General features: G+C 36.6%; 7 protein-coding genes and 2 non-coding genes across 17 annotated transcripts in view; 5 read left to right on the plus strand and 4 right to left on the minus strand.

The window, feature by feature from the left end:
- Positions 1–2,839, plus strand: part of LOC127875887 (uncharacterized) — a 20,182-nt gene extending 17,343 nt beyond the window's left edge. The window contains exon 7 of the mRNA XM_052420636.1: positions 1,450–2,839. Within this exon, the coding sequence (XP_052276596.1) occupies positions 1,450–1,841 (392 nt within the window). The 3' untranslated portion in view covers positions 1,842–2,839. The remainder of the gene's footprint in view (positions 1–1,449) is intronic.
- Positions 2,840–3,059: 220 nt separating this feature from the next.
- Positions 3,060–26,470, plus strand: LOC127875886 (testis-expressed protein 26-like). Of its 4 annotated transcripts, XM_052420632.1 has the most exons (8): positions 12,278–12,393; positions 12,503–12,677; positions 16,511–16,604; positions 18,098–18,254; positions 18,653–18,803; positions 22,500–22,676; positions 23,109–23,270; positions 25,024–26,470. In XM_052420632.1, the coding sequence occupies exons 1-8, from the start codon at positions 12,337–12,339 to the stop codon at positions 25,332–25,334; spliced, it is 1,284 nt and encodes a 427-aa protein (XP_052276592.1). In that variant the 5' UTR covers positions 12,278–12,336; the 3' UTR covers positions 25,335–26,470. The 4 variants fall into 4 exon arrangements, with proteins under 4 accessions (XP_052276594.1, XP_052276595.1, XP_052276592.1 ...); XM_052420634.1 differs by lacking the exons at positions 12,278–12,393; positions 12,503–12,677 and adding an exon at positions 3,060–3,177; XM_052420635.1 differs by lacking the exons at positions 12,278–12,393; positions 12,503–12,677 and adding an exon at positions 3,103–3,172.
- Trnak-cuu (transfer RNA lysine (anticodon CUU)) lies at positions 10,397–10,469 on the minus strand. Its single transcript has one exon. It is a non-coding gene; the product is annotated as a tRNA-Lys (tRNA).
- On the minus strand, positions 11,023–11,095 carry Trnak-cuu (transfer RNA lysine (anticodon CUU)). Its single transcript has one exon. It is a non-coding gene; the product is annotated as a tRNA-Lys (tRNA).
- Positions 26,471–33,263: 6,793 nt separating the features above from the next.
- On the plus strand, positions 33,264–84,152 carry LOC127875878 (rho GTPase-activating protein 6-like). Of its 2 annotated transcripts, XM_052420614.1 has the most exons (11): positions 33,264–33,901; positions 46,715–46,818; positions 71,091–71,247; positions 75,120–75,224; positions 75,949–76,163; positions 76,515–76,701; positions 77,574–77,780; positions 78,737–78,888; positions 80,121–80,300; positions 81,555–81,652; positions 82,284–84,152. In XM_052420614.1, the coding sequence occupies exons 1-11, from the start codon at positions 33,868–33,870 to the stop codon at positions 82,984–82,986; spliced, it is 2,142 nt and encodes a 713-aa protein (XP_052276574.1). In that variant the 5' UTR covers positions 33,264–33,867; the 3' UTR covers positions 82,987–84,152. The 2 variants fall into 2 exon arrangements, with proteins under 2 accessions (XP_052276574.1, XP_052276573.1); XM_052420613.1 differs by lacking the exon at positions 33,264–33,901 and having other exon boundaries at positions 44,981–46,818.
- A 7,177-nt stretch (positions 84,153–91,329) lies between these two features.
- LOC127875880 (leucine-rich repeat-containing protein 74A-like) lies at positions 91,330–112,187 on the minus strand. 4 transcript variants are annotated; one of them, XM_052420618.1, is made up of 13 exons: positions 112,056–112,187; positions 104,175–104,641; positions 101,681–101,886; positions 100,809–100,916; positions 100,024–100,117; positions 99,088–99,137; positions 98,096–98,177; positions 96,354–96,439; positions 94,689–94,883; positions 94,185–94,280; positions 93,387–93,656; positions 93,114–93,199; positions 91,330–91,961 (listed from the first exon to the last, which is right to left on the minus strand). In XM_052420618.1, exons 2-13 carry the CDS (start codon positions 104,632–104,634, stop codon positions 91,658–91,660), a joined length of 2,037 nt encoding a protein of 678 aa, XP_052276578.1. In that variant the 5' UTR covers positions 104,635–104,641; positions 112,056–112,187; the 3' UTR covers positions 91,330–91,657. The 4 variants fall into 4 exon arrangements, with proteins under 4 accessions (XP_052276578.1, XP_052276576.1, XP_052276577.1 ...); XM_052420616.1 differs by lacking the exon at positions 112,056–112,187 and adding an exon at positions 106,300–106,467; XM_052420617.1 differs by lacking the exon at positions 112,056–112,187 and adding an exon at positions 105,011–105,192.
- Positions 112,188–117,516: 5,329 nt separating this feature from the next.
- LOC127877018 (putative leucine-rich repeat-containing protein DDB_G0290503) lies at positions 117,517–128,802 on the plus strand. The gene is made up of 2 exons (XM_052422599.1): positions 117,517–117,598; positions 123,879–128,802. Exon 2 carries the CDS (start codon positions 123,881–123,883, stop codon positions 125,990–125,992), a length of 2,112 nt encoding a protein of 703 aa, XP_052278559.1. The 5' UTR covers positions 117,517–117,598; positions 123,879–123,880; the 3' UTR covers positions 125,993–128,802.
- A 5,923-nt stretch (positions 128,803–134,725) lies between these two features.
- LOC127877019 (uncharacterized) overlaps positions 134,726–144,179 on the plus strand; it is a 16,251-nt gene continuing 6,797 nt past the window's right edge. The window contains exon 1 of one of the 2 annotated variants that reach the window (XM_052422602.1): positions 134,726–134,854. The gene's annotated coding sequence lies outside the window, so the exon portion shown is untranslated. Of the gene's footprint in view, positions 134,855–134,918; positions 135,387–144,179 lie in introns of those variants that run through there. The other variant, XM_052422601.1, reaches the window with a different exon arrangement.
- Positions 140,673–144,179, minus strand: part of LOC127877020 (uncharacterized) — a 4,693-nt gene continuing 1,186 nt past the window's right edge. The window contains exons 2-7 of the mRNA XM_052422606.1: positions 143,483–143,653; positions 142,583–142,718; positions 141,955–142,005; positions 141,398–141,439; positions 141,089–141,163; positions 140,673–140,851 (exon numbers count right to left, since the gene is read on the minus strand). Coding sequence (XP_052278566.1) covers positions 140,776–140,851; positions 141,089–141,163; positions 141,398–141,439; positions 141,955–142,005; positions 142,583–142,718; positions 143,483–143,653 — 551 coding nt within the window. The 3' untranslated portion in view covers positions 140,673–140,775. The remainder of the gene's footprint in view (positions 140,852–141,088; positions 141,164–141,397; positions 141,440–141,954; positions 142,006–142,582; positions 142,719–143,482; positions 143,654–144,179) is intronic.

Genomic DNA, 144,179 nt, shown 5'->3' on the forward strand with positions numbered 1-144,179 from the left:
TGACAACAAATAATGTTTTCTAATTGTGGGTCTACTCTAGACTATTCTTTTCAATTATTTTTTTCTTTTAATAATTATTTATTATGTTTTTTATATCAATGGAAAATAAAAGATTTTTCACTATTTTGTTTAAAAAGTATTTAAAGAAATCTTGGCAAGAATACATGAAAAGTAAGGGTCGTGTCAAACGGTGCCATTTAAGGCCCTATAATCAGTTTTGGGTGCCCCAACCTGTATACATTGTGTAGGTGAAAAGACTGTCAGAAGACTGTGGGGACAGTGGGGCATGAGGAACAACATATACACTGTAATTGACAGGTTCTTGTTGAATCAAGCACATAATTATCTGAGCATTCATAATTCATTAGAATTGAAAAAAAAGTTCAATCGACCAGAAAAATCCAATTGACCAATTTTGACTAATTTGCAAAATTTTGAGAGATTGGCCTACTTATTGCATGAAAAGGTATAAAATAGTGGGTATTAATAGCTTAAGACATTATTGGCAACATGTTTGTTAAATTTATATTATCAATATTGTTTAATTAGGCATGGAATATTAATCAAAATAGGGGGTAAAGTTCAATCGACCAGTATTGACCAGTAATGACCACTTTGGGAGTATTGACCGGGGCGGTTGGAACCGGTAAAAACCGCCGGTTAAAACCGGGGGCGGTCGATTGGTGCCAACCCTGCGCCGGGGTCGTGCTACCTCTTTTCTTCACGTGTTGGTGGAGTTATCACCACGTCCTACGCGTTCTCGCTGTGTTTATACAACTATTGCAAGGCGTTCACTTGTCGGTCAACAGCGACGTCCGCACAACGTGCTCGGTGTTTCTTCTAAGACTTTACTGCGATCTTTAAGTCTGCACAATGACTGCACCTCGACCAAGTACATCACATGGTCGTTATAAGAACCCCATGTACTTAGATAATGCAGTACTTGTGCCGAAGCATCTCCAATTGTCTATGAACAAATGCTCTGTGTTTTCACGGAGACTCTATTACGACGTCCTTTTTACGTGCTTTGCTTCTCCTACGTCTCTGGCTTCTCAACCGCTTTGCTGCTGCGTGTATGGCGTCATCTGGGCCATTATATCGTGTTCTAGACGAGACGCCATAAGAGCGCAGAATCTTCGCGTTTACTTTTAAAATGACCAAAGAAGTCGACGTAAGGTACCCTGACGTTGTTTGTTTCTGGCGTTTAGACGCCGTCTTTATTCGATTTCACGACGAACTCTCGGCAATATTACCGCGTCCTGTGTCGCCATTATATCGCAGTAAAAACGCGTCCGGTAAACAAGGGTAAAATATATCAATGTTTCTCGGGTACTAACCATTCATGTTAGTTGCCTTTCGTTGAAGTTATACCATTGAATCATGTATCCATTGAATACGACTTTATATACGTGTATATATAAATTCAGTGGACATTGTTTTTTTTTTCAGAACATCCGGACTCTGAGTTCCCAGTGGCCGCCGTGGCGGGCGGCGTCGTTGGTGGTCTGCTGCTGATCGCCCTCCTGTCGCTCCTGCTCTGCTTCCTCTTCGCAAAGAAGAAGAAGAAGAAACGACCGACCAGCGTGACAAAATCGTTCGGCAGCAAAAACATGTTCTTCAGCCGATCTACAACTGTTGTCAGTCCGGACAGCGGCCTCGGACACGGTGGACCCACATTACCTCCGCCCGAGACGAACATATTTGATCTTGACCTTCCTGTGGCGGGTGGCAAGGGCAACACGCTGCCTCCGTTGAGACCGCCGATTGCCACCGCAGAGGCCGGAAGAATGTCGAGTACGTTTCTTACTCATGGCAACATAGGCGAAATACGAACGCCATAATGAAAAATACTGCTTAAAGATGAAGGTTTTCTACATTATGATATGTACAAAAAGCGGTTGTTGTTGTGTTTTTTTTTTATTATGCTGACGATGAATATTCATTATTTGAGTCTCTGATACTGGTTACATGTAAATATGTACATATCAATAATATAGTCTTCATTTACTTACACATAATCCTCGAGTAAAGTTTTTCATTTTGATCTAGTATTTCATGTGCAATTTAATCTGCTATTATCTAATTAAAATTCTGACAATAATGTAGACATTTTGAACGTTACTTGTATCCGTTATATAATCTGTACTTGTTAGCAGATACATCTAAATACACACAATTTGTAAAACATTATATGGACTAATTCACATTTACACTTATTATTTTCTTGTATGTATAATGTATTTAATTATAGTTGTTACTTAACACTAAGATCATATAAAGCAGCACACGAAAAGAAAGAAATTAAAGTATCTATCATCGCAACTGGAAGCTCGAAACTCGATCTCTGAGCCCTACATATAGTGCTGTAACTTCTAGGGCAGACTCCCATTAGCCGGACTATATTCAAAAGTTGATATGATGCGCGTCTTTCAAACATTTCAAAGAAAACAGACACTTTCCAAATATTTGAGTCGCTTCGAGCTGAACCCTAAAAGTTCAGACATTTCAACGGATTTGTTTTTATCAACGAAACGGGTTTCTGTCAGAATTTCTATTGTACTATTTATTTTTTATTGTTAATAATTTTTTCGCTTTATTAAGTATTAGTTACAGTTAGCATTAAAACAATTCAGATGGGGGATGTGAGAGCAGGTTCCGCTAATGGTTGTAGAGATTTTCGAACGTTATGTTTCGATCAAACTGAAAAGTGTCTTACATGTATATTATATATTTATAGTGTGTTATTACTGAAACGTGATTTACATTTATATTATGTATTTATATTGTGTTATTGCTTGTGTTATATAATACGTCATTAAACAATGTATCAAAAATGAAATTGTATACTATATTAAGTTTAAGTTTCGTTCAAACTGGATATACAGAACTATCATAATTCGCTCACAGTTTTTAAAGGCGCAAACTTTTTGCATTTCATAAGGAGAAATAAGTCATAGTAGATTGCTAATGAACTAAACGCAGTGATTTCCCTTCGGTTGAATTTTCAGTTTTATCTTCCTGTACGACGTCAATTATAGCGTCACGATATAAGTCACTGTGTCAGTTGACGTGGTACAGTAAAGCTAAAATAACGTTTAACTAACGTATTATGACGTCATAGCGCCGTTGTCATTGGTCGTTGGTGACACACATTCAAGAACCGCATAAAACGGTAAGGTAAGTCTTTATCAGTTCGTATGAAATAATATGATTCGCGCTTTTATAATACCAGGCTTAATGTAAGTGCGTAAAGAATCGTCCCAGATTAGCCTGTGCAATTCACACAAGCTAATCAGCAACAACACTTTCCGTAACTATGGAAATTTTCGTCTAAAATAATTCTCTTCTAAACGAAACGGTGAATACTTTACACTAATGCATTAAGCCCGTTTTTACCAAAGCGACTAATGGATTATATTATGTTATTTGCTATTTTTAATTTGCAAGTATCTCTAACTCTGACCGGCCGCTGCCAAATAAGGGGCTTATCATGTGCTGCTGGTGATTATATGAAATTAACCCATTTATGCCTAGCGTCTAGGAAAAATGCCTTCGCAAACAGCGAAGACCCAGATGAGACGCCGCATGATGCGGCGTCTCATCAGGGTCGGTGCTGTTTGCTTAAAGGAATTTCAGTAAGAAATATTCTAAATATAGAAATAAATATGCTAGACATCTCTAATTTTGGAAAAAAATTGATCCAATTTAGAAGGATGGAGAGTACATTAGGAATAAATTGGTTAAGTGCCGTGGCGCGTTTATCAATAAGAACTTTTTAGTGCAAGGCAATGTTTGACACAGAGTTTTTATTGGAAGAAGATATGTGTCATTTTGTGTTCGGCTCAAACCTTGAATGGGCATTAATGGAATTTTTAAAACATCACTCATTTCTGTATATTTCAATCATCCCTGTTCTATTTAGTTCTAAAATAAAACTTTTTTTTCGAAATCATACAATCAAATTACAGCGATAGTAAAGCTCCATAGAAAACATATTAGCAAACTCGTTATGTTACAAAGGCTCAATTTCAACTGATAATTTCAGTGGCATAAAAGGATGCCATTTGTAATCAATAACATAACGTTTTGCTGCAATTCACATGTTTGATTTCAATATTCAGTATTAATTTATATACAATTTTAGTCTGCAAAACTCCTGGCCACCAGCCTTTTGCATTCATGCATAATAGTGAATGTACGTGGTTTTATCATAATATATTATTCCTTGAACTAATTTATTATGTTGGAATATGATATTCACGTCCCGGGTTTCCTGGACCGGCATTTTAATAGATAAACAGTGTCCTGTTTATCATCAAAATATGATATTCACGTCCCGGTTTTCCTGCACCAGCATTTTAATAGATAAACAGTGTCATGTTTATCATCAGAATATGATATTCACGTCCCGGGTTTCCTGGACCAGCATTTTAATAGATAAACAGAGTCATGTTTATCATCAAAATGGTAACACGCCGTGCGTTGCCCTCTGAAATTTGACGGACCTAACGGACGAAAATTATGACCCAAACGACAAACGCTTGCCATGCAGTTGCTGGGGAATTTCACTTTGCGAGTATCTGAGAGGCCAGCAGAATATGGTGTCTTCGGGGTGAATTTTACACATGCGCACAATCAAACCTGATCAAAAAGCATTGTAATAAGGGCTTCCTGCAGTTTCATTAGTTCAAAATTGAAATCTTGGCGTGAAGAAAAGTAATATAGGATATCATCGTAGCTAAAATGTGTGTAGATGACATACGAATAGTAAAGATTAACAATATGCTAAAATTCTAAAATTAGAATCCGTGATATAAATTGCCCATGACAACGGTAGCTGGTCGGACAAACGTTGGTGCCGTGTGTAAATCAGAGTTTATGAACAGGTCATCGCCGAGTCTTCACACCTAATTTATGTACTGACCTGACCCTGTGACCTTTCAGCGGGAATGTTCAATGTTGAGCCAATGTAGGTCAAATTTACCGCCGGCTGCCCGAGTACTCGCCAAAAAATTATATGGTTTACCACCTGCCTTTTATACATCATAGAAATTTAACATCTTTGACATGAATTAACAATCTAAAGTATTTGATCCGCGTCATGCAAAAATGGATCTTATCCAATATGTTGCCAAAATATGCTACCCTGTCCGTTAATGAGAACACTAAACCTTGCATGACTTAACCCATGTATGCCTGGCGTCTAGAAAAAAAGGCCTTGGCAAACAGCGTAGACCCAGATGAGACGCCGCATGATACGGCGTCTCATCTGGGTCTGCGCTGTTTGATTAAAGGAATTGCTGTTATAATTATTCTAATTATAGAAATAAATATACTAAACATCCCTAATTTTGGAAATAAATTGATCCAAATTAGAAGGATGGGAGAGTCCACAAGGCATAAATGGGTTAATCTGTGAAATGAACGCAATTAACAGTGACCTTGAACTCTTTTACCAGTCAGTTATGTTTAACAGCTGTATTAAAGGAGCGGAGATAACATTTAAAACATGAGGGCGGTTCACATTTAACATGCTTATAAGTATACAAAAGAATGTATGATTTAATTCTTCCATTCTTATTGATCTGTACGTTCGTCTAATCAAAATAGGGAATTCGACGGCCTTTCTCTCGTGTTTTCGGAATTTCTGGGGCCCATTCTAGACTGTTTACAGCCCTGCATTGTCATTTTTATAGAGATAACTCTCTCCTACTTCTTGTACTGTACTTATACTTAACAGAGTTACGTTATCTTATCTGCTTAAAATGCAGATAATTCAGCCAAAAGAGAAAAAGGAGCTTTGCAATACATCTCAAGAAGTAATTGTGAAATTAAATTAGAAAAAAAATTATCAGTCTGTTGACAGACTAGGGCCCATTCCTGCAGTTTATTAAGAGCTGGTTGTTCAAGTTGCCTTCTGTCTTTATATCACTGATATTGCCCGATTAATTTGCTGGAGTGCATATACACAATACGGGAGGACACAGTGAAAATCTTTCAATAAAGATACATGTACGTAAAACTGTAGTTATAATCTTCAATTTATTTTAATTACCGGTATTGTTAATTTAATATTATCATGTACGCGTGTTAATAAGATAAACACTTCAGTTTATTTGAAACTAAGCCAATGATAATCGAGCAATAAACACGTATTAAAGCTCGTAGATTAGAATGAACGCTTTTTCTGGTGTTGTCATTCTTAAAGCACGTTTGGGAAATGTATCGGTTGATTGGAAATATTAATAGTTAATTTCAAAAAATACGCACCAGCATCAATAGTTGAAGACAATCAATCGGGATATAAAATCATAAATGATACCAAACACCGACAGTGCGTACTATCACAACAAAACGCCCTAATGCCTATACACGGGATTGACCGGATTTAAGCAAGTTGGAGGGATTACCAGGCCCGTACCCAGGCCATGGGCCCAGGGGCCCGAGCCCCCCCCCCCCCCAGCTGGCTGTCGAACTATGATTTTTTTTAATAATCGGCCCACTGCATTTTTTTCTCTCGTCCAAGGGCCCACAGTACACTTTCCCTCAAAACAAAAGAGCAGCTATGTTTTATTGTCCCTGATAAACAAGGGGATTAACGCTCGCCAATCGAGATAAGCCTCCAGGCAATGTTTTCTAATCGCCTTGTACACACATCCCCGATCAGTCCCCCATTGTGATCATGAATGCTTCATCTAACGATGGTTGATGTCATGTATTTTGATACGTGTATGGAAGCAATGCTACAGCAGTTCGTAGACTATGGTCTGATAATTGCCGACTTAAGTTTCTTTCCTTCTTTGAGAAGGCCCTAGACGTATTTTCTCTTCTTAAAGTTTAATTATTTTTTTTGAAACCTTTTATTGGGAATTTTTAGGTCCCAATATATACTTTTTGCATTGAGAATAGGGCCCTGAATTTGAACCGGAACAAAAACACTGACAAAGGTATTAAAACTGAGTATATATAATTTTTGAAAGGAAATCACTAAAAAAACACTACGATGAGATAGTTAACATGCTTGATTAAAAGAAAAACAGATTCATAAATTTGCCGAGCAACAGATAAGAATTTGGCAGAATTCAGTATTTAAAATAATTGAGTACCGAGAATTGAGTAATATCAACCCATTATTGGCTCATTGGTAAAAAAATGAAAATTGAAACAACAAATCGATCTCATTATATAAGTTAACCTGATCCAGTGTAGAAAACTATTGCATAACTAAATTATCTCTTTCCTTGAATTTGTTTGATAACAGTAAAATATGTTAAATTGATTCTTTAAGACTTTCATTATTTCCCCCAAAAATTAGGCGTTTCGCGCAATTTTTTTCCTAAAAAATGGCACGGTCTTTCGCAAAAAATCAGATTAAAAAAACCTGTGACGTTATTGATTTGTGAAACAAATGGTGGAAGCAATACGAGAGTTTATGTGGATAATAGTCAGTTTAAACCTGTAAGTTTCGGAAATCTAAAGCTTTTGATATTGTTGTGAATTCGCACCAATTTTTAAAGCTTAAGACTTCCGAAATGTGCTGATTTACTTGTTATATTCCATTAATTCATAGCACAAAATACGTTTTTTATAAGCATTAAAATTCACCTTGCAAAGTGCCAAATTAAAAAAAGTATATATATAGGGAGGGGGGACCCCTCCCAAACCCTCCCCGGTTGGGCCCCCCCAGTAAAAAAATCCTGGGTACGGCCCTGGATTACCCACATAATAGGGGCGGCCCTTGGACTCTTAACACTTACTGAAAAATAATTGTGTATACATTTTTATCGATTTTCACAGAACCAATCGTGTTTCGAAGTGTAATACAATTTTTTGAAGACTCATATTTGTATATGTGACAAAGATTTTTCGTTCATCTTAGTATACACAGTGTTGCTTCTTTTCATACGCAATATGCAAATATTAGTTTATAAGAAAATGTATACATATTATTTATGTTAAAAATAACTTGGATTCTTTACCATAAAAAAATAATTGTACACGTATCTTTATTACTGCCAGTAATTTAAGCTTATACAAAAATAGGTCAATACAAATATAATATAATATAAAACATTAAGTTAAATATAGGTTGTATTCATATGAAAAGAAGATAGATAATTAAATAAATTACTTAGTAATTTACTTCCTACGCGTGAATGATTTTCATTTTGTGGCCATTAGCGTTATCGCTGAACAAAAACGTATGTTTCGAGTCATTTGTTTTGGATTGACGTTAGTCGATGCATGTGATCCGTCCTCCTGCACTGAAAATCATTTAAACTACATAGATTTACCATGATATCGTGTATTAAATTAACTTGAAACGGTTTCTGTAATGCAATTAATAATTTATTACGCTTCCCCTTCATCTCCAATACAACAACAACAATATAAAATTTCATGTCAAACTACAACAACAGTCAGTGACGCCAAACCGTGAAGTAACGCGATCTCGCTGGAGTATATACTCAGTTGTGATGTCGTGAATTTAATGTGTTTTGCTAGCGAATTCTGAATGCCAGAAAATGTCACATTTGTTTGTCTAATTATTGGTGTTTCAGATGTTTCTATTTCGGCTAAGCTTTTGCATCAAAAATGCTCGTTTTCAATAGGAAATATATTGTGGATGTATAGTTATATATCATATAATTATACATTTGCAGTGCTCATTATTACAACTCTTGATAATTGTAAATGAACGAATATATTGACAAGGAATAAAGTGATAAACAATAATAGAAATAAACACGTGCATCAATAAAACTAGTCGTACATGGAGCGCTATGACATTGTTAATACACGTATTGTGATTATTACGTTCATAGAACCTTGTTATATTCTTTTAAAAAGTTATCAATTGATGTCACAAGAGGCAAACAGCCAACGTTATTTTTACTACCCGTATTTTAATTTACAAATGTTAAATTCATTATAAAGAATGGTTGTCATTCTAACAATACGGACACACCAGCATCCGCGTTTAGCGCTGACCTGTGTAGGTGTCTTTGACCCCTGCTAACGGTTTCTCAGGGATTGGGTTACTGCGCAGCGAATGATATATATCCATACATTTTGTGTAACAGTATCCGCCGAGATGGCGTAATATCGGGGCTTATCGGCCGCTTGACCTTTTCAACACCTGCTGGGGAAAAACAACATAAATACACTGGCATTGTTTAGTTAGGGAGACTGGGTCTCGCATAATGTACACGCATGCGCAGAGGAACCTCATAAACGCGGCAACGTGTAGTTGATTTGCGTTTACGTAAGAGTCAAACGTGGACGCTATTAAGTTATCGTGAATTTGTTTTGTCCTGTTTGTAATTAATACAGAATAGAATGAAAGAATACATTCTGAAATCGTCTTATTAAATGGAACTAAAATTATTGAAATTATCGGACGGATTTTGTGAAGTAAGCTTCTGATATCTCTTTATCTGGCTCAACAGACAGCATTGCACGACAAATCGTCGGAAGCATCTCCGATGGTTTGCTTTCGTTATTTATTCATGAGGCGTCTTTCATTTTCAGTAACCAAGGATGTTTATAAACATGTGTACTGTTATATTGGATGATTGTGCTGGAAAACACAAATCGTTGTTAGGATTATATGCAGTGAATTGTGAGTAAACGGCGAAAGAGGTGGAATGTTTTCGGCTAAGAGCTTACATAACACCAAACTTAGTTTCGATAGGTGTTAGGTCGATATAAACCATGTCCGAAAATGTATAAGTATTAAAAAGTGATGTACGGAAAGATGACGTGATATATTAAAACCACGGGCGTGAGTAGGCGTTGAATAATTATAATAATAATAATAATAATAATAGTAAAAATAATAATAATAATAATAAGTTTTTTTTATTATAAGTAGTATTTTTTACTATATTAGTACTATTATTATCATTATTATTATTATATTTGTCATTATTGTTATTATAATAAATATTTTACTAAAAAGTATTATTATTATCATTATTATTATTTGTATTATCATTCGTATTATTTGTATTTTTATTATTTCTATTATTGCCAGTAGAAGTTATATTAGCAGTTTTTTTAATTAATAATATTAATACATATATTACAATTATTTAATTATTATTACCGTTTTCATTAATATTTTTGTTTTTATGTTCATATCAAACTGACAGTAATTATTATTTTTGTAATATAGTTTTGTTTTATAATTATTACTTTACTTATTTCATATATTTATGATTTCAATATTAATATTGAAACTTATTGCTTTGTTTATCAAGTTTTATCATTAATACAATGTCGTTTATAGTATTCGTATGATAATTGTTATTATTATTATTGTTATATAAAGTACAATTATATATTTATTTAAGCTTTTTGTTATTAACGTCGATGAAAATAATCAAAAACATATCGCCCAACGTGGGGCTCGAACCCACGACCCCGAGATTAAGAGTCTCGTGCTCTACCGACTGAGCTAGCCGGGCACGTACCAAAGATTGCAACCACATTATTTTTAGAGATAACACAATATCCGGACATACAGTTTAAAAATAGCATTCTTTTCATGATGGTATTTTGTTTTTGCGATTCTTGATATCATTTAAAATGTATCTAAATAAAATCCCATTCAAAATAGAATTATATCCCATTTAAAAAGACTGAGCAAATAATATCCCATTGTATCCATCAATGCTTATCCGGTACCCATGCTTATCCGAGATATCCATTAGATCTAGTGCCCTAAACAATAATATTCTTATTATTTTTATAGCTACTTTAACCAAATATATATATTAATACAAATATTAAATTTAAATAATAAGTGTGGTGTTTTGTAAATAAAATTGTTCCAAAAAAGGTAAATCCGGTAAATGAAGTGCATCGACCGTATACCAGTTTCTGTATTGATAAAGTATGGCTAATAGTTTTTTTATTTGATTACTTTTGACCGTTTGTGCTATTAGATCGTTGAAATTATAAAACAAATGATGGTTTGTGAACGGAAAGTAAAATCAAACGACAAAACGCAAAAGATATCGCCCAACGTGGGGCTCGAACCCACGACCCCGAGATTAAGAGTCTCGTGCTCTACCGACTGAGCTAGCCGGGCAGTTGTACACCGAGGTCCAAATGATGAATATCAAAATTCTATCGTTCTCTGTTGTTTTGACTTGCTTGTACCCGGGGTAGTACGTGAGCAGACAAATGCCAATCGAGCTCCATTAAGTGTCATATTAAAATCCCTTTCAAAACAGTATTAAATCCCATTACAAATTATTCAAATAATATCCCAGTGTATCTATCAATAGATCTACTAAGCCGAAAAACCTTTTGCCGAAAGTAGCCAATATGACATATGGTTTTGTTTTTTTAGCAATATTGAATTGCATTGTCTGTAATGTTTATGTGCTTATATTACCCAGAATGATTGCTCTTACGTGGTTAATGTATGTTTCTAAAAATATGCTGTAACACGAACTAATTCAAACCAAGACTTACGCAGTTCTATTATATATTTCAACTACAACATACAAGTACATCGTTGTGTCAGGCTGTTAGTTGGGCTCTTTTTCGTACATTGCAACAATTTGCAAAGCCTTCTGTCGTTGTATATGTACCCAATTTTACTAGTAATAGATCTTCATTCCCAAATGAAAACTCTTTAAAGGAAAGTAACTTAGTACCATGAGAGTACAAAAACTAAAAAGAGTTGTCGACCTTTACTTGCAGTGGGAATTATATCTACACTGTCTGTGTAAAATATACTCAAATACATCTACATTCCCAATGAAAACTTTTTTTTGGAACTGTAACTTAGTAACATTAGAATACAGGGACAATAGAAGAGTTGTCGACCTTCTTTATTTTTGGAACATTGGTTTCTGTTTGGAACTAAATTTAGTATACTTTAGTCTTAAATGAGAGCATTAAACACGAGCTAGTCTCATTTATATGACGCGCAAAGAATTCAGAGATACTTTTTATATGGGCTAAATTCTTTGCTCCAAATATTATCCATATAAAAAGTAGCTTAATATTTAAGAGCGTCAAAAATTTGGACTAAACACGAGCTAACTTGGATTCAATTGTTAAAGAACCAGAAATAATAGCACACCCGTCAGTCGTAAAATCCAATAACATATGCGTTATTAACGTCTGCTTACAAAGCGCAACGCACGATTCGATAGTTTCCTTTCATTGATAAAAATCAATAGAAGAGAATTCTTTTATTAAAAGCATTTAATCGACCTCTTAACAACGAGCCGTTGCCACTGTTTACTTCCGGCAGCGACACGTGATTAGTTTAACCAATCCATATCTGTTTTTCGAAGGTTAAAGGTAACATTCAAAATGGCGACTGCCGTATTAGCTCCGACAAATTATACAATGTTAAATACAGAAGCACGGGTAAGAATAGATAATATTTAAATTGACTTCAAATGAAATCGCGATTGAATTTTGTGATATGCTTATCAACTTAAACCCACTTCGATTAACGTTTAATCAATTTCTTTAGCTCGGAGAAGACACAATCGGACCTGGTCTGGCAGACGACTTACAGAAGTTCTATGAGAAAACAGACAATAACAGGGATAAAGAAAAATGTGTGGAATTATTAAATTCAATAAAATTAGGAGAAAGTGTTCAAAGGAATGTTATTCAAAGGCCTTACACTGCTGTGCCTTTTTCTGGTATGTTGGTTATATTTACTAGTTTCACCAGGGGTTCGTGTGCCCGTGTTTAACCTGTATCGGCCAACTTAAAGTAAGCCTCTAATGTAAACATGTAAAGCAAATGTTAGCTTTACTTTGCTTGTCAATACTCGACGACGGTTTAACTTGTTGAGTGTTTTGTGTTGTGGAGGCGAACCTGAAGATTTAATTCATACTTTAAACTGGGCATATTACTTCTCATGAGGTGTAAGAGACGTTAGGACGTGTATGTGCTTCAACATCAATAAAAGGAAGGCTCTAGACAATATTGCATTAACTACAGTAGATTTTTACAGGCCCGTTGCCAGGGTTTTGAAAAGGGGGGGTGCGAATTTTTGCCATCGACGATTGTTATTGAGCAACGAAGGGGCGAAGTGGGTATGTGCGGGAGGGGATGCCCCCCTCATGCAATCGGGTGGCTTTGGAGGTCCTCCCCCTAGAAAATTTTGAAAATTAAACTTTAACTACTGCATTCTGGTCACTTTTTAACTGTATTTAGAGAGTGAAGTTACAGAGCATTTTTTTAATATGAAATTTCACTTTCATTGACCACACTCAGTGAATGATCGATATGAATATGATATAACATACATGTATTCCCCACCACGTTTTTCAATAACCACCTTTTTTGATCAGTCACGGATATACATCATTTTATACGGTGTTTAATCCGACACTAGTATGCGCGCACACACTTTGTTTACATATGCAACAACAAATTTATAGGATGTTAAAATAAACAATAAGAACGGTATGAAATATCATTATTTCTTGGAATCTTGATAAAATTGGCGTGTTTCACCATTCCAACATTCTACCATTCATAAACCGAGCGAATTAAATGGAAATATTTGACTTTTCAAAACATTTGTTTGTCTGCTACTATGGATAGTACCAGAGGATTAGCATTGCTCTAAACGTGCTAATAGTGTATTGTACAACAAACACTGATTAACAAAACTGGGTCTTCTCTAATCTGCATCAATACTAAAAATAAATCATAAGTGTATGACTGGTTACTTTATTTGTTTTTTAAACTATTTTCAACTATTAAGTAATCTTTTTCTAAACGAATTTCAGAAAAATATAGCACTTAAGGCTTCATTAAGACGCTATAACCACAAACTACTACTGGCCCTATGGTCTCAAAATCCTTAACAATGTATACCAGGACTTCGAAAAAAAAGATGTAATTATTTTCCCATTATTTGCTCAAGATCCGTCAAAGTTGATGAACATTTAAAGTTAACGTCCACCTGATCATATGTTATAACGTTTTAAATTCATTATAACAACTGTTTGAGTGTAGAACATTCCTAGTGTCAAGTTTGACATAATGAAAACATTGTGGAAAGTTATGTATGTAGAGCAGAACAGATGCCATTAAGTGTTGGTAAACTATAAAAAAGCTACATTGCTTTGTAGAAATGATTTGTTTTCTTGTCATCCAACAACAAAATGAGCATGTCTTGAGCATAGCTGATATTTTTGTTGCTGTAAAACCATTTAGGGGATCCGAAAATGGTTGTACGGGGATATAACAAAAAGACAACGCAGTCTGTCGAAAATGCTGTGCACAATGTGTAATTGTTATAAGTCGTGGCTTCATCATTTTGTTATGATATCTATTAAAGTTATGGCTTTAACAGATATTAATAACGATAACAAAAGTAAAAACAATCATTAAGTATCAAATATCTATAAATAAGTATCGATTTTATACGGATAAGAGTGCCAGGTTAATAATTATGCATTATACAGAAAACAAATATACATTTATAACAAAGATTCCAATTCCATTTTGCGGGGACCGGCTTCCTAGATCTTCTCAAATTTTGCTGTCAAAACCTCTTCAACAATCGTGCGGTTATAAATTGTAAATAAAAATCACGCGCTATCTTGGGAATGACTTAATCGAGGAATTAATTACATGTATATGGTGACCTGTCGGTTGCATATTGATTGGGTTCCTGGAAAAAATAAATAACCGTTTCTGCGTCAAATAAAGTTGTTTGCAACTTAAAGTACATTTTTTTACTGGTCAAAAAAGATTGGGTGCGAACGCACCCAACGCAACCCCCCCCCCCCCCCTAGCTACGGGTATGGTTTACTAAGAAACCCATAGAAAAAGTAAAGCTAACACTAAAATGATTACCCACGACTTATCATTCGTATACAAAAAAATGCATGGCTTTGGTATAATTTTGACTGTGAGAAATGAATAGATTATTATGAACTACAACATGATCAAATGACTCTGTTCGAATTTGGTGACTCGTATCATAAGCAGATTAAACTCCTTCATTACCGGTAGTTGACTTTAAATTTAATCCAAACTCCTTCATTACCGGTAGTTGACTTTAAATTTAATCCTTATGCTTTGACTTTAAATGTAATCCTTTTGCTTTAATAATCTCAGTGCTAGGAGCGTTATCTTTGTCGTATATAAACATATTTTAATAACTTGTCTACATGTTTAAGCGGAAATATAATACTGTATTAGGAATGTATATGTCATTTACATGCTTAAAGTCATAATCTTATAACATTAAAGAGCACTAATAAAGTGTATACAGACATACGGGCTTATTTGCGTTTTTTTTTCTTTAAAATTTCCAATCGATTAAGTTATCTTTCTGATTGTCGATTGCCTCGCCTTGAAATGTCTTATCTTTAAAGGTATCTCAACTCTAGTTGCACATCTACTTGATATTTATTTGCGTTAATGATTTACAATAGTTACCCAGACCAAATGTAGCCTTTTGTTGTTCGCGTATCAAAGTTTAGATAAGAAACACAGATTCTAATTTATGGCCGCCATAAATATGAATAAAATCGTTGAATAAAATACAATCAAAGTGATTTAGTCTGATTTACGGTTTAACTTGACTCGATACCATCGTAAAACATCGATGTATGTGCATACATTAATCCCAGGGTTTATTTCATATATACTGTACCGCCTGCGTGATTGTCATCAGTGTTCAACAAGTTTTTGGAGTTCATGAAAATCATGAAACAAGAATCTTTAGGCTAGTATCTTTTATTGTTATTGTTTATAGAAATGTGTGTATTATTTAAATATCGTTTAAGTTGCGTAACATCTAACCGTTCTTACAAAATGATTAAAAAGATTGCATGCTTCCGGGCCATAAGACGGCTGTCTTAATTTTGTAATTCAGACGGAAGTTATATCGCAGTATACCGACGTCGCGTATTTTCAGTATCACACATATATTTTTCGAAGGCTATATAAAATATAGTTAGTTTATCTTTGTTATCATATTAATGCATTTCTGTTTCTGTGCATGCCGTTAGCAAGATGCAAATAAGTGCGATATTGAACGTTTCCCACAGCCTGGACTAATTGCCTTTCTGATTAACGACGCCGTTATCAGGAATAACACCAATCTGTTATCGTTCATTCAGTCTGCGTTTGAACCATGCCTGTTTGCAGTACAAACAGGAAAAGTCCACAGTGGAAAGCGTTAGGTTGAACAACGCTAAATGTGTATTATGAAATATCGCAAGATATATCACCCGAAGCGTGGAAAAGCGATACGCTAAATGTGTATTATGAAATATCGCAAGGTATATCACCCGAAGCGTGGGAAAGCGATGCTTATTTTTATTACGCATTATTTATCATATTTTTGTTAGTTAGGTATACATGCTGAACCTGAAATTTCTGATCAAATGGAACTTAAAAGAATATGTGTAGAATATTTATAAATGATTTATTTATTATTGTGGGTAGATACTGATGACTTAAAGAAGCAACGTTGTTTTCATATCGTCTTTCATTCTTTAAGGTCGAGATCACGTGAACAATTTTCTGAGCCCCTACCAAACGTCCTACAACCGGGACTACCCCTTGAAACAGCCCATAGACACAGTTGCAGTAAGGTCAGTATATGTACAACTCATTGAAATAAACACTAATTGGTATCAAGTCCATATTACTATACCAAGCTCTTCCCAGATTCTATGTTTTCCTTATCATTATCATCGAAAGCAATCATTTCAAATCAGCATGGAGAATGATGCTTGACTTGGTTGTTCCATAAATCTCATTGCAATCTTTTTCTGGCCTGGACACAGCGTCCATGATAAGCTTTTGTGATCACCTTTTGTCCGTAGTGCGTCGTCAACATTTAGGTTTCAAACGCTCTGGAGGATACATTAATTGCCCAATAAAACGTAGTCAGAAAATTTGCTACAAAAACTAGGCTGAACTCTAAACTGGGGCAAGTGAAGTCAAACACTACGGTCACTTTGTAAACTTAAATAAAAGCTTGTTGACTGTATAGAATATGCATGTGTTGCGCAATCATCAGGAAAGCCCAGAAAATGTATTCCAATCGAGAATGGTACAACGGCCAGTTTGAAATTATTTCCAGCTCGTTGAAAAAAATGGTCTGAAAAATAGGTGGGGCAAATATCCTTCTATGACAATAGGTAACACTCTAGAGGTCACAATTATAGACGAGTCTTCATAAAAATTGCTCAGAGCATTTGTCGAAATGGTATCTCGGCGGAGTTCGAAAACGGGACTTGTCCGTTGAAAAAAAGGAGGGCGGTGATGTTTTCTTGATATGGATGTAGTACAGAAAAAATCTCAATGAAACTTTCACATACCATTTAAGCAAATCATATCTCGATCGAGTTATGAACTTTAAATATTTTTTAAAGCTTGTGAACAAAGTCTATACCACATATATTGTCCAATCTGTAAGGAGCTTTTTGTCAAATGATTTCTCCGCCGAATGAGATATGATTCCATTTAATTGAACAAGATGGTCGCCATTAGGCGGGGCATTTTTCTTGTATGACAAAAGTTAAGTCATTTGAAAATTCTAAAGAAATAACAATTATAGTCCACCCATCATAAAGCAAGCTAAAACATTCAAAAATGTGTTGTTATGATGTTTGGGATTAGTTTGAACATTATGATTTGACTAAAAAACAACAAGTGTACCCAATCTGCTCAGAATATCGAATATCCTCAGATTAGCCCTATAGCCCGTGTTTCTTTTGTATACGTTAACCTAAAAATAAGTTTTAATGAATAGGCATTCAGTGTTTTTGTGAGAGCTCTGTTCTGAACTATCCAAAGGTTGATAACGTACCTATAACCTATAAGTTACGTCTTTTAAGTCCACCGGCAATCGTTTACGTGTATAAAGTCCACTGGCGAACGTTTGCTCATAATAAAAATATACTGTTTTAGTATTGGCACCAGATTTGAGATTTTCACAAATCTGTACAATATACCATGTATTAGTCTTATGTGTAGTCCAGCGTAGGTTGGATATACATTTACGGCCGCTGTGTTCTATAAGTTGTATTTTAATTATAGATTTAGGTCAAACAATCTAACACCCTTTTTTATCCGACAGACCAATGACGTCACACGGTTACCCCCCGCAAGAAGGCCCTGCAGCGGAGACGCACTACAGCGAGGAGTTCCGGAAGAAGCCGACTGCTCGCCCGACCACGCCAATTCGACCCGGGTCAGCGTCCGGAAATAGGGCGAACAACCCGCATCCACCACAAGTATACCACGTGTTGCATGATAATTGATAATGTGATATACTTTAAATAGAGCAGTTCGCAATTGGATTCAATACTCGAAGTAACAAATAATTGAACATAAATAACTATTAGTAAGTATTTGAATTAATACACGACTCCATTAGCAGTTACTTTCATATAGCAAATAAATGTAGAACATACGTGACATGAATACACAGTAATTATTTATGAATACGTCATCACGATTGTGCGTTAATAAGCCGTTTCAGGGCCCAGCATATTCAAGTCGATAAACGGATGCAAAATATTTTAAAGACATTTCTTAAAATTAAAATTTTCTCAAAAGCAGACATAAACAAAAATTAAAATCGAAAATTATCTCTTTAAAAAGAAACACATGTTCGTTTATTGTTACCCAGTCGTTTCTGGTGTGGAAGTTCCCGCGAAACGGCTGGCGCGAGACGGAGGGCGGCCGCTGGTCCGAGGAGCTGACCAATGAAAAGATCGCACAGGTTCACAAGCGCCTCTGCCAGTCCACTTACCAGACGGACTTCTTAGGCACGCCACAGGGTCAGTAGCAGAGCCGCAACCACATCCGATGGACACGTTCTTTTGACCTCTTATTTGAACAAATTTGGGGTCAAACTTGTTGGGTCCGAAATAAACCGCATTGCTCTCCCTCAAAAGTTTCATCCATAATAACTTGTTGTACCCTTTCTTATAGATATACATAATTACTGCTACCCATTATTAAAAACCCTTAAATAGATTTTCATGCTGTCATCATTTGTTTTCATAACTTCCACTGTAATTCTACTTTCCACAAACATTATATCATAACAGGATACGACATGTAAGTCGTCCTCCTTAAACCAAGAATCGACCAGAAAATTCTCCTTTTATGTAGGACCCGTTCCCATTCCCCTGTTGAGCAATTAGTGTCATGCCAGATAAACCCTGCACAGCAATCTATGTCACATGATTCAGTTAGCGCTTAGTGCCAGGTCCGGTTGGTTATAATTAAATATGACAATTAAAAAATAACAATCCGGGCGATTCTATCTGATGTCACGACATGCATTCAAATGGATTTAGTGTCAACACCAAGCTTTTTCTCGCCAACTACTCTCACATTGTTCCCCAATGAACAGAAAATATTTTTCCGCAATAAGATTATTCTGGGTAATCTATGTTTATTTTATGTTGTGTTTCATATCTTTTGTGTCACGACTCGAGATATTCGATGCAATAAATTATGAATTATAATTCTTTTCACACAAACATATTGGACTCCGTTAATTCTGTTTTATTGCATCACATACTTATAATATTGATGTGGCATTTAATGCGGGTCGGAACACTATGGGGGCCTGTTATTTACATTGCATATAATTATTTATTTACAATACGATACATGTTTATCAATAAATGCCAACGTGTAACATGCGTGTTTACGACTACTTAAGTTTATTTATTTTACTCATGTCACACAAGTCTGTCATGCGTCATTGATATCAGAAATGCAGAATATACTGAATGTTAACCCATTTATGCCTAGCGTCTAGAAAAAGGCATTGGCAAACAGCGTAGACCCAGATGAGACGCCGCATTATGCGGCGTCTCATCAGGATCTGCGCTGTTTGCTTAAAGGAATTTCTGTAAAATAAAATTAAATATAGAAATAAATAGACATCCCTTATTTTGGAAATAAATTGATCCAATTTAAATGGATGGGAAAGTCCACTAGGCATAAATGGGTTAATCTTTATTGGTTTAAAGTACACAAGTTTTTGCAATCAAGTGTAACTTAAACCAACTTGTCGTAAGATCTCTGTCTAATGAGACGCAACCTCCGCGTAGAGAAATGACCGGTTCCGAGCATAGCTCTATCATTTCTCTATCGACATGGATGATGGGCGATTCAAATATTGCTGTCATTTTATGCGATTTAAAGAAAAACGGATTAGCCTAAAATAAGAACAAGATAAAACTATACCACCCTCAAAATCTGAAGGAGTTTACCCGTGGATGCATTGTCCACCGTTTCAAACGGAATAGGGGTTACACTGCACGTGGACTTCGTGTATAATAAAATAGTGTATTGTACATGTAGTTTCGGGCCAGGACGGTCCTATTCCATTTGCGTATTTACCCCCATCGGTTAACGCTATGCTCGTAACTAGTTTTATTGGTTGTTGTAATGAGCTTTTGGCAAAAAGAAACTGTCCTGACCAAGAATATATTTGCAATAATTCAACTCACAGTTAATGACCCTCTGGTTCGCTGAGCTGTACGTATGTACTCAAAAAAGTTTACAAAGTTACAGCATTCAAGAAGAACTTACTTATAATATATAGATACATGTACATATATATTTTAAGAGATTTGTTGTATTTTTAGCTCACCTGAGTACAACGTGCTCATGGTGAGCTTTTGTGATCGCCTTTGTCCGTCGTCCGTTGTCCGTCGTGCGTTGGCCTTGTTCACTCTCTAAGAGGCCACATTTATTGTCCAATCTTCATGAAATTTCGTCAGAAGATTGGTTTCAATGATTTCTTGGATGAGTTCTAAAATGGTTACGTTTGCTTGAAAAACATGGCTGCCAAGGGGCGGGGCATGTTTCCTTATATGGCTATTTATTGCTATAGCAAAATCTTGTTAACACTCTAGAGGCCACATTTATTGTCCGATCCTCATAAAACTTGGTCAGAAGATTCATCCCAATGATATCTTGGACGAGGTTGAAAATGATGTCCGTTGGTTGAAAAACATGGCCGCCAGGGGGCGGGGCATTTTTCCTTATATGGCTATAGTAAAACCTTGTTAACACTCTAGAGGCCTAATTTATTTTCCGATCTTCATGAAACTTGTTCAGATGATTTGTCCCAATGATATCTTGGATGAGTTAAAAATGGTAACCTTGGTTTGAAAAACATGGCTGCCAAGGGGCGGGGCATTTTTCCTTATATGGCTATAAATGGATATGGTAAAATCTTGTTAACTTTATGAAATTTGGTCAGAACATTGGTTTCCTGTGTAGTAAAGTTAGGTTTTATTATGTCAATATTATGTGACTTTAACTGTGTTATGTAATTTTTCATAACACAGACTTTTCATAGTTAACATAACTGTTTTAGTCATTAACACTTATGATAAGCCTTTCAACTAAGAGATAACTGAAAGAAAGACAACATGTGCATGATTTTGCAGTATTTATGCAGTAATTATCTCCCTTGTTTAACCTGGTTCAGTAATCTATTTTTAGTTCTGCTCTGGAATTTTGAGAGATATTTATCATTGATAAATGCACTGTTCTGAGCGAAAATTGACTACTATGCCATTAATCTCTTCTGAACTGTATAAAATAAGCTGTTTGGGCTGATTAAAAATTAGTTATTTTTGTTAAAGCTGCCTTGGTTTTCACTTATAAATAAATTCTTTGAATGTATTTAGGCGTCCCTGACTGAACGCCTTTAGTTAATTGAATTACAACCAGTCAGTATATTCATCCTGACCGGAAATAAGAGTTTGTCAAATAAATATTACCGCATTACATAAGTGCTTACAAAGTAACATAACTTGTAACCGTCTTGTGACCGGTTCATTTTCGTAAGCGAAGGAGACCGCACTACCACACCTGGATAGGACAGTTGAGTTCGATAATGGTTTGGATCGGTAAAAAAACATGGCCGCCAGGGGGGGGGGGCTTTTTCCTTATATTTATATAGTAAAAAAGCTTGTGAACACTCTAGAAGTCACATGTTTTGCCTAATCATCATGAAATTTTACCAAACATTAGTTATGTGGATGTCTCGGACGAGTTTGAAAATGGTCGTGATCAGTGAATAAACATGGCCGTCAATGAGTGGGGCAGTTTTCTTTATATGTATATAGTGACAACATGTGAACAGTCTAGAAGACACATTTTTTTCCCAATCTTATGAAATTTTGACATATCTTGGAAGAGTTAAAAAAATGGTTCAGGTCTGTTAAAAAACATGGCCGCCAAGGGGCCATTTGTTGTTCATTCTTCCTGATACTTGGTTAGAACATTTGTTCCATTGATATCTTGGGCCGCAAAGAACAGGTCATTTCTTTTTATCTCAGGTGAGCGACTTTGGGCCTTTCAGGCCCTCTTGTTTAATGATACAAGTAACCGTAATAGTATTCAAATATTTGTTGAAAAAATAAAGTTATTTCTATCAAAATGTATAACTTGTAATACAAAATGAGACTGAAATACTTTATTCATGTCGCTTATATCAGGCTTCCAGCTTAAGTCTGCGTACAACCTGCCTCCCGACTGGAAGGAGAACATTCCGTACACCCTGGACTCCGTGCAGCGCTACTGCTACCAAAACAGCACCAACCCCAGCGAGCTGCAGCTGCCCAACACGCGCTATGGCAGCAACCGGAAGAAGCAGATTGCGGCGTCCGGAACCAGTGGGAACCTGTTTCTTTGTCATGTTTACTATATAACATTGGGTCGCCCCGGTAGTTAAACGACCAGTTCGTAGTATTTAAGAATCTTGCATGGTTTTGCACAAGTTTCATTGTTAACTGCGTCACGGAACCATTACCTTACTAAATAGTTTTTTTGAGTAATATATCAAAACAATCATTAGACTATGTTCGTTTGCTTTTACTTTCCTTCTTATATTACGCGATTGTCAGTGTTAAACTCCTCAGAACATTAACTACCCAAAAGAAATTCAAAATATTAAAGCAACCTGAAATGTAAAAGCAGAAGAAAAGTATGATTCGAGCTTTTTACCCCATAAACAAAGTTTTAGCAGTTTGTTGTTTAAAACTGATATCACCAGTTGCCATTCATACACATCTTAATATCATGTCGCCATTGTTTTGTCTCAACAGTTCCCACGGCGTCCAGTCGTCACAATCACATTCGGAACCGCACAACTTACGACCGCCATTACAATGACAACTCAGGGGCGGTGGTACAACAGGTGCGAGATCTCAGTCACAAACTGGGAGCAGAGGCGCTGCGGAAGTACTACGAGCACGCTTCCGGCGAAGGTGTCTTTTTTATTGGTCGATAAAATCAGTGCGTTGTAGTTCATACATAATTGTTCCGTCGTCCGTCCATCGGCGTCAACATTTACATTGTTAACACTCTAGATGACACATTTATAGTACAATCTTTAAGAAACTTGGTCACAACACGAGTCCCAATGATATCTTGGACAAGTTCGAAAATGGTTCCTGTTGGTTGAAAAACATGGCATCCAGGAAGCGTGGTTGTTTTCCTGATATGGCTATAGTAAACCCTTGTTAAAACTCTAGAGGTCATATTTATTGTCTTATTATCATAAAACTTAGCCAGAACATAAGTTTTCATGATATATTGGATGAGTTTGAAGATGGTGCTGGTCTGTTGAAAAACATGGCCACGAGGAGGCGGGACATTTTTCCTTATATGGCTTGAGTAAAACCTTGTTAACACTCTACAAGTCACATGTTAACTTTAATCTTCATAAAATGTGGTCAAAACATTTGTTCTAATAATATCCGGGCTGAGTACGAAAATGGTTCCGGTCCGTTAAAAAACATGTATGCCTGGGGCAGAGCATTATAAGCTCACCTGAGCACAAAGTGCTCTTGGTGAGCTTTTGTGATCCCCTTTTGTCCGTCGTGCGGCGTCAACATTTGCCTTGTTAACACTTTAGAGGGCACATTTATTGCCCGATCTTCATTAAACTTTGTCAGAAGATATGTGCCTATTAAATCTTGGACGAGTTCAAAATTGGTTCCGGTTGGGTGAAAAACATGGTCGCCAGGTGGCGGAGCATTTTTCCTTTTATTGGCTATAGTAAAACCTTGTTACAACTCTAGATGTCACATTCATTGTCCAATCTTCCTAAAATTTGGTTAGAAGATTTGTACCTATGATATCTTGGACAAGTTCGAACGTGGTTCCGGTTGGTTTAAAAAACATGGGCGCCAGGGGGCGGGGAATTTTTCCGTATATGGTTATAGTAAAACCTTGTTATCACTCTAGATGCCATATTTATAGTCCGATCATCATGAAACATGGTCAGAAGATTTGTCCCCATGATACCTTGGAAGAATTCGAAAAAGGTTCCGGTTGGTTGAAAAACACGGCCGCCAGGGGGCAGGGAATTTTTCCTTATATGGCTTTATTAAAACCTTGTTAACACTCTGGATGCCACATTTATAGTCCGATCATCATAAAACTTGGTCAGAAGATTGGTCCCCGTGATATCTTGAAAGAATTCGAAAATGGTTCGGGTTGGTTGAAAAATATGGCCGACAGGGGGCGGGGAATTTTTCCTGATATGGCTAAAGTAAAAACTTGTTAACTGTCTAAAAGTTACTTTTATAGTTAACACTTCATGAAACTTGGTCAGAACATGTGTTCTTAATACAAATGTATATCTTGGACTTCACATTCTAGTAATAGGTCAGTTCATAGGTAGCTCAGGTGATCGACTTTGGGCCATTTAGGCCCTCTTGTTCGGATTAGTTTAGTTCATTTGGGTCTCATGTGAGCGCCATTGGGCCCATGGTCGTCTTGTTAAAGTTTATTTACCACGTTAAATAATGAATCCTGTTCCGAAGATATTTGTCTTCTGGTTAAAAAATATCAATATTAGCAACTACACCAAATACGTGCAATTAAGCAGAATGGATAGCTATTATGAAGCGCACGTAGACTTTTGCTTGTGAAATGTTACATATGTGGTTTTCGTTCACTAAGAGGCTTGCTGCTTTCAGTTATTTTACAACCCCACTCTATATCACGTTTCAGACCGCTCAATGGCAAAGAACCTGTTGGAGGCCTACTCAGGGCGCCGCGTCCCAGCCACCCCGCAGCAGTCACCACAGCCTCCCATGGTCGCGAGGCCGCCGTCTGGGGCGCCGCCCGTCGTAATGAGGCCCACAACGGGTCGCCTGGCGCTCCATATGGTGAACAAGCCCGTGTCGCCTGTAAGCACGCCGACGAGCACGCCGGTGTCGACTCCGTATGTGCCACTTCCGGCCGCTAAGGACCCCCGTGCCAGCCAGCTCTCGTTTCACGTGTACAGCCCCACCCAGATGATTGAGCAGGGTTACTTTTAATTAAATACTGACTTGGCAATACATCTTAATGCGTTTCGACGTTTAGAAACAATGGAACATTCCTGTAAGGCACAATAATAGCTCAGTATTTAGTAAATAATTGAAAATACTTATTGCAAATAGATTTGAAACTTTGTGCATCGTTATTGATTTGTACATGTTTAATGATTATATTTTAAATGAAGATACTATAAAATTGTTATTTTACTTATCTAGTCCTATTTCAACTTAGTAATACATGTTTCTAAACCAGAGGCTTTTTGCATTTATTTTACACAATAATGTGTCTGCCCCATGTTAATTTACTACAAAATCAATTTGAATGTGTACATGTTTTCCTCGCTGAAACATTATTAATGCGTGCAATGATATTTGATCACTTTGTTTCTACAATGATACTAATTATATGCCTTTTACACATGTATGGTATGGCTTACGTAGAGAGCGGACTGCTGCTTCATGTTTTGAGTTCTAGCTAGCTTTCAGATACCTTTAATAACTTGTCTTTGGAAACTCAGGCAATCGTCCTCACCTGTTTTCTCCAATCACTCAATTATTTCACTCCAATAACTCGACAAAAATTTAATATTATGACTAGACTCAATAAACTCTATTGATTGTGGCCTAAATAAGTAAATGACCATCGCTATCGGCTCCAAATGTTTCATAACTGTTGAAATTGCACTCACTACTCGAGGAAACACGACGCGATATTGTGCATTGTGTGAAGAGGGTTATAGTCCATAATGTACGTATACGAAACGTAATCCGTCTTTGAATGAACAATTAGCCATGTAAGTTTTCAAACATAAGAGTTTGCTGTAATTACATTTACATTCCGTCCAACATAACCCAATTCATTATTTAATCTGTATCTGTGCTTTGTAACCATTTAACTGATTGTAATTATTTAATCAATTATTTATATATTGTAACAATAATGTTAGTCATTCGAACAATTGTATCTGTTTTTGCTGTTATAAATGCTTTGATAGGTATAGTTAATGTTTTGTTATGTTTTGTTTTCAATTCTGTGATAGATATAGCTGGACGTTGTGTCTTTTCAATGCTAAAGAGTTTTGTTTTGTGTTGTATTTTTTATTTAAAATTAAATAAATTATTGAACCAGTGCCTAACTTGACGCTTGCTTGTTAATTAAATAACCCCCACCCACCCCCTAAACACAAACAACTTTTTGACACAATTACTGCCGCCACCCACCCCACCCCAACATTCACGCGAACAAAAATGAGGAGTTTACATAAATGTGTCCATCATTACTAATCCAATAAATATACTCAGAGTTATACATAAAACCATTTTAAATTAGAGTACATCTGACATGGTTATGTGAAGTTAATACAACACGTGCACGCTCAACCCTCTTTAAATTTACAGTTTTACAGGTTCTTTTACAAGCTGTAACTTTAATTTTAAATATGCTAGTGAATACACGTAGGGTACACCTACGTGTTTAAACGAGTTCTTACACGAGGGGATACTCATCACAATACGTATTTAATTGAGTTGCATTGCGTATTAAAACAAGGAGATACACATATTAACACTTCGTATTTAAACGATGAGATAATTGCAGCACTGCGTAGTAAAGGAGGAGACACTCAAAGCAGTTGCAGGAGAAACTTGTGCGTATTGAAAGGCGATACTCCCAGCACTACGTATTTATACAATAAAGGAGGAGATTCTCATAGCAGTGCGTATTTAAACACGGATATACTTGTAGCACTGTGAATATAAATGGGTAGATACTAATGCCTGGCAGTACTTATTATGCCCCCCTTCGAAGAAGAGGGGGTATATTGTTTTGCACATGTCGGTCGGTCCGTCCGTCGGTCGGTCCGTCCACCAGATGGTATCCGGATGATAACTCAAGAACGCTTAGGCCTAGGATCATGAAACTTCATAGGTACATTGATCATAACTGGCAGATGACCCTTATTGATTTTCAGGTCACTAGGTCAAAGGTCAAGGTCACAGTGACCCGAAATAGTAAAATGGTTTCCGGATGATAACTCAAGAATGCTTACACCTAGGATCATGAAACTTCATAGGAACATTTATCATGACTGGCAGATGACCCCTATTGATTTTCAGGTCACTAGGTCAAAGGTCAAGGTCACAGTGACTCGAAATAGTAAAATGGTTTCCGAATGATAACTCCAGAATGCTTACGCCAAGGATCATGAAACTTCATAGGTACATAGATCATGACTGGCAGATGACCCCTATTAATTTTCAGGTCACTAGGTCAAAGGTTAATGTCACAGTGACTCGAAACAGTAAAATGGTTTCCTGACGATTACTCAAGAATAATTAGGCCTAGGATCATGAAACTTAATTGGTACATTTATCATGACTCGCAGATGACCCCTATTGACTTTCAGGTCACTAGGTCAACGGTCAAGGTCACAGTGACAAAAAACGTATTCACACTACAACTGACAGCCCATATTCGGGGCATGCATGTCTTACAAACAGCCCTTGTTTTAACAAGAAAATACCACAGCGTTTTAGTACCACAACGAGACTTAAACCACAGTCCTGGCAATTGGTAAGTTACAATATACAACAGCCTAAGCCACATGGCACAATCGTGCAAAAGACATATATGCAGACAATTTTACACTTAGTTAATGGATTATGTAGGTGGACATTACATGGAGTAACTTGACGGCGTTGTTTGCATGCCAAAAACACTGTACAAAATCGATTTTGTATCTGTCTTACCGTGCAGCACGCATAATAAATTATAATTGTATTAATATAACAGAGGATTACGTTTCTTTTATTCGAGAAATATCCCGTAGTGACGTGTTTATACATACTGAAAAAAGGTGTTCGATGTCGTAAACTAGTTTACTTACTCTGTTCACTCTAAATTCCGCTGCCAGCAGGCGCTCGTCCTTACGTCTCTGTTTGTTGAATGAGTCTCCTGGAAAGGCGACAAACAGGCGTTTGTGGTGCCGTTATTTTCAGCTTTTGCACACAGTTACTGGTGACTATTTCGTGCTAACTTTTCAAACTTCAAGGAAGATTTTAAATGGCATGTAAAAATGAATGTTTGGCAATACTTGCTTTGTAAATTGTATCTTACTTTGTGTAATGATTGTCTTTCAAAACCAATAAATCCTCTGTAAATAAGTTATAGATAATGTTGTATAATGCGTTATTATACTTATTCAGGGAACTGTTAGTAGGTATACACTGACAGCTGCAATCGCGTTTTGTGATAAAATTTGTTCTTAAAGTACATGTATCTAAGTCACCTAAAAAAAAGTTAAAGTGATATTATGGGCATTTTTCACTGTTGAATTGAGCTGAAAAGAATTAACAGGTCAAAAGAGTAAGTTAAAATGTGGTTACTGACCAATTATCTGCAACTCGTCTTGCTACCAGTTGTTTATAAAAATATATTGTATATTATATATCTTACGTGCCCCACCCAGTCCTGTAAGCCGAAATTATATGTAAAACAAAATGGTGTCTTTGTGTCGTATAAACGAATCTGCACTAAAACTAAATTTAGGTTCACATTGTACATGCGTGATCAGTTGTCAAACGAAAGTACGGTTGAAATGCATTATTTTTCTTTTTCCGGGATATTGTTTTAGTATCTTGATGCTGCATTAACAAATATAAGTGTATATGAAGTGAAAACACCAAAAATAAACAACGGTTGCGATAGACACCTATAAACTGTTACATGTCCATAATATCACTTTAAGAAGCACATTTACAAAAAATATTTTTACATAGTCTTTGCAATCAATATGTAACTAATGAAAGTTCAAACGTGTACGTTTATCAATAATGGAACGTTCTACTTATCGGCATTTTTGCTCTTACTCTGCTAGAGTTATACCGTGCAATGCCGAATATACACGTCGCCATATATTCTTGCTCAAAAGGACTAATTAACAGTACGTATGGTAATCTTAAATATACTACAATGTACCCCGCGTGCGGGAAATACGCTTAAAGGTTCCCCGACAAAATCCGGTGTACATTAGGTATATATTCCGTAGTACTCTGCAGTATACTTAAGTGTGCTCAAGATCATTAGTATGTTATATGGGCGTAGTTTATGCGATGCAAATATGCTTTTTTGCAGCAAGGTCCGCGTACATATGTTTGTTGTGCCTTAAAACAATATATAAACGTATCTGTTCGAACGTGCATGCGGTGACAATCACAAATATGCGGCGTTATAATGCACCGTGGAAAAACGCATCGGACTAGCAGAATTATTTTCTAAATAATATATAAATGCCTGTAAATTATTTTACTCCACGTTTTTTTCTGTGAATATTTGTACATTTATTACTCATCCTTGTTCTAGAATGCAAATATGTACATAACTTCTTTTGAACCACGCTAGTCTATTTAAAAGCACACTAGGGCCGTCTGGTTTGGTATACATAAATACGAACCATTGAGCCCAGTCGAGGAAACTATTTTCGGCTAAATAAATGGGCGTTTCTTTTGAACATTTATTAACAGACATGGAGTCACGCGGTTTTCCAATTAGCCGAGCCGACTGAATGTAATTCGCGAATACATTCTGAACAATTCGTACAGTGGTCTGCTAATCCACTTAGCTGATCCTGTTGGGCGCACACCCTGTCATATCATTAACGCCTGTCTGCATACGTCCTGGAACTAGTCACGACGAGGAGTATAACGCCGGTTAAAACCAAGTCCCGGGTTCGAAATCCTGTTTATTCAGCAAAACATGCATGAAACTCTACATGGATTAACTTAAAACGAAATCTGATCAAAGCGACATCATATACGTTCCTTAAACTTACCTCTCAAATTATCAATTCGGTTAAACATTTGGTCCATGACAGTGCACATACATTCCCAGTCATAAAACCACGGTGCACACAGTCACCATATTCTGTTTAAAAAATGCATTAATTTTATTATGATGGTTGTGCACGGTATATTGTATTTACATGGAAAATTTAACAGGGGCATCTTCTAACGTATCTAACTTGTAGTAACTAATTTGTATCATTTACTGACCAAACGGTGTTTTTTCGGAGTAGCAGTTTTACTCAGCTTAGATGACCTTTACATTACGCCAGCAGACCCGAATGAATACACTCCATTCATTCCATTGGCCGATTTGATCATAATCCCCCGGAACATTAGCAACATCACAACGTATTTGTAGCATAGGATGTAACACGCAACTTCGCAGGCTGGGCTTGAGCTACGCTGGTCGCATATCCCAAAAGACTAATTTTCGCATGACGCGGATGTAACAGTGTTATTTGAATGTGCGGGAAAAAAACTGCGCCTTTATTTCATATAAACATGCGATATGTTTCGGTTACGAAGAAATAAATGCATAATAAGTCATGTGAGGACACATAGTATGTGATCTCACGGAGTAAAATGTGATACGAACTCTATTATGTAGTTTAATACACGTGCACTTCATAACAATTATTTCATATGGTGGATATGCGAATATTAAGTGAAAACAAAGAACACAACATAAATTAAACCTTTGAAAAGCCCTTTGTTTTTAATATAATAACTTAAAAAAGTAAAACCTTTAGTTCAATGTCAGGATATACGGCTAATGTCTTTTTAAAGATATTTCTTATTTATCTTATGCATGAGCAAAATGTTCCCTGTAACCTGTAATTATTGTTAAAAGCATGAAATGCGCTATGTCTTGATTTATGTTTCAGAAATTAACTTTAGACTATATTGCAAAAAATATCTTGTAGATCAACTAGAAGCCAATGTTTTTGTTTTTTAATGCAGCAACTTGCAGATTACGAAAGGAAACGTTAGATATCAAGACATTAGCGACGTTTTTCGAATTAAATGCTCAATATCCAGGCAAACACTTCATTAAGGTCCTCACGTTCCCGAATGGGTTGTGATTGTTTGTATACATCTGTATATTGTTTACCAATTAAAGTGATATCGTGGGCATCTTAACAGTTTATAGGTGTTTATCGCAACTGTTGTTTATTTTTGGAGTTTTCACTTCATATATACTTATATTTGTTAATGCAGCATCAGCATACTAAAACAATATCCCGGAAAGAGAAAAATTATGCATTTGAATATCAACCGTACTTTCGTTTTGACAACTGTGACAGAAATGATTCGATGTACGATGTGAATCTAAATTAAGTTTTAGTTGCAGATTCTTCATACGACACAAAGACACTATTTTGTTTCACGGATCAATTCGGTTTAGAGGACTGGGTGAGTCATGTAAAATATCGAATATAATATATATTTTTTATAAACAACTGGTAGCAAGATGAGTTGCAGATAATTGGTCAGTTACCACATTTTAACTAACTTTTTTGACCTGTTAATTATTTTCAGCTAAATTTAACAGTGAAAAATGCCCATAATATCACTTTAATCGTGGCTGAATTGAAGTACATTTTGCGATTTTTTATTTAAAGCGAAACATGTTAAGAACAAATAAAACCTACTTACAATTGTCGATTGCTGAATCTTTCGTTCGTTTCATCTTATATAGAGTATAAAATGCTCTCCACGCTGCAGTAGCCCGGAAGCTGAAATCATTTAAATCCGAAGGTGATAAGCAACAAACAGACACAGACACTTTCACAACACATTAAGACTTCTATGTCACGATGCACATCCAGTTCAAAAGCGTCGCCACTGCTTATATTATTTTCAGAATACACTACACATTTCTGTTCTAAATACAAACTATTTATAAACATAGTATCAATTCAAGATTTGTTAAGAATGTAATATGCCTTGTTTATTACTGATTATTATATATATGCGGAGAAGTAACGACCCTTCTTGTAAGCGTGACACGTCTAAATATAACTTTACACGCTAAGTGACCACACCCTGTATTGTAAAGTACGAAAGGTTTATTTAGCTGTTCAATGTGAACTTATTCAGTACTTATGTATTGTTATGGATAAATAAGTTACTTGTTGTTGTGCTAAAACAAAATAGTGACTACCTTGATGGTGACATTTCGCTCTGTCAACCCTCAACAAACGCCGTCAACCTTTCATAAATCCTTGATCGACTTTTTTGTCTCTGGTTGATTTCAGAGAAATAAGGTTACTGTTCCCGAATGTCAGGGAAATATCTGTAGAATATTCCCGCCTAGAGACAAATCAAAACGTTAAAAGCGTAGAATGCCGTGTGGCAAAAATGACAGACATCAAAACGAATAAAAAATATATAATTTTATTTAATATATGTTCTTTATTGTTAAACATAATATTTTCTCTCAACATGTATATATATATATATATATATATATATATATATATATATATATATATATATATATATATATATATATATATATATATATATATATATATATATATATATATATATATATATATATATATGTGTGTGTGTGTGTGTGTGTGTGTGTGTATGCAAATTATATGCGAAACATTTTCATGTGACGGCTCTTACGGAATTCCTGAAATGATTGATAGTCTCGATTATTACTGATTCGTAGCATGCAACTTTATACGAAGTCCCCACATTTTCAATTCTTGATAAATCGCACTGCTTAAAACGCCACACTCGCCGTATTGATCACTCTAATTGTTTGATTGACATCGATAATTTGATTGTATGCCATTTTTTCTCGGTGTTACCACCGAACCGATCGTGTAGACTCCCGGGACATAATAGAGTTGCGAACAACAACATGACTGTTGAGTATTGACTTTATAATGAATACTACGCCACAGTGGTCGCTCAGTGCACTTAGGTGCACGGGTTTCTTCCATCAGCCGCTATCAGCTCCCGGCTTGCCTCTCCGAAAATCGCAATGTTTACCAGACCCCCGTAAATCGTACCAGGTAAAGCGAAACAATTAGGTACCGAGAACAGAGTTAGATTGCGTTCAACGCTAGGTGGCCCGGTCCTGTATAGCGCTGTTAGTCGGCGTTCCCGTTGGACGTCGAACTCTGAACGTCTGAATGTAGATACGGTACAATACTTGAGTGTCCTTTGGGTACAAACTTGTGATAGCACGTGATTTACTTTTGCATGTGAACGGTTAACGGAAATTGCGGGTTTTGTTCGAAATAATTGTATGTTCAGGTGTTATGTGGATCATAGAAAAATGGAAAACAAACGCATACAATATTACAAATAAGTGTAAAAAACAGTATAACTGTGAACACTGTTGTGTTTTGGGGCATGTTTTTGCCACTTGCATTTCAACGAATAATAAAAGGTTTAATTATATTGAAAAAGTAATGCATTGACTAGCAGATATTTGATATTACGTTCATTAAAATCCACATCTGAATATTGTGATACTAGAGCTAAGATGTGTGTATTATTTGACCAATGCAATTGTCGGATTATTTTGACAACCATGCGCTTGTGAATGTTTTTGGAAATGTGAACTTCGTCACAATCAGCGGAGGACTGTGTCGCTTTGTGTCACACTGTGTCACACTCTGTATATGGAACCCCGTGCACGCGCAAGTGACGCAGTCTACCAGCCTAGATGGGACACATGAAGACGACACACGTGGAAAAAGGTTTTTTTATGTATATGATCATACTGTGTTGTTGTTTTCTATAATAATTGTAGGTTTACATACGTCTAAAACAGCAGGGCCTATCTCTTGTTAACATAAGATATTTAAATAACGACGTTACAAACGTCGTATTGCTCACATTTTCTGTTATGATTATTATGTTTTGTTGAATTTCATTACTATTGTTATTTTCATTGAATGAAAAGTCGTGCGTGATTGTCGAGCAGAGCAATCGCATTCCTCATACTTAAACATCTGAATATTAGATCATGTGCTACATAGTTAGTGAGACAAAACACGATTATTGTATTCTTCAATGCCCCTGTAGTTATAAAATTACTATTATCGCTCAACATGAAGCAAGATTCTACAGTCTTGTCTCGGTAATGAGCATGCGTTCGATTGTTAATATAATTAAATACACTCATAACTGGCGAAGATGATTCAAGCTCGCTCTCAAGACCTGCCATGCAAATGTAGCTAAAAGATGTAGGTTTCCGTGTCTTTATTGTGTATTGTCCTCATCAATCACTGGGGAAAAGTGTGTATGGGTGTCGTGCGCATACGACCAAGTTGCATTAGTTTGACATAACGATGCTATAGAAGCTGGTGTTACTGCATTGACGCTAGGGTCTTTCGTTTGGCGTTTATACGATGTGGAACATGGTGTCACTACATAGGAACTGGAGACCAGGCTTACCATATCCGCGGTGTGGAACATGGTGTCACTACAAAAGCACCGGAGTCTTGGCTTACCATATCGGCGGTGTGGGACATAGTGTCACTACATAGGAACTGGAGTGTTTGCTAACCGTATCGGCGGTGTGGAACATGGGGTCACTACAAAGGCATGAGAGTCTTGGTCTACCATGGGGTCACTACATAGGAACTGGAGTGTTGGTTACCATATCGACAGTGTGGATCATGGTAACACTACAAAGGCACTGGAGTCTTGGCTTACCATATCGGTGGTGTGAAACATGGTATCACTACATAGGCACAAGGGTCTTGGTCTACCATATCGACGGTGTGGAACATGATGTCATTACAAAGGCACTGGAGTGTTGGCTTCCCATATCAGTGGTGTGAAACATGATGTCATCACAAAGGCACTGGAGTCTTGGCTTCCCATATCGGTGGTGTGGAACATGGTGTCACTACAAAGGCACTGGAGTCTTGGCTTCCCATATCGGTGGTGTGAAACATGATGTCATTACAAAGGCACTGGAGTCTTGGCTTCCCATATCGGTGGTGTGGAACATGGTGTCACTACAAAGGCACTGGAGTCTTGGCTTCCCATATCGGTGGTGTGAAACATGATGTCACTACAAAGGCACTGGAGTCTTGGACTTCCATATCGGCGGCGTGGAACATGGTGTCACTACAAAGGCACTGGAGTCTTGGCTTCCCATATCGGCGGTGTGGAACATGGTGTCACTACAAAGGAACTGTAGTGTTAGCTTCCCATATCGGCGGTGTGGAACATGGTGACAATACACAGGCACTGGAGTCTTGCCTTAGCATATCGGCGTTGTGGTACATGGTGTCACTGCATAGGAACTGGAGTCTTGACTTACCATATCGGCGGTGTGAAACATGGTGTCACTACATAGAAACTGGAGTCTTGCCTTAGCATATCGGCGTTGTGGAACAAGGTGTCAATACATAGGCACTGGAGTATTGGCTTACCATATCGGCGGTTCGGAACATGGTGTCACTACATAGGCACTGGAGTCTTGACTTACCATATCGGCGGTTCGGAACATGGTATCACTACATAGGCACTTGAGTCTTGGCTTACCATATCGGCGGTTTGGAACATGGTGTCACTACATAGGCACTGGAGTCTTGGCTTACCATATCGGCGGTGTGGAACATGGTGTCACGACATTGGAACTGGAGTCTTGGCTTACCATATCGGAGGTATGGAACATGGTGTCACTACAAAGGCACTCGAGTGTCGGCTTACCATATCGACGGTGTGGAACATAGTGTCACTACTTTGGCACTGGAGTATTTGCTTACCATATCGGCGGTGTGGGCCTTGGTGTCGCTGATTTGACAAAGGGGTATTGGGTTGGCATATATATTAATGTTACTGAATTGGCACGGGGTTCTTGGTTTTGCATATCGACGGCGTAGAATATAGTTTCACTGCACTTACACTGAAGTCTTGGTTTAGTATATCGGTGGTGTGAAGAACTTTGTGTCACTGGATTGGCCAGTGGGTCATGTTTTGGAACGTCGACATGTTGAAAAATTGTGGCCATTGCATTAGAATTTTGTACCTGGTTTTGTATGGCGACAATAAGGTTCTTGGGGTCACTTCAGTGAAATCGGTGGTTGGTTTGGTATTTCGAAAAAGAGAACTTTGGGTAAGTGCAAATTCATACGGGCTCAGAGCTCCAGATAAGGGTCGTATTTTCGTAATTACGAATTATTTTCAAGTCCGTTACGCATTTATTTTAAAATCTTGTCGTTCCATTAAGAATTACAAAATCAAGTTACGAATATTATTTTTACATCGGTTCGTATCGATTTTTATTGAGCTCTTTTCACGTATTAAAGATCTTTGCGGTGCTTATATAGAATGGTTTTCGGGTTTGTTAAACAAAGCGCATTTTTTTTCCAATAAAAGCGGCGTATACAGTCTATCTGTCAAAAAACAATGGCGGCGCCCAGAGAGCGTCCTAAAAAACTGGAAAGCGTCCAAAAACACGCTTTTAACATATTGTACGCAAAGTGAGCCGAAGTTAAATGTTTAGAAAGACATTATATAAAAGATCTTAAACGATGCTGTATGTTCAGTTGCCGACACAGTCGAAAAGCTAAACAAAAACGCGACACGACGGGTCCAAACTTAAACACACAAAAAAACATTGAACGAGTGGAAGGGACAAGTCCCGTGGCTAATCGTTGAAAAGATTGAAGGGGAGACCCGTTTTAATTGTGAAATATGTAAACATTCATCTAAGGCATGCAATCTAAGCACAGTTTGGGCATATGAAGGTATTTGAAAAAAAATTGTATAACACTGAAAAGACACTGTTAAACTCGTATAAATAAAGTTGCTAGTATGTTTATTTTGATTTTTTTGCATGAAAATAACCATTATTATTTATTTTTAGGTCATTTAGAAAAAATAAAAATTATTTTCCAAAACTTAGTAGCAACGTTAAGAATAAAATTTTAGAGTTAAGAATTCTTTTTGAAAATCTGGTAGTAATTTAAGAATTTCACAAAACCTTATCTGGAGCTCTGGGGCTCATACGTTTGGAATTATGACAATGTATAACATGGGTTAAATTAATTGACATTAGGATCTTGATCAAAATTCAGACGCAACTTAACTGGTCTCAAGATACGTTATATAACAGGGCCATGTAACCTTATCTTTGAAGAGATGTTATTAAGCTAAAGTTTCTGATAGAAACATTCCAGTAACGTGAGAAACATTTATATTAGGGCCTCTGGCAGGCTAAGAATTACGATACATACCGGTCACAGCGATTAATTATATACCTCGCACAGGTACACAATTGTAGTATTGCGGACACAGTAAATGAATTCGAAGAACTGCCTGTCTAAAGATTATCGCCTGATGTATAGACCTGATGATTTACCCCATGATGTAAACATTCCCGCGCGTGAGTCATCCGCCGCGCGTGCTAGCGCTGAGAGCCGATCGCTGATCAGCAGTTGAAGTAAACATACATGGGTGTAGGCAGACGTTGTTCTCGGTGCGCTCTAAAAGTGCTGAAAAGAGGCATTTGCAGAAGTGGACAATTATGTTATTAGTTTGCAACTTTGAGCTTCTACTTTCCATATTGTAAACATCGACCATGCAACGGTGCAACATAGACACTAAGAACATGTAGCCTAATAAACTTTACTATAGCCGATTCTACTGAGCTAAATCTTTAACATTCATAAAACTTGAGGCAAACATTGATTATGAAGACATCTTCCTGAAAAAAAAACAGCAAAAGCATATATTTATGTATCATATCATAAAGATTGTTGATACGTGTCCGTTAAAAATATTTTTAGAGCATACTCAATGTGACAAATAGTAAACAGAATATTTTGTATGTGTGAAAGGTAAGTAAAATGAATAAACAATATCACTAGAATGAATAACCAGTCTGTTTGAAAATCAATTAAAATAATATTGGTCAGTAAATTTAATAAACTGTCAATCTCAGGTAAGTATGAGAGTGAAATACATGTATCGTATAAAGAATAACTAGTCTGCGTGAAAGATCACTCGAATGAATAATCAATATGTGTGAAAGATCAGAGTTGTTAATATACACTGTATGTGATAGATCACAGGCCCGTAGCCAGAATTTTGAAAAGGGGGTGGCGAATTTTCCCATCAACGATTGTTATTGAGCAACAAAGTGGCGTGGCGGTAGGTGAGGGAGGGGTTGTTCCCTTCCTCCAATCAGGGGTTTGGAGAAAATTTTGAAAATGAAAAGTAAAACCCTGCATTTTGGTGGCTTTTTATCTGAATTCATGGACTGAAGTTATAGAGCATTTTTATGTGAATATTCGCATTCATTGACTATACTCAGTGACTGATGGACATGAATATGATATAACATACATGTATTTCCCACTGCCGTTTCTCAATAACAACCTTTTCTGATCAGTACACGGAAATACATTATTTTATACCCCCCGAAGCTAGTATGCGCGCACACACTTTGTTTACATATGCAACAACACATTGATAGAATATAAAATCAACAATAAGAACGGTATGCAATATTATTTATTGGAATCTTGATAACATCGGTGTATTTTACCATTCCAAAATTTTACCATTCCTAAATCAAGCAAATTAAAAGGAAAAAATTGACTTTTTTAAAACAACTGTTTGTCTGCTTCTATGGATAGTATCCGAGGCCTTGTATTGCTCTAAACGTGCTAATAGTGTTTTGTACAACAAACACTGATTAACAAACTGGGTCTTCTCCAATCTGCATCAAAACTAAACAGACATACAAATGTTTTAATTGGTTTCTTGAATTTTTTTGAAATTATTTTTAACAAATTAGTTATCATTTTACAAACGAATTTCAGAATACAACAATTATAGCTTCATAAAGACCCTTTAACCACAAACTACTGGTCCTTATTAATGTATAACAGGACGTTGAAGAAAATATATGGACTTATTTATCCGCATGTTTAAGATCCGTCACAGTTAATGAACATTTAATGTTAACGTCCACCTGATCGTATATTTTATAACGTTTTAAATTCATTATAACAACTGTTTCAGAGTATGGCCTATTTCCTAATATCAAGTTTGACATAATTATAACATTGTGGACAGTTCTGTATGTGGAGCAGAACAGATGCCATAAGGTGTTGGTAAACTACAAGAAAGCTACATTGCTTTGTAGAAATTATTTGTTTTCTTGCCATACAACAACAAAAAATTATCCTGTCTTGAGCATAGCTGATATTTTTTGTCTGAAACTCTTAAGTTGATCCGAAAATGGTTGTACGGGGATATAACAAAAAGACAACGCAGTCTGTCGAAAATGCTGTGTACAATCGTTAATTGTTATAAATCGTGGTATAATGCAAAATTATTAACCAGTGACTCATTTTCGGAAGCTGGCATAACATTATGTTAATAATAATAATCTAAAATGTTCTTTCTTTCCTGAATTCAACATTATTGTAACGCTTAAATACGAAGACTCACTGGATTCCGGGAAAAGATAAATACTCGTTTTTGCGTCGAATAAAGTTGGGTGCATCTTATAGTTCAAATATTTTTTTACTTGTCAAAAAACATTGGTTGCGAACACACCCAACGCACCCCCCCCCCCCCCCCCCCCCGGCTACGGGTATGGATCAGTAGAATACATATCCAGTAGAATGAATAACAAGTCAACGTGAACGGTCAGGACAAATAATCACCAGTCTGAAACGTCAGTAAAACAAATAACCAGTTCCACAATATATAACCAGCCTGAAAAGTTGAACGAAGAACCAGTGTGAAAGATCAGTACAATAAACCACAAGTCTAAAGGGTCAGTAGAAAGAATAACCAATCTAAAAGCTCAGTAGAGTGAATAACTACTGAAAGGTCAGTAGAATGAATAGCCAATCGGAAAGGTCAGTAGAATGAATAACCAATCTGAAAAGTCAGTAATAACCAATCTGAAAGTTTAGTAGAATGAATAACCAGCCCGAACGGTCAGTAGAAGGTCAGAATACACTAAATAATTTCCCTATATAATTCAATGTGAAAGCGACAACTTTAGGCCAAAATAAATGCAACATTTTGCACATAGAGACCCCCATAACTATACCTTTTCTTAAAGGCCATTCTAAGCGAAATCGATTTATGCAATAAAAAAGATATGTCATGTTCAATGCAAGAAAGAACTTGACACAAATCAAAATCGACTGTTTTTGCAACTTTTTTTTCGGCCGTTTCTTAGTGGAGTGTAACCTTTTTCAGTGCGATGGTTTACTATAGTCTTCAAGTTTATAATATTTCAGGGATTCAGTAGTGAACACCTATTCATGCCCTGCCATTATCTCCGAAAGATAACACCCGAATAATAGATAAAAGTGTAAAAATATGCCTTCCTGTCAACTATGGCATTTTATTTAGAAAGTACAGCCCCTCATGAAACGGTTATTTAGTGTACTGTAACCAGAATGCATAAGTAGTTTGAACGGTCAGTCGAATGATTAACCAGTCTGAACGGTAAGTAAAATGAATAGTCATAACGGTAAGCACAATGAATAACCAGTCAGAACGGTCAGTAGAATGAATAACGAGTATGGGTGAACGGTACGAATGTATATCTAGCCTGCAGGTCACAATATACTAACAGATTTCCTACACAAATTCAATGTGTAAGCAATAAAATAAAGTCAAACTTTTGCGCATAGACATCCCCATAACCATATCTTTTCTTAAAGAGCATTCCAAGCCGCACTGATTTAAACAATAGAAAAGGGGGTCATACGTTATGCAAGAAAGAACTCGACGCGAATAAGCGGTCACTGTTTTGTGGCCATCTATTTACCGGCTTCGTACCAGTTGAGAAGGGTTTCCCGCCATCTGTCAAAGTCTCATGTAGTCTCCAACCTTCAAGCAAAAGAGTGAATTTCTGTTAAACATCAATGTTTTCCCTACCACATGCACAAAGAAACATTCTAAAATAAAGCCATGGCAACTGCCCCTACAGAGAATTGTGTCTTCTTACAAATGATGTTCATGTTTTTAGAGAGTATAGCATTGCACTCCAAAATATTTAAGTATATTGTAACCTGAAAATTCATAATAAGGAATACCCAGCCTTTAATATCTGAAGAATGAATAACAAGCCTGGGAGGTAAGTAGATAAACAACCAGCTTAGAAGGTCTGTGTTAAAGGTCAGTTAAATGAATAAGCAGTCTGTGCAACAAGGGCAGATCTCCATCATGGTATACAGAGGCATACAGCTAAGTTATTTATACACTTGTGTCGCGTTCTGAGAAAACTGGGCATAATGCATCTGCGTAAATTGTTGTCCCAGGTTAGCCTGTGCGGACGCACAGGCTAATCAGGGACGAAACTTTCTGCAATTTTTCGTTTAAAGGAAGTCCCTTCTTACGGATAATCTTGTTTAGGCGAAAAGTGTCGTCCTTGGTTAGCCTGTGCGGACTGAACAGACTAATCCCGGACGACACTTTACGCACAGGCATTATGCCCAGCTTTCTCAGAACGCGACACATAAATATAAACATTAATATAATGGCGTTGATATATAAATGCAATTTAAGTTTATATATATTCGACCAACACAATTTATTCGCAATAGATGTCAGCTATCCAGATGCTACCATTGCGCTTTATATACCTGATCAATGGCTGCAAGCCAAGGGGGCTACATATGCGTTGCGGAACTCAATTAAGCATTTGTTTCTACTTTCAAGAACATTAACATAATCACTACAAACGCATTCTTCGTAACTAGCAGTCTGTTGTGTAAAGAATTTTTCCTGCAAGATTGCACAATAAAATCCCGCCAGTTCAACGCTCAAAAACTCTTATGATATTCATAAGAAACAGCTCTTAAAGTGTATTGTATATACGATGATGATAGATACTTTCCATGCTCCCCACACGAACAGGTTTCTGTTTTACGGGGGTTTGTAAAAAATCGTTCACACTCCGTCGATACGAGGTAGTAATTGAAAACTTTGCAATGACGTCAGTGTTGCTATTGACACCGCGTGAAACCTCGCGTCTAGACCACAAAGAAAACTGTTAAGAGTGAAAATGGTGGAACAAAACCAGTGCAATAATCTGCTCCTATGTTACTAAAGTACACTAAATAATAGGTATATAGTATTTAGGAACTTTCAGGTTATGTTAATTCGCCTTTAAAAGTCTGCTAGTGATCTTGCACATTTAATAAGCAATGTGATTGACACTTGCATCTCTAAACTGGCGTATATCTTGAATTGCCAGCTAATGTACAATCTGGATTTTTGTGAAACGCAATTAACTAGCTCGTGCATTAAATGCATTTATACGTGTTTCAGTTTAAAGATGCTAAAATAACATTTCATTAATTAACTTAAAAAAGCCACACACTGAAATTGCCCCCTTTGAGTGCAGGAAGAACATGTATGGGTAATATGGGAGACTAGCCGAACTAGTAAGCGCGCATTCAATCTGAACTCAGCTCGCGTGCACTGATGACCAGTTGACGTGAGGCGGTCAATGGGGGGGGGGTGGCGGTACACATGTGGCGGCTAATTTCCCGCTTGTAAGCACTTGTAAACGCACATGCCATTGCCAGCCACAATCCGCATATCTAACACTTCATTTATAATAAACATATGTGGCTTATTTTAGCCACTGGGTATTTATAGCGTCCGAATACTCAGAACTGATCCAAGAATCGTAAAGGAATCTCGCATGCGTCTAAAGCGAAGCGATCATCAAGTGCACTCGCGGGTTCAAGTTATCGATATAATTATGCTGCACCACCACGATGCTGCCATTATCAGATCATAAAGCTATTAATAAAACATGCAAAAACAAATGTTAATATACAGAGAAAGTGTGCGCAAATTCAGCTTTGTTTCCAGTTTGGATTATTTTATAGCGGTATTTGATTGCGTTCAATAGCCGATATTCGGAATTCTACTATAATATCTGGGTGCAAACAACTTTTTATGCGATATAATATATATAAATACATCCAATTATATTCACAAATGAAAAAAAAGCTTTTATATCACCTTAGTTTGAATAATAATACTTGACCCGATGGTTTAAAGGGATCTTTTCACGCTTTGGTAAATTGACAAAATTGAAAAAAGTTGTTTCAGATTCGCAAATTTTCGTTTTAGTTATGATATTTGTGAGGAAACAGTTATACTGAACATTTACCATGGTCTAATATAACCATTATATGCATCTTTTGACGATTTTAAAACCTAAAAATTATAAAGCGTTGCAACGCGAAACGATTGAATAATTTGGAGAGTTCTGTTTTTGTCGTTAAATTTTGTGAAACTACGAAGATTGCTTATATAAGGTATAAAATACGTCAAGTATGTATACTTGGCGGAATAGCTCAGTAGGCTAAAGCGTTTTTACTTCAGGACTCTGGCAGGACTCCAGGGGTCACTGGTTCGAAACCTGATCCGGGCAATGTTTTTTTCCTTTTTTTAATTTTATTCTTGATTTTTTACTGGAGCTTTTACGATCCAATGTTTACATTTATCGATATAAAGCATTTAATGAATAAGTTAAAAAATGCCAAAATCTGTGAAAAGGCCCCTTTAAGCCGGTTTTATTTGCACTAGTAGTCTACATGTAAACGAGCGGAAACACAAGTTGTCAATGAGTTCCGAACGCATGAACTATCGGCATAACGTTCTAAAGTGTGGTGTCTTTTACCTGCTAAATTTATATTTAAATAAAAACTTTCCCATAGATATAAACATAGATTTAATATCGAGGAATCCATACAGAAAAAAGTGCTAAGCAAATAACACGAGTCTGAACGTTCAACGTATAGGGAATCTTTATTAAAGTAAGATTAAGTAACTCGTACAGCCTTCGTGAAACAATGGACACAACTTCGTTTCGATATATTTAGTTGTCGACAGAGATCCTGTTGTTTTCATATTTTATTTAACTTAACCATAGGACTTCATGCATCAAACATCTGGTTGTCCGACTCCATCGTAGTTTATGATGACATTAATTAATTGTTGCATTTAAACTTAAATAGTGATCAATCTGTCAAGAAATACCAACACTTCACTTATTTACTAAGCGTGAATCATTTCTTTTCACCTCGGGCAAGAAAAATCCGCGGCAAGCACAAATTAAACTAAATAAAATACAGGACGCGGAAAAGAAGTTGACCGTCTTGTTGCAAGCGTGTGTGCGATGAATCCCGTTCACTTTAAAAGCGTGTGTTTAATCAGCAAGACCGTATATGAATACGACCTGCGTACAGATTTCCAACCTAACGAGTCACATATTCCGAAAAGTATATAATGGAGAAAAATGGCACTTCTTACTATGAACTATTTTGAAAATACCTTTTATGATAATGATTATTTATTAAGATGATTATTAAGATAAAAATAGTATGATTACCTGACAATTATTGACTCTTTAATTGCGATGATACAATACAATTAGTCAGTGCATGTCAGACATTAGTAACTGATTTAATAATTAAAATTGAATAAACGATATAATCATTGAGCAAGACCATTAAAAACAAGAAAATCAATATTGATCACGAACACCAAAACAGATATGTTTTTTTTGCAACTACGTTTTAAACGTTAAATGTATGGTCGCGTGTTTGATGAAATCGTTTCCTTTAAAAAAATACTGTTTTGAAAACCTATATTTTCCTTTTACCAAGATGTGTAACCACTGTAAAATTTATAGGTTATAAACAGCGTTTTGTTTACAAACGCAAACAATTCGAAAGATAGCAAATCACCAAAGAATGTGCCCGAGGTGTAAGGATACATTAGCACGGTCACGTGTCCGCTTTTCGCCCCGCCCACTGTCAACTTGTCAACCATTCATGTCACCGGAGTGTGTATTGGTGTAAAAATCGGTCGCTCTGTTTACGATGTACGGGCTAGATGCGAATGTACACTCTAATAGGATTTACTGCTCTACAATAAATGAACACACTGTTTGAAGTTAAATATTTGACCGAGTGTCAAAATTAGGATTATCTGGAAATTAAAATAATCAGCTTGTTTTATATACTGTGACTTAATGACATAATGGGAAATATTTTCGTATGAGAAATGTGCAAAATAAGGATTTATATGAATTTTACACATGATTTGAATTAAATAAATTTGTTCGTCGTATTCCGATTGTTAAAGTAGTTCATAAAACACTGGTTTATTTGAATATCAAGTAAACGGGTTAAAGCAATCGGGAACAAATAGAGTTTAAATAACTTGTGCAGTGTCTCGCTCAACGTATTTGTTAACGGAAAAGCGTATGTAGTGTGATATTTCTAGAATTGTCAGTTCATTGAAGACGTGATATAAATTGTAATTTTGGTGGAATTGTCAGTTCATTTTAAACTTAGTTGTGTCAGTTCGTTACTTTGGGTGTTCGCTTCTCTCATCTAATGCATTCGATGGTTCACGTCCGTGCTTCGGTACAGCGCCCATGTCCAATATGACTGTACATGGGGACAGGCCTCGCTGCCCTGACCGTGTGCCCAGGCAGGGCCGGGGACCGCTGCTCGTCAACGGGGAACGGACGCTGGAGGGCCCGATGCTTGAGAACCTGACCCTCAGTCAGTCTTGGAATGGCTGCATTTGGCAGCTGCAACAGACACCAGGGACGCCGCCGGATGGATCTAGCAGCCTCGGGACCAGCAAAAATGGATTATTACAGACTTTCCCGTTTCCGAGCCGTCATTCAGTAAAAGAATACTCTACAATTTCGCGTAGGGATTCTATAATTTCGAGGTCGCGAGATTCTCCGACGTCACTCGGAAGCGTCGACCGTCTCAGTAGCGTGGACCGACTCAGTTCCGACCGGCTCAGCTACGACAGGCTGAGTAGCGGGGACCGACTCTCCAACGGAAGTGAACGCAATAGGTTCGCGGCGAGCTATGATGACGATAGCCTGACCACCGCTAGTTCCAATCTCGACAGCTCGGAACAGGAAGAGGAGTATGTGACATTAGACCGGAGTTACAATTTTCCACGATCACTGCGGTTTCCTCACGCTTCGCACCATTCATCTATGATCGACCTTAAACATAATACGTTGTATTCGCCCAAAGTGAACAATACGGACGCCACCAGCCTCAGGGCAGGCACTCTACCTCACAACCGCATGTTCCGGGGACCGTTACGAAGTGTTTCAGTCAACGAAACTGACCTCGACGCTGTGGACGTTGACGGAAGGACTATTCCGTGGGCCAAACGTAGCCTTAAACGGATATACGAGAATTTCGGCGAGGTTTTCAAAGCCCGACCGTCGCCCCCTAGGTCTGTTACGGACGATAGGGTGTCGATTCATAGTGATTATGTAGGCATTAGAAATGACATCGTTCATACGGACACAAGTAGTGTGAATACCGAACAAACCTCAGACTCAGGGAAGGTCCAAGGACCTCAAAAACTTAGGAAGCGTAGTCAATCGTTAGGGGAGCTCCGACTCTTTGGAGAGCAAAATGAGAATGAGCTTGATTCAGATTCGCCAGGAAGTGACGCGGATGGTGACGATTTTGGATTTTTATCTCATCCATTTGTTCATTCTTCCACAGCTATGCAAAAGTCAAAGAGTTCATTGGCTCATAGCAGAATTCTGCCGAAACGATGGCGCAAACCACGCAGTTCGACGTCCGGCCAGTGCCTATGGAGCCCAGAGGTAAGACTCGTTTTTTTATTCCTTTTGTGGGCTTTCTTGTTCTGCTATTGAATGGACCTTTCTTAACCTTTAAGGAATTATTTCCCCCGAAACTTTAAATTCCTTCAATTTTACAAATAATCAGATGCCCCGCCCCCAACAGTTACCACTCGATTTTTGGTATTGTTATTTTCCAAAAATAAAAATAAAAAATACAAGTACATTAACATAAAATGCCCGTAATAAGTTCAACTGGTCCCGTGTCAACAGGGTTTAAAATCCACGAATGTGATGGTTGGCTCTTTTACCATACACAATACAATAATATACATTGTACATCTACTATAACTAAAACTTCACAATGAAACTCTTGTTCGATACGGCAATCATCTTGTTTTTCTTAACACGTTTAAAATGGGTTTATAGCAATGTGTGGATCAGAAATGTATAAAGGATCATAAGTTCAAGAACTGATTAAGTGCTTATCGCTTGAACTGCAGATCTAATGTTATTAAACCAATGTGCGCTAAACAATTCGCGAGCAGCATGTGACACGTGACATCCGCGCGTAGATTGCACATTCAGCAGTTTGCTAATACGGATTTCCGTAAAAAAATATGACAAAAGGAAATGGTCTCACTAGATGAGTTAGCTTGTCTATGGTTAGATCCTTATCTAGCTATTTCCTGCTATATTTTGGCCATTTAATTTGCATTCTCTTTCAAATCTGCGGTATTTTATGCAATTAGACGTTATATATTTGACGGAAGCGAAAATGCATTTCCATTTCTCGTCTAGTATAACAATTGTATTATGATGTAAATGAGTGATGGTTTTTGACAGCGTCTCCTGCCAGAATGTGCTTACGTTTGCGTCTTTAGACTGCAAAGTACATGCATATTTAGCAAATCCAACAATTGTATACATTAAGTGGGCTTTGTTTTGTACGTGCACCACAGTCGCTGCACTTGCTCTATAAGCGGAACTTTTTCCGACCATTATAGTGTGTGTGTGTGTGTGTGTGTGTGTGTGTGTGTGTGTGTGTGTGTGTGTGTGTGTGTGTGTGTGTGTGTGTGTGTGTGTGTGTGTGTGTGTGTGTGTGTGTGTGTGTGTGTGTGTGTGTGTGTGTGTGTGTGTGTGTGTGTGTGTGTGTGTGTGTGTGTGTGTGTGTGTGTGTGTGTGTGTGTGTGTGTGTGTGTGTGTGTGTGTGTGTGTGTGTGTGTGTGTGTGTGTGTGTGTGTGTGTGTGTGTGTGTGTGTGTGTGTGTGTGTGTGTGTGTGTGTGTGTGTGTGTGTGTGTGTGTGTGTGTGTGTGTGTGTGTGTGTGTGTGTAAATAACTACCACGCATAACGGTAGATTTGATGTGAACTTTTCTGTCACTAGGTATTTAATTGCAAAGTATAGTCGTTTGGCATTAAAGAACTTACTCTTACGAAGAACATTAATATTGAATTATAATATATTTTTGTAAATGCTGTGTAATATGACAAAATCACATGGTATTTGTTGCTTAAAATCGAAAATAGCGACAGTTTGCTATGAGATATTATTACCCATGAGGAAGTATTATAGAATTACTTAGTATCTGCGAATATGCGTTCGCTGTGGGATTTGTTTCGAATTGCCAGTTTCAAATGGATGATTAATATTGCATATCGAAGCAATTTCTTGGTAGAGTGCGGACCATCTTACATGCGAAGTCATATCTTTAACGGTTAGAACACAACCATATATTCTACGCGTTGTTAACATATTGGAGTATGTCGCACACATACATCATTGACCCAATTAGTCACTACACTTCATGTACACAAGTTTCCTGTCATGCAGTATTGATTTGCACGCACTTAACCGCCATATCCACCTGGCCTCCGGGGGACATGCGCACATTAAAGGCTCCCGACACCGCACACTAACACTGCCCTTCACTGACCCCAGTCCGAACAGCGACTTTGACACGAGCGGTATTCGGTTTGTTACACGTAAAGCTCTGTCTAACACTGGGCTGTCAATCCAGCTATTCCTAAGTAGGCCAAATACTATTGTATTGGACTTGCTAGTGAGGTGATGTCTTTTGCTACTACCTGAGTCTCTTATAAATGTTGGATGGATATAAAATACGGGTTAGTCATAGTATGTGCATTTGGTATAGACCGGTATTAATCAACGGTTTAGTTCGACTAAGTGTGCCAAAGAAAACGTGAGATGGGTCATTGCCAACTAAGCTTGCAACGCATGGTAAATTGTAAGAAGTGTAACTGACCGCAAGGATGAATGCCATTGAATGCGTCGAAACCTCGAAATTCGCCATTATGCCCGTGGTAATATAAGGGGCCCATCTTTGTCTTTAAAAATTGCTTTTACAAGGTAAATTTCGGGTGGGAGCGCCGGTCGCCCGTATTACCTCATAGCGTAGTTTGACACATAATAAAAGGAGTTGAATGATTCTTGACGGACTTGGTCGACAATTTTGATATGGTTATGCATGACTCTGAAACTTCGCCATACGCAACTATGCCATTAAACATGCACACAGTCCAGTATAGTTCTGATACCCAGAAAGATTGCATGACAGCAAATTCTGAGACACGATGGTCATTCTTCAGAAATGTTATTTTATGTTTGTCAGACAGTATACAAATCAATATTTTTTAATTAGCGGGTAAGTGAATTTAGCGAATACAATTTCTTTTTTTATCATATGTTTATTATATGTTTGTTAATATAGAAGTAACGACGGCCACCAATTGAATTCTTCTATCTCTTTTGCTTTCAACAAATGTTAGCAAACACGTTACACAATTAAGTACACTGTTGAGCAATGCTTGAAAACCCAATACAATGCTAACCTAACTTTAATGTATATTCCAGAGTTGACAAATTTATCTATAACAGTTTGTTTAGATACTCTGAGTAAATATTGGCGATAAAAGCACGGGAATACAACACCGCTCGTACAACGTCAAATACTTCCCTCCATTTGGCGGCGTACTCAGTTAAATAGCTGTAGAATGTCTGCTATAGAAAGTGCAGTTGTGCACACAGGAGTTTGATGTCAAAAGCGAGATAGCAATAGCGACTTTACTGCTAGCCTTTCCTGTCTAAATCGTGGTTAAGGGATAATTCTATTTGCTTTGCGTTATTTGACAATTTATGGTTTACAAATTCGTCTCCATGATTAAACAAGTACTCCAAACGTAGAGAGATTGGTTTGTTCTCGGTTTGTTCCATATATGGGATGGTATAATCTTATGAAGGCGCGGTTAAAAGGATACGCGGGGAGTTATCGCATTATTATGACAATCGTATTAACGAGCAAATATTGAGGTCGTTGGCTTTTACACGTTTTAGTTACTCCATACACTGGTATTATAAATGGTCGCAAAACAATAGGTTATATTTACTTTCGGACTGTATGAGTTCGTCTTTTGCTTTAAGTATAAAACAAAACTTTCATTTGCGAATCTTAAGTTAGCTCTATGCTAAACCGTGATACCTTCGATTGAGAAAGGCGAAACAAGGAATAAAGATTGGTTTAGTGTTGTTGTTTTTTTCATCCACTAAATCAATCAAGTTTCGGGCTCGACAGTCGGTCGTATACGCCAGAGACATCTCTTAGAAAGTGTGTGCACGCATAAGATGTCTGCAATCGTGATGCAAAAAAAAACACTACTTGCATTCAATTGCAAACTACAGTGCATTCTTTATAAGATATCACGCGGTTAGAGCCAGTTTTATCGCCTTTGTTTTTGTGTATAAATAAAAACAATTGACGCGGATTGGAAACAGATTTCGACATAAAACAGGGAATAAACGCAAACATGTTTGGTGTCTGAGACGCCATTTTCAGCGTGCTTGGAGTAATGAGCTTAGCGGCTTGGGCCACACTCGAGCAGCGTGACCTGGGATCAAGTGGGATAAAGATGTTTGTTAAAGAATGCTAACATTGAAGATCTACGTACAAGGGATCGAAGTTAAACTGTTTGCCGTGTTTTGACCATGGTTGCCAATCCTTGTTCTTTCAATTCGTCTTGTACAGAGAGGATATAAGCCTCGGTCTGGGATCCCGGGCTTTATTCAGGGTTTTTTCTGCCTATTTTGGGAAAAGGAGTCTGACCAAATTGGGATTTTTTTATCGACAAAATTGGCCATTTTGGGAATTTTTGCTTCGATGAAACAGCTCATTTGGGAAAAAATTGTGAATTTATCATGCTTAAATAATTCAGTGGTTTAACAAATAAATTTGTTTTTATTTGTTATTTTGTCTTCTTTATATAAACATATGCAATATTGGGCATGTTCAACGTTTATTCAAGTACTGCAGTTTTGTTTTTCAGTTACAGTTACACTCTGAGATAAGAACTGTACAGTCAACCTTATAGCAAATATTTTTGACCAAAACAAACACTGGTTAGTCACACAAGTTATAAAACACTTCATTAAAAAAAAATTGTTTTTTTTTTTAAATTGGGAATTGTTTTTATAATTTCGGTTTGGGATCGGGTCCATTTGCTTTAGGAGTGCCTCCGTTTTCCGGAGGCGCAGACAGTGCTGAAAACCCCCCTGTAATTATGCATGCGCGTTAAATGACGTCACAGATTAGCCTGTGCAGTCCGCTTGCAATTTTGATATTCTAAAAGAAAGTAATCTCCCCAGGAAATATTAATTAAACTTTTAAACAAAGAGGGCGGATTTATTGCCCTTATGGCTTTAACAAGTTATTTTCAGGGACTGTGATAGTCAAGTTATTTATTAGCAAGAGTATGTTAAACACTGTAATTATAAATGTATGCGATTTTATCTAAACAGTGAAAAAAATAGTTTTGTTCAAATTTGAAATTACCGGTAATTTTAAGGCGTTATCGGACATCTACGCTCATTTTCGAGCAGATGTTAATGGGCCCCCAGTGTCCGATAACAAGCGTCGCTCCTCCGGGTCTGGGATAGAATTGGAAGGAGGGGCTGGGGTCTTTTCGGTCGCGTCGTAAGGGTGACAAATATGGGGCGGCCAGTGGGGAGATCAGTGTAAGCGATCTTAATCATAGAGAGAGAGCGCTAAAACTGAGCCACTGTTAGTTTATCCGCCGGACAATACGATATACAAAAACTACATGGATTGAACAGGCTATTGAGAATCTTACCATTGTTTGTAAACAAACGTGTCCGAATATTTGTCTGTAAATGATTTACGTTCAACAAAGCCGTCCGTTACGTTCACCTAAGCATGTAACACAGTTTTTATTTTGATTATAATCGAGAGATAAAATGGATGCTTTGTAGTGGCAATAGGACGGGTTATTATGTAATTCTATCTTCAAACGATTACCGGTACTTCTCTGCCAGCCGTATACGTGTTTATACAATTGTATATAAATTATTTGTATTTATAGCGTAAATTGCTTTTTATGCCTAGCCGTAAATTATTGGAGTCTTTCTAAATGAAATACCAATAGCGTTATTAAAGGCTCCGGATACTGTGAATTACAGGTTTAATATTTATCTGGGTCACTAAGAAACCGCGCAGAAATCAGACGCTACCTGTGAAACGGTGCGTTAACTGGGCTAAATATTAAACTGTAGTTTTGTTCATCGAAAGGTCCCTCGGATTCTGCTCAGGTAAACAGTAATTTGATACAGAATTGTTACTGAAATATTTATGGCCAAATAATGTCCTTGTGTGAAACGCAACCTGCGTGAACTATGTTGTCGACCAATGCGCCCGCGAGTTCTTAAACATGCGGCTTTTAAGTTTTCACTGAGGTGATCAGTAGACTGAAAGCAAACTGTTTTAACGTTCGAACTTCGACCGACGCAGAAGCAACTGTAAAATAATTAATCCAAATGATCAGTGATTCTTTGTTAAGTTGTTTATAATTTTCTCCTATTATAACATTCTGATCGTTTTGAATATTATAACGTTGTATGATAAAACAAGGGCTCTATAACACATGATTTTCGTTAACCTATTATTTTATCCCATTTATGCCTAGCGTCTAGAAAAAAGGCCTTGGCAAACAGCGTATACCCAGATGAGACGCCGCAAGATGTGGCGTCTCATCAGGGTCTGCGCTGTTTGCTTAAAGGAATTTCTGTAAGAAATATTATAAATATATAAATAAATAGACTAGACATCCCTAATTTTGAAAGTAAATTGATCCAATTTCGAAGGTGGAAGAGCCCACTAGGCATAAATGGGTTATACTCGGTACTTCGTTTTCAGGGACTAAACGTGTGAAACACTAAGAAGAACGTGTAAATTTGACAAATCATTTATGGTGATTTATTTTTGACACAGATTTTATATAATATATCGCCGTGACGTTTGGAGATTGTAGTTTCTGGAATGGATCGAGTCTCATTAATGTATCTTCGTTCAGTGTACTCTTGTCAGTGTGCCGTGATCAATCAGGACTGATCACTCTCTTCTTGTCATTCCCAGCTTTTCTGGTCAGGTCGTTCTTTACTGGTCAGTGCAGGCTCTCGGGAGGTCAGTGAGTCATACCAGCAACAGAAATGTACATCAGATCGTTGTACTGCGTACACACACTTAAAACGAACACCGTACGTCATCCGGCTGATTTATATACTCACACATGTAGGTCGGAAAACGCTGTAGGTAATAAACAGTAACAAATTAATCAAGCGTTAGTGATAAACGACATGATACCTGGCCCATCACTCATGACATGTTTCCTTGGTGACACACTGTTTTGCTCTGAGGCTAAAATGTGAACTGTCGTGAATGTAGCTCGCTTGGTTTGTTTATGTACGGGATGGTATAGCGATGTTTTCAGTTTCCCGCCTTTTCCCCACAATGTATTTACATGTACACTGTGTGTGCAAATTATGTGTAGAGGTTAGATGTAGTAGTAGTAGGAGGAGGAAGAACAGACGGAAGAGGAGCAGTAGCATTAGCAAAAGCATCAGTAGCAGCAGAAACAGTAACAGAATCATCAGCAGAAGGAAAAGCAGTGTCAATAGCAGAAGCAGTAGTAGAAGAAGCAGTAGCAATAGTAGTAGTAATAGTAGTAATAGCAGAACTAGCAATAGCAGTAACAAGCACAGCAGCAGAAGCAGTAGAAGAAGTAGCAGTAATAGCAGCAGCAGCAGTAGTAGTAGGAGTAGCTAGATACATGTATTTCTATAATCATGTTTTGATTAGAAAGTACTTTACTTGTACGTGTGTGCAAAGTAAGGGCATCAGCAGAAGATTTGGCTCGGTATCCAGGCAAGATTGTTTTGTGTTTTTTTACTCTGTCACCGGAGTATATACTATAGGCAATGTTATCAGGAGAGCTGTCTCGATGTTGAATGAGACCTCCGATTACTCTAGGAGATAATTGACAAAGACCCAATATGTGATTGTAGCACGACTGAGTGAACTGTATTTTTAATCGGCTAATTTTTTTCACGCACAGACGTTCCATTCGCCAGCAATGAATAGCAATTACAATTACAATTATTGGCGAATAATTATGATGAACACAAAGGTGCTTTAAATCCTGCATAGGCACACGATTGGAAATATGAACTATTAGAACTATTATAACTTGGCACGGTATTATTAGTTATTCTCGCCCTCACATCATCGCTTAAATTAAAAGGATCCGTTCGCATATTTTATTGTTTTTGAAAAAGATGTCATTAAAAATGATTCCTAACAAATCTATAATGTTCTGAATAGTCTCAACTAATTATTATAGCAAGACTCTCTCTGGAAAAACGTCGCTTAATGCATTTGCGTAAATTGTCATCCCATTAGCCTGTGCAGTCCGCACACATTAATCAGGGACTACACGTTCCGCCTAAACTGGATTCTCGCTAAGAAGTGACTTTCTTTAAGCGAAAATACTACGCATACCATAAAAGCTTAAAGCGCCATCCATGAATCGCATGTGCGCACTGCATATGCTATTCTGGAACGACACTTGAAGCACATTCATAACGCGACGTTTTCAAAGAGCTAAGCTAAATTATGACTAGTAATACATTGGTGTCCCTCAAGGCCCTATTCTGCCCCTTGACGTAACGCATGACCCACTTTTTTCCGAGCTCTGTCGGTTAGGTTGATATGAAAGCTATTATCATTCCCTTTTCAATATGTTTCATTGATTTCAGCGAGGCGTTAAATTTTATATCTTGTAGTGTTAGACTGGGTATTGTGAGCGTTTTCGGATGGTTAGATGTCCACACAACAGAAGAGATTAAATACGTATTCAGTTGAGACCCATTTACTTGTAATGCGATACTACAATTCATCGTTGTAAGCCGATGAAACTCAATACATTAATTTCCAGTTTGGTTGTTCTTTAATCACGTTAATATTCGACAAATACACATTTCGGAAACTGCGGTAGCGTTCACTGGAAATTATAAATTTATTGTAATTCAGGTTGTTGTTCGAATCTTGTTGAAACTTGAAAATATTTTACGTGGACCAGTATGGCTGCCAACTGAGTTTACTAATAACGAAATTACCAGCTATTCAATCAAGAATAATATAAGAAAGCCCTTATAACAGATTTTTATTGTAAAATGATATATGAAAATAAAAATGTAGTCTGGTACATAGAAGAGGCTATATTTTTAATCTTTACCGATACTAGGAACGAATAGAAACAAATATATATTGAATGCAATATTCAATAATTGACTCTTCACCGAGAGCATCGGATGAAACATAAGAAATAATAATGACTTGCTTATTTAGATGTCGAATAGTCCATTTCATTGATAACGTTTGAACCTCGTATTTTCAAAATTATACATAGTGAAAAAAAATAAAAAGACGTTTTTCTTTGTGTTCTTGCATGCTGCACATATGTTAGACGTGAGAAGTGGTAGTTTGTTGTATACCATTCTGGAAACAAAATCCGCCACACTGGGCACGAAATGCATGTCTCCAAGCCATTTTGATACGTTAGCCTTTGCCAAAACACGTGTCGTGCATGGAGTCGACAAGCGAGGGGAATGTTCGGGGTGTAAACCCTGCCCTGTCGTGACTGCAGGCTGCAACGGGTTTGTTTAGGGCAGCTGTACCGGTATTGTCTCGTTATAATTATAGAACTTGGACGACAAGACAATCCAGTTCCCGAGCTCTCATTAAAACTTGTGTTCACTTGTCCCTGTGTCGTTGCAGCCCGTATGCTAATATACATGTATTCTGATAATATGCTTTATATAAACCAATGCACTGACGCAGAGCATTATTTCATTACAAATATAAGAGCGAATAATCAGAAGAATCAGAGACTGTAGAAGTCAACTGCAAGCACAGTTCTCTATTAGCACCTAGCATAGGTCGAATGAACGCTAGTGCGTGAACCTCCATAAAAACAAATAGGTCCCCGGGTAGTGTAATAAATAAAACGCTTGTTTCTAGTTTCGTGCTACATTTGACGTAGGGCTAATTTGCTGCTGAAGGGTTAAAATATTTACGAGCATCTTAAATGTATGTGTTCATAATAGGATAGACATTTATAAGTGTATAGTAAGTATGATGTATGATTTTCTCTTTAGGAAGTGAACAGCCCCGTGCTCATGATAAAGTTTGTACACACTTGCGCTGTACATACCTATATTCCGATTGAGGAACAAGCGATGTACTGTCGCCACTAAATTATATTAAGCGCAGCCATACAGCACAAGTGTGAACAAACTTTATCATGAGCACGGGGCTGTTCTCTTCCTAAAGAGCAAATCATACACCATACTTACTATACACTCATGAAGTATCTACATTACATGTTCGCCCTAAATCTTTTATCACGTAATAAAGGCGTACATATGATACGGACTAGTTACCATGACATTTGTTTGCTATCAGATGGAGGACTTTGACGAACATTTGAATTCGGTTACTCGCTTCAGGGTCCTACCTCGTTTGAAATTTAAAAATTTCAATAAACCATCGAGTGTAAAATACATTTTTACAGCATTTATAAATTTAACGTTGAAACTGTTGCTTTCTTATAGAGCTGTATCGGTAAATATGATTACGTTGTTGACTTTAATGGTGTATGTCAATTACTTTACGCTCCGTTGGGAGCTAGTTCGATAAAGTCGCTTTTGCATGTACTATTATATGGGGGTTTCATTACGACTTTGTATCCGCATTCTGTAGTATAAACATCATCATTATCATTATATGTCTCGGTATCGTGCATGACATTATCACCTTAACTGGCATCATCATTTGATGCAAGAAATAAAGACGACTACTGGTACTGCACCTTGTATGTGAAAAATGGCGAGGACTAAAATACAGAAGTGAGGACGAGGAGGTGACGAAACCGATGACGAAGATGATAATGATGATAAAAAGCAATACGGACACATCATCGCCATCGATCACCATTTTCATAAAATTTATAAATTATTTCAAAATCGTAGGGAATTACGTTTGTGTTACGTCTTTACGTTTTCGTTAACTTAACCTCACATCTTTGGGTTTTAGGTTTAAGATGTGAAGTATAGATGATAAGATACCTTCAAAGATACGATAGACAATGTTTTTATTTTGGAGTTCATTGATACACTGTAAACATCGAGATACAAAACCCGGCGGATTGTGTGTAGTCGGCATTGTTTAATACATACCATGAACCACAATCGCGCCTATCAGTCATCTTAAATAAACGGCAATACGATTCTTAAGATATCGGTTAGTCTTCGATAGCATGTGTACGTTTTGTTTTATTCCTCCAAGTGTGACAGCAAGGAGTAGGCTTTGTATGAAAAATATGAAAGGTTTTTTCTTATCTCGATGACTTTTGATGGAGATAAAATGTCTCCAGTTTTTGTTACATGGCGGTTATAACTGATACATTGAAATATGGAACTTGTCACTATACGTAATAGCATTCTTGGCGAGCTTGATGCTATGTGAAGTATTTGTACACTTTATATCAATATTGCGTGAAGTATTTGCAACCTAACCAATGTGTTCATTTAGTGTAAGTCTGCCGAGACGTGTGTGTTTGGTCAATTTAACAATTAACTATCTATAAAAAAGTAACTTTATAATTAAATATGTCTTGAAAACTTACTTGAATGTCAATCGCTTCGCAGTTCAACTAGTGTATGTATGCCCCATTCATTTATGACCATGTATGTATCAACGCTTACGGTAAGTCTTGTCAGCGGATTCGTGCACTTGTCCGTCCACACATTTGGTCTGACTGAACGGTCCCTTTTGAGGGTGTGATTCGCATTCAACGGTCACTTTCCTGCTCCTTAAATATGTGCGCAGTATCACTACGAGAACTGGAGTGGACATAAGTGGATATTTGATTTTACGCGATGTACTGAAGGCCAATCTTGCAGGCTGAAAGTTGTCGTAAACTTAACCCATTTATGCCTAGCGTGTAGAAAAAGGCCTTGGCAAACAGCGTAGACTCAGATGAGACGCCGCATTATGCGGCATCTGATCAGGGTCTGCGCTGTTTGCTTAAAGGAATTTCTGTAAGAAATATTCCAAATATAGAAATAAATATACTAGACATCCCTAATTTTGGAAATAAATTTATCCAATTTAGAAGGATGGGAGTGTCCACTATGCATATTAAATGGGTTTACCCCGGACATAGGACAATTGCGATTGGAATCATAATTTGTCAATTGAGATATGGCTGTTGGAGTAACCTAAAAAAAAGAACGCGGGTCAATTAAATACAGTAATTGCATTATGGAAAGTGGACCACAATAAGCAAGTAACGTAACACAGCTGTCTGTGAGACGCCAATCTTAGTCGAATACGCCCTATTTTGCTGTAACCTAATCACGACCTATAGTGATTATGGTATCGTTTGAACATCGCAAAGGGAAGTTCATGTGAATACAATTTGTAATGCAGCTTGTGCAACATGCGTGTTTATTACATGGAATGTAACAAGGTTGAGTCACGCCCGGGTGTAAAGAAAACAATAGGATAGAAGTAGCAACTAATTATAAACACCACATAAGTTGGTTTATCCATGTCCATGTGTAATGAATATTGTATTATAAAATAAAAAAGTTAATGTAATCTTACACATGGATATATCGGTATTTGATAACTGCACAACTTTTGTCACATAGTTAAACAATAATAAAAAGTATACATGTGTGTACACACATTTGCATATTTAGGAACTTCTAAAGCCCCCCTCCCCCACATTATGTATTTAATTGTATATTCAATTGAAAATATGTATGTATAAATATACAATGGTTTATTTGTATTAAGCGTTATTATATTTCATTAGACGAAAAAATAAACTGTAAAGATATCACGCGATTAGTGGGCCAATGTTGGTGTCCATAGTATCAAACAGGAATCTATTGAAGTCGAGTCAACCGTCAATAAATCGCATTTATGCATTTTGTTTATGTAACACTCTTTAATCATATGGCGAATGGTCATTCACATTAGTCGAGACGAAAAGCAGTTCTTGTTTGAATTTTGGATTTTGGAATCGTAATTGAGTATTATATAAGAGGATTATGGCTTTACACCTATACGTGTGTTGATACATTTTGTTATCAATTTATCGGGATTAAAAGCGCGTTTGGCCCTCTTAATACGAGTATGCCCGAGTTCGGACATTCCAATGTTCGGACATTGTTATGCTTTAACACACCCAGTTTAAAACAGAACAGAAGTTATTTCAGGTATTTATGACGGATTTAAAATTCATACATAAAAGAGTCCAAGCGGACTGCCATTGCGTGACAGAAGGCTATACATTACCGCTAAAACCGGCCCCGCCATCCGATCTGTAGCAACCGTAGTGACATGACAAGGCGTTTCTTTAAAGGGATCTTTTCACGCTTTGGTAAATTGACAAAATTGAAAAAAAATGTTTCAGAATCGCACATTTTCGTTTTAGTTATGATATTTGTGAGGAAACAGTAATACTGAACATTTACCATGGTCTAATATAGCCATTATATGCATCTTTTGACGATTTTAAAACCTAAAAATTATAAAGCGTTGCAACGCGAAACGATTGAATAATTTGGAGAGTTCTGTTTTTGTCGTTAAATTTTGTGAAACTACGAAGATTGCTTATATTAGGTATAAAATACGTCACGTATGTGTATTCGGCGGAATAGCTCAGTTGGCTAAAGCGTTTTTACTTCAGGACTCTGGCAGGACTCCAGGGGTCACTGGTTCGAAACCTGGTCCGGGCAATATTCTATTCCTTTTTTAAATTTTATTCTTGATTTTTTACTGGAGCTTTTACGATCCAATGTTTACATTTATCGATATAAAGCATTTAATGAATAAGTTAAAAAATGACGAAATCTGTGAAAAGGCCCCTTTAACATCGTCTTGTTGACCTTAACAAAGAGACTGGCACAGTATCTTAAGGGTTTATAGGTCACGTAGAATCACTAGTTGATTTGACAAAGTACGTATCAAGTAACGTAAAGCATGTACTTGAGTGAATTTAGTTACCGAAATCAAATTGCGGATACTAAGGAAGAAATGTGTGGGTCGACACATCCATTTATTTGTTTCATCTTCCATTTCCTTGTAAGAGTTAGTGGGTCACGAAAATGTTAGTGGCAAGTCGCGTTATAAAAAGGAGGAACGACGCAAAAATAACATACCATTTAATGAATGTGATATTTTAAATATACGCATCCATCCGTCTACAAACTGTACATACTTGAACCAGGAGAATGGTGTCCAGGTAAATAAGAGAAAAATAGTTCTGGGTATGAGTCATAGATTTTGCAAAACTGTTCATTGAATATTTCTCAAATAATAAATCTGGCAATGTTTTCATACCTGCCATATGTTTCTGTTTCATTCTTGTACCAAACTCTTGAAAATGTTCAAGTACCATTGAAAACATTTCATAGCGATATTTATGGTCGACTTGATGACTGCTTTATTGATATCGCTCTTTTCAATGGCTCAACTCCTAACCACTGCTCTTAAACTATATTATTTTCCACAACTTTTTTTCCATCGCAGTGTTGCTTGCTTTGCTGAAGTTTTCCTTCGTGAAAAAGTAGCTCTTTCGTGAAAAGAACGCCTGTTATTTCGGTGAGCAGCAGCCCACGTAGACTTATTTTTGCCCCTGTAATAAATCTGCTGAATAGGTGTAGCCGAAGATGTCAAGTCCAACGAAACCTTTTCTCGAGTCAGCCCTCTAATAAAAAGTATAAGTGGAGAGTACTCTGTACCAGCACACAAGGGACGTATTAAAAAATTACTTTAGATCAATCTTAATTGTTAATGTTGTTAATACATAAATATGTAGATGTGAGTGAGTCCCTTTAAGAAAGATTATAATAATTATTGTTTTAAGTTAAGGAACGAATAATATTAGTAGTGTGACATAATTATAATAATGTGAACATTTCAATATTGGACTGAACGACTCCACAAAGCATCGGAGTACTGTCCACTGGGTATTAACAATAAAATTCAACTCTGACCTGGCAAAGGAGTGAGGACATTTTATTATTCTGAAACTACCCCATAAAAGTGTCCACGATAACTCGGACAATCTGCCATTGTACGTTTATCTCAACAAGATACCCGCAAGTATTTTGGACTTACTGAATGCTTTACGACTCAACTCGACCACCAATTTAAAATACTTTAAACGATACTGGCAGCTGTTTAAATATACCATATACATGTATAAAAAGGTATCTTTGATTATTAATAATACAATACACCATTGAAGGTCGAGCCGACATTACAGTCCAGTCATAAACTGATCATATAGGCGCATACTTATTGCCAATATTTTGCTAACGTATTTTTCGCTATGAAATGTTAAATGGTCCACTGGTCATCGTAGGAACTCCCATCTGCTTGACAGCCATAGTTGTGTGTTATTAGTCCCGCGGTAGTAACGCGAAAATAATTTACTACAAAACCACACATGATTTATTAATTTGTTGGTCTTTTCATCTTTCGCCTCTAAGAATGTTAATTACAGTCTTGTTGACAGCTCTCATTTCCCATAAATGGCGATCCGGTTTTAAACAGAGAATATGTGATTATCAGTGTGTAAACGTGTATACCTTTGTGGGTAATTTAAGATCATAATTTAGTAGATTATTACCATTATTTTGTTGCCAACATTCATGATAGTCATACATTGCATTCAACCGCACATTTTAATGCATGCGTGAATCTACAATAAATACAAATATGCAAAACGATACATAAGTGGTTGGTTATTTACTATGCACGAAATTAAATGTAAATTCTATTGAAATAATTTATTTGAATGCACATGGGAGACAAAACGGGAAAAAGTGGGGATATTGTATTGATGTGCGTCTGTCCGTCCGTCCTGGCCACCTGCTCTTCCTACACTATTAGCACTAGAACCTTGAAACTCACATACATGGTAGCTATGAGCATATGTGCGACGGTGACAGTGACGGAATTTTGATCTGACCCCTGGGTCAAACGTTATGGGGGTTGTGGCGGGGCCGGGTCAGAGATTTTCACTCATTTTTTTAAATGTTATTTTACATTAACTTCTTCATTTCTGCACCGATTTACTTCAAATTGATACTGAGCCACTCTTATGACAATAAGGTCAATCTCAACTTTGCATGGCCCCATTACAAACCCTGGGGCGCCCCGGCCACGTAGGCCACGCCCACCAAAAATTGCCTTTTACTATAATTTCTTCATTTCTACACCGATTCACTTCAAATTGATACTGAACCTCTCTAATGACAATACGGTCAATCTCAGCAATGCATGGCCCCATAACCAACCCTGGGGCGCCCCGCCCACATAGGCCACGCCAACATAGGCCACGCCCACTCAAAATTGACTTTTACTATAATTTCTTCATTTTTACACCGATTCACTTCAAATTGATACTGAACCTCTCTTATGACAATACAGTTAATCTCAACTATGCATGACCCCATTACCAACCCTGGGGCGCCCCGCCCGCATAGGCCATGCCCACCCAAAATTGCCTTTTACTATAATTTCTTCATTTCTACACCGATTCACTTCAAATTGATACTGAACCTTTTTTTATGACAATACGGTCAATCTCAACTATGCATGGCGCCATGACCAACTCTGGGGCGCCACGCCCACCCAAAATTGCCTTTTACTATAATTCTTCATTTCTACACCGATTTACTTCAAATTGATACTGAACATCTTTTATGCCAATACGGTCAATCTCAACTATGTTAGGCCCCATTACCAACCCTGGAGCGCCCCGCCCATAATAGGCCACACCCACATAGGCCACGCCCACCCAAAGTTGCCTTTTACTATAATTTCTTCATTTTTACACCGATTCACTTCCAATTGATACTGAACCTCTCTTATGACAATACAGTTAATCTCAACTATGCATGGCCCCATTACCAACCCTGGGGCGCCCCGCCCACATAGGCCACGCCCACCCAAAATTGCCTTTTACAATAATATCTTTATTCTACACAGATTCACTTCAAATTGATACTGAACCTCTTTTATGACAATACAGTCAATCTCAACTATGCATAGCGCCATTACCAACCATGGGGCGCCCCGCCCACATAGGCCACGCCCACCCAAAATTGCCTTTTACTATAATTTCTTCATTTCTACACCGATTTACTTCAAATTGATACTGAACCTCTCTTATGACAATACGGTCAATCTCAACTATGTATGGCCCCTTAACCAAGCCTGGGGCGCCCCGCCCATAATAGGCCACACCCACTCACAATTGTCTTTTACTATAATTTCGTCATTTCTACACCGATTCACTTCTAATTGATACTGAACTTCTCTTATGACAATACGGTCACTCTCAACTATGCATGGACCCATTACCGTCCATGGGGCGCCTCTGGGTTAAACATGCGGCGTGGGGATACGCGTCAGCCTCTGCTGCGCCATTTCTAGTTTTATCATTAGAATCATGAGTATACATGAACAGGTACACAAATATTACGTATTTGATTTCCGATTTTCGTAATAAATTACTTAAATATGAATTAATGTATTAATTATTCCACCTATTGTTATGTTGTTGCCGACGTCATTTCATGCATAAAAGCATTTGCGTCTCTCATAATGATCGAACGCAACTATGAAATAAACGTAAGGGTCGAAAATATTTTGTCATACCAAGTAACGCAAAGTAACAGAATATTATAAGTGTATGGCAAATGCGACATTTGATGAGAAACGACCAGGGAATGCATAACAGAATATTATAAGTGTATGGCAATTGCGACGTTTGATGAGAAACGACCAGGAAATGCACGATTTTGCACCCAGTTTTAACAAACAGTGCACACATGTCGTAATGGGTCACTCACTTTAACCTACCCGAGGCAGCCGAGTTCTAATATGGGATCTTTATGAATCTTCGCCTGACGTATGTGACAGCCGTATTGTGCTGTAGCGCTTTGTGTCGCGCCACTGGATCGACACGCTGTCGAGATACGCTGGCAACCTGCCGCCAGATCCAACCTACGAAACCAAAATATTGGTGACACTTCGCTTCTGTTTGGTTGACAATATTGTTACGAGTACAGAGTTTTTTATGTGGCTCCCAGATCAGATAATGGGTTTGTGTTGGCAGGATGTTCCGACGATTGGCACACGACCATATCATGGTTTGAAATACGTTTACTCTAGTTCACAATGAGTTCGCATGATACTTATCTAGCTTATATTTATTAAATATGGTATACGTTAACTAGTGGTTGATATAACGCTCTAGCATTGTATGAATCATACTACACTGAAGAATTAAACGATAAATTTGGCTTCAATTCCCGTATTTATGTATTTATAACGAATGTTCGACATTGATTTTTCTGTAGAAAGTAACCTGCTCCCTAAAAAATTCTGATTGGTAACATGCAATAAGAGAGATTATATGTGGATCGTAACATTTCATACCCAGTTGCAACGTAGCCCTTTTCAATGTGTATGTATATCAACGCGCATTTGCTTATTTTACACTAGTTAACGGGGCAAGTCTATCAGGTTTACCGTGTACGCATTTTTGGTGTGTACACGACAAAATTATAGCAGAACGTTTCGTATTAATAACTGCTCTGGCCCTAGGGCAGTGATGAATAATTGCGAGGACTGACTTTGGCAAACTGACCATTAATAGACCATACGGCTCTGGCTTTGTAGACCGCGAGTCCATTAACAGTATCTATGGGCAATCTTAATTGATGTCGACATTACACTAATGTCCAGCAGAGAGATATATGGATCGTCAACTTTGTGAAAAATCGATCGTTATAAAAATTGTCAATTGGCACTGTTTAATGAAAATTAAACGATATCATACATCAAATAAAACCGGTGAGAGCTATTTGATGAAAAGAAAACAAATCAAGAAAACAACATAATTATCAAAGGAAATGTTCAAATTGTTTTCAAATATACAAAACGAGTATTTCTAGAACTTTTTTTTCTGTCGTTGGCATTCACTAATATGCTTCTACAGTATGTGATAAAGTTGCATTTTATGAGGACACATTAAAGGCGTTGTTTGTTGTCTGTTTTGTTGTGTTTCGCCCTTTTTTTTGCTTTTAAACAAGCCAGAACTAACCGTTAGAAAGGAGTAGAGGGGAGGAATTTCAGATGTTAGTGTGAATTATGTGGTATGTATTGGGGCGTTTATAAAGAAAAAAGCATATGTGTTAAGCAGCATTCAAGTTAATACTTACACGGAAATCTCTATTTTGAAGAATATCATTCCTAGGCCAGAGTTTTTGTATTAGTCGTTTAACGAAACAATTGACATTTATGTTTGTAGGGGGAAAATAACAATAAAAATAATTTCTTCAAAATTTGAATTGGGAAATAAAAAATGAAACGGAGAATACGATATTTTTCTGTAAATGATTTTAATGAAAACATGTTAATTTTTAATTTGAAATCAAAATGTATTGAACCCATCATGGCATAATTATAACAGCCCAACATCATCATTATTCTACGCAATTGAGGACTAGATAATGGATGGCACGTTCTTAACTGGACTTAAAGGTCTTTTAAACTAAAACAATGAATGCACGATACAATTGTTCATTTAAATAAGAAATAATTAAACAGTGCTCAGATCAAGCAGAAATGCCGAATATATTTTAAGTCAAATTGCTTAGTATAATGAATTTCTGCATATGCTGAAAGGCATGTCTTAAACTTTGCCATCAAAAACATTATATAAATTATGGTATATAAGGAGTCCAGATAGCGTAACATTAGTGTTGCATTAATGTTTGAAATAACTCGCGGAACAATTTGCCAAGAGTACGGCTGTTTACGCCGTGTTGCCGCCGGAATGCGTTGCATCTCCGTGGATGTCAGGGAAGATATGTGTTCAGTAAGATTGTAAACGTCACTAGTCACAGACATTAGCGACACGTTGATTTGTGATGCGATGTGCCGTGAGTGTGTTTGAAATGGGTCCAAAACCTCGTTGTTGTTCACGGAATAGTCCTGAAAGAATCTCTACGAGATGCATCAGTGTATGGAATCCATAGATATTACTTATAGTGTCTTGCTTGGTATTGTGTAGTATTTATGCCTGGATAATTTTATTAAAGTATTCGTACAAATAAGGGATGTGTCTTAGTTTCCTCCGAGTGTGAAACACAGCACAGGATATATGTTCACACCCAGAGGTTAAAGTTGCATTTTAAGAAGTAAAAAATTGTTCCTTGTGAACCACGGATCGAGCTGACCTATTATGGATTAATATTCCAGTGGGTTAATAAAAGCGCATAGTTGCCTAATCTGATAAGTGTATTTCAAATCCTTGGACAAACTACCTTAGACAATCAGACATGCGGCTCTGATATATGTTTCTGCAAGTTGTCAGTTCTTTTCCTATTCTCAGTGTCCAAGGAACTGGCGATGGCGCAGAAAGACAGGGTACATAGCCTGGTAGGTAGTGGATAGGTCCATACTATTCAGTCAGTGTTGAAATCTTTCAAAAATAGAACCATACATAGAAACAAAATTACAGAATAAAAATATATGTAAAATATATTATCTCTGCATTAAATAGTTGGCGTACAATTGCAGCCAGCAATACGACAAGCAGACTTCAAGTTACAAATCGATCGAAGTGTTAACAAGTTTAAAGGTATCACTTCATTATATTCGTCACGGACTTATCACGGACGGCAATTTCTGCTTTTTTTGTGGAATTTGTTTTGTGTGAATGAAGTCTCTGCCAAACGGAAATCCAGTTTAGGCGGGAAGTGTCGTCCCCGATTAGCTTGTCCGGACTGCTTATCGGTGACGACACTAAGCACATTAACAAAGCTCGGTTTTCCCCAATACATGTACCACGCGTCAAGAAAAGAAATGCGGATCTTTGGACAGTAAATGCTGCGAATACTTGCGATTGCAATCGTGGAAAAACGGTAGGAAGAGAATATCCCATTAGCCCCATGCCGAGGCTTGTTATGTGACAAAGCACGCATTGACATTAATATAACGCCAATACAAAATTGTCGCTTTTCATTATATTGTGGCCATACCGTATAATAACAACGAAACGAAAAGTTAGATACCACAGATATCAATACTATCGAGTAAATTAAGTCATTATCCAGGTGCATATTTTAACAAAGAAAGAAGCTAGCACGCCAACAGATCATTTAATTGTACCCTTCCATACGATTGAGCTCAATTCATAATTTACGACTTCACAATAATCGTGTACTTTATAATCCATTATATTTCTACAAAGTATTGTGGCCATAAATGCGTTTTATCTGATGAATTTATTCTTTTCCAATTACACATTTCGGTTAACTTTTTGTTAAGGTATTGAGCTTTGCGAAGTAGATATATTACATGTCTCAATATAAAGTATATGATATCTTAATTAACATGAAATCCGTATTTATTACTGACAAGTGATAAATGACCCATACAGAACATAAAAGGAGCCAAACACGAGGTAAATAGTATACGCACATTTTCTATGGGCAGAGATATATTTCGAGCGATTTTTATTTAATGCAATTTCATCTTGTACAAGACGACTCGAATTACCCGTTATAATACTATTTGTTCCCGTGTTTTGGTAGCTATGTAAATTTTGATGTCAACTACTATACTGTGAACTATATCGTACAGCGCAAAGCAAATGGAGCACACCATTTTTGGAATCGATGTTTGGTGCTTTCAAGTCTGCAAAATAAAAAAAGAAGTGCATTTGATTCTGGCTACTTCTGCAGATCATCTGAAGACCGGTGTTATAGTATTCTAAAACGTTCCTGCACATTTTGTGGTTATTTGTACTCGTTTGATTCAGATTACCTCTTGTTTTTGGGGTTGTTATGAAGTTTTAAATACCCGTTGTATCTTATGATTTTTAAGCAATACGCTTGTTATTAGCGCCACCCAGTTATGCAATATATACAAAACTGTGTGTTTATACACTTGCGTGTGGCTCATTTTCAGATTTTTTTCTTACGGCCACTTGAAATGTTGAATTGATGATGTGATATTATTTTGCAAAATCCTTTAACTGTTTACTGAACATAACTTGACTACATAATTAGCATTATCATATTACTACCGAAAGGCAATAACTATAGACGCTTATCAACTTACAACTGTACAATTTTGTCATTATTTATCTAATATTAATGACATTAAAAATTAAATATTATAAAAAATATATATAAATATCAGTGATTATTTGAGAATTATGATGCTCATTAATTAGCCCACGAGATTGTAAGACCGAAAAAGAATGTTTTGTATGAGAATATGATTTAACGATTATTTGTGGAATTGTAACAAGAACTGCATTTTGCAATGCTCAGCTGCACTCATGCAGAATTCGCAATTCATTGTGTGTTGCATAAATTATTAATGGATAGTTTAATAGCGGTTATTTTGAAATTTATCGCTAGAAAAAATCAGCGATTATATCAAATTAGAATCTGAGATCATTACCGTGTTGACTGCTTCATGATAATTGAAACACCGGACTCGCTTATGTACCCACCTTAAGGGTACATAGATGTCTCCCTCTGATTATATGTCTAAAGTGCTATTTCTGATGTAACTATAATATTAAGGAAGCATAACGTCACACGTATTGTTTTCTTCCAGCGGTAGTGTTTTATCGATGATGTAACTAAGATAATGACAGATAAATAGTGCAATACCTAGCTTTTATCTACCCATTCAGTATCTGATTTGTATATGAACAATCTACATTAGTATGAGTCGTGTTCTGAGAAAACTGGGCATTATACATGTGCGTAAAGTGTCGTCCCAGATTAGCCTGTGCTCTCCACACAGGCTTATTAGGGACGACACCTTCCACCAAGACTGGATTTTTGTTAAGAAGAGCTACATTTCGACGAAAAATTTATTTGAACCGGAATATGTCGTCCCTGAGGCTAATTTGGTACGACATTTTTCAGTCAGTAGGATGATAGTTTGAAGGATTTAAATAATAACAGGATGAATTGGTGCAGGCTTGTTATGGAAGTGATCTTAAAATACATAGTCAATTAGGCTCCGTTTTAAACGTCACAAATACATAAATACTGCACTGCATGTCTTTAATCAACGTGTTATTCGTGAATACTTACACAAACGACTGCGCGATATTAATAATAACCAAGTTTTAATTGTGCAAACTGCGTTTTTAAATTATGTTCAGAAAAAAATCCTATCGCGAAATTCAAGAATAACGGATATATGCGCATACTTGAATAATTTTTGTATCATTTGGTAGATAGAATCACTAAAGTGTGTCAATTGTGCAAAAACAGTGAAGTGGAAGATGCAATCCACTTCTTGTTTAAGTGCAATGCGCTCGACCGAATAACAAATATTAAAACAATTATAAAACGATCAGACATAGTGGGTTAAAACTCAGTTCTAAATAGACAGATTAATATCGAACGCGAGTTTCACAAGTAGTATCGCCAAGTTATCGCCAATTTATCGCCAATTTATCGAACAAGAGTTTCCATGTTAGTATCACCAATGTATCGGACAATAGTTTCACTATAAAAGGGGCCTTTTCACGTTTTGGTAAATTGACAAAATTGAAAAAAGTTGTTTCAGATTCGCAAATTTTCGTTTTAGTTATGATATTTTTGAGGAAACAGTAAAATGGAATATTTACCATGCTCTAAAATAGCCATAATATGCATCTTTTGAACATTTAAAAACCTGAAAATTATAAAGTGTTGCAACACGAAACGATTTAATAATTTGGAGAGTTCTGTTGTTGCCATTTTATTTTGTGAAACTACGAGGATTGTTTATATAAAGTATAGAATACATAGATCTGTCATTGTATGATGAAGGATGGCCGAGTGGTCTAAGTGGTAGACTTTACTCCAGGACTCCAGGGGTCAGTGATTCGAGCCCTGCTGAGGAATACTTATTTTTCATTTTCAAGTTTTATTTTTGATTTTTTTACTGGAGCTTTTTTTAATCCAATGTTTACATTTATCAATATACAGCATTTACTGACAAATTTCAAAACAGGCCAAAATCTGTGAAAATGCCCCTTTAATATCACCAATTTATCGAACAAGAGATCCACGATAACTATCACCGACGTATCGAACAACAGTTTCACTATTAGTATCACCAATGTATCGAACAACAGTTTCACTATTAGTATCACCAATGTATCGAAAAACAGTTTCACTATTAGTATCACCAATGTATCGAAAAACAGTTTCACTATTAGTATCACCAATGTATCGAAAAACAGTTTCACTATTAGTATCACCAATGTATCGAACAACAGTTTCACTACTAGTATCACCAATGTATCGGAACTAGATTTTCTCCAGTAGCATCACTTACGTTATAATTTATATATTTCCTAGATGCTCATTCATTCACAACAGGCTTTATTTTTTGCCGAGAGTAATTGTTTGTACTGGTGCTTTTTTATGTTTCAGTCACAGTGAAGACGTGTATGTTGAAATTCAATACTAACATATTATAACCATACAAGGTCCAAGGTCTCGGTTTATACCCGTGTAGATGTAGTGGTACATCGCAATTTCTATTGCGCTCTTATAAAATGGGGATAAAAGCGTGTGCGTAAAGTGTCGTCACAGATAGGCATATGCAGTTCGCTCAGGCTAATAAGAGACGAAACTTTCTGCCTTTTATCGCATTTTTCGTTTAAATGAAGTCTCTCTTTAGCGAAAATCCAGTTAAGCGGAAAGTGTCGTCCCTATTTAGCCTGTGCGGATTGCACAGACTAATCTTGGACGACACTTTACGCACATGCATTAAACCCCATGTTCACGGAGCGAGACTCATTTGTTTGCAGGGAAACTGCTCGTGGTGCAACGTGAGCGGGCGGCGGGTGGTACTGCGGTCCGTGAGCCTGCTGCAGCTGTCCGAGGCGGAGAGGCTTGCTCTCCAGAAAGTTGTCCTCCGGAAGTTGCAGGATGTCGAGCTGGGCTGCCCCGTGATCGTCCCTAAAGGTATAAATTAATGAAGTTTTCAAATACAATGTTATTAATATATATACATATGAATTCACGCCTAGTATAATGGTTCAATGTTTTAATGTCATGCTCAAACCCTGCCAGTTTTTGTTAAATTAACTTACGAAAAGACAAACTTATTGAATTTTTTTTCTCCAACAAGGGAACAATGAAAATCGCAGTAGAATTTGTCCTTTTCTCAAGGTTTGCCATTTACTAAAGTTTTGAACTTCAATCAACTTTGGGGTTTTGCAATCTTATTTTTAAGAATGTGCAAGCCTGATCAACATTGGGCGAACAAAAATGTATGCTGCATAAAGTAGTTTGGTAGTTATCATAAGAAAGGACTGTATCTCTTGTGTACCTGGTCCGATCTGACCCATCATCGTAAGGGCCAAAGATTTTTTGACAAAAATCACAATTTTTTTCAAAGATTGCGTAAAACTTAAGTCTCTAGTGAGTATGTCTTATGATTTGTAAACGACTAACGAACCATCGACGACGCATGATGTCTTCTATACCAACCATAGGGTCATAATTACAGTAAATACAAATAAACATTTTCAGGCATGTTTTACTTTTTCTGGCACTTGATTTGGAAACGCAAAGTTTTTCGAATAAGCTCAGTTCATGTGATTGTGATAGTATAATATAACCTAGAAATTTTACGATCATCAAGTCGACAATGAGGGTTTCTAGTACGTTGAATTAATCGCATCAACAAGCAAAAAGCACATAAAACGTGTATAAGTGGGTTTATTTCTTAACACTAAATCATTAACAGTGGAAATCAATACTAAATAATGTCAACATAAAACCGGTCGCATAAATGAATAAAAATGTAAATCATCTACTTTTTCTAAATCGTCAATCATTTTTATCACCTCAATCGTATGATTGTGCTTAATGTGTGTTCGTAAATCTTAGAATAAATTATCCTCGTTATTCTCACACACGACACAACAATCCTTTGGTCGGCGACCGATGGCTATGTTGATCAAATCTAAATTGCCTGGATCGCCAAATGACATTTTACATCAAGGTGGTAAAACAGCTCGACGACATCAGTCTGCAGTTCCCATTTTGGCTGTGAAAGATCTGGCAAAAAATACAAATATATGTGACGCGCGCGCTGGGAAAACAGGGCTTAACGCATCTGCGAAAAGTAGCGTCCTAAATTAGCCTTTTGAGTAAGCACCGGTTAATCTGTGGCGACACTTTTGCCGCAGTTTTACTGTCGTTTTGAAGAGACTTCCGAACCATTCCAGAACAGCGGAAAGTGCATTCCGCATAGGGCTAAGTTGTGACTTTCGCACAGGCTACTCTGGGAGTATACTTTACAAACATGCATTAAACCCGGTTTTCCCTGAGCATTGCTCAAATACAATAAGATGTATACAATTTTACACTTTACAATATCATGTCTGCTTCTATAAGTCATCTTATTACTATAATTAAATAAAAATCACACACAAAAATCGGCAAACTTAAACAAACCTGGTAATAAATTTACCAATACTGACTCGGTGTTTTTAAACAAACGCCTTTGTAATGAACTCGTTCATTTCAATACCCCATACGCGATTGTAGAGCTGAATAAACCTCACCCGACGCTGAAAGAACTAATGACTAATGTTGACGTAGGCCTAGAACATGCTCCCCAGGGCATCGTTGCATTTTTGGATTGGTCACATGGTTTTTATCATTATACTTTATATATAGTGACTTTTCCGCTATTGATCTTTTTTAAGTACCTATTCAACATACTTACCGGACAATTATATCGGCAGATGGTATAAATAGAAAATTTTCCAATATGACCGCGATTGGAATGCGACCAGCCCAATAATAAAACAATTTCGCCGTTGATTATAAAGTTTTTTTGTGTTGAGGAGGGCATTTAAAAGGCTTGGATCCACGCGACCCTGGTATGTGCGTGGTAAACGTAGGCAGGGGATCAAAGAAGGGCAATTTATCATTTGAATGATTTAACACCTGTGCGGTAATTTTTTCGTCCTAAATTTTAGTATTTACTAGTATGTAAAACGAATCTAATGACTGTTAATATAATCAGGCTGCTTCTAAAAATGGGTCGAATATATTAATACAATGAAATTTCAATTCTTGATCGATTGCTTGATTGCTGGTAAACCAGCTTTATATTCATATGATACTGATAGGCTCATTCGGGCTTTCAACGATGATGGTTTAACCCATAATGCCTAGCGTCTAGAAAAAATGCCTTGGCATCATAGCGGCGTCTCATCTGGGTCTACGCTGTTTGCTTAAATGTGTTTCTGTAAGAAATACTCTGAATATAGAAATAAATATACTCTATATACATCCCTATTTTGGAAATAAATTGATCCAATTTACAAGGATGGGAGAGTCCCCTAGGCATAAATAGGTTAAATAATAGTGTATTATAATCACGTTTGATTACCGGTTTACTATCATTAACCTTTTCACAAACCAATCTTTGTTTCTCAGAATCTTTGTTAAAAAACTCGCCTAGAATGAATTTGGTTCGCATGTCATTTGAAAGCGCATAGCTCGACAATAAATTCCTAGTAATTACAAGAAATTACAAGATAATCATTATATAATCGCGAATCTTACCCTAATTTTACCTCGACAGCCCTCGCGCAGTTAACCGCATTCTTTCCTGTCACTTATAAGCTTGATCCTGAGTTACGATAATACGCCTACTTATTGACGGAAAATACGCATTACGGGTGCTAATATTTTCTTCTGGTTTTAAGATCGTTCGTGTTTCATTTCAACATTCACCGAAACAACCGGGTTAAAGGGATCTTTGCACGGTTTGGTAAATTGACAAAATTGAAAAAAGTTGTTTCAGATTCGCAAATTTTCGGTTTAGTTATGATATTTGTGAGGAAACAGCATTACTGAACATTTGCCATGGTCTAATATAGCCATTATATGCATCTTTTGACGATTTAAAAACCTAAAAATTAAAAAGCGTTGCAACGCGAAACGATTGAATAATTTGGAGATTTCTGTTGTTGTCGTTTAAATTTGTGAAACTACGAAGATTGCTTATATAACGTATAAAATACGCGCTTAATGTATGCTTGGCAGGATAGCTTAGTTGGCTAATGCGTTTTTACTTAAGGTTTCCGGGGGTCACTGGTTCGAGCCCTGCCGCGGGCTACTTTTTTCCCTTTTTAAATTTTATATTTGATTTTTTACTGGAGCTTTAAAAATTGAATGTTTACATTTATCAATATAAAGCATTTAATGACAAACTTCAAAACATGCCAAAATCTGTGAAAAGGCCCCTTTAATGTGAGGCTGCAAACAATCACTTTCTTAATATTTCTTACATAAATAACGTGAAACTTCGATTGAACAACCAGGGTAGAAACCTTATTTAAAGAATAGTTCTTTGTTAATGACAAGTACCAATCGAAAGACTGAGTAACACAGCACAAAATACTAGACGAACACGAAACAATTTATAAAGACGGGGTCACCAAATTCTTACGCCGGTTCAATGAGCTCAAACGCCACTCTTAGCTCAGAGGTATTCACTACGTATTCAAGTGTTAATTAAATTTCTTACAATATATCACCAAAATTCAAATCAAACAGCAGTTAAAACTATAATTAATAAAGTGTTCGCGCCGTATATGTTGCGTTCCTTTATATTTTGTAGAGTTCACATAGTAAATTCTTCATTCTTTCATGTATCGAAGAATTCACTTCGCAAATGCCTCCTACCTTTATTTAGCGATATGCTTATTCACCACGTGCATACTTCATTCCTTTGGGTATCAAAGTGCTCACCTCGAGTACGCTGAATTCCATGATGAATATACGTTTTCACAGTGTCGTATGTTTTCTAGACACACGGGAGTCGGGCCGCCGGAAGAAGCATCTGCTGTCAATCAAGCGCAGCAAGTCCGCCAATCTAACCGGCTTAATCCACGGACTGGCAGATCGGGAGAAAGGTGAGGACACACACACACACACAACACACACACACACAACACACACACACACACACACACACACACAACACACACACAACACACCACACACACACACACACACACACACACACACACACACACACACACACACACACACACACACACACACACACACACACACACACACACACACACACACACACACACACACACACACACACACACACACACACACACACACACACACACACACACACACACACACACACACACACACACACACACACACACACACACACACACACACACACACACACACACACACACACACACCACACACACACACACACACACACACACACACACCACACACACACACACACGCGCGCGCGCTCATTACGTTTGTGAAGATTGTTGCCTTACCCTTTTATGCTGCTGTTGCTGATGCTGCTGTTGCTGCTGATGATGATGACGACGACTACTACTACTACAACGACGACGGCGATGATGATGATGATGATGATGATGATGATGATGATGATGATGGTGATGGTGATTGTCATTTTGATTTTGATTGTGATTATAATGATGATTATTATAACGATTATGACGAGTATGATTATTATGACGATGATGATGGTAAAAAATCCATATATATATAAAGCTTTTTATTTGTACATAGAAGTATTTATCTAATAACAAAATTAGGCAGGTAACATTTTTATGCAATTGTTTATTTCAGACCATAGGTCAGGATTAGTGTTCGGAATTCCGTTAAAAAAGTGTATAGCAAATGACATTGAATTGAAACGGAAAAGAAGCTCAGGAACGCTACAGGAACGCAGGGACGCTGACGTTATATTGCACCGTCAGGATAGCCGGAAATCAATTAGCTCCTCGCAGGGCTCCCTGGACAACTGCGTCACTCACGGAAACTCGTTCACGGAGAGTCAGAAAGTAAGGTGGCGCCAATATAATCCCTTCATGTACAGAACATATTTAAAATTCCTGACGCCTCTTAAGAAATGGCCAACACTAAATCTTGTAAAACTGACCAATCAAATATTTAAAACATATTTCATTATAGTATTTCGCCACCGTTGATGTCGATTCAATCAGTTTACTCTTATTACCAACATGATTCTTCAGTAATTGTATTAGATAAACTTTCCCTAGATGTTTGCAATGATTGCATGTTTCCAATTAAATGGTATATATTTATATAGTATAGATTTTTTATGCTGTTTTTCCGTAAATCATTTAAGTGCTTAAACATGTCTTATATATTTTTCCAATGTTTGATTGCAGCGGAATGCAAGCTGCGATTCCCTGTCAGAGAACGAGAGCGGACGGAGCCCAAACTCTAGTCTCGTAGACGCCTCGCCAGGCTTCCGCGGGAGTACTTCCGGTCAGAGTAACGTCCCTTTATACGCAACGGGGCCGCCCCAGGTCCCACACATTGTGAAAGTCTGCTTTAATCACATCGAGTCTTACGGTATGTCGTATTTACGCACATTTTTTTTACACGCATGAGAAAACATTTTAGACAACGTTTCCATTTCTGTATTTTCTATGCACCAAACAGGAAGTGTTGAATTAACATAGGACCGCATGGCAATTTTTTAACGTGCCAAAAAGAAAGTGAACTGTATATCTGTATATACATTAAATGCAACGTTTTTTTGTATGCTTGTTTATTTTTTTAATGTTTTATTGCTCAAAATGATTTCCATGTTTTTGGGCTTAATAGCAATTTGTGCTTTTTCGTCACCCAAAGGAACTATTTCTGTTTTCTAAAAATATTTGAATTACAGCTTAAACTGGTAGATAATATTAACGTGTTGAAAACACATTATTTGGATAGAAATGTGGAAAAAAAACTATGCTGAACATGAAGCGCGTAAAGTTACAACATTTAAAGTCTGTATTATATAAAAAAAAATATGTTACGGCTCGCGCATTTTTTTCTGATAAAATAAAAATGATACTTCCCCAAGGGAATATTGTATCTCATTCATAGGCCACTTTCGTATTGTATGCTTAAGGCCCCAAGTTAGTATTACTTATATCATGATTTTTGATATTTTTAGCTGTGATCGTGTTAAATACAAAATACCACCCATAGATTTACCACCCAGTATGAAAATCTCACTGCTCAAAATGTAATTCATACAATTTCTTTCTTGCGTAGAAAATGTATTTTCGTATTACAAATTATAAATTGTAAAGTTTGTGTGCAGTTTGACAATATGTATATTACAATTTAACAAATGCAGATATTTTCATTGAAGTGTTTTATGTATTGTTTTGCAACTTGTGTTACATTTCTTATTTTTATATATGAATATGTGTGCTGCTCGTCCACAGGATTACGGGTATTAGGGATTTTCCGGGTGGGCGCCTCCAAGAAGCGGACAACACAGTTGAGGGACGAGTTCGATTCCGGACTCGACGTGAAGCTCAACGAGTCGCACAATCCGCACGAGGTGGGCGCTGTCCTAAAGGAGTACTTCCGGGACCTCCCGGAGCCTCTCCTCACGCGCGACCTCTACTCGCCACTCATTGCCGCTAGAGGTAAAGTATGCCGAGTATAATGTTGGCGAGGATAATGATTACAATGGTTTGATAACAATTGTTATTATCAATCGATTCATTTTTTGTACATGTACGTGATAAAGTTTGATTCTTGTAAATTAAACTTTTGTCAGTTTGCTTCTTTCGTTCGTTCAAAGCGAGTATAAAAATCATTTCGCGCCAAGCGCTTTCGATCTTTAACATAATTCGACGTATTTTTTACCACGGGCTTTTTTGTAAAATAAACGGCATTATGTTTCATATGAACAGATAAATAATTGTATTTGCATTTAAATATTTTAGGTCTAGGCCTTTTAATTCCTAACCGGTCTTTGCATAAAATACCGATAAGTATGACCTTTTGGATCTCGCGTATTAAACTACACTGCAATATAAGGATTGACAACGTGTTGATCTTGAAAATCAACCCTACCTAACAGGATTATAAGCTGAACCACGTAGTCATAAAACCGTACATAACACACTCAAATGTTGGTATGTTTAAATTGTTCGTCGTATTCAACAAAATGTTATATTGTAACAACGGTTGTCTGTTAAGCTTTTCACCCCTTTTTTAAACACTCTTAGGCCAAAAAATAGGTCCGTTTCGGGTCGCCCGACCGTGTCTCCCGAATCGGCGCCGACCCTCAACTTTTTATTGGGGTTGTAAACACAAAATTCGTTTATTTTCGTTTATATAAAATGTAATATCAAGCAAACAAAGCATATATCTACATGGATTTATTATTATAAGCTTTAGTAGCCTTCCATTTTAGTACCCGAAAAAAAACTACCTACCGACCCTGTTTTTTTCCAATGAGACCAGAAACGGACCTATTTTGGGGGGCCTTAGCTGGAAAAAAACTAGTGCATTATACCGTATTTCATCGACGCAAAAAGGCTAGTTCACTTTGCTGCGTATAAGTTCATAATCATGTTATTTCCGGTATTTTTAGGTCTTCAGTCCATTGAACAGCAGCTCGAAGTGACCCGGATGTTGCTCGCCCTTCTTCCGGTAGCGAACCGCGACACGCTTTGGGCATTGTTGCAGTTCCTCTATAAAGTTGACCAACATTCCAGTGACGTCATAGATGAAAGAGGAGAAACGGTATATATACATGCTCTTTTGTTTACGGGATAATTCGGGCAGCTCACTATTTCAGTGATATGCTATAATGGTTTGCAATAAAGGATAATGGTGTCGAACGCAATACCTGTTTATTGTATTGGTTGAGCGGAGATATTAATATTTAGCGTACTTTAAGCGGAAGACAAAACAATACGGTGGAGTAACGTTATACTAGTACACGCAACGTGAAGCATTTAATTCATAAAGACGGGCAACAGATTTCGGTGTATCAAGTTATCTTTGTTACAAAGCCGTAGACCTTGTAAATATCGCTGTGTAATAGTTGAAACAATTAACCAAATAATGTACCGTATCGCGTGTTTCAATCTGGGCCCTTTATAGATAACAATCTAATAAAACAATAAAGTAATTGGAGGCCTTCCAAAATTCGATGGGCATGTTTGATGTTCGGCCGATCCAGGTTTTATAGCACGTAGATATATATTGTATATTAGATACAGCGTGTTTCATGTCAAGGGGGGCACTGGTTGTATACTGGAGTGCCCCGTGTTGTAAATAGTTTCGTATCAGGACACACTCGAATTGCAATGAGCGTTATTTAAAACACCGAAGAGTGACTGGCCAATATTAAGACAATGAAGAAATATAGTCACGTCGCCATATTCTTTCTGTTCAATATCGCGGATGCCTAGTGGACTTTCCCATCCTTCTAAATTGGATCAATCTATTTCCAAAATTAAATTAGGGATGTCTATTATATTTATTTCTATATTTAGAATATTTCTTACAGAAATTCCTTTAAGCAAACAGCGCATACCCAGATGAGACGCCGCATCATGCCGCGTCTCATCTGGGTCTACGCTGTTTGCCAAGGCCTTTTTTTCTAGACGCTAGGCATACATGTGTTAATATCAATTCATATTTGTTTGTTTGCGGACGATTTACTGTCGTTATTGAATTGAATAGTTTACACCGAATAGTGAATATTTTTAATGTTTTGAATTTCATATCGTTAAATAAAACATGGGTGTTGTTGTGAATGTTGTTGTTTTGGGGCTGACCATTCTCTGTGTTGGAATAAACGCATTAATTCCGCATGCTTATTAAAAATAACAATTATTAAATTCATGATTCTAAAACTTTTGTTAAAACACAATTCATTTCATAATCATACCAAAAAACCGATCACTGCCGCCATGCGTATGCTACGCTTAGTTCCTCTTACATATGAACTCAATCTCTCCAATCAGGTGGCGGGCAACAAGATGGACTCACACAACCTGGCCACGCTGTTCGGCCCCAACATCCTGCACAAGGCGAAGGCCGGCGCCAAGGAGTTCACTGTCGAGAGCGTGGCGCGCGCTGAGGAACGCGAGGAGGTCATCGACGTCATCCACACGCTCATCGATCACCACCAGATGCTCTTCCAGGTGAGCGGGCGGAACGCGTGCATGTCTATAAGCCCCGTTCTGGAAAAAATGGGCTTAATGCATGTGAGTAAAGTGTCGTCCCATATTAGCCTTTGCAGTCCGCAAATGCCTATTAAGGGCGACACTTTCTGCCTACGCTGGATTTTCGTATAGAAGAGACTTCCTTTAAACGAAAAATTCCATAAAGTGTAGTTCCTGTTTAGCCTGTACGAACTGTACAGGCTTACCTGGAACGACACTTGACGCACATGCTTATAAAGTCCAGTTTGAAAGCTCGTAAAAAAAACCTAGACAGTCTGTAACTTTTTACCACTCCGCTTACTCAGTCAGGTAGTGTCTGATACAGTAGATGCTCTTCTAGTTGAGCGGGCGAAGCACGTGCATTTCAGTGGTTTTGGAAACACTGGTGTTCACCAGTTCTGCAGAAGGGCGTTTTATGATCATGATTCGTCTCAAGAGAGTTACGATGGTTGTCAGTCTTTTGTTCAAATACACATGCATACTGAAAGGACACTTGTTCTTAAAGGGCTGGTGTTATTTGCGAGCTAGAAGGGCTTATTAATATTTTTGCACGTATGCTGATAGGAACGTTTGGCTTCAAAGATATGTTTTCCAATGAGGCTTAAATATGCTTCTTTGCATATGCTGATTTGGCAATTTTGTTATTTCAAGAAATGTTGTCCTGTAAGATTGAATATGGCCGATGAGCCTTTATGAAAGACACATTTTAGGACCTTTATTAACTTTATTTTTCTAATAGAATTTGTTTTCACATGTTTTTGTTGTTTAACATATTATATCTTTTAAACACGAATCATGTTATTTGCATCAAACGGGAAATGCGACTAATTAACATACGCTTGTTTTCATTACATATATTACAACTGAAAATCATCACACGAAAGCGTGATTAAAAATATAAATTATGATATCCTTCCGTAAAGGAATAGGACTCGTGAAACATGTGGTCCTATCTAGCATACGTACTTGTTCCGCCCATGTTTCTCTTTGCATTTACTTTGCGCCATCTGTAACCTTCAATTAAAACGCCATTAGTGTAAAACATAGCCACAGTGTGGTGTCTGTTATTATACCAATTGAAATACACATTAGCTTTGCATATATTCTCTATCACGCTATTTAAGTAATTAATATTGTAGAGGCTATATTCATACACAAATTTCCGTTTTGGACACATTTGTTCTCTTCAAGTCCAAGGGAAACAACTCTTACAATACTGTTTTTCACTCGCAGATTCCCGCAACGGTTCATGACGAAATTTTACAAATGTTGTTGGAGTCAGATCCGGAGACAACTGAGCAGATCCTGAAGCGGATATCAGCCGATACTGGGTAATACATGTAAATTTATGTTTTCTTGTTATCTTTCAATATATAAGCTAGAATACATCAAAGGGACTAATTCACAGATTTTCGTGTGTGCTTTTCTTTTTGAATATTATTTCTAATGAAACAGTAATATTTAGAATTTCTAATAAAACAGTTATATTTAGAATAGATTTAAAATTAATGATAAAAACAAGGAAAAAGCAGGATCTTGAGAGTAAAAAGCTTTTTATCTGCCGCTGCATCAGAATGGCTTTTGAAATTTGAGTTATAACTCTAAGTCGGTAATACACGCCTTTGCAAAATTTTCGATGAAAAGCGTTACAAACGCTTGTTATTTTTTACAACTTCGATTGTTGATTATCAATTAACGAATATATATGTTAAACATGCGCCATAGTCAGGAGGGTTATTTTGCTCATTTGAAGTCCCTTTTAATTTAAAAGTAGAACAAGTAGAACACCCTTCCGGATTAATTTCAGCTTGACGCCCGAAATTGAAGTTTTTAATTAATAATACCATTTTGATAAATTTATTACATAGGTATTACATGCATAGTATTCATTTAGTCATTTTCAAATCCAGTTAACGTGATTTTCTTGCAACGCCGTTTAATAAATCCTGCTGTTCATTATAGGGTGGATGGAGATGCAGACACGTACGGCGATGTTTACGACGACAGTGACGTCTCCTTGCCTCACTCGCCCGTCAGCGAGACGAATCTCCACTTTCGGGACGTGGCAGCGCTCTCCACGGGGCCTCTGCGTGTTGCGAGAAGCGCCGAGTTTCTCACGCCGACCGTAAATCGAAAATTCGTGTTCAACAACGACGCGGAACACGACGAAGCGCCAGCACGACGGAAAAGTGACATAAATAGCGTTCTGCCAGTTACGGACAGGCCAAAATTTCATTTAGTGATCGAAAACACGCCGAGCCCACCGGAAGTGAAGCGACCTCAAAGACATTCGCGAGCCGAGCTCTCCGCAACCCCTCGCGATCTTTCTAGTCAAGAGAAATTCAGCGCGCGACCTCATTCGTTTCACGAAGAGCGACCGCATTCGGAACTGTACTGGAAACCTAAGACTCTCTCCATTCCCTCCCCAACATACATGCGGCAGAACTCGGACAATCCACGGGTGGTCGTCCCCTTGAACAGTGCGTTATCTCGCGCCGCCCCCAAATCCCCTCGTGTCACTTCCTCTATCCAGCGACCCTTGAATTTCAGTCGCTCCACACCGGAAGTAGAAAACGAGTGGCAAAAAGATAGATGGCGTCAGTGGGATAACATGGCGTCGGAAAGGCCGAAAGAAGCGACGTATGAACAAGAAACGCTAGTGTAAATAGTTTAATAACTCAAGAATATTACGTCTTCTATTATATTTAATTGGTTATAAATGTATGTATATTGAAAATGTTTATATTTACTTCGTGTTGTTTTTATTTATTAACGACTTCTACTGGGAAAGTGCCTTTGTGCAAAATGCCATATAACCAGCTAGCCAGATGTCACGTCAGCAGCATTTATTATTGTACTCTGGATGTTAACAGTTTACTTATATCTTCGGTGTTTTTGTTATTGTTAGCCTAATATGTGCTATTTTACATTTCAACGTCACGTTTCTGTATAAATCTGTGTTACTTACTCTTTCGCGAAAAAGAAATGTTCAATTTACCGGTATATGTATAGCTGTACTATATAGAAATCCATTTCATGTTGTTCTGTTATATATAATATTTCGGAGAACCAGTGTTCAGTGTAAAATGTATATCTCGGTAAAAGGTCAACTCGTGCTTAGCTTTCCATACATTTGGTGATGGTCAATATGATTTCATGTAACGTTCTCACTTGCTCGCGGGAAATATTTGGATTCCTTGTAATTTCTATACACGTAACCGTTGTTTTAAACACAATAAGAAATAAGTCGGGACAAAAATACGCCTAGACAGAAATCGGCTGAATAGTTTTAACAATCCGTTTGTTTTAATTTCACTGAATTTGTGGGTTATCTTGCTGAATTAGTATTTGACTAGCTGTTATTTAGAACTTCTTCAAAACTGGATTTTCCGCAAATTAACATGTGGTACAAATACACACGCCCTTAATAAATCCACAACGTGAATTATTGTCATTCAAAATTGCCACAAATATTTTAGCAATACGCGCATGTTGATGTTACACAAGTGTACGTATATGAATTTGTTTGTAATTCGGAATAAGTTGAATCCCAATAACGTCCATATTGTTCGAAGATTTATTCTTAATATATTTTAGCGAAGAAAAACTTTTGGCAACATATTTATCGAGCTTGTTTTCCTTCTGCACTGAGTTCCACTGAATTATGCTGATCGGGAAATATCTGTCAATATTCTATGAATGTTTCTCTTCAAATATTAGTATAAATAACGGTTTATTATATTATATATATTTGTTGATATTACATAAAAATTTGTGTTCATTTGATGCTTTTGTTCAAGAAAAGCTGCAATAAAGAGTCTCTGAAACTGACCGCCGAGTTGCGTACTTTTCACTTGCGCGAGATAGTGGCCTTCCCAGAAAGATATAGTAAGTTGTGTCACGGTATAATACCCCCGTCACACCGGACTGGCGTCCTTACTGTGTCCTTATGTCGACCCAGGTCGCAGTGAGGACGCCATAGACGCCGGAGGACGGCAGTAAGGACGCAAGAGGACACAGTGAAGACGCCGAAAATTGCTCAGGGCGCGAGCCCACGGCGACCACTTTGAACATGTTCAAAGTGGTCGCCGAAGTCCGGCGTTTTTACGGCGTTCTGTTAAGGTCGCAATAGTCGTAGTAGGGACGTGGTAGGGTCGCTGTAAGGTCGCCATGGACGTCGTGTGGTTGCCGCTCAAACCCACAGAAAATGACAATTGACTGCAAGGCGAACGTACGGCGACCTTATTGCGACTTTAGTACGTCCTTTGTACGTCTATTGCGTCCTCAGAAAGACTATGGCGTCCTTACTACGATTTCATTGCGTCCTTACGGCGTCTATTGCGACCCTACTACGACTATGGCGTTTGTACTGCGACCCCAGTGCGTCTTTAGGGACGTATTAAGGACGCCGCGAGGACGCGCAGAACGCCATAAACCAGGACGCTGGTGTGACAGGCGAAAAACAGCATTGTTAACGAAAAAGTCATTGGCGTCCTTACTACGACAATCAGAAATTTCCAGAAACTCAGTCTTAGGTCGCCGTAAAGACGCCAGTCCGGTGTGACGGAGCTATAAGGAGATTCTGGGGCGTAATACTTCAAAGTTGACCAAGCAAGTTTAAAGTAACGAAACGGTATCAAGTGTTGCTGTTTTCTTGAAAACCATTCGTATATAAGGGTTAAATAATGGTGTATTACATGTAAATGACGAAAATTACTGATCGTGTTTTCTTAAACGACTTTCACGTTCCTTTTTGGACGCTTTATTATTTAAAAAAGTGAAAATTCCATCGAAAATTAATGATTTTATTGCTCAATTAGCCCTTTTTCAACTATTTAGCAGAAACCGTATATAATTTTTATTTTATTTTAAGTAACTGTGTTCTTGACCCTGACACAAATTCTCTCACATGCAGACCTAAGCATGGCCCTGATATTAGATATCTGTATATACAGTTTCATTACCTCAAGTCATTTATTTATACGTTTTTGAATCCTAAAATTGACGCAGCCTGACGCCGACGTCCCAACCGCCCGAACAACGACATACCCCAATCTATAAAGTTACACTTTTTCTAAACAAAAATAAATGGTTGAAGTGTAACCTACGGTGGCATAGATGTGACATTCACTCCTCTTTTTTTTAAATTTGCACTCCTCTTTTTCTATCTCGTGGCTACAACTTACTATCTCGTGGCCGCGAGTTAGCTATGTTGTGGCCACGAGTTAATAAGTCGAGGCCACGAGATACAAAAAAGAGGAGTGCAAAACTTAATAAAAGAGGAGTGCAATTATAAAAAGAGCGGTGCAGTTAATAAAAGAAGGGTAAATAAAACAAAAGAGGAGAGAATTTTAGCTATCTCGTGGCCAAGTTTTGCGTAACATGTGCAAATATTTTGTACGCATATATATATATATATATATATATATATATCTGGCCACAGCGGGCTTTTACTGTGATGATTTCTTCCCTTTGTATAAAGATCACCATGAATAACCATAATTATGGAACAATTTCATTGTCTGAGTAACTCGTGGCCACGATTTAGCTAAGTCGGGATCTCGAGATAGCTAAAATTCTCTTCTCTTTTGTTGATGATTACTTCTCTTTGTATAAAGATCACCATGAACGACCATGTGGAACAATTTGATTTGCTGACTAACTCGTGGTCACGAGTTAGCTAAGTCGGAATCTTTTGATAGCTGAAAATTCTCTCCTCTTTTGTCTAATGCACCCTTCCTTTACTTACTGCATCCCTCATTTTTTAATTGCACTCCTGTTTTATTTAGTTTTGCACTGCTCTGTTTTTCTATCTCGTGGCCATGACACAGCTAACTTGTGGCCACGAGTTAGTAAGTCGTGGCATCGAGTTACTAAGTCGAGGCCACGAGATATAAAAAAAGAGGAGTGCAATTTAACAAGAAAGGAGTGAATGTCACCTTTATGCCACCGTAGTTACCACAATCTTGATACATAATTTTCCGAAATTGTACAGTAAATTAAAAAGATTGTTCATGTCATTTCTTCGTATGGGTTCGAAAGTTGCGAGTTCGATACACACTGGGATTTTTCATTTTAATAAATATTTTCAAATACCTCTTTATGAAGAAAACTGTTTTCATTTAATGTATTTGCCATGAAAAAAATGAATACAAATAATATTGCTTTAAATCTTGAATGACTAAAACGTGTCAATATCACGAATATGCGTGATATAACCATTTGACACAGTAACACATGTTTTATATGCGTCGGGCCTTTTCACAGATTTTGGCATGTATTGAAGGTGTCATTAAATGCTTTATATTGATAAATTTAAACATTGGACCAAAAAATCTACAGTAAAAAAAGAATACAATTAAAAGGGTGTAAAAGTCTTAGATGAGAAGATGTATTTTTTACTTTATATAAGCAATCCTCGTAATTTCACCAAATATAACGACAACAACATAACTTTCCAAATTATCGTTAATCAATCGTTTCGCGTTGCAACGCTTTATAATTTTCAGGTTTTTAAATCGACAAAAGATGCATGTAATGGATATTTTATAGCATGGTAAATGTTCAGCATTACTATTTCCTCATAAATATCCTAACTTAAACGAAAATTTGCGAATCTGAGACAACTTTTTTAAATTTTGTCAATTTACCAAAATGTGAAAAGGCCCCTTTCAATGTGTACAAAGAAGAAAAAAACTAGAGACCCGTTGTGTTCTTTATTGCAGAGCGGTAACAGTAAAAACAGTTATAGTCATATCGTATGTATACAACACTTTTTGTAACAGAAGGCTGGTACTAGTGGTAGTTAATTTAATCCAACAGATGAATTGCGGATGTTCACATTAATCGCACGACTTGACCCTGAATATAATCCAAAACATAATCTGTTCAATCATACAAAGTTTCCTGTAAGAATTTATCAATTTTTGTCATATCGCTATGCTTTGTTGAAAACCGTTTTATTCCAATGTCGTTTAATGACTCCGCAGACACGTGCGTTAATCCTGTCTCCTCGGTCATTGAAGGCAACACATCACTGTATTCCGCCTGCAGTTTTAAAAATTCGTCCATAAACAGTGTCTGTTCCCGCGATAATCTGTGTTTCTTAGCACTTTTCGCGCTTTTCGTGACCAGATAATTGTTCTGCGTCTCTGCTTCCTCGGAGCTTGTATCAAAAACGAAATTCTCATTTGTTTCCTTTTTCATATACTCTCCTGTATCCGAAAACGACACGGGTTTTTTAGCGTTAGTCAGCTGGTTAAAGAACCCTTCGAACAACGTCTGTTCCCTCACTATGGATGCTTTATCCCTTTGCAGCAGAAGCGACTTGAGGGTGGATCCGTCTCCCAGGGTTCCACTCTCCTCCTCGCCCAGTTTGCCGCTAACCGCAACCGAAAGTCGCTTGTCCGCTATTTTGTCCGCCATTTTACTGAGTGCCTGATTTAACAAGATGTATTTTGTTATACAGTTGATATCTCTTTATTTTATATTATCACTGGACAGGCATTGACTAGTATATGTACGTAGGTTGCCTTGCCAGTAATTACATTCGCGTTATAACAGTCTGTTTCTGCTACTGGTTATGTATTTTACATTTTCGAGTAATACAGTAAGGTTAGTATTAGATCCGGAATAATGCTAGTTTTTTTCATCTTTATTTCATTTGTTAGTATTTATAAAACAAAACAAAAGGAAACTCTCAGAACCGGTTAATTGTTTAATCATGTATTTTTGTTGCATACGTTGTACGAATATTACCGAACAAAGCCTTATTTTCTGTGTAACTATGTTCAGTATGAAGATCTATAGAGAATAACATGTTACTGCCAGTTTATCAATATATCAGGCGAGGCTTAGGATATCAATATATCAGGCGAGGCTTAGGATAGAATAACGGCGAGTCTTACATCTACGTCAACATTTTAAAGAAATAATGAATACAAAATCGCTACGACACTGCATTTTTGAGGGATTGTATATGATTTTAATGTTTGACGTTTTAATAATGACTACATGACAACTTGCGCTTAATATTTGTAAAATATGTTTTCTGCTGTTTGTGTCGCTTGGTGCGTCTAACGTATATTACAGCTTGGTTTCAAAATGTATTTTTGTCGAATCCGAATCTATTTGACTAAACCTGATGACTTAAACGTTGATTTTGAATAATATGGCTTATCTCCGAACATCGACTCATATAAAACAATATGTATCAGGCAGCGCTATATCAGGCAGATATCATTGTAGCGTTATGACAACTAGTAATGTTTGGTATGTCAATGTGGAAAGATACTATTTTGTCTGTTTATTGTGATCAGCCATGACCGATTCATAGCTGCTACGTACAATCACGAGTACATATCACCCATTGATGCAAAAAGGCACCATGAGCCTTCTAATTTCAATGTCACATGGTACCTTTTTGCACCAATGGGGCGATATTATACACAGAGAAGGCAGAGGAGTTGTCTTTCTTGTCGTGTCGCCTTGTGTCTTGTTACCAAGCAAACACTTGTTTTTTTGTTGTTGTGTTTTAATCGTTATGGTTTTAAGAGTGTCATTTAAATATTGGGTTACCTAATTAAACACGTTTTATCGCATAGCTATAGTACACGTGTTATCACGACGAAGGAAACTTGCTATATGTATTATTTTATTAGTATTATTATTATAATTATTAATATTATTATTGCTCTATACTTGGGTCTATTTTATTTCTTATTTACATTAATGACATCCCATCCTTCGTTAAAAACTCAACAATTGATCTTTACGCTGACGATTCAACATTACACGTATCGGATTATAACATTCAAAAAATATACAATTATATTTGCAAAATGATTTGGAAAGTATAGCAACACGATGCCCCTTTAATAACATGTAAATTCATCCAAACAAAAATTAATGTATGATTTTATCAAAAGCTCGTAGTTCTGCCCACAATCTTAGACTTAATATTAATGGTATTATCCTTGAACAAATCAAAGAATTTAATTTACTAGGAGTTACGATTGATGAGCATCTTACATGGCAATCGCACATAAACAGTGTAGCCTATGTAGTAAACTTAACTGTAAACTGGCCTTATTAAAACGAATTAACTCTTTTATTAACTATGAAACAACAACTAGTAGTAGTAGAGGAGTAGTAGTAGTCTAGTAGTAGTAGTAGTAGTCGAGAGTGTAGTAGTAGTAGTAGTAGTAGTAGTAGTAGTATTCGTAGTAGTAGTAGTCAAGTAGTAGTAGTAGTAGTAGTGGAGTAGTAGTCGTAAATAGTTCGAAGTCGTAGTCATAGTAGTAGTCGCAGTGAGTAGTAGTCGTAGTATAGTCGTAGTCAGTAGTAGTAGTAGTAGTAGTAGTAGTAGTAGTGTCGTAGTACAGTCGTAGTAGTAGTAGTAGTGCAGTCAGTACGTACGTGAGTAGTCGAAGTAGGTGCGTCGTAGTCGTAGTAGTCCGTAGTAGAAGTCGTATCGTACCAGTAGTAGTAGTAGTAGTAGTAGTAGTAGTAGTAGTAGTGTAGTAGTAGTAGTAGTAGTAGTAGTAGTAGTAGTAGTAGTAGTACGTAGTTGTAGTAGTAGTAGTAGTAGTAGTAGTAGTAGTAGTAGTAGTAGTAGTAGTAGTAGTAGTAGTAGTAGTAGTAGTAGTAGTAGTAGTAGTAGTAGTAGTAGTAGTAGTAGTAGTAGTAGTAGTAGTAGTAGTAGTAGTAGTAGTAGTAGTAGTAGTAGTAGTAGTAGTAGTAGTAGTAGTAGTAGTAGTAGTAGTAGTAGTAGTAGTAGTAGTAGTAGTAGTAGTAATAGTAGTAGTAGTAGTAGTAGTAAGTAGTAGTAGTAGTAGTAGTAGTAGTAGTAGTAGTAGTAGTAGTAGTAGTAGTAGTAGTAGTAGTAGTAGTAGTAGTAGTAGTAGTAGTAGTAGTAGTTGTTGTTGTTGTTGTTGCATACTAGTAAGTATTCGTTACACAATATCACACTACCGTTGTCTTTGCATGTCGTGCAACAATTTCAACAAAACCGTGTTTGTCGACACAATATCACACATTATGCTGCTGGTCGGAATCTATTGTCACGCTATTTTACACACATTTGTGTTTATCGGCACCTACCGTGACAAAATCACACATATGGGTGCTGGTCGGAATCTGTCGTGATATGGGGGTACGGACATTAGCCCTCTGGGACATTAGCCCCTAGGACATTAGCCCCTAGGACAAAAGCCCCTTCAAAAAAGTGCACGCTAGGACATTAGCCCCCAGGTGTTTTAAAACGTCCAAAACTTTTTTTAAAGTAAGCATTTTTTTATTCCATTTTTTAAATTTCATATGTAAATACAAACAATATATAGCTTGTACCACACACGTAAATTTTAGTGTTTTGTTTACAATTTCTTTACTATTTGTTTCTTTGGACTCAATTTATTTTGCAAACATTTTGCTATCTGACACCATACATAAGTCTAAATTTACCTAACAATTAGATACATAAGAAACAAATTGTGTTGTTGTTGCTGTTTCTTTTTTAAACAACCCATTAATTCCATTCATTAAAAAAAAGATAAAATTAAATACCTAAAAAATGAATGTAAAAATAGGTAGGGGCTTATGTTCTAAGGGGCAAATGTCCTAGGGGGCTAATGTCCAAAGGGGATAATGTCCTAGGGGCTTTTGTCCTAGGGGCTAATGTCCCAGAGGGCTAATGTCCTACACTCCGTGATATGATATCATATACAAATGTGCTGTTCGTTGTATCTCGATGCACAATAAAGCAAACAGCCGGGATATTATGCATATATCGTGACACAATATCATACACTACACAAGTTAATCGTGGTGAGACGGTCGTGCAAGACAGTGAAGTTAGAAAAAAGGAATTTCTACTAACCATCAACACTTTTTTTTGCGATGCGAGTTTGTATTTTGACTTAAAGATACGTTAGCTTTTACAACAATATTATTAAAGTTAAATCACTTAACACTTGAGTGTGATGCCAAATGAAAACATTACAATTAACACTTTAACTAATTAATGTTTAAGCATATGTACATTTACAGAACGAAAGTAACAAACATATAGAACGCAAAATGTGTATAGCACCTTTTCGAAACAAAGTAATTAATTCACATGTCAATCAAGCATTAACAAGTGCGTTAAAACCACTCGATACTATCTTGGTAAAATTAAACGCACACATTGTTAGACACACCACTCGGATACAAACAAGACGAACACAATGGACCCATGTTGGTGTGAAAGCTAGAATTTGACGATCAAATGTTGTGGGAGACATTTATTGCGATTTGGTTGTGGGTGTCAATGCTTGGTGCGGCCAATTGGTAGACACTCATTTGGATGTGACGGTGGAATAACTAGGCTTGGTGACCGTCAGCGAAGCCCGCTTCGTGCGCACGCGCTTCCGGCCGCGCCCCATTGACTTATTTGAGGCAGCCGAGTTTGCCCGGGCGAGGGCGGCGGACTTCACGCGAATACTGGCCTTTTCTTTGTTCTTCTTGCTGCGTTTTTCGACTAGCTCCTTCAGGATCTGTCTCAGCTCCTTCAGTCCCAGGTCCTCCTTTCCCTTCCGCTTCGCCCGCGTGGTCCGCTGGATGATTGTCTTCGACATGTCCCGCTGAGCAACCATGAACTCCCTGAATCAAACGACAATAGGAAATGTTGCTGCGCAAGAACACCAATATATGTAATAAAAAAATAACTGTGCACAACATTTTTCTAAAAGAAATCTTATGGAAAAAACAACAACAACGTATTAGACTCCGTCAAATAAAAACGAGTTGGTAATTAACAGAGTAAGTACAATTAGCCGGGGATGGGGCACTTGTATAAACACATAGTAATGACATTGTAAATAAATAGTGAAGAAAAAACATATGACCTGCCTACTAAATTTCCAAAACTAAAGGAGACTTTATTTATTCTGAACTTCTCTGTTATTGTTAGAATTGAAAGTTTCATTTCTGCTTTAAATGTGTATTCTGTATGTACATAAAAATGAACATTGGCATGTCCCGAATTCTATAATGTTCTTAAGTCGTAAAACGTCCTTGAACGAATCAATCAAAAACATAAATTGAAATTAATTTTACAATACAATATAAATCCATTTTGAGTGGACGACAAATATTTTTTTATTTAATACGAGTATTAATTTGTCTATAACTAAGTGCAAACTCCATGTTATTTGGAAAACTGCATTATGTACTAAATACTAAAAAGTAGTCATAGCCTATCGTTGTACAGCAAACTAAAGAATTTCGAGCCGGGGATGGGGCACTTGTGGTGGGCGGGATTGGGGCGTCCGTGGCAAAAGGGGATAATGCGTTCGTGGCGAGAGGGGCTGGGGCGTCCGTGGCGGAACAGGGGCGACCGTCGTGGCGGGAATGGGGCAACAGTGAGAGGTGGGGATGGGTCGTCCGTGGCGGTCGGGACTTGGACATTGGCGCGGATGGTCATGAGGCGTTTATAGAGGGTGGGTATTGGGCGTCTGTGGCGGAGGGACGGGGCTTCCGTGGCGGTGGGGATGGGGCGTCCGTGGTCGACAGGACTGGGGCCTCTGTGGCGGGTGGGGATGGGGCGTCCGTGGCAGGCGGTGCTAGAGAGTCCGTAGCGGGCGGGACTGGGAGTCCGCGGCGGGTGAGAATGTGCCGTCCGTGGCGGATGGGTATGTGGCATTCGTGGCGGGTGGGACTTGGGCGTCCGTGGCGGGTTGACATAGGGCGTCCGTGGCGAGCGGGACTTGGGCTGAGTAGGGCCGAGTATTATGGTAACAAACACACTCTTACTCGAGGTCAATGTAGCCGTCTCTTTTTCTATCGATGCCCTCCATTATCAAGTCCAGGTGATGCTCGGTGAGCGGGAGGCCAAGCGTCTGAAATCAGTAACAGCCATGATCATTTGGTCATGATTGTCCGAATTTTACAATGCAAAAAAATCACATATTTCAAAAATTAAAAAAAAACAGTATGTTTTTTAAACATGTGGATTTGCTACTCCATATCCATATGGTTTCCGATTGTAATTGTACGCGTAAGTTGTTAATGTAACGTCTACAATACCGCAACGCCATCTCGTAGGTTCTCGCGGCTGATGAGACCGCGTCCGCCCGTGTCGAAGAACTGGAACAGGTCCACGAGACGAAGGTTGTCAATGCGCATGTATTCAATGATCACCATAACCGGATCAAACCGGTTAAGATCATGGGGATCGTGCTCCCTCACTCGCAGCTCTATCGCGCTATACATCTCCGCGCCATGCTCGATTTCAACGAACTTTTTGTCACGAAGTTTGTCGGCAAGTTCCGTGAAAGCCTTATCGACTGGGATATCCTGTAAATACAGTCACCAGAATGACTAAAATCTGTGCATTTGAATCTTAACTAACACCATACCTTTGAAAGATTACAAGCTTAATCTTAAGTCTTAATTTAGAATATTGATCGATGAGACTTGCTTCATCTTTTAGTTTTACCTTTAATTTGTTGAATGGGTTAATGTTCAAAATGGAAAAATGTGACCATACAGTAATACACCCACATGTATTGGTATCACATATCTATGAGCCGCACTCTAAGAAAAAGGGTCATAATCCATGTGTGTAAAGTGTCGTCTCATATTAGCCTGTGTAGTCCGAACAGGCTTATCATGAACAACACTTTCCACCTAAACTGGATGTTCTCTACAAAAACATCATTTAAACGTATAAAACAACAACATAAAAGCGGAAATCGTCGTCCCTGGTCAGCGTGTGCGGACTGCACATGCTTATCTATTACGACAATTTACGCACATGCATTAAGCCCCGTTGTCCCAGAGCTATGCTCATATGTTATTCACAACATTTCACATGCATAGTACCTCCACATTGAGATAGTTGATGGCAACGCCCTCTGCCCCCGTGATCGCCCGCACGACGGCCTTCACCCCCTCGGTAGTCATCGGGTTCTTCGCCAGCTGAAAACACAACAAGCTAGCACTGACTCTGACTGTGGATAGTAGTTTAGCAAAAATGCAACATTTGAACCAAAACGTCAAATAAAACAAATATGTGGAAAAAAGGTCGTTATTCTATATACAAAACAGAGTGGTGCGGATTTTTTAATCTGATACTGTAGTTGAGCAATTTGATTAATTAAATGAACACCTGGATCAGATAGATTAATATCAGGGAAAATAAATAGAAAATTAATATTAACTGTAAAGAAGTAGATAACATTTTGCACAAAAAGGGATCGTATAAACCTCATATAAAATCCAGCTTAAAATGACCATGATGACAAACTTCAAACTACCACAGTCATACACACGCGCGTGCACACCCTCACACACACACGTACGCCCAAACACATGTAAGCGACTCACGTGCAGCGACTCGAGCCCGGTGTTCCGGACGAGCCCATGTAACAAAAAGGGTAGCGCCACCACATCGATGCGGTTGTTTGTGAGATCGAGGCTCTTCAGGCTCTTGTTGCTAGGTAACGACTTGGCCAGGGCTATACAACCTTCCTTTCCGAGGCCGTTCCAACTCAGATTTAGTTTACGTAGACCATTGTTTGACTGTAGGTGATGGGGAACAAAACTAGCGTTTTAGCATGTAAAGCTAAGTTAAGTTCTAATGTGTTATATACTTTCCCTAACTTTTTATCCTCTGCCAAAGGCGGAGGTATATACTAGTAGCATTGGCGTTTTCGGTCCGTCCGTCAAACCGTCCGTCTGGCATTGCGGCAGTCCGTCTGTCACAAAACTTTGCATGGCTTTATCTCAGAAACTATATAAGATATCAACATGAAACTTCATGATTGTATAGATATCAATGAAGAGAAGTGCCATGTACATGAACTATAACCCTACGCTTTCTTGAATACTAGTCATTTCCATTTTTTGTATGATGTAACTTTTCAGGGCTATATCTCAGATACCATCAAAGACTTCAACATGACACTCAATGGGTATTTTGATATCAATTAGAAGAAGTGCCATGCACAAGAACCATAACCCTACACTTTCTAAATTACGATTTATTGCCCTTTGTTGTGTTTGTATTGTGTAACTTTTCAGGACTTTATCTCAGATACGCTACAAGATTTCAATATCAAACTGCATGGGTGTAGGTATATAGTATATATATATATATATATATATATAGATATATATATATATATATACTATATATATATATATATATATATATATATATATAATATATATATATATATATATATATATATATATATATATATATATATATATATATATATGAGGAGAATTGCAATGCATAAAAACAATACCCTACGCTTAAACATTTTTTAGGAATATACCATATATCAAGAGATTTGCTCCCCTCCATTAAAAACTTTATTTTGCGAGGGATATCAATTCAGGAATTTGCTTGTTAACTTTAAATTCGTTTTCCTTCATATGATTTTGTTTCAACAACCGATTTGTAAAGTTTACGGGAAGAAAATAAACCTGGCAGCGCCACAAAACCAAGTTTGTCACCATTTAATATGATAATTTAAATAAATATGCAATCCAAAGCAAGGTCTGCATTGAAGGTACATACACAGAAAATATCAGCGTAATACTTAAATCTAAATTAGTTATTGAGCGGAAACTGCGTTTCTATGTTTAGACAAAGTGAACATGAACCGACATGCCCCAATTACAATCCCAATATAGGTATCCGTGCAATCTTGCTACAATAATTTCTTTAAGATTGGTCTATTCAAACGATTGTCATCCACCGGAAACCACCTGTTTTACGCAGCCCGCAGGGCCGCCATATGCAAATCCAATAACCAGGATTTTCATTTTTTTTGAAAACCTGCACAAACCAGGTTAAAATGGCATGAAACAGAGAAAAAAACAACACGAGATGTATAGACATATAGTTTGTTGCATTGAAGATACTTAAACATTGAACTTAAACATTGTGCCAAATGAGATGACACAATGTCAGCGTAAAAAAGAAATTAATTGGATAGCAATAATACGTGTGTACAAAAAACAAGCCGGAAGACAGCGTACCTTAATAGCGCTACACACATGCATGGCGCTCTCTCGTCGGAAGTGGTTCCACTGGAGATCCAGTACCCGCAAGGTGGTGTTCCGCTCTAAAAGTAAAATCTGGAAGATGCTTATATGGGCAAGTTTATGCGCCGGAAACGATATCATAAGCCCCCCCCCCCCCTTCGGGACCTCAAGCCACCCTCACCTCCGCCTGCCCTCTTTCATGATCACAAGGTCCCTATGGTTGTTGGTTTGCGTTGCAATATGCTTAGACCAATTTAAAATAAGAATATTGACAATACAATCGCCGTCCATGTTTACTTGTAACTATGTTACGTATATTTTATGATACCGCTGCCAGTGAGTCGCTGTACCTTGTACACCAGCTACATTCCAGTAACCTCTGTGTTTGTTAAAGGGGCATTTTCACAGTTTTTGGCATGTTTTGAAATAAGTCATTAAATGCTTTATATTGATAAATGTAAACATTGGATCTTAAAAGCTCCAGTAAAAAATCAAGAATGAAATTTAAAATAGGAGAAAAAAGTAGCCGCAGCTGGACTCGAACCAGTGACCCCGGAGTCCTGGAGTAACCTGGAGTAAAAAACGCAATAGCGCTCTCGGTTATTCTGCCAAACATACAAAATTTATGCATTATATGAGCAATCTTCGTAGTTTCACAATATTTAACGAGAACAACAGAACTCTCCAAATTATTCAATCGTTTCGCGTTGCAACGCTTTTATAACTTTTAGGGTTTTAAATCGTCAAAAGATGCAATACTGTTTCCTCACAAATATCATAACTAAAATGCAAATTTGCGAATCTGAAACAACTTTTTTCAATTTTGTCTATTTACCAAACCGTGAAAAGATCCCTTTAAGCCATACATGACCAATCCATACAAGCCGCATTGCAAAATACCTCCTACGCTGCTCTGCACACGTTTTGTCTTGTTTACAATCGAACTAATTCCATTTGCGAAAGATGGCATGAACCTGACTCCAAAAATTGAAATCAACGTCTTTATTTCTCCGAAATATGATACTGTGAACACCAATTATTCTTTATTTTTATGCCGTTGGTCTCAAGTATCAATTTTACTTTGTTCTATATACTGCACCGAAATTAACGCAGACGGTATGATACAGTAAAGATTACGCTCGATTGGTCGTTGTCGGCTCGGGTACTTTTTAATGTACCCGGGTACTCTTAGGTATACTTAAATGTACCCCGGGTACGGAGAATATACTAAAACGTACCCGGGAATTCTAACTGTAAATTGGTCGTGGCGGCTATTTTCTTTAAATTGATTATGTACATATTTATGTCAATATTTTGTAACTTGGCCTCTGTAATCGAAATTCATAATAAAAACGCATGTTTTAGGCTGGTTTTGTGTTTGGCGGGAATAAAACTACGGTGCAGTCTAAATTGGCAGGGTACGTTTTAGTGTAATTTCCTTACGCGGGGAACATTTAAATAAACTTATGAGTACCCGGGGTACATTTAAGTAGTACACTGAACGGCAATGACAAATCGAGCTTCAATAACATAGATTGTAGCTGCTGACATAGGTTCTGTGTCATATAGAATGAATGTGTCAAGTGAGAGTAACAGATGAATTAGAACAATGTTTGTGAAATATGTTTTTTTTATTTCTCTTTTTATTAATATAATGAAAATGAGTGTGTCTTTAGTTTATATTCATGTACATGTATACTATAAACATTCATAGTATTTATTTTGCCAGTCAGTACCTAGCTCTGTAGCCAACAGTTTGCCGCCCTCGTACCCCAGATTGTTGTGTCCCAGGTAAAGCTCTTGAAGGTTCGGGGCATTCTGAATATAATATAATAATAAAACATATATCTGACATCTCCTGAAAATCAACGTAATCACTGTGAAAAATTAAACAGTCGCTTAAATACTTAAACAAAAACAAAAGGGTCGTTAATGTTAAGAGAACCTGTTTGTAGACTGACGAATATATTAACTCGTGTTTCGGATTCCCAAATATAAAAAAGTAAAAAAAACGGTAAATTTACTGCGGAAATAAAACTATAGTTATAAAAACTGATTAGTAAATGTGTTATACGCAGCTGAAAGTGAGAAAAAATGGTGTTTCTAAACGCTATACTGTGGACTAATTTGGAGTACGTGTTGTTTCGTTTTCGCAGTCTGGTAAGAAGCTGCCTAATCCACTATACGGTCATGGAACGCTTTATGGTCTCTTAAGCGGACAGGCAGCTCCCGACAAGCATGTGTGACTGCGCAGGCTTATAAGGAGCTACAGTGGCCGCAATGGCAAAATACCCATTTTCGCATTACGCGGTTCAAATGTCATTAAGTCTGTGTGTCCAAATTCGCGGTCGCAATATACCGGTACATACAATAGGGCTATTTTTAATTATATTAAGAAAACAATCCGATACAACAAACATAAGAAATACAATTTAAGTTTATTCAAAGGTAAAACTAATCTGCATTTTAATAGCTTACAGCAAGTTTTTGTTGGGACATTATAGTATGCGAGTTTTAAGTAATAATGCAGTGTAATCCAGGATCGTGAAGAATGAATTATAAGCGATTAATGCTAAAGACACCGAGAGTTTCGGATTTCGCTTTAAATAGATACTTTAATCGATATATTATGCTTATCTACAAAATATTGAATAATAAATCGCAAACGACATCAAACGCCTACCGACATGGTAATTTCATGTAATTTCATTACATAATCTCGACTTACCTTTATAAGATCAACAACAACAGTCATTTCTGTATGGTCTAATGCGTTGCCTGAAACATATACATACAAAGGCAACATTTAGGTTACAATGAATGCCTGAACATACAATTTTTAAACACTATAGAGATTTCAACCTAACTAATCGTCTATTATGTCATCCGTTCACTTTTTTCACGGACATCTTGTTTATAATTTGACGACAAACTTCTCTACAATCTGAACACGATCGCGTAAACTCCTCCGTCAGATTAAAAGACGTTTATTGTATTCTAGAAACTCAATCAAACTGATCATCTCAACCTAAAAATTACTAACTCAACTTTAAGGTACCATAGTGGCATGATAAAATTTAATTACTTAAATGTTTGTATTTCTAATGATTACACAGACAACCTTATCATTTGAAGCAAAAGATTTTTGACCGTTTTACTGAACTTTTTGCGGCGTCTCTTAGGCACAAACGGCGAAAGTTGTGTACGTCGCTGGTATACACATTGCGTAATTAGAAACGTTAACGGCGAAAACGACAACCCTGTGTTAATTGAGTAAGGAGTTTTTTTTAAATCAAATTACAGAAACACATGTCTATGATTTGATGAAAGTTTTGAGACTTAATCAACTATGTTTGGGAAGCAACAATTTTGTTTGGCACTGAGTCCCAGGCACACAGTGGAAATTTGGTGACGCTAACGCGGTCTTAATACATCGACGTTTAATAACTGTCCATTACACACTTTCGGTGCTATTTTCTAGCTGATACTGTCTCTGTTATGGCAGTTATAGTGAAAAAGGTATCCACATGGCGACCAGGAGCTCCCACCACTCAAGGAGGGTTCGCGTGATTTTTCCACAGTCACAAAGCATTTTCTCGTGTCTCTCGAAGCCAATAGAGAAAAAATAAATTGGTTTAAAGATACTCCATGAACATGTACTTACTTTCCAATCTGAGCACGTTGAGTGTGTTGTTGAAGTAGATCCTGGTCGCTAACGCTTCCAGACCATCGCGGCCCGGGTTCGTGCTGGTAAGATTCTATAAGATGAACATGTCGAGCTAATATTGTGACGATATGTCTCGATAGACGAATTAACATGAAACCTAACACAAATCTTAACTAATTCTATTTGAAATGCAGTGTGTGTTTTTTCTGCTTTTTCTGCAAAACGATAAAATTATCTATTTGTGCAAAATTTCTTTCTTTCACATGTTTGAGGTAAAATAAGTACGCCAATGGGCTGTCTATAAAGTATGGCACGCTCCAGACGCGGGAAGATGTAAAAAAGTGTGACAGTTGTGATAGGGGGGTGGGAGGGTAAGCCTCTGTGTACAGTCTAACTTTTTTTTTTAAAAATTTCTGATTTCTTTTTAAGTAGAATTAAATAGCTTTAAAAATATATATTTTTTCAATTTGTGACAAATTTAAATTAATTGTATGTCAAAAGGCATGAAAGTGTTGTTCATGATTCCTCTCGATTGGAGCGCAATAAACAAAATTGTTCAAACGCGTGACGTAAAAAGGGTCAAAAATAGCGTGGCATACTTTATGGACGGCCCCTTACACATGAGTTAGCCAGAGACATAAGGAATTGTATGAGCGAAAGGAATTGTTATGAATGTTTTATAAGGAGCTTTATGAATGCGGGTCCTGTATCAATTCTAGCATCAACTCCACATTGTTGCATTTTGGTAGATAATCCACAACTATTTTAATCAGTAAATATACCAGTTCGCAGATAGTGTCGTTAACGGCAAGCATCTCTGCTATGTACATGGTGCCCAGCGGCCCGAGATCGTTGCCAGACAGGTCAAGAGTGTGAATCCGGTGATCTCTCTGTAACATATGACGTCACATCCTATACGTGACGTATGTAGGAGTATTATTATTACCCCTTCGGTTAAAATTGTCATTCCCAGGTGTGTGTCACGTAATTTACATAGACTTACATAGTTTCTTTTGTTTTCAAATCGTGAATATGGGGTGACCAAGGCCGCGTCATGAGGGTAACTTGTTTCCCGTGTTTGCTACATACAGTGATAACGTAATTCATATGTTCCTCTGATACCGCAATGCCCAAATTTTTGGCATTTGTCATAAAACATCAAATTGTATTCATCTCCTAAGTGTTTCAAAGACTGGACCTGTGGTTAAAATCGACCAAGCACTGGGGTAACTTGATTGCCTCATTATGTTTTAATACAGTGAATAGTCAAAAAATGTTGTAATATGGAAAAACAAGGCCCGGATCATTAGTATTTGATATGTAACATAATATGATGGTCATCTTCAGTTAAATATAGTTTTTTTATCATTAAGCATGACCAACAGATGGCATGCCAGTCTTCCTTATATTGCTAAAGTGCTACCTTGTGAACATTCTAGAAGTCAGATAGTTTTTTACCCAACTAGTTCGAAAATTGCTAAGAAGAATTGTTCTAATGATGTCTCGGCTTATTTTCAAAATGGTTATGGAATAATCACAAAAGCTATTCAGAACAATATAGTTAATTTAGGTATGAGGTGAGCGACCTAGGGCCTTTGACTCTCTTTTTCGAATGCATTGCAACTGTAAGTTCCTAAGTAAACAACGTACTTACCACTAAAGAAATTGCGATCGGTTTCACGGAGACGTTACTTAATGACGTGTTTGCCATTGATACGGCTCGTGTTGAGGACACCTGCTTCACGTACGTCTGGGACGCCGTTATATGCATGAACGAACACGCCCGCGTGTAGATTTCTTCCGTTTCGACGACGTAACGTTTGGGTTTGATGTAGGATTTGACCATTTCCAGTGGCAATTCTGTAATATATGAGACCGCTCCGGCATTTGACACAACAAGTTAGAATTCCTCCGCAGCAGTTTTTGAAGGATTATTTGACATTTGACAAAATCTAAAACATGATCACTTGATCGTTTTAAAATTACAAACAAAATTCACGTGCGATATTTTTCCAGAGTTGATTGGATAGTATTGCAAAGTGATTTAAATGTGATTTTGCATATTTAGAATGGTATGTTAATGCATGGATACTTATTATCAGGAAGATTTTTGAACTGAAACAATCGGAAACAGATCGGCAGCATAGTTAATATTGCGATTAAATGTGTCCTGCCTTGATCTTTAAAATATTTGACATTTTAAACAAATTTAAGAAAATGTTCTGCGGTTTTTTAACAGGATGAACTATGTAAATTTTTTGCTCTGTGAAAACGGGCTTAATGCACGAAAGTACAGTTCCTGATAAGCCTGTGCATACAAGGGCAAAGGATAATCAGGGACAACACTTTTCGCGTCGATGACAATTTTGTTGTCTCAATGAATTCTTTTTTAAACGAAAATATAGCCATGTAGACATTTCTAGGCGGCACGTAATGTCCCAGATTAGCCTGTACGGACTGCACAGGCTTATATTATCATACTTTACGCATAGTCATTTAGCGCGGTTTTCACAGAGACCGGCTCGAATATGGTTCGATTGAAAAATAACTTCGTTCATCAGCATTTAAACTTTGAACAAACAAAGCTCTGCACCAACCCTTGAAATTAAAACAAGCAGAAAATACTAAACATAAAATGACACGTTTTAGAAACAATATTTTAGCAGCCAAGAATTTCGTAATCTTTAAACCGTGGTTCTTATGTAATAAAAGCATGATCTTCTTGTAAAAAGAAAATCCCTAATTTTAAATCCGCTTTTCAAATAAAACGCCCCGCCTCAGTATAAATCAAAACTCAATATCAATATAACGTTTTCTTTCAAACACTTGAGACTGATCTCATTCTTACTAATCTTGTATTGGATAACAGTATGCTAAAAACAGTACAATCGGCTTTCTAGAAATAGCTCTAGTATTGTTTCTACCGAATCCTTAGGTGTGAACCATACCCATCTATGAAGGCGATAAACAATGATTTAAATGCTTAAACTAGTATTTGAAATTGAAATTTCCGAAATGGGGGTGGTAATACGGATTACCGGTAGTTATTTTATCTCGTCGATAATTCAATCGGCTACGTAAATTCATCATACATGCTTTACAAGAGACTTGTTCAAAGTTTTGTAAAACGACGATTTTCAGATTAGGTGTCATGTATTAAAAAACATAATGTATGCATTAAAAAAACAACAAAATAACGCTCTTGACTACGAAAACTGTTTAAAATCTCGGTACATTAACGAGTAATATTCTTTTGAAATCGGAAAAATAATGAAGCGTTTGTGGCGCTTGTCCTCGATCATTTGGAAAATACGTCGAGTATTATGGTAGTGGTTATGTTTTACCGAATTGCCATGATAGGATTCGCGGTCAAGTGTCCTAGAGTTGAAATCCAGGGAACGGCATTCTTTTATTCAACTACATGCAGTTTTTTCTTGCTTTATAAGTTCAGACTATCAAAAGCATTATGGATTTGTTAGTAAACATCTTCATTTCAAACATACAATTATCTGTGAACAATAACATTTCCCTTTTAGGTGAACGAATAACGGATATATATCTAGTTTGCGACTGGTAATTTATACTTGTTTGCAATACAAATATCTACATACAATAACAATCAAATTATTTTCAACCAGATTAATCGGTGCAGTTCGTGTAACTCTTATCTTATAAGCATCTCCGACAATCGTCCGGTGTAGCCCGAGAAGTAACGATTGCGTTTTGTTATTGTTAGGAATTTATCTATGACTAAATATGCGGTTAAAAAACAATAGGGTTGGATAGAGTGTAACCGGGAAAATACAGAGTTAAACAGATTAAGTGCTTATTAAACAAATCAATATATTTAAGATAATTCACAATTAATATTACCTGGCGTATTGGTAGTCCCCATTGCATCACGTCAAATCTACTTGACCACATAATCAATACAAACATAGAAATGAATATATCTGTTTGAACAAAACATAGTTGTATAGACATAGGTCCCCGAGATCTCCCCAAAGTACTGGTTATAGACAGGAAACGGATTCGAGAGCATTTTGACAAGTATTAAGTTTGAGATGCTATCGAGCGGAAATAAATATGCTTAAACAAAACTAATTTTGAGATCGAGAGCGTTCGTAGTCATGGAAACAGGTACTCACCTTCAGATTCATCATAGTCGAAGGACGTCGCCGAAGAGTGCGCGATGTGTTTGATTTTCATGTTGGGCATGGTATGATTGCGCATGTATTCAACTAGTTCCGCGGCCGACTTCTTCACGCGTGAGGCCGTAAGCGCATGCTGCCGAGGACTGATATAAGACGAAGATATTGCACTATTTTTGTACGTAAACGGCACCGTATGGTTCAAAATAGTTTGGCCACCTTTGGTCATTCTCTGTGTTTGAACAGCTGAACGCGTTCGCGGCGTTGACTGTAGTTTATCTAGTTTGTGTAAGTCAGATTGTTTCGCAAAGAAGTCCCTTTCACCATTCTCCATATTCGTAAACGCGCCGGATATGAGTCGCATGCGGAGGTCCGAGTCCGGGGAGTCCCGGGCGGGGTCATTTTCAAGGTCATCTGGTGACATCTCAGACCACGGTTTTGGGTTCACGACTACCATCCTTTACCTAAATGGTAAACAAGGCGAATGATTGTATGAAATGAGAATGGTCATAACAAGGTATATATACTGGCAGTTGTTCTGCGATGAACCGGAGTTTAATCATTATTATTTCTCAATTTCTAAATGATCATTTGTTATGTAAAAATCACTATTTTTCGGGGAAAAAATAGCATATAAAAATAATATTTTAGTGCGTTATATCTTCGTATTATCATGCAGTTTATATTTTCCTTACCAACAGTTTATAAACACGGAATCCAAACATGTTCATCAATGCTATAAATCCAGAACGACCAGTGTCCAGAGCGTTATTTATAAGCAATGTTCTTAACACTTTGAATAAAACCTAATTACACACATTTTTATTTCTTACCGTGTTTGTCTTATGTAATAGCTATTTGCAGTAATATCCGTCGCAATAAAATAAAGATAAAGCAATATTAAATATATTTCGTGTAGGTATAGAGCACCAATCACCAAGAAGTGTTCTGTTTAATTTAAATCAAACATCGCCTGACAGTCGCATAATAGGCCGCTGTTTACATAGCACAGCCGCGTTAGAACAGGGCTTATTTGCTTCTGCTGTATTTTGATAACATGACAATCATGGTGACAACGTGAATCCTTTTGACATGGAATCCAGTGCAACGCGAAAAACAAACACAGGCAGAAGTGCTGTTAATGAGCATAATAATCAGAGGAGATCTGTTCAAACATAGCCTGGAGTGTGATCACCTTCCCAGTTAAAGGGACCTGGTAGCAGATTATGGCATGTATAGAATTTTGTCATTAAATGCTTGATATTGATAAATGTAAACATTGGATTTAAAAAGCTCCAGTAAAAAAACAAGAATAAAATTAAAGAAAGAAAACAAGTAACCCTCAACAGGGCTCGAACCACTGACCCTTCGCTTAGACCACTCGGCCATCAGTGCTCATACAATGCGTGATGTATTTTATACTTCATATAAGTAATCTTCGTAGTATCGCAAAATATAACGACAACAACAGAACTCTCCAAATTATTCCTTCGATTCGCGTTGCAACGCTTTATAATTTTCAGGTTTTTAAATCGTCAAAAGATGCATTTAATGGATTTTTAAGGGCATGATAAATGTTTATAATTACTGTTTCCTCACAAATATCATAACTACAACGAAAATTCGCGAATCTGAAACTTTTTGTTTAATTTTGTCAATTTACCAAAACGTGAAAAGGCCCCTTTAAAGGGACCTGGTAGCAGATTTTCGATTTATTGACTCAATGTTTTATTTTTTTATCGTCACAAAAGTACTATGTTTGGACTAATATAAAATCAAATCATATAAAGAACAGAAGTTAAATTACAACATTGACATGGCCAGGATTCGAACTAGGGTCCGGAAAGGGAATAATTTAACACCGATATTCGGTTGGCCTTTGATACGTATTTATAAAGATTTGTTAATGGTGAACATGTTGTTTTTTCTCAAAATGCCGAGGAAAGCGTCTAAGACATCATTTTATCGATTTCCAATGGTGATAAATATACATCTATTAATAAAACGATAATTTAAATAAAAATTTAAGTCACGTGTTTAAAATATATTTATACATTTATAGGTAAACTACCATTTTGAGTGAAAATAATGTGTAGAATTTTCAAATAAAAGCCATACATACCAGATGTATCCGAAAAATTCACTATTGCGATGTTTTCAAATCGAAGTGTAAGCTTTGATAGGGATTATTGTCAATATATATTTTTTGACTTAATGTCGATAAATTCCACGGCATTATAGTTTTGCCTTGCACTCAGATTTCAACTGAATGCTAAGAAGAAGCGAGCGAAATGCTCACAAAGCACGGTATCAGATCGAGTTCAAGAGACCTAAGGCCTTGACAAATGTGAGTTTCAGGTCTATTAATAAGCCAATAACTTTAGAGGACAGGAATTATAAATAAGCATGAAAACCAAATTTTCAATGCAAATAGTACATTTATTTTTTTAAACGAGATTGTTGCCTACCGAGAAAAAACTACCGGTAATTGAAATTAGTAGAAGAATGACTTTCTAACTTATTGTATAGATATCGTACATGCGATTACTAGTGATGTCACTATTGAAAGCCGTGGAAGTGTATATATTGCTTGAAAATGTAAGGTTATACAAATGATGAATCATTTGATGGATCTTTTTTTTAACGAAACAGTTTTCAGTTTACGAAAACTCAATTAACGATCATGTAATACCCTTTTACACGTATTCAATCATTTCTGTGGACTGGGGCACTAAGCAAATGGAAGATTCAAAAACTAAAAACAAATTACTTAAATATGTTTAATGGGATGCTTACAAACAAAAGAAGCGCTTATACGAAATATGTTTTCATTGAAAACAGTAAATTAAAAAACAAAATCTGATCAATTCAGTTGTATTTAATCAATGTCGGGTAACTTAAAACAAACATTTTTTCTTCGCCTTACTGATTCAGCAATATAGAACCCGATCGAATAATCTGCGAACGTCCTTTTTCTACTTGAGATACTATTTGAACAATTTCATAAAATTTAAATACAAAGAATTACCGTAAGAGTGATTTACGGCTTGTTGTAAACATTAATAAATTGAACGCTCTGACCACAGTGTTATGGCACTTGCACTATTAATTTATGTTATGCCCTTTTCTTAAATCACGATGTCATCGGGTGTATTAAATTATACTTTCGCATAAAACGTTATAAGTATTAAGTAAAATAATAAATACATCCTCACTTTAAAATATTTCACTAATATATCAACAATATGTACGCCCGATATTGAATAAATAAAACAAACAAAAAACACGATTTTATAGCAATTTAGCATTCACAATAATGCTTTAAAGGGATCTTTTCACGCTTTGGTAAATTGACAAAATTGAAAAAAGTTGTTTCAGATTCGCAAATTTTCGTTTTAGTTATGATATTTGTGAGGAAACAGTAATACTGAACATTTACCATGGTCTAATATAGCCATTATATGCATCTTTTGACGATTTTAAAACCTAAAAATTATAAAGCGTTGCAACGCGAAACGATTGAATAATTTGGAGAGTTCTGTTTTTGTCGTTAAATTTTGTGAAACTACGAAGATTGCTTATATAAGGTATACAATACTTAGAGTATATGTACTCGGCGGAATAGCTCAGTAGGCTAAAGCGTTTTTACTTCAGGACTCTGGCAGGACTCCTGGGGTCAATGGTTCGAAACCTGGTCCGGGCAATGTTCTTTTCCTTTTTTTAATTTTATTCTTGATTTTTTACTGGAGCTTTTACGATCCAATGTTTACATTTATCGATATGAAGCATTTAATGATTAAGTTAAAAAATGCCAAAATCTGTGAAAAGGCCCCTTTAATGGAGTAATATGATGTGCTCTTATGTGTACATACCGGTTACAGTGTGAGATTATATTATAGTGGCATATGGCGAGTGTTAGATGATACTGAAGAAGAACTATAGCGATGGTTAGAGTGTGCGATGATAATGAAGTAATAAAGTAGCGTTTGGCGATGGTTAGATTATGAGAGGATATTACAGTGGCGTGTGGCAAAGTTTAGAGTGTTATATTATATTAAAATGGCATATTGCGATGGATAGAGTGTGCGATGAAATTGACGTGGTGTATGGCGATGCATAGATCATGAAAGGATATTGGCGTATGGCGAAGTTGAGAGTGTTAGATTATATTGAAATGGCGTATGGCGATGGTAAGAGTGTTAGGTGATGTTGAAGGGACGTGTAACGATAGTTAGAGTGTGAGAGGATATTTACGTTGCGTATGGTGATGTTTAGAGTGTGAGAGGATATTGAAGTGGCCTATTGCGATGGTAAGAATGTTTGCTAATGTTAAAGTGGCGTATGGCGATTGTAAGAGTGCTACATGCTATTTAAGTGGCGTATGGCGATGGTTAGAGTGTGAGATGATATTGAAGTGGTGTTTGGCGATGATACGATTGGTAGATGATATTGAAATGGCGTATTGGAATTGTTAAAAAATGTTAAATGATGTTGAAAAGCCGTATTTCGATGGTCAGAGTGTTAGATGATATTGAAGAGGTCTGTGGCGATGGTTAGATTGTGAGATGATATTCAAGTGGCTAATGGCGATGATTTAAGTGTGAGCCGATATTAAAGTGGCGTATGGACATGGTTAGATTGTGCGATGATAATTATTGAAGTGACGTATGGCTATTGTTAGAGTGTAGGGTGATGTTAAGTTAAAATTCCGGATGGTGATGGTTAGAGTATGAGATGATATTAAAGTGACATACGGCGATGGCTAAAAGTGTGAGAGCATATTGAAGTGACGTATGACGATGTTTAAAGTGTGAGGCGATATTAAAATGACGTATGGCGATGGTTAGAGTGTAAGACAATATTGAGATGACGTATGGCGATGGTTAGAGTGTGAGATTATATTGCAGTATTGCATGGCGATAGTGAGAGTGTAAAATGATATTGAAGTGGCGAATGGCGAAGATTAGAGTTGAGATGATATTGAAATGACGTATGGCGATGGTTAAGTGTGAGAGGATATTGAAGTGGCATATGGCGATGGTAAGAGTGTGCTATGATATTGAAGTGGCGCATGGCGATGGTTTAAGTGTGAGAGGATATTGAAGTGTTGTGTGGCAATTGTTTGAGATGATATTGAAGTGGTTGTGGCGATGGTAAGATTGCGAGATGATATTTAAATGGCGTATGGCGATTGTTAAAGTGTGAGAGGATATTGAAGGGGCGTTTTTCGATTGTTCGAGTGTGAGATTATAATTATTAAAGTGACGTTTGGCGATGGTTAGAGTGTGAGATTATATTGAAGTTACGTGTGGTGATGGTTAAAGTGTGAGAGGATATCGAAGTGACGTATGGCGATGGTTAGAGTGTGAGATAATATTGAAGTGGCAGATAGCTATATTTAATATATGGGATAGCTATATTTAATGTATGTATACAGTTTAAGATTATTCAAAAGTGCCCTATGATGGTCAATCGAGTGTGAAATGGTAAAATAGTTCGATGGTAAAATGATGTCGAAATCCAGTGTGGTAATCAATTGAGTTGGAGATTATCAGGGACTGCCTTAGACGATGAGTCGATTTTTAGATGACGTTGAAGGATAGGAAAGTCGTGGATAAATAGTGAGATGATGCTTAGTTGTCGTATGGAGGTGAATGGAGACTAGGACGAGTTTGCAGTGTTGTTGGGCAGTGGTTCGAGTGTGTGATGATGTTGACGTACCGAATGGCCAGGGTTCGAATGTAAGTAATGTTCAAAAATCATTGGCGGTGGTTGGAGTGTGATATGATACTGAAGTATCTTAGACGGTGGTTGGAGGGTGAGAATATATTAAAGTATCATAGGCGGTGATTGGAGTGTGAGATTATATTGATGATGAGTTTGAAGTGCTCTGGGCATAGGACCTTCTATGGGATTATGTTGAAGTACCGTCAAGCGGCTGATTGAGTGCGATATGATGTTGAAGTACCATATGGATGGATCTAGTGTTGACGATGCTATATTACGTTGGGGGCGTTGTATTGAATATAAAATGATGAATCGGATGGTTTTAATGGTCAATTCATAACCACCCAAGGAAATAGTAGTCAGAGGTTCTTTTACATGCATGGTTTATTTTGTAACGAATATGTGAATGTATTTTATATGAAAATCAAAATGCCGTTTACGCTAAATGAAGTGTCTTCAACAGAAAAAGAGACGGCATATGCACCGGTATGATACTTATAGGGATGTGTGAACTCGGTTTGGGGCAATTTATGATGGTCATAAAACTGAATTTCTCGAGAATAATAGTTGACGTTCTAATTGAGAACTCGATATCATATCTTCAAAAGCCATAAACGCTATCAAGTACGTTTAAATCTAGGCATGATAAAGAAACAATTAAACGCTCACACAAAGCTATCGTAAATAACCAAATTTGTCATTCCGCCTTTTATATTTTTATATCGCACACTTAATGGATTAAAGGGACCTGCTTATATATATATATTATTATATTATTATTATTATATTATATTTTTAAATACATCGAAAGTTAGAGTCAACAGCGTACATTACAAGGAGAACAACCGACCGGCTAATAAAACTTGTACTTCGTGAAATTCAATTTATGGGTTTTCAGAAATGCTAACGAAACCAACAGAAAAACTCGTTGCATATTACCCGGAATCCATGGTTAAGCGTTACTTATACGTTGTTATTTTTCAATGGGTAATGTTAATTAAGCCTTTACCACTTAGAGACGTATTTTGACGCAATTGTAGTCCCATTGAAAGTTAAATTTTATTAAAAACCTCATTCCCAACCATTGGATACTGATGAGCAGCAAATAGCATAAAACCTGAACAGACTGCGAGTTACTGGTTTCACTGAGCGTATATTGTTCTAGAGTCCGTGCTGGTTTTATGCTGTTTGCACATAGCCATTTTTACTTTGCTTCTGAGTGGGAAAGGGTTAATAATTCAAAAATTGTGGATTTATCTGTTTTATTCCCTGTTTGTCTAGCACTTTGTTTCTATTTTCAGACAGTGAATGTATGCTGTCGAGATTGAGAACTCCGGACCAATGTGCCTGTAAAATTACCATTCACTTAAAAAGATATTGATTAGTTCTGACTCTTAAAATCTTCAGGTTGACTGCGTACTTTATTAACTATTCATGTAGTCTATAAGTGCATACTATGTTCCCTTAATGATTTTGACAATGTAACCGGAAACAAAATGAATGGTATTACGCCTACTTAACTATCCATGGGAATGGGGAACTATGGTACAGATATTTTCTAACGACCGTGTTGTATTTCAGTGTTTTCCATAATTTACAATGATGTTTTACACAATACGAATGTTAAACATGCAGAATTTCAATTCAAAACGTCGTAGCTCATTAATCCGATACGTGAGCTTTTCATCGAATAAAAGATATCAGGCAGCACGCGCATGGATATTACTGAACTGTTAGGAATGACAGCCAAAATTTCTCACGTGAGATATATATCTTATCATTTGAAATTTTGTCGAAAATAAAAACATTTCATAAAGGAACACAAAACTATGAAGTTATTTCTTTAATTTAATGCGTAACTGCTACAAACGCATGTTGCCGTGTGGATATATATTAAAGTATATATTGAATAACAAATTAACACGCGGACACACACGCGGACGAACGGAGAACGTACGGACCATTCTAAGCGCTGACAGGGGGACGAACAGAAAAGAAAGAAGATATTGACAGATTGACGGATGAACGGATGGATCGACTGATACATGTATATACGAATATTTAAACCTATCAACAATAATATTAATATGATAAATAGGAAATATTGAGGAATTACGTTTTCAATTATTGTTTAAAAAACAAAAAACGTACCGTTTGTTCGGCTGTTAATCTTAATCCACAAAAAATCACAATGACCACGTTGAACATTCGAGTTGCTCCACTCTTTTTATAAGAGAAGTCGCCTGTTTCACAATTACTAGTTATATTCTATATAAGAGCGTGCCATAAACACTAACAATGGCGATTCTTTGCCCCAGCGTCGATTTTCGCCTTCCCTTTGATAAATACATTTATTACGATATAAAATCAATTTCATGCCCTCTGATTTATCTATTGAAATTAAAGTTTAATAGATGCGAGATTCGCGAGGGATGAACAAAATCTCTTTAGCCATTACTGTTAGCTTAATAACTTTTTATTGATTTGGATAATTACATGCTGCCCAGCTGTTGACAGCAAATGAAACTATCAGATTATTATATTACCCGCATTATTTAATTGTTGGCTACATTGAAACCCCTTGATAAATAAAATACTTTGGATTAGATATAATTAAGCAAACTATTGCAGAGTATTAAGCATTTAAACCGTCCTTATCTTATAATCTCTGACGGGGTAATATAGCATGCCCGTGGCAAATTCATAGGATTGACGCCTCTTGGTTTAGTCATTTGTCCACAGTGTGCTAGATTTTGTCACAAGACGGCTTCAAACCATTAGCATCTCGTCTTTAGGTTCAAAAGTAATGGTTGCTTCATTAAATACATACATGCATGCATGCATGCATGCATGCATCGATCCATCCATACATCCATCCATCCATCCATTCATCCATCCATCCATCCATCCATACATACATACATACATACATACATACATACATACATACATACATACATACATACATACATACATACATACATACATACATACATACGTACATACGTACATACGTACATACGTACATACGTACATACGTACATACGTACATACGTACATACGTACATACGTACATACGTACATACATACATACATACACACACACATACATACATACATACATACATACATACATACATACATACATACATACATACATACATACATACATACATACATACATACATACATACATACATACATACATACATACATACATACATACATACATACATACATACATACATACATACATACATACATACATACATACATACATTACATACATACATACATACATACATACATACATACATACATACATACATACATACATACATACATACATACATACATACATACATACATACATACATACATACATACATACATACATACATACATACATACATACATACATACATACATACATACATACATACATACATACATACATACATACATACATGCATACATACATACATACATACATACATTACATACATGCATACATGCATACATACAACACAAAACGAACATTTCAAATGACAAAATAATAGCCATAACCATGATAACCCCAATATGATTATCGCTGAAAAGCAAGGGCGATTTGAAAGATATTGATCCGAATCTTAATCGCAGTTGAAGATGGAAGATTACGTTTATAGGAAATTGGTTTTTAATAGATCACAATACCGCGGTATTCGTGAAAATTGCACACTGCTCGATGTGGGAAAATATTTTTCTAAACCACAAGGCTCGTCATATCTGCTGATGCTGTGGTCGTGTTTGTTCAGGGTTTTTAGCATAGGTGCGTTTACGCACCTATGCTTATGGTATATACCACATTTCAAAAATCCACATCGCTCGGTTACCCATTATGAAGCCTTACCTGATCAAAAATCAGACGAAATATCTATTTAATTTAGTATATGGTCATTCTTACAAAAAAAAATTGGAAACGTTTTTCTAACGTTTTCTTCCAAGAATATTGCTGACACCGTTTTTAGTGAATTTTTCTAAGACCGTTTTATGTCAAAAAATCTTCTTATAACCTAAAACAAATTTCGTTCGTAAAACAATTCTATCTGCACTATAAATCTCAATCTCCTACGCAGTGGCCTCCCTTATACTAGAAGTTACTGACCGGGCGAAGCAAGGGAAGTAACTGCTTTGAGGAGTTTCTATAAAAATCTGCATTCAGAAATCTGTATTCAGAACTCAATCTGTTGTGCACGTCTGCATCTAACGCTTACCACAAGTTTTACGACAAATTCTTGACGCAGACGAATAGGGTAGCGTCTATTTTCATTTGTGAAAAGATACAGATCTGTCCGTGCTTAAATTTTGAAAGGCTTGGGTAATTATTTTTCATAAGCGTTTCAAACACTGATGTAAATGGAAAGATTATCTATTTAAATTGTCGGTAATTGTTTGAAATTATTGATTTGAGAAATTCGCGGATGGCGATATCGAACTACATTATACCACGTGACGCCATTCTTCCCTGTATCTTGCACCTATGCTTTTAACGCCATCGGCGCTCTCGTTTAATATTGTTTTTACCAAGAATAAAACATGCATATTAGATCAATATAGACGCAAAACAGCAAAATACAGTAATAATATTACATATCGTAAGAGATTCTACTGATTCGTGGATCAGCATGCTCGGCTCATATAGTTTGTGGTTACTTATATTACCTGATAAGGGTCGGGCAGCTGTCACATCTCTTGAGAAGCATTACCATTGACGTTTAAAAGTTAGTGCGATTCGTTCCTGCCTATTCTCGCTTCCCTCCTTTATACTAAATCGTTCTTGATAAAATGTGTATCATAGATAACCGGTTTCACAATTTAGTGATTACCTTCATATCGTCGCTGTTCTTCGAAAACCGCGTAAGTCAAATTTGGCGCAAAATGTTATTTGTTTTTATAAGAACGGCGGGTTCACGGGTCATTTTCTGCGAAAATACTGGATTTCATATCCAATTGGAAGGCATAGATATGAGCACGTGAGAAAATCCTGAACACTCATTGGTGCACCAATTGTTTCTGCAAAAACTGCGTAAGTCAATTTTTCCAAATTTTCAAAAAACATTTTTTAAGTATTTTTTAAGTTTTAAAAGATATTAATTTAGATAGTCTTAATTAAAATGGGCATACTTTTTATTTATGAAAATATAAAAGCCTGTAGTTGTCATTTCAATTCTTAAAATGGACTTATTTAGATAGTCTGAAAAAGGAACCAAATATTAAAGAGAATCTAAATTATTGTATTTTAAAAATGTTTTTTGCCTATTGAAAAGTTGTAAAAATTTACTTACGCGGTTTTCGAAGAACAGCGACGATATGATTGTAAATTCTGAAAAAACCTCTTAAGTTGTTAGGGTGAGAATGCGATGATACGATGGCGACAGTACGATATGACTATCGCATTGTCGCCATCGTACTATCGCACTGTCGCCATCGTATTGTCGCACGACCGCATTGTCGTTATCGTACTATCGCGTTCTCGCATTATAGCCATCGTATTGTCGCACTGTCGTCATCGTATTGTCGCATTCTCGTCATCGTACTCTCGCGTTCTCGCCATCTGGATTTAAATGTGTAGCCATGATGGCCCTAACGGTATTCCGTACTTAGCGCATCTGCTTTGTCGCACTTGTGTCGGCGGGTTTAAGAGTCGAGAGATTCTTCATTTGTCGCTTCGGCTGGTAAATATGTCGTTCCGGTGCCCTCCAATACGATATAGCGATGTGGTGAAAAAAAGCCACCCTTATTCATTGATTGCAATCGGTTGATTCAATATCGACAAGAAAAAATCGCTCAAAGAGATTATGTTGCATACAAAATCACCTTCTATGAATGTAATATGTGGATCGAGTATCCATTCGTAGTCGAGTGCTCCTGTGTGCACAGGGAAACACTTTTATATCACAAAGTCACGGCTCTCTAAAATAATAGTGAATACAACCAGGCACACACAAATACAAGCTATGTAAGTGTTTGAGTAAAAAAGTACTGCTTGATTTCGCACGTACGTTCAATACATAAAGGGTGCTTACACTGAGGTGATTGTTGATCTAAATACCCACTTTATTGTTACTCGTGTCCATGTATAATACGGTCTTCACAGTATTAAATGCCTTCGTATATTCCGCACTTGTTTGCTAGTCTTTCTGCTTAAATAAAGCTCACCTGGAAAAAAAAGAAAAGCAAAAATATTTATGTCATCGCCTGAATGCACTAAAGCGGCGACATATTTATAGCGGTTGGTAAAGACATCCGCTCTCTAGCAGACACGTTAAAACTGTGCACTTTTAACTCATATCCCATAACTCAGAGAAAAAACAACTTTAAAATAGAACGACCTGGTGGTATGCATAATGCACATAGAACGAAGCTTCTCATAAAGATCTGTTCATTTCTTGCCACTACTTTTAATAAATCCCGAAAACGCAATGCAGTAATGCATCACAAACTGATTTCAAATATCGTCTAATGAACTATTAGAGACATTATTTATAAACAATATTGGGTTTACATAGCCATGTTTCCTTGCAACGAATCACAAAGGTGGGTATAGACGCTCGTCAGTGTGTCTTCGGGACAAATATATGCACTGTATCGCCAAACAAAATTAATTAACTCGAAATCACTGACTGGACAAACACTCTAGTCTTGAAAAATAGATATAGGCTTTTTTCGTCTACTGCTTTGCTCTTTTTGAATAAAGACGAAATTGAAAAACTTCCCTTCAGATTGCCAATTACGATGCTGTCCAGTAATCTTGCGCAGTTAAGGGTCAGTTGGTTTAAAAAAAAACAAGTTCTTTTATAAATTGACAACATAATATATATATATTTTATTATCATATGAAAATAAGAAGTCCGCGCGCTTATAAAAACAAAAATATCTTATTAATTCAGTGAAGAACCGTCCGATGTGATTTCAAAACAAACATGACTCACCTCATTTTCAAACTATCACAGCGTCCGGTAATCTTGCGCACTTGGTGTAATGATCTCATTAAGGCAAAATTGTGGAAATATGGTATCCAAATGGACTAAAAAAACATTCCAGAAAATTATTTTAAAAATCAGTTTGTAAAACCATTCAAATTTAATGTGGATTTATAGCTGTACTTTGGTTTCTTTGATGATGGTGGTGGCAAATATATGTTTTCCAGCAAAACAGAGTTCAAAAGTAACATTCAAGTCGCGAATGCTTCTATTTGGATTTGCTTATTAAATAAATAGTTATAAACTTATTTAGCTTTTTTAAAACGTTTATGTTAAAGCCAAGACTAACATGAACATGTGACAACATACAAATTATACAAAGAGAAACGTAATTAAATTAATTAAGAATGTACCAATGTTTACATACCACAATAATTAAACTGAGTATCAATTCTTACCATAAACATAGCAAAGCAAATAACGCAGACAAAAAATGTCATAAGGTTTTAGAATGAGAAGAGAAATATCAATACAATTTAAGAATGGTTTCATACAAAGTAAAGTTAGAGCTAAATTTAACACAAAAATTCACTAACATTACGTATTCGTCTTTTTTAGTTGTTCACAGCCCAAGTCAACCTAGCCACTCTTACAACAAATTTTTATAATCAAAAGTTCACATCCGGTTCACAACGGCTTCTAGCACGAAATTGGGACTCTCCTTTGTTGGTAATTTATTTACAATATACATAGTTTTTTACTGTACTAAATTGTAATCAGCAAATCGCGCTTATTGTAACATACAAGTACCACATTTATATCTTAATTATGTTACGTGATCTACATTTGCGACCTTGGCCTTTCCTTTTGCCGAACCCATTTTCCGTTCTTTTTATTGCCAGTTTTTAAAGCAAAGCTGCTAAACAAGACTCAATATATATTCAGTTGCTTTACAGTAAATTATTAAATAGAGTATTAAATTATTTAACATCATTTTGCCAATTTTCGATCTACAGTAATATTAAGAATGAGTAAAATATGATAACACAGTTAGGTCAAGGTCAATCATGTGTTCTATTTTTAGATCATTATCACACATAACATAGGCTGTGTAGTTAAACATGTTCTCTTTATCTTTGGTAATGCTTGATTAGTCATACAAACATTGATACACGTCTTTTTGCATAAATGTACATAACAATGGCATCACAGCATTTTTTTGTAAATTGGTTTTGAACATGTTAGTTTCTTTTGTTGACATTATTTTTAATTCTTATGGCAACAACACTGAACAGGTTGAACATAGCAGTGCTCCAGATAATTTTTTGAGAAATAGGGTTTTCACCCATTGATTTTGAAAAATAGGATGATTTCAGTCTTGAAATAGGGCAGTGCTTTCCACAGGTTTTTTTTCTGAAGCCCCGGTTTCGTTAGGGGTTTGAGGCCAATCATGGGCCCAGCTTTAATGTAAAATGAAAGTAATGGACAATTCAGCATATTTTACAGTAATTCCCTTGCATGAACCATACATGCCAGACGTCCCAATCTTGATGGGACAGTCTTTCTTTTGTGGTGTTTGTCCCAGTGTCCCGATGTAGCACAATTCGTCCTGACATTGGTAAAAAAAATACCTTCAATAAGTTCACAATAAATTTTGCTATTCAAGCTCCGTCTGGCTTAAAATTACCATCGCTAGCGACAGATGCATCATGGCTAATAAAATGCAAACACTTTTGTATTTCATGGCCAAAATCAAGTCCAAAGATACTATTACATGGGTTCTGAATATTATATCACCTGAGGCTAAAAAAAACGTCAAAACACCAATTTTGTATATAACACAAATTGCGTGCTGACCGATACACATGGACGTTTAACATAAATTTACTCTTGTTTTAAACTGATTTTGGGAAAATAGTTATTTTACATATTGCAGGGCTCCCTCTGTAGTTATTTTACATATTGCAGGGCTCCCTCTGGTCCAAAATTTTCTGCCTAATTTGGTGAGTGGCGAAGTAAGCCCTGATATTGCATCAATCTAAATTTAGACTTATTTGATGATTAGTTGAATAACAGTGCTCAATGCTAGCACATCGCTTTACAGGATTTACACGTGCCTTTGTCCCGAATGGATGTCTAATAGAGGCATGCCCCACATTTCACGTTATGGAGTCATCCGCATAGTGCACATGTGTGATTACTTCCGGACAATTGAGAACATCTGTGTTAATGAAATTCTTAGACAAATTTATCGTCAATATTGGCCAGACATTATGAGGTTTTGTAAGAAATATACTGATTACTGACTACAGTAAAGGTGGCAAAATTGATCGTTTAAGATGTCCCGCTTTTTGGTCAAATGTCCCAACATGTTTCATGGAATGTCCTGATTTGGACCTGAAAAATTCTGCCATGTATGCATTGACAGTGTGTGTTTTTTCAATGTCATGCATTGTTTTGAAATCAGCTGTTTTAATATGGAATAAAAATCCGTTTTTGGAGAAGCTGTGTATACTTACAAAATTATTTTTTGATATTTAACAGAGATGCCCTATTTATACAATTCAAACTCATCTAAAATGAATTTATTTGAAAGTTGGTACAATTGTAAAATAAACAAGTTTTCATGCATTTATTATATTTGCAATTTCACAACAAAATGTCATTTTCATCTTAAGGTTATACATGTATGTTCTTCATTTGGCATTTACAGTGTATTGAGAGACATTATGTTTGGCTCCTCTTAACTGTCGACTTAATGTCATAAACTCATAACCTATGGAACCTTAATGGAGTCGACAGTAAAAATACTAACCTTGATAGTTACAGTTTTATTTTGTAAACTGTGTTAAATAACTATAATCGATATCAGATACATGTATGTGATATTTCGGTCATAGGTCCTCAAACAGTATATACCAGTAAAAAAAAAATTATTGCCAGTATTTGATTCCACCAAAGTTAAAAATAAGGTTTAAAGCTCAATTTTTCAAATACTACCACCCCAGCGATGGTCTGAAAGCCAGATACATGTCATATTTGGTTATATGTCCTTCGTTTGGCATTTCCAGCATTCTTGTGTGACATCATCATTTCTTGTATGGATCCACTAAAATGTCAACTACATGTATATGTCATAATATCAGGAAATTTAATGAAGTAGAAAGTAAACATACTTACTTAGGCTCATTGGGTCATTGTCGACCTGAAATGGCGCACAAGTCACCTCGGGGTGACTAGAAGCCCATTCATGTCACCCTGGGGTGACTTCAAGCAGACGCTAGTCAACCCAGGGTGACATGAATCGGCTTCTAGTCATCCATGTATTTTTGTATCAAACGGCACCGCTTCGCATTTCGATGTCCTAAAAAGTGCGCGTGTTCGACTTGAAAGCAGCTTATTACGAAAACAACAACATGTAAATAAAAAATAGAAAAAAAAGAAACTTTTAAAATCATAAGAGTATGTGTGATAAGATGTTGTTCACTCTCTAGAGGCCACATTTATTGTCCAATCTTTATGAAATTTGGTCAGAAGATTGGTTTCAATGATATCTTGGATGAGTTCGATAATGGTTACGTTTGCTTGAAAAACATGGCTGCCAAGGGGCGGGGCATTTTTCCTTATATGGCTATGGTAAAATCTTGTTAACACTCTAGAGGCCACATTTACTGTCCGATCTTCATGAAACTTGGTCAGAAGATTCATCCCAATAATATCTTGGACGAGTTCGAAATGATGCCGGTTGGTTGAAAAAACATGGCGGGGCATTTTATCTTATATGGCTATAGTAAAACCTTGTTAACACTCTAGAGGCCACATTTATTTTCCGATCTTCATGAAACTTGCTCAGAAGATTCATCCCAATGATATCTTGGACGAGTTAAAAAAAGATGCCGGTTGGTTGAAAAACATGGCCACCACGGGGCGGGGCTATTTTCCTAAAATGGCTATAGTAAAACCTTGTTTACACTCTAGAGGTCACATTTATTTTCCGATCATCATGAATCTTGGTCAGAAGATTTGTCCCAATGATATCTTGGATGAGTTTTTTGGAAATGGTTTTCGTTGCTTTAAAAATATGTCCACCAGGGGCGGGGCATGTTTCCTTATTTGGCTATAGTAAAACCTTGTTAACACTCTAGAGGCCACATTTATTGTCCAATCTTCATGACATTTGGTCAGAAGATTGGTCTCAATGATATCTTGGATGAGTTCGAAAATAATTATGTTTGCTTGAAAAAAATGGCTTCCAAGGGGCGGGGCATTTTTCCTAATATGGCTATACTAAAATCTTGCTAACACTCTAGAGGCCACATTTACTGTCCGATCTTCATGAAACTTGGTCAGAAGATTCATCCCGATAATATCTTGGATGAGTTCAAAAATGATGCCGGTTGGTTGAAAAACATTGCTGCCAGGGGGCGGGGCATTTTTAACCAGGTTTTCCGAAGGAAAAAACTGGTTATTAGATTGGCGAATGCGGGCGGGCTGGCTGGCTGGCTGGCGGGCTGGCGGAATAAGCTTGTCCGGGCCATAACTATGTCGTTCATTGTCAGATTTTAAAATCATTTGGCACATTTGTTCACCATCATTGGACGGTGTGTCGCGCGAAATAATTACGTCGATATCTCCAAGGTCAAGGTCACACTTTGAGTTCAAAGGTCAAAAATGGCCATAAATGAGCTTGTCCGAGCCATAACTATGTCGTTCATCGTCAGATTTTAAAATCATTTGGCACATTTGTTCACCATCATTGGACGGTGTGTCGCGCGAAATAATTACGTCGATATCTCCAAGGTCAAGGTCACACTTTGAGTTCAAAGGTCAAAAATGGCCATAAATGAGCTTGTCCTGGCCATAACTATGTCATTCATTGTGAGATTTTAAAATCATTTGGCACATTTGTTCACCATCATGGGACGGTGTGTCCCACGAAAGAATCACGTCAATATCTCCAATGTCAAGGTCGCCACGACTAAAAATAGATTTAAAAAAAAAAACAACTTACAAAGGGGGTTAATTTTTTTTGGTCATTTCAAAAGTTCAGTTTGAGTTTTCTCCCTTTATCATTTTTTTTTTCACAATGAAAACCTGGTTTTGTGACAATTTTGTCCCTTGTTCCTTATATGGCTATAGTAAAACCTTGTTAACACTCTAGAGGCCACATTTATTTTCCTCTCTTCGTGTAACTTGGTCAGAAGATTTGTCCCAATAATATCTTCTTATCTCGGTTGAGCGACTTTGTGCCTTTCAGACTCTCTTGTTTTAGACATTAAGCTCTACTTTCGTTTTTGTAGTATTTTTACACAAATTCCCTCGCATATAAACGACCGAATCATGTATTTTTTTTTTGTTGAAAAAGTAAAATTGTTGCTGATGGTGACTTTATGCTGATTTCGAGGGTGACTAGGATCGGCTTGAAGTCATCCCCTGGTGTCCAGAAATTGCTTTCTCCCCTGGGTGACTACAATCTGCTTCATGTTCCCCGGGGGTGACGAGCGTCGGCTTGAAGTCACCCTAGGGTGACAAGCATCTTCTGCTAGTCATCCCCGGATTACTTTTTTGGCCATTTCATGGCGACAATGACCCAATGAGCGTTACTTAGCAAGCAAATAATGCATATGTCCAGTGGTGTTAAATCACAGGATAGCTTTTGTACTGGTTTGGAAAATAATGACCTTGCTGAACTTCAATCAGTGCTCCAGCTAGGATTTGAAAAGGTCAAAATGGCACTTAAGCACCCACAGGCATAATATCCCTGCAGTGCTCCAGCTAGACCTAAATCGAAGGGCGCCGCGCCCTGCCCTCCCGAACCTCCGCCCTGCCCCCCCAAACCCCCGCCCTGCCCCCCCCCCCCCCTCTATAAAAAAAAAAAAAATTTTTTTTTTTTTTTTTACATATGATAATTCATAAATCTCTTATTTAATTGTAATTATTGTAATCTTCATTGTAGACATTATATTTGAATGGTTTAATAATAATGGGAATAATACAATTATTTATAACATATAAATTAACATGCAATAGGAAGCATTCCAGAAACACCCGCGCGCTGGAACGTGCCCTTTTCACAAAATACTGGGCGTCGAAGGTGCCCATTTGACAATATACTGCGCGTCAAAAGTGCCCTTTTGACAAAAAAGCCCCCCTGTCCTTTTCAAATCCTAGCTGGAGCACTGTCCCTGTGGTATATTTTCAATAAAGCATGTGTTGTAATATATCAGCAGATACATATTACTAATATGTATATATTTTATTATGCCCCCATTCAAAGAAGAGGGGTATATTAATTTGCTGGATGTCGGTCGGTCTCTCCGTTGACCAGTTTTTTCCGATCGATAACTCGTCAACAGACTGACCGATTGGCTAGATACTTCACATGTGAATTGGCCTTGAACAGAAGATAACCCGTATTGATTTTGGGGTCACTAGGTCAAAGGTCACTGTCACTATAAGTGTGAAAAGCTTTTCCAATCAATAACTCGTCAACAAATTGACCGATGGGCTAGATACTTCACATGTGTATTGGCCTTGAACATTAGATAACCCCTATTGAAATTGGGGTCACTAGGTCAAAGGTCACTGTCACAATAATTGTTCTCGATCAATATCTCGTCAAGGAATTGACTGATTGGCTTGATACTTCACATGTGCATAAGCCTTGGACAGTAGATGACCCCTATTAAAATTGGGGTCACTAGTTCAAAGCCCTGATGGGGGGGGGATATGTCTTCAACCACGGAATCCTTGTTTTAAATGTATTTTCATTTAATGTTTTTTCATTGATTAATAAAACTAGTTGCACAGTGTAAATTTTATTCATGTTTTCCAACTTTAATTAATTAAAATGTCTTGTATAATAATATGAGCAAATAATATAAGGCTTGGCAGGTGTCGAAGAGGGCCAGGTGGGAACTCAGGTGGCAAGGTCCTACGCCTGTCTGTTTGAACAAGCTGGAGCACTGTTAATTTATCGAATAACATTTATGTTTATCTTATGTTGCAGAAATGGCAAGAGATATGTCATCGAAACCTGGAATGCTTCTCCAGAACATTATCCATGATGAAGTGGTTGCTCTTTGTCAGGCGTTTTACAAGTCAGCTCGCAGCCTGGAGATTGATGGCATCATATGTGTCACTGTATTAGATTCCAAAGAGCAGCAAGTGATTAAAATACACAAAACTTTAACGTCAATTTCTGGGAAACCTAATGAAGAAGAAAGACGCCAAAATTCACAACCAGACAGTGTTCTTGTACCTCCAAACTTTCAGAGTGACATTGCAACACTTGACAGTTTATTAAAATCAGCCACAGCTTCTTGTAAAGATCCTCAAATTGAAAACTATAAAAACAAGCGAAAAAGAAAACCACCAAAGCAAAAACAATATTCCAACATTGCTGAGGAGGTGCCTGACAAGATTTATTCACAAAAGTCAGAGGAACAAGTGACAACTAATGATACAGTTAATGGAGATCCATATAGGGTACAAAAGGAAGTTTCAAGTTTAGTACAAACAGATTCACAAAGAGCAGATTCTGCAATTCCAGAGAACATTGTCATAAAGACAGAGCCCCAAGATCCAGAATATGACAGTCTCAATGAACATACCACAGGTATTCAAAATGGTATTATAAGCCATGAGAAAAGTGTTAATGAACACAGACCTGCATCAGAACCTATTTTGGGTAATGACAAATGGCATGAAAATAGCCCGGACTATAATTTAGTAAAAGTTGAAAAAATGCCTGAAACAGATGAGAATGTTTTCCTTGACTATTATAGAAATGAAAGCATTGATAGAAGAGTTTCTTCAGGTGAATTACTTGTAGAAAAAAACGGGGACAAAAGTGAAAACATTGGTGGCAGTGACGGGTCTGCATTTGACAGGTTTAGCAGTGACATGCAGCAGTTCAGCAGTTTTCCCACACGCCGTAGAATAAAAAAGCCTATTGATGGGGCAAAATGGATTGAACTGGTGAAGAACAATGTAACACGATATCAGGAAGCTCTTAAGAGAGCTGGCAAAATGGACGTGGCTGTGAATGAATTGATATCCGATGAACATCGTCTCCCCAGAGGTGCTTCTTGCCCAATCACGGAAAAGCAAAACCAGTCAAGACTTCCTAATTTAATCAACATGTTGAACACACCTCCCCTCTCAAGAACTCGCATAATGGCCATAGTACCCTTGGATGGAGATACAGGAACCAGTAATTTGAAAAAGGATTCAAGCATTCCTGTGAATGATTCTAGAAGTAGCTCAGACTCTCCATTGCCTCAAATCAAAATTGAGGTTGATGATGTTGATGCCTCATATACTGGTGACCATGGTGACAAACACACAACAAATCAGTCACCATCTTTAATTGGCAATTCTTTGTTGCAAAATCAGAATCAAAACCAAACATCTGGTAAACTGGAAAATCGCTACCCAGCTCTCTTCAGTCAACTCCAAACAGGACTTCAAGGTAGTTTATCAAACACGGTCGTCAATTCTGAATCATTAGTCAATAGACTTCCATTCATTTCATTCCAGGATATCTTTTCTACAACATCCTCGTCGCCTAAAAGTGTTGAGCAAGCAGAAAAGGTTAAGCATCAATGGAATTGGAAGAAACGGAAAGTGCGAAAAAGTCACGATCCTGTAGAAAATTTGCAAAGAAACTCTAAACATAAGTCTGACTCTGACAATGATTGGAGACCAAATGTAGCGAGTGACTGCAGTGTTGAATCAGGGGAAAGAGACTCTGCGTGGGATAGCCGGACAGACAGACCCAAGAGAAGAAAAAGTGCAAAAATAAATTTTGCAGAATTAGAAAACTCTGATATTGAATTTGATGAATATGACGAGGATGAGGGTTCAGCATCTTTTCCACAGTTCGGGAGTTCAGCAGAAGAAATAGGAACAAGCTATAAACCTGATAAGTCAAGCAGTGTTCAGCTAATGCAGGCATTAGCAAGCAATGCTGCTGCTATAGGCAGTCAAAGTGTGTTAAATAGTGGTGGACTACCGTGCAGTATTTGTGGATTGGACTTCAACCAGGAGTACCGAAGGAACTACCATATGATAAAAGTGCACGGAGTTGCTCATGAAAGTGAAACACACCTGTTCAGATGACATTGTATACATTGCTTAAAAAATGTATAATGTGACACTAATTGTTGTTTAGTTTTAAATTTCCAGAAGTGATAATGCCACTGAGTAATTTCTTTATGTATATATTGTATTTTTTAGAAAGCAAACATCAGCCTAGTATAACAGACATACATTGTATTTTATTGTTTGTTTTTTTACATCACAATCTTTGTTATGAAATTTACCATGACTTGATTCTTGATACATGTAGGTTCAGTTACAACATGCATTCAATTTAAATGCATTCAGTGCATATGCACTGTAGAGTAGTATGGTAATTCAATTTGAAATAAAATAGAGATGTACGTAAGCACTACATTCTTTTCATTCTGTGAAAGCTGGAAAAGGAGAAACACTTGTTTAAGCTCACCTTTGCACATACATGTAGTGCTTGTGGAAGCTTTTAGGATGAGGTGATGTCAGTTGTCCGTCAGGGTGTGAGGTGCTCCGTAAACTTGTTCATCTAATGACTTATTCAGCTTTCCCACAGATTTTAACTTGACAGATTTTAACAAAACTTCATTATCCACCATGCCCCTGCATGGTTTCAAAACATACCACAGCTATTACACTAACATCACAAAATCTCATATTACTGTTTTGTTTCTATGTGTGAGTGATATAGAGCCTTTAGGCCCTCTTGTTATTTTTGTATGGTTTAATGTGGTAATATCAAACTATTGATGATTTTATCTGTTTTAAACAGTGAAAAAAAAACGGTAAACTATGGATTATATTCACTGTTTCTCTGTTAAATAAAAGTAAGAACTAGAAAAAAATCTCATCAAACCCTCAGTTTCGGAGGTTTAATATTTGGTATGTTACATGTATTGCGGTCTTCTACCAAATTCCTTTAAATCATGTCCCTTGGGACCAAATGGACTCTTGAGGGGCGTCTCTTGTTTCTTTTACAGTATCCACACTAGCCCTGAAAAGTACTTGAAAAAGAAGTTGCAATTGTAAAGTACTTAAATTGGGTATACATGTAGCTTGAAAAAATGCCCAAATGGTACTTAATTTTGACACTAATACTTTCAATTAATTAGCAATCAAGCCAGCTTGGACAGTTTTGGGGCATGTCGGTTAGAGCCTGAGGTTAAGGTCACCCTTCCTTAAAATAGAAAAATGGCATACGCTTACTTAAGTTTCAACAAATGTATTGCACTGAAATTTTGGGCCGAGGTAGATTACACGCAGACCTCGTTTGGCATGACAGCTGTTGCCAGGTTAAGGTCACTGCCACTTAAATGTATAAATGATTGACGGTGAATAACTTGTGTTTGGATGGTGGAAATGCAGTTCAAATTTGTGTGTAGGCCACATAAATGCAAACCTAGCCGGGAGTTAATTTGGTACGCTTTAGCTCAATCTCATGGTTACTAAAATAAATTAATGAAGTGTTTTTAATTTGATCTGGGCAATAATTAAATTTTAGACACACACACACACACATTAAAAATTGGTATTTTTAGCTCGACCATTATATATGAAATATATATAGTGGAGCTATCCTACTCACCCCGGCGTTGGCATTCCCGTTAGCGTGCAAATCTTAAAGTTTGTGTACCACCCCAAATATTTCCTATGTCCTTTGACATATTGCTTTTATATTTTGCATACTTCTTGACCAACATGACCCCAATCTATAAACAAGAGCAGACAACTGTATCAAGCATTTTGACAGAATTATTGCCCCTTTTATACTTAGAATATGCATATTATTAATAAATCTATGTTAAAGTTTGCGTACCACCTCAAATATTTTCTCTGTCCTTTGACATATTGCTTTCATATTTTGCATACTACTTTACCAACATGATCCCAATCTATAAACAAGAGCAGACAACTGTATCAAGCATTTTGACAGACACTATGGCCCCTTTTATACATAGATAATTGAACATTTTGCTTAAATTGCCATAACTAATTTATTTATGATCACATTTGATTCATACTTTGACAAAACAACACTTACCTGACATACCACAATGCACTCCTTATTTTTGAAAGATCATCTATTAAATGACCACACACCCACATTATACCCCCCCCCCCCTCTCCATGATGGCTTACGTTATACTGTCAAGCACTCGAATAGTCGAGCGCGCTGTCCTCTGAGAGCTCTTGTTTATTTATTTAGCAGCATCATAAATACTAGATACATATAAGCAAAACTTGTGTTCAAAAATAGCCACATCAGTTAAACACATGCACAACAAATTGGATGTACGGATGGAAAGAATACCCCATTACAACTATTTTTATTGGGGGTTATTAAACGTTAAACGTAACAATATCTTTAGTATCAAAACTATCGTTTATGTATGAATACACACCTGTGGTTTAGTGGATTTGTACTTCAGTCTAAATTGCTAAACCAGATACTGGTCCCAACTTTCATACTGCACTTTCTCCACCAATCATTAAATTAACGCATCAACATACGTAAAACACAGCAGGTCGGGTTGCTGTCCCCTACGGAGGGGTTTGCGCTTTGTGCGTCTGTGAGTCTGTCTGTCTGTCACACTTTTCTGGATCCTGCGATAACTTTAAAAGTTCTTAATATTTTTTCATGAAACTTGCAACATGGATAGATGGCAATATGGACATTATGCACGTCATTTCATTTTGTTCCTTCGTCAAAAATTGTGGTGCTATGGCAACCAAAAAAATTATTCTGAAAATGGTGGAATTTCTGACAATGGTGGAGCCGGTAGGGGACCATATTGCTTGACAATAACACTTGTTGTATATGTCGCATAAAAGAAATTGAATAAATAATCATAAAAATATATCTGTTATTGATGAATCCATTTGCATGGAGAGATTTGGAAAACTGATAGTTCCTTGAAGAATTCCAATATGTCATACAAGGAATTCGTTGTGCTGTCGCGCTTTTGCCGTCGCGCTTTGTTTACTGTCCCTGTTACGTTATATGGATAAAAGTGTGTATAGGGTGACCTACTACATGTATTAATGGTATTTTAAGAGTATTATGTAATAACCTGACAACACATACATCATTGTCACGAATAATACAACAAATTCAATACAGTTGAACGAGAGGTTCTATGATAGGTAACCAGGCAGTGAGCATTATCAGCGTGTGTTTGTTTCATATTTGATGCTGTTTGAATCCACAAGTGCAATCGACATCACTTCCTTCTCGTTCGATTATTTTATGTTTAAGTGTTTGAAATACGACGAAATATGATGGATGTGTATTGCTAAAACACCAATAACGTATTACCATTAGCCTAGCTTTATCAACCTCGTCATGCGAAAATGGGCGTGATGCAGCCTGCGCAGGCAGTGCCGAATACGGCCAGGAGCTAGCATGTCCGCTCTGAAGTAAAAGCAAGTTTCGTGGTCTCTTATATAAGCGTACAGAGTTTCACTTGTGCTGCTTTCCCTTACAACACAATACCATACCAAACATGAAAATATTTCAAGTGATACAATGCGCATTTTTCACTGTTGAATTGATCTGAAAAGAATTAACAGGTTAAACGAGTTAGTTAAAATGTGGTAACTGACCAATTATCTACAACTAATCTTGCTACCAGTTGTTTATAAAAATATATATTATATTCGATACTTTACATGACTGCACAGTCCTCTAATCGACCAAAGTAAAAGCCTTCTTGAAGACGCTCAATAAAACTTTTTATCGAGTAACTTTTTATCGCATAAATATGTTCCCGATTCATTAAACAGGATGCAGGATTGAAGGGGTTCACATGGAGTTTACACACGGCTGGACAGAATGTCAACACACCGTATTTTTGTGAATATCTCAAGGTATTGAAATAAACTTGAATTAATATTTAATGCATAACAGACGAGTTTTCTTGCAGTTTTTGCCGATATCTTAAGATTTAAGAATAAATCCTTGAATAGTTTGAAATCGGTGCCAAAATTTCACGTTGCGTACAACATAACCGTGTACATGAATGCTTTATACATGTTCGACCAGGAACACAGGCTTATTAAGTGAAGTAATTTTAAATTGCCATAAGCAGCATACAAAACCACTGTCTGTTATATATATATGCACTGGTTGCAATTCTTAAGAAAAAATATTTAAAAGTTATTTTGAAAAAAGCACTATTTACCGATGTGTTTACATCCATAAACGGTTAATTGTGAACCCTACAAATTCACGCCATCATGCAACCTGAAACAATCTACTTAAAGGGGCCTTTTCACAGATTTTGGCATTTTTTAACTTATTCATTAAATGCTTTATATCGATAAATGCAAACATTGGATCGTAAAAGCTCCAGGAAAAAATCAAGAATAAAATTAAATAAAGGAAAAGAAGATTGCCCGGACCAGGTTTCGAACCTGGAGTCCTGCCAGAGTCCTGAAGTAAAAACGCTTTAGCCTACTGAGCTATTCCGCCGAGTACATATACTTGAAGTATTTTATACCTTATATAAGCAATCTTCGTAGTTTCACAAAATTTAACGACAAAAACAGAACTCTCCAAATTATTCAATCGTTTCGCGTTGCAACGCTTTATAATTTTTAGGTTTTAGAATCGTCAAAAGATGCATATAATGGCTATATTAGACCATGGTAAATGTTCAGTATTACTGTTTCCTCACAAATATCATAACTAAAACGAAAATTTGCGAATCTGAAACAACTTTTTTCAATTTTGTCAATTTACCAAAGCGTGAAAAGATCCCTTTAAAGAATATTCTCTGAAACTGCATTGGTGATATTAACCAAAATTTGCATTAATAAATTAATATTCATTGTGCGGTCATTTACCAAAATACTTCAAATTATTTAGATTCATTTCAAAGTCACGGCGACCTTTGACCTAAAATGTAAATATATTATGTAAAAAAACTTTCGCAATGTTATAATCAGGGATGTAGATAAACTTAAGACAACTGCTCTTGAAAATCACGACAGTTATTTCCCTTTATATCTGAATAAAGTTATTGACTAGAAATTTTGTCATGAGAAAGTTTCATTTAATATTGTAAAAATTGAAAAAACTATTTCTATCGTATGAGGCATTTCAGCTAAATGAAGTAATCACTTTATTATACCACAGGCGCTTGGCTCGGTAAATCGATTGTTTAATCGCATACATTAAATCAGTTTAAACAAGAAATATTTTTTAAAAAGATACACGGCGTTGATTGTGGTTGGAGTTGGGGAAAGGTAAAGAGTTCAATGAATGAGATCAAAGATAGCGAATGTCTTTTTCTGTGCAGTTCTTATCTGCATCACACGCAGTACGGGATGTTACGCGGATTTTTCGCGGCTTATTTTACATTATTACATATTGCTGGTCATAAACCTTTAGATACAAAACAGAAAACCAAAAGAAGAATGGAAGTGAAATAAAAACATATGAGTCAACCGGCCACACGCGAAGTATCCGTACATATTTTAAATATTTATACGCGCGTTCTTCGAACAAACCTTTTAGGGGTTTGTCGGGCATTGCTATTTAATTCGATTATTAACAGTATCGAGAGTCATCGCGCTCATGCTTAATACATTAGTCAATATGGTGGAATAATTCTTGTTAAGGGGTGTTGCTGCAGTTTTGCTGTTTTTTCCATCTAATCGATTTTGTCCAAAATTTATATTTACGATATATATACAAATACCATATGAAAAATGAAATAGAAACATAGCGTCAATGACCTTGTTTTGATTTTATTCACCATTATATAACATTACTTTTTCAATAAAACGGAAAAATCTCTAATTGCGTAAAAATAATTAATAACCTATGAAATTGGCAACATGTAGATATTACATATGCTAAGATACATCATATACCATTTAATTAAAACACAAACTACCAATAAAATCGAGTACACAGGTTAAATGTTAAGAAAATTATTTTTTATAATTTTTATGTCACCCCAAAAAACGTCATTTTTTACTATTGTAACCTCATTAATGGAATTAAAAATTGTTCTGCCTAGTAGAATTCTGCGAAACTGATCAAATACGTTCATCTACGTATTGTCATTATAAAACACAAATAAAATAGGGGGTCACTTCACTTTTAACAGAGATCTTTGTTTTAACAATCTCTACCGTCTGCGTCAAATTTCATAAAAAACAGCAATTAGGCAAAACCCAAGTACCGGTACATAGATTGTTAGAAATATGCATAAACATTAGACATTGTTTACAATCTTAACTGGGATCACAACAAAAGACATAAATAAAAAACAATATTTAATCACAATCATAAGACCATACAGTATCAAACTCGACCTTAATCATTAATAACTTACATGTACTTGTTCACAGATTTCGACATGTTTGGAAGTTTGTGATTACATGCTTTAAATTGATAAATGTAAACAACAGAACTCAAGAGCTCCAGTATAAAACAAGAATGAAATTTAAAAAAAGGAAAAAGTTTTTAAAAAGTTAACCCCATCTGGGATCGATCCTCTGACAATTGTATTATGAACCAACTCGGTCATTTCCGTATTTTCTGATGATACTGATAACAAACATATTGAGTTGTGATAATCGCATCATCGGTGTTGCTATAAATATATCCTTGGTTAAATAAACTTCCGCAACACCCCTTAAATTAATCAAAAATAATATTTATCATGGTATTGTTGAAAACACAATAGGAATCTATTATTGACATACCATAATTATATCGCTGAATATCTTCATTTAACATATTTCTGGTCTAAAGAAAATCCCAGTGCACCTAGTTCACGCGATAGCGTCTATATTATATAACGATTATTTTACTGGCCGCGAACTGACCCTGATACCTTGCGGATTGGAATGCAATGCATTAAAGTGAGGCCACGCTTCCACTGCTGGAACGACGGCTTGTTTAAAACTTTAAACTTTTACATGTTAAATGTTAAATATCGAAAACAATTTAAAATGGTTTGGCCAAAACGAATATTAGGATAGGGAAAAACGATACTTTTATGAAATGAAATATACTAGTACACAGACAGGAATATGGAAGTAATTTCTAAATATGAGAACATAGCCTTTAAGTTCAAACGCCAATGCGCTGGCAATCCTCTGAAAATAAAAGGTGCACGCACAAACCGTATTGATGTCAAGAGTTAAGTTTAAAACTGTTCTATCTATCAAGCCTTTTCATTAGAGATAAAATTGTTTCATGCTGAACACGCAGTAAAACAGTGTTACGAAGACGCGGACATGTTTCCAATGTTTTGGCGGTATGCTCAAATCAGCCAATGAAATAAATGAAGTGTATTCATTTGTGTCTAGCCGCGGTCAGGTCAGGTAAGGTCAAAAGTGACGTTAAACAGCTACGTCGAAAAATTCCAAACTTTATTAAGAAGTACGGTACAGTAAATGGCTGTTTCCACATTTTGTGTGCACCTATTTTCGAAGGATAATATAGATTCGCATTTGTTCAACCGTCGGTCATTTATTTCAAGCCTTACTCGAAAAGTATTCAGTCGGGCTTGTGACGCGTTTGTGTAAAAAGTATTGCGCTTCCAGAGATGATACTAAAAACCTAAACATGCTTTTGTTTAGATTTTAAACTTGCATTGTCTCGGAAACAATGCGTATCAATGCGTAATTAATACAGGATTTGAGACGTGTAGAAACTTACAGATGTTACTGTTATTTAGATATATAATAACTACAGGATGTCAGGCTTCTATGAAATTAATCGCTGTTACTATTTAGATACATTCTAATAGTTTATGGGACTATTTCCCGTCTGGGTCATTAACCAACTAGATTAAACGCATTTTAAAGTCATGATTCACATACAGATAATGTGCTGTGAATTTTCATGAAAACCGTACACCAAAAACTGCAAATATGTTGCTGGTGCAGTATTATTGAAACGTTCCCGACAATATTGTCGCGCGCATCGCCTGTGTCAATAGCTCAATGATCAAGGTCGTACATTGAAGTTTTGCTATTCAAATCGATGAATCGATTTGTTGCAATGAAAGTTAGGGGGTTGCTGAGAAAATAAACTGTTATCGGGGTTCAAAATATTTGGTTTTACACGTTGATGAAGTAGTGTTGCGAACGTTTACCTTAAGCGATAAATTGTATTTGATAAAAGGCAATTTAAGTACTAAAACTTACAAGTATACGTGTAGTTTATTAAAAGAATTTGGACTAAAGCGATGGTTCTCATTCGATAAAAGCCAAATATTCCCGTAACCTCTTGATATATACTCCGTATAGAAACACATTAATGATATTATCGTGTCTGCGCAATGCATGCATCTTTGTTACTGTTTTTACTTGGCAGTCAACTGATCTTATAGATAAATTTTATCGTTAAATTTGACCCGGAATTCAAGGTTGAAAACACTATTGTCCGTTCAATAATGTGCTCTAAGTGATGTTGGGCAGTTCAATGGAAATCTATTTTACAAGTCATTTACAAGTAATTGTTGTGTGAACGCAAGGTGTTGAAAAATCATCGAGCGACAATATGCATCATTCGAGCTGAAATGAAAACTAAATCGGTTAAATGTTCAGCGTAAATGTCGCATACGTTTTACTGTTGGCATCCAGTTATGACTAATGTCGTCTTGTGTGATCTAAAATGTTATGTTCATCAAATGCTGGTGGTAAACAGTCTGGTGACATTCCTATCGCAAGGACAAATGACATTTAAAAAAGCTAGCTAGTTAGTAGACAGGTTTACTTTAAGGATAAATATCTGTGTAAATGTAATAAACTGTATACCGATTCAGATGAGCCAACCATATGCTTATAACATAGACTTTGATCCATCATATGATGAGGCGTGGAACAAGAAGCGTTTATACGACTTTTTTGGCCTTTCACCCCTGATTGCGTCATTCAGGTCATTGGGTACGCATTCGTTTAACGCGTTAACGAGTGTGTGTGTGTTAACGATGGATTATTTAGAGGATAATACACGGCTGAGATAGGCCGAGCAGAGATAATTGGCCCGCAGGGGGTTTAACCCTGGTTTGCGACCTGGTGTCAATTATCACTTTCCGGCCCGGCTCAGCCGTGTATTAGCGTCTATAATATATATCTTACTTTTATACTAAACTATAGATGGGCACATGTTTTGAATCATACTATAATACTATTTTTGTTCTTCACTAAAATTTATGAGAAACCAGCTTTCCGTACTTATATTTTTATTAAATTGATTACGCAATTTATGACGTATCTCGTGTGACGTAATTTAAATGACGAAACTAGCTAGACGCTTTGGATTTGAGGACAACATCAATTCGGACTTGGAGGGTTTTTATTTAAAAAAATAAATATTTTTTAAGCATCGAACGATTACTGTGTGTGTTTACAATGGATTATTATCATATTATGAATGTGAATAACAGTGTTGGGATATAAAACTGGAATGAAACTGGTGAGACTCCATATCGATTTCGTTACAATGTCGAACAATTGATGGATTAATTTAAAAAAAAGTGTCAGTGAAATTGTTCTTTAACTTTTTGAAGGAAATCGATATTGAATTAAAATGGTAATTTCTTTGATGAATGAGTCGTTCCTTTGTCAGTCGATCAAAGAATGTCTATCCACAAAGAATTGCCTGCTTTCATCGGCCCGTATTCACCAACCACCTAAGGGAAAAAAATTACCTAAGGTTGTCATTTTGCCTTAGGTTTTTGCCTTAAATTTAAGGAAATGCCTTAAGTCATATTCACAAACTTCCTAACCTTAGAAATACGCCTAAGGTTGACCGTTTTTTCCCTCAAAGTTAAGGGACGTGTACACCTCCCTTAAGTCCAAAGAAATCACCTTAAAAATGGCGCCGTAGCAGACGAATTTCCGTTGTTTTCGCCTTTTTTTGAGCAAACTCCATCCCAAAGGTATGTATTCTTTGAAATGTATCACCGTTCTAAACACAGACCGATATGTATTCCAATTACTTTCAGAGTCCGGCTTTTAAACAGTATAACGGAAGTAACATTGTTGTTAACTTACGCGAATTTTGTGATTACCATAATAATTGCATTTTTGTATCATTTAACGTCATTTTCAGTGCATGCATCATATGTTTGAAGAAATGGAAGGGATATGAGTTTAAAGTGGCAATATGAACTTGAACCTGGGATGTGTTTACATATCTGTCATTGTGGTTATACTGTATCGCATGTCAGATTGTGTTTACCTTTCCCTTTTGCAATGTACGAATGTGTGTTACTGTATCATCTCGGAATTATTAAGTAAGTACAGTCCAACCTGTCAATAAAGACCACTCAAGGGATTTGGTCGTTGTGGTCTTTGTTCACAGGTGGTCTTTATTCGCAGGGTCGATCGAAAGTTTGCAAAATATGCTAGTAGTTTTTTAACAGGTACCTTATCTATGTATGTGCTCTATTGTTTAAATGTTTGAATACTTATGCATGTTTAATGAAATAAAGGATTGAAACACAGTTTTGTTTTACATTTGTATATTTATTACATGTTGTATTTCTATTCCCTTATGTTTTTATTATTTATTTAATTTATCATATTCTGTATAAATAACATTTGATATACATTTATACGTACATGTACATGTAATTCTACAAAGAACAAAGTACAAAATACACATAACATAGCAAACATTTATACATGAAATACATGAATCACTACTACACAACCAGTAAAGTTGACAGTAATGGACAATAAATGACATCTGATATTTATATACGCGAATTCCGACTCACGCTTAGGGCGTTTACTTTCACAGTTTACGTTCTCCTCGAATTCGTCCATTATCTCATGTTTACGCTTTAAAATGCTCTGAATTTGAGTTTTTCCTACACAAAGATCACTAGCCACTCGTCTACAACTGTGTCCTTTACCTAACAAACTAATGACCTTAACGCGTTCTTCCAACGTCAAGAACTTACGCTTGGAAGCCATGCTGGTTAACTTGAAATGACAATTTACTTTTCTATAATCTATGAACGTCTTATTACGGAGAAATTTAAGAAGAGAATGACTATCAAAATGTTTGTCTTTAATAGGCATCGTAAATGATATGAAACCGTTAATTTCCTTAATGAGTTTATGAAAGCCCCAAATTTGTCTTTGATATTTTCGGCAATTAGTAGATAAATCGCGAGTCACTTAAATACAAAGGCAAATTTTTACACTTTTGACAAACTGTCAAATGCATAAAAGAAGCAGGCGACTACCAATTAGCAATGCATGTTAAATAAACAAACAACTGCTATCGAGTGCAATAAACTGTCACTTGCCAATATCTCCATAGCGACCGACGAGTCCACTGGTAAGATGTGTATCACGTGACTACGCAGAGTCCTGGCGGCCATTTTGTTATTTGAAAGTTGCGAAATCGTTGATTTTTATGATTGCAGTGGTCGTTGTAAGCTATCAAAATGGAGATTTGGGAATGTAAAAGGGTGGTCGTTGGTCTTTGTTCACAGGTGGGCTTTATTCGCAGGTTCAATATATAGTGAAATCGTTCGGGAGGAAATCGGTGTGGTCGTTATTGACTGTTGGTCGCTATTAACAGGCGGTCGCTTGGGCAGGTTGGACTGTACACACTTTTTTCTATTAATTTGCTTAAATGATTGACTTTCTTTTTCAGAATGGCAAGACGTTTCATTAATAGAGTTGATTTACTCGACAGTCTTCAAAACTCTGAGTTGATTGAACGCTATCGTTTGGATAGGCAAGGGATTTTATTTTTAAATGACAAACTGACTCCTTTTATTGGACCAACAAGCTTCAGGAACAATAGTTTAAATAGTATTGAAAAGATTTTGATTGCTTTAAGATATTTTGCTACATCTAGCATTCAACTTAATGATGGAGATATCCATGAGGTTTCGCAGCCTACAGTTTCAAGGGTCATATCCCAAGTTACTCAAGCTTTGACTGAGCCTGAAATTGTACGACAATTCATCAGTGTTCCAACTGCTCCCGGAGAAATCCGACAAATAAAGGAAGACTTTTTCAATATTGCAAGGTTTCCAAATGTAATTGGCGTTATCGATGGGACGCATGTCCAGATTCAAGCCCCAGTTGTTGATGAACCGGCGTATGTGAATCGGATGGGTTACCATTCCATAAACACACAGGTAATCCTTTTTTTTATATTATATTTTTAATTATTGTAAAAATTGCTATATAATATATTATATTCTTCGGGTTTGTTAATTGGTGTTCAATGTTTATTATTATTATGTATGAAGATTTAATCATTTATATTAATCAAGAAAAAACATTTTCAATGTATGCATTTAATTTCATGATTTATACTGATACCATTTGTTATTTGCATGATAAATATGGATATTTGATTTAAAATTCCTAAAACAATCAAATAATAAATTTGGGGCCAATTTAACAGTCTTCTTTCTTATATTTTTTATTATACTGAAATGCATGGATTGTGACATTTTTATACAACTTCTTATTTCTTGTTCATAAGTTTTCCAATATGGTATAGTGTTTTCACTATACTACAAATAAAACAGTGGAAACAAGATGCTTTTGTGAAACACTATGTCCCCCATATCTTTGACCTTGAGGGATGACCTTGACCTTTCACCACTCAAAATGTGCAGCTCCATGAGATACACATGCATGCCAAATATCAAGTTGCTATCTTCAATATTGCAAAAGTTATGGCCAATGTTAAAGTTTGACGCAAACAAACAAACAGACACGGCAAAAACAATATGTCCCCCAGTATAGACTATTAATACTATGAATGTATCTCTATATCATGTTTTTTTTTACAGATCATGTTTGATGCCAATTGTCTGATTAGAGACATTGTACCGCTGTGGCCTGGGGCTGTCCATGATGCCAGAATCTTAAGGCAAAGTGGCCTATTTCAAATCATGGAGCAGAATGTTGTCGATGACCAACATCAATATCTACTTGGGGATTCGGGATATCCGTGCAAGAGATGGCTCCTCACTCCATTTATGAATCCAGCTGATGAGCACCAGCTGATTTACAACCGGTTAGATAAATTGCATTTGTAAATTCTACAACATTGGTACAGATATTCCCTAATAAACACCATAACCAATAGAAAAGCACCCCTCATGCTAAATAAAAATCTTTCACTGAAATGTTTGAATAATTAATGAGCTACACAGTCAAGTCTCTATGATTTGCTTATAAGGTTAATGTGAATAAGTGGGTGTTTATTTGTAAATACTGTATTTTGATATTGTGTTTAACTTCCATTAAATGTGTTTATGCCCCAAAGGTGGGCATATAGTGATTGCAATGTCCGTCTATAAGAAATTCTGTCACACTTTGCGTTTAGGTTTCAAAAAATGTGGAAAAACACTTTGGGTTTAGGTTTATAAAAATGTGGAAAAAGGGGGCATATGTCATTCTATGGTGACAAGCCTTGTTAATGTAATACATTTCATAAAAAAAACTATTAAGTTATACAATAATGATGTGCAATTCTAAGTACTTAATACATATTAATGACTGGTGCTTTTATTGCAGGTGAATTACCCACTTGATCATGAACGTGATATAATGCTTTTGCTACAAAAGAGAAAATTAATTATCATACTTTAACCATTACTTTTGTATTAAAGGGCACACAAACGTACGAGATCTGTGGTTGAGCGCTCCTTAGGGATTTTGAAAAGGAGATGGGCGATTCTGCACAATGAAATTAGATTGCATCCATTAAAGTCATGCAAGTGAGTTCATTATAAGAACCTGTAATCATTTTACTTTGATACACAGTGAACAGTCACTACGACAAATTTAATAGTTTAACAGAATATGTTAGTCACTGAGAGATATAGTTTTGTTCTCTACATGAAGATTAAATTTTATGTTAACACAGCTTCAAAAAAAGTATTTCTGAAATAAATATGCTTGTATGACTCTACAGCTAACTTAAAATTTTAATGTAATTTCATTTTAAGTAACATTAATGATTAATATCTTGCCCCTGTCTTGAAAAAAACGACACTCTAAACAGCACCTGAATTAATGTGACTAACATGAACAAAAAATGCATATGTTTCAAGTATTATTTATGTTATAATTACATGTTATACATATTTTAGGTTTTTATGACATTTTTATGCAACTTGTTTAACTTAATTAATATTTTTATTAACAGGGTGATTTTGTCATGTGCTGTATTGCACAACATATGCAACATGCGAAATCTGCCAATGGATCCTTTGGACATAGATGCCTAACCAGATCATCCTGAAAATTACCATGGAAATGAAGATGGCCTTCGTTACAGGAATGTAGTAGCAAATACATTTTTTTAGATCATAGGTGTCGTGATCTGAGAAAACTAGGCATAATGCATGTGCGTAAAGTGTCATCCCAGATTAGCCCAGATATTGCAGTCCACACAGAATAATCAGGGACTACACTTTACGCCTAAATTGGATTTTTGCTAAGAAGAGATTTCATTTAAACGAAAAATGTAAAAGCGAGTGTGTGGACTGCACAGGCTTATCTGGGACGTCACTTGACCCACATGCATTATGCCCAGTTTTCTCAGAACGCAACTCATATTCACATTGAATAAGTCATGTTTTCAGACCTGTTAATTCAAATGACTTGCATTTTTAATTGAAACAACTATTTAAGCTTTTAGAACATTTTAAACTTACTAAAGTTACTGTATACAATTTTTCCAAAAATCACAAGAAATACACAATGAAGATGAATTTCATGTAACTCTTTAATATAACTAAACTATATCTTCATAACAAAATAATAACAAATAACATAATAATCTATTCCTCATCAAATCGCGCCAACTGGGCCTAAAACAATTGTATTTGAAGCTCCAGCTTCCTCTTCTTCAAGGCATTAAGTTCATGTAGACTGCAATGACTGCAACTAAATGGATATTAAAAACATGGTATAATTATTTAATTTTTATTTAATTTTCAAAAACAGTAAATATTTTAATGGCTTCTTTTTTGTATAATGAAAAATGGTAAATAATGATGACACTTAAGGTTCAGTCAAATGATAACACTTTAGGTTCAGTCATCCATATTATGCACATGTTTCTGTTATCTAGATGCTTGTATAGAATAATTTATTATATTTTAAAATACATAACATACATACCATGATGGTGAAGGTTTGTCTGGAGGAGAAATAGTTGCGCTTCTATAGCCATTCTCAGCCATCGATGGTGTATATCTGGAATAAGTGCATCATGTCTAAAGTCAGATGTATTTACCATTACAATTTTTGATATTCAAGATATGTTGGTATTATATTAACATGTAAATAATGCCTTCGTCTGATAGCCAGTGTTTTTTTTGCAAATGATATGCATGTGCATCTATATATATATATATATATAAAATTTCTGTTTATGAAATTGCATGTAAGTTAATTGCAATAATAATGTTTTCATAATTAATGCCTCACCTTCTTTTCGGATTAAAGGAAACTGATTTTGACATCGCAGCACTAAAATTAAATAATATTAAATATCAATTATAGACCTATTCAAAATGTAATTTCACTTTGAAACATGTACAAAAATCATTGGTGCATTATTTCATTTTGTATGGCCCCGGATCGATAGATCGGGGATACAATGTATATTGTTTTTGTCCTGTCTGTCTGTCATTCTGTCCCAAAACTTTAACCTTGGGTAAAATTTGATAACTTTTGCAATATTGAACATAGCAGCTTGATATTTATCATGCATGTGTATCTCATGGAGCTGCGCATTTTGAGTGGTGATCCTTGCAAGGACCATATTAATTTGTCAGAATCATTCAGCAATGTTCAAAGTAATATAATTCAACATAAACTTGTTTAATTATTTGAATATTGACTTTTCACCATTCAAAATGAGCAGCTCCATGAGATACACATGCATGGTAAATCATGGGGGCATTGTGTTTCTGACAAACACATATCTTGATTAATTGTGTTATAAGTTCAAGCTATCATCAATTGTGTATTTTAATGATTACCTTGAAGTACACATGGTCATGTTGATTTCAGCATCTTGCTGGTCATCATCACTGTAAGCATATTGACAATATGTTTTTTTTTTTAAATCAACATCATTTGTTTCAATAATTCAAATTTGTTGTTACATTTTAATTGTTTATTTATGCAATTGTTACTTGTATATGAATTGTCAAAATATTGTGTTTAACATGCACGTTCATTACTTTACCTGTTGACATGTTTAGATAAGAGATACTCTTATTTATAAATTGAAGTGTATTGGTTGTCTTAATAGCTCCATTTATTAAGTAATTACATCATTTGTGGTTATGCATATATGTTGAAAGAGTCGCTGTCATGATTTATTTATTTTAAATAAATGAATTTAAAAACAAAACAAATAAATTGTTCAAACACAAGACAACATTACTAATTTTGTTATTAACACTTGTATTTATATTAAGCAAATATCATTTATATACTTTATTTACACAAAATTATTATAGCATTATTTTAAGGCTAACATCAAAGCAATTCAATCATGGTATGCTACATTTACAATATGTCAATACGTCACTGAAAGAACTTATTGTAAGAGTAAATGTTCTAATTTTTGTATGCATTTTAATGTTACTTTAAACAAATTACCGCATATCAGTCAATTGCAAAATAGAGGTGTCTAGGCTGCTGGGTCCAATACCCATTATGTCAACTCCCTCTTTTCCAATTACGTTCATCACAGCCTCAGTGAGGATTGTGCATTTTGAATTAAACGGAGGACTGCCTGTAATATTTTGAGTATTATACAATAATATGCACTCAACAAAACATAATAAAAAGCAAAACATAAACAGTACTAAGTGATACTTTGACAGGTGCACCATCAGGAGAGAACGTTTAATATAGCCTGTGATCCAATAACAAAAATAAACAGCAAAATAAGTTGATTGTTATTATAATTAAAATTTAACAGTTCTAGTAAGCTTTTTTTTCAATTATGGTCACAAAGAAATGACTATATAATATTATTTATTGCCATTTTACAAAAAATATTGTTTTGACAAACTGCATTAATAAGTTATGTTTATAGAAGTTAATATTCAAATAATTAAACAAGTTTATGTTGAATAATATTACTTTGAACATTGCTGAATGATTCTGACAAATTAACCCGTTTACGCCTGGTGGAGTCTCCCATCCTTCTAAATTGGATCAATTTATTTCCAAAATTAGGGATGTCTAGTATATTTATTTCTATATTTAAAATATTTCTTACATAAATTCATTTAAGCAAACAGCCCAGACCCTGATGAGACGCCACATCATGCGGTGTCTCATCTGGGTCTACGCTGTTTGCCAAGGCCTTTTTTCTAGACGCTAGGCATAAATGGGTTAATATGGTCCTTGCAAATTGTATAGTTTCCATGTTATGCTTGTAATGTTGTTTTATATAAATTATTTAACAAATACATCAACTTCCACAACAATAAATAAAGTTGTTCCTTTTATACTTGGTAAAAGAAAACAGCCCTAGTTAAAGTTTCATACCAGTCAATGTCAGCATACGCTGATGATCCTGGTAGATGCCTCTTTGTGTAGATGTGAGGTTCTCCCATTTTTTCTCGAGGTCACTCCCTTTTCTGTGGGGCCCTGTACTATTGGCGTTAAATGTAGTCTCCACATTTGACCACATTTCCTTTTTTACAGAGCTAGAAATTTCTGAATAAAAGACAACACAGAACTTAAAATATATAATTTGTAGTGGGCTTTCTCTGATTTCAATGTCATGTTAACCCTTTCAGTGCGGGAACCGAATTTTGAAGGCCCGTGCAACCAGTTTGGATCCAGAACGTGGCGTCTCATCAGGATCCAAACTGTTTGCTATTCTGATAGTATTCTTTGAAAAAAATCAAAGAAAATGCTAATTTTTGAAATTTAGCAGACGACAAATTTCCCAGCATGCAAAGGGTTAATGTTCACTTTATACTGTGTTTTTTATGTTTAATTTGGGGATATATTTCATTCTTTTTTCCAGTATTATATCCACTTTGATAAGATGCTTATCCTAATCAATAATATCATCAAAAAATTATTTAAATTTAATTTAAGTATTGCCTTTAACATGGGATACATAACAACATATTGTGTCAACACAATAAAAAACAATTGCTGTTGTTGTGAAACACAATGCCACCTACTGCGCCACTTAAAGCCATAAATGTGACCTTAGACATTATGTGATTAC

This window comes from Dreissena polymorpha, chromosome 4 (genome assembly GCF_020536995.1).
Source record: "Dreissena polymorpha isolate Duluth1 chromosome 4, UMN_Dpol_1.0, whole genome shotgun sequence".
NCBI classification, from domain to species: domain Eukaryota; kingdom Metazoa; phylum Mollusca; class Bivalvia; order Myida; family Dreissenidae; genus Dreissena; species Dreissena polymorpha.

Bases quoted from the DNA above. Each gene is read 5' to 3' on its own strand.
- LOC127875886 (XM_052420632.1), top strand. From the start codon at position 12,337: ATGGCGACTGCCGTATTAGCTCCGACAAATTATACAATGTTAAATACA. The intron at 12,678-16,510 runs GTATGTTGGTTA...TCATTCTTTAAG, and splicing joins CACTGCTGTGCCTTTTTCTG to GTCGAGATCACGTGAACAAT. The intron at 18,804-22,499 runs GTCAGTAGCAGA...CGCTTATATCAG, and splicing joins CTTCTTAGGCACGCCACAGG to GCTTCCAGCTTAAGTCTGCG.
- LOC127875878 (XM_052420613.1), top strand. From the start codon at position 45,604: ATGTCCAATATGACTGTACATGGGGACAGGCCTCGCTGCCCTGACCGT. The intron at 76,164-76,514 runs GTAAGGTGGCGC...GTTTGATTGCAG, and splicing joins CGTTCACGGAGAGTCAGAAA to CGGAATGCAAGCTGCGATTC. The intron at 77,781-78,736 runs GTAAAGTATGCC...CGGTATTTTTAG, and splicing joins GCCACTCATTGCCGCTAGAG to GTCTTCAGTCCATTGAACAG.
- LOC127875880 (XM_052420618.1), bottom strand. From the start codon at position 104,634: ATGGTAGTCGTGAACCCAAAACCGTGGTCTGAGATGTCACCAGATGAC. The intron at 100,917-101,680 runs GTAAGTACGTTG...CATATGTTACAG, and splicing joins CGATCGCAATTTCTTTAGTG to AGAGATCACCGGATTCACAC. The intron at 100,118-100,808 runs GTATATTTACTG...TTCATCTTATAG, and splicing joins ACGACACTATCTGCGAACTG to AATCTTACCAGCACGAACCC.
- LOC127877018 (XM_052422599.1), top strand. From the start codon at position 123,881: ATGGCAAGAGATATGTCATCGAAACCTGGAATGCTTCTCCAGAACATT.